Source organism: Crinia signifera, chromosome 2 (assembly GCF_055691185.1).
Source record: "Crinia signifera chromosome 2, ASM5569118v1, whole genome shotgun sequence".
In the NCBI taxonomy this organism is placed as follows: Eukaryota; Metazoa; Chordata; class Amphibia; order Anura; family Myobatrachidae; genus Crinia; species Crinia signifera.
The window spans coordinates 8,746,014-8,890,192 of NC_139218.1; the positions used below are offsets into that span (position 1 = coordinate 8,746,014).

Genomic DNA, 144,179 nt, shown 5'->3' on the forward strand with positions numbered 1-144,179 from the left:
CCCGGTCACAGGCTGATCACTGCTCTGGGCTCTCCCCTCAGTACTGTACACAACAGTGCTCCTGGTATGTGTCCCCCGGTCACAGCCTGATCACTGCTCTGGGCTCTCCCCTCGGTACTGTACACAACAGTGCTCCTGGTATGTGTCCCCCGGTCACAGCCTGATCACTGCTCTGGGCTCTCCCCTCAGTACTGTACACAGAAGTGCTCCCTGTACGTGTCCCCCGGTCACAGACTGATCACTGCTCTGGGCTCTCCCCCGGTACTGTACACAGCAGTGCTCCCAGTATGTGTCCCCAGTCACAGCCTGATCACTGCTCTGGGCTATCCCCCGGTACTGTACACAGCAGTGCTCCCAGTATGTGTCCCCAGTCACAGCCTGATCACTGCTCTGGGCTATCCCCTCGGTACTGTACACAGCAGTGATCCCTGTACGTGTCCCCCGGTCACAGGCTGATCACTGCTCTGGGCTATCCCCCGGTACTGTACACAGCAGTGCTCCCGGTACGTGTCCCTCGGTCACAGCCTGATCACTGCTCTGGGCTCTCTCCTCGGTACTGTACACAACAGTGCTCCTGGTATGTGTCCCCAGTCACAGCCTGATCACTGCTCTGGGCTCTCTCTTCGGTACTGTACACAACAGTGCTCCTGGTATGTGTCCCCAGTCACAGCCTGATCACTGCTCTGGGCTCTCCCCCGGACTGTACACAGCAGTGCTCCCGGTATGTGTCCCCCGGTCACAGCCTGATCACTGCTCTGGGCTCTCCCCTCGGTACTGTACACAACAGTGCTCCTGGTATGTGTCCCCCGGTCACAGCCTGATCACTGCTCTGGGCTATCCCCCGGTACTGTACACAGCAGTGCTCCCGGTACGTGTCCCCCGGTCACAGCCTGATCACTGCTCTGGGCTCTCCCCTCGGTACTGTACAAAACAGTGCTCCTGGTATGTGTCCCCAGTCACAGCCTGATTACTGCTCTGGGCTCTCCCCCGGTACTGTACACAACAGTGCTCCCTGTACGTGTCCCCAGTCACAGCCTGATCACTGCTCCGTACTCTACTCCACTCTCTATTGTAAGGCTCTCCCCTGGTACTGTACACAGCAGTGCAGCCAGCACTAGGGAAGCCAATCCCGGGGCATTTTTTCAATCCCGGGATTCGGGATTGAAAAATGCTCAATTCCGGGATTCCCGGGATCCCGGGATTGGCTTTCCTAATAAAAAAACGCCCTGGCCGCCCCGCATTTACTTACATTTGCAGGCCGGGTTGATGGGTGGGAGCCGGGATGCCGGGTGGGCAGCTTTATCCGGCCGGCGGCAGGGTGGGAGCCTGGATACCGGGTGGGCAGCTTCCTACTTCGGGAGCCGGGTTGCTGGGTCGGCTGGCTGGCTAGGTGGGCGGGCGGGCGACTTCATAATGCGGAGTTGCTTGCTGGCTAGGTGGACGGGCAGCTTCATCTCTGCCTGCCTGCGCAGCGTGACCTCTCGTCACGCTGAGAGGTCACGCTGCGCAGGGTTGCTCTGCCGGGTATGGGAGTATCCGGGCAGCGGCTGAGCGAGTGCTCAGCCGCTGCCCGGCATTAGACTGCGCATGCGCAGTCTAATCCCGAAAATCCCGGGATTGGAAACTCCAATCCCGGGATTGGAATCCCGGCGTTTTGGGGGCCAAATCCCGGGATCCCGCCGATCCCGATCCCGGGATTGGCCACCCTAGCCAGCACGTATCCCCAGTCACAGCCTGATCACTGCTCCGTACTCTCCCCTGGTACTGTACACATCAGTGCGGCCGGTACGTATCCCCATTCACAGCCTGATCACTGCTCGGTACTCTCCATTGTAAGGCTCTCCCCCGGTACTGTACATGGCAGTGCGGCCGGTACATATCCCCAGTCACAGCCTGATCACTGCTCGGTACTCTCCATTGTAAGGCTCTCCCCTGGTACTGTAGGTGGCAGTGCTCCCGGTACATATCCCCACTGGCAATGCTGTAACAGGACACGTCTGTATTGTTGTTGTGAATGGGTGACTATATTTGTGGTAGATGTCAGTGACGTCACTGTACAGTAATTTCCTCACATAATAACTGTATCCTATATATCCTGCATTTACCATCTTATTGGCCTAGAGATTCCTATTGTTTGCTCTTGTGTTCTCCAGGTTACACTCCAGCACTGAGGCCCGGAGCAATAAGGGCCCAGGACCGAGACTGAAAGGTGTGCTGCAGGACTCCATTACTACGCTAGAACAGGTAACGCACAGGAACCCATCATCTATACTGTACATGTTTTATCCTTAGTAGAACAGTACTAACCTGCTACACTGACTGTGTGACATCACCATCCAATCACACACTAACCTGCTACACGGCCCTTACTCTGTGACATCACCATCCAATCACACACACTAACCTGCTACACTGACTGTGATTGGGTGGTGATATCACAGAATGCAGGGTGCAGTTACACACACTAACCTGCTACACAGCCTGTATGACTGCACTGCCCTTCTGTGACCTCATCATCCAATCACACACTAACACTCACTCACTGACTGCACTCATTTTGTGACATCATCATCCAGACACACACTAACTAGACTGTGACTGCCATGCTTGCCTGCCCTCTTGAATTGGCTGGGAGTTTCCTGAAAATTGGTTCCCCCTCCCGGCCCCCTGGGAAGGTGGGAAAGTCCTGTTATTTTAGCCCCACCTCCTCCTCACAGACCCACGAATCGCGGCATTTGTGTGGATTGGTTGTGGGGCTTTGAGAGTCAGCTTTGTCCCCGCCCCCCTGAGGTGCAGATTTGGTTGACCTTTCGGGGCTTTTCCCGAAGAGGCAACCTCAAAGTTAGGCAAGTATGACTGTGCTCACTCTGACCTCACCATCCAATCACACAGTAACCTGCTACAGACTGTGACTCAGGGTTGCCTACCCTCTCAGAATGGCCAGGAGGGTCCCGCAAATCTGTCCCCCCCTCCCCCAGCCCCCAGGAAAGGGGGGCAAGCCTCCCGGATCACATGCAGACTCCCGCAGCCCCCCCTTGGTGTGGCCTAAAATACCGACATTGCACAGCGGGGAGCGTGGCCACGAGGATCACATCTGAGATCTGCTAACCCCCCCACCCCCACCTCACTGATATGGCTGCCCTCTCCTGCAGCCAGAAATAGGGCAACTATGCTGTGACTGCGCTCACTCTGTGACATCACCATCCAATCACACACTAACCTACTACATAGACTGTGTGACTGCGCTCACTCTGTGACATCACCATCCAATCACACACTAACCTACTACATAGACTGTGTGACTGCGCTCACTCTGTGACCTCACCATCCAATCACACACTAACCTGCTACATAGACTCTGTGACTGCGCTCACTCTGTGACATCATCAATCACACACTGACCTGCTACATAGACTGTGTGACTGCGCTCACTCTGTGACATCACCACCCCATCACACACTAACCTGCTACATAGACTGTGTGACTGCGCTCACTCTGTGACATCACCATCCAATCACACACTAACCTGCTACATAGACTGTGTGACTGCGCTCACTGTGACATCACCATCCAATCACACACTAACCTGCTACATAGACTGTGTGACTACGCTCACTGTGACATCACCATCCAATCACACACTAACCTGCTACATAGACTGTGTGACTGCGCTCACTCTGTGACATCACCATCCAATCACACACTAACCTGCTACATAGACTGTGTGACTGCGCTCACTGTGACATCACCATCCAATCACACACTAACCTGCTACATAGACTGTGTGACTACGCTCACTGTGACATCACCATCCAATCACACACTAACCTGCTACATAGACTGTGTGACTGCGCTCACTCTGTGACATCACCATCCAATCACACACTAACCTGCTACATAGACCGTGTGACTGCGCTCACTCTGTGACCTCACCATCTAATCACACACTAACCTGCTACATAGACCGTGTGACTGCGCTCACTCTGTGACCTCACCATCTAATTATGCACTAACCTGCTACATAGACTCTGTGACTGCGCTCACTCTGTGACATCACCATCTAATCACACACTAACCTGCTACATAGACTGTGTGACTGCGCTCACTCTGTGACATCACCATCCAATCACACACTAACCTGCTACATAGACCGTGTGACTGCGCTCACTCTGTGACCTCACCATCTAATCACACACTAACCTGCTACATAGACCGTGTGACTGCGCTCACTCTGTGACATCACCATCTAATTATGCACTAACCTACTACATAGACTGTGTGACTGCGCTCACCCTGTGACATCACCACCCCATCACACACTGACCTGCTACATAGACTGTGTGACTGCGCTCACTCTGTGACATCACCACCCCATCACACACTAACCTGCTACATAGACTGTGTGACTGCGCTCACTCTGTGACATCACCATCCATTCACACACTAACCTGCTACATAGACTGTGTGACTGCGCTCACTGTGACATCACCATCCAATCACACACTAACCTGCTACATAGACTGTGTGACTACGCTCACTGTGACATCACCATCCAATCACACACTAACCTGCTACATAGACTGTGTGACTGCGCTCACTGTGACATCACCATCCAATCACACACTAACCTGCTACATAGACCGTGTGACTGCGCTCACTCTGTGACCTCACCATCTAATCACACACTAACCTGCTACATAGACCGTGTGACTGCGCTCACTCTGTGACCTCACCATCTAATTATGCACTAACCTGCTACATAGACTCTGTGACTGCGCTCACTCTGTGACATCACCATCCAATCACACACTAACCTGCTACATAGACTGTGTGACTGCGCTCACTCTGTGACATCACCATCTAATCACACACTAACCTGCTACATAGGCTGTGTGACTGCGCTCACTCTGTGACCTCACCATCCAATCACACACTAACCTGCTACATAGACTGTGTGACTGCGCTCACTCTGTGACATCACCATCCAATCACACACTAACCTGCTACATAGACTCTGTGACTGCGCTCACTCTGTGACATCACCATCCAATCACACACTAACCTGCTACATAGACTGTGTGACTGCGCTCACTCTGTGACCTCACCATCCAATCACACACTAACCTGCTACATAGACTGTGTGACTGCGCTCACTCTGTGACATCACCATCCAATCACACACTAACCTGCTACATAGACTGTGTGACTGCGCTCACTCTGTGACATCACCATCCAATCACACACTAACCTGCTACATAGACTGTGTGACTGCGCTCACTCTGTGACATCACCATCCAATCACACACTAACCTGCTACATAGACTGTGTGACTGCGCTCACTCTGTGACATCACCATCCAATCACACACTAACCTGCTACATAGACTCTGTGACTGCGCTCACTCTGTGACATCACCATCCAATCACACACTAACCTGCTACATAGACTGTGTGACTGCGCTCACTGTGACATCACCAATCACATAGTAACCTGCTACATAGACTGTGTGACTGCGCTCACTCTGCGACATCACCATCCAATCACACACTAACCTACTACATAGACTGTGTGACTGCGCTCACTCTGTGACCTCACCATCCAATCACACACTAACCTGCTACATAGACTCTGTGACTGCGCTCACTCTGTGACATCACCAATCAATCACACACTGACCTGCTACATAGACTGTGTGACTGCGCTCACTCTGTGACATCACCACCCCATCACACACTAACCTGCTACATAGACTGTGTGACTGCGCTCACTCTGTGACATCACCATCCAATCACACACTAACCTGCTACATAGACTGTGTGACTGCGCTCACTGTGACATCACCATCCAATCACACACTAACCTGCTACATAGACTGTGTGACTACGCTCACTGTGACATCACCATCCAATCACACACTAACCTGCTACATAGACTGTGTGACTGCGCTCACTCTGTGACATCACCATCCAATCACACACTAACCTGCTACATAGACTGTGTGACTGCGCTCACTGTGACATCACCATCCAATCACACACTAACCTGCTACATAGACTGTGTGACTACGCTCACTGTGACATCACCATCCAATCACACACTAACCTGCTACATAGACTGTGTGACTGCGCTCACTCTGTGACATCACCATCCAATCACACACTAACCTGCTACATAGACCGTGTGACTGCGCTCACTCTGTGACCTCACCATCTAATCACACACTAACCTGCTACATAGACCGTGTGACTGCGCTCACTCTGTGACCTCACCATCTAATTATGCACTAACCTGCTACATAGACTCTGTGACTGCGCTCACTCTGTGACATCACCATCTAATCACACACTAACCTGCTACATAGACTGTGTGACTGCGCTCACTCTGTGACATCACCATCTAATCACACACTAACCTGCTACATAGGCTGTGTGACTGCGCTCACTCTGTGACATCACCATCCAATCACACACTAACCTGCTACATAGACTGTGTGACTACGCTCACTGTGACATCACCATCCAATCACACACTAACCTTCTACATAGACTGTGTGACTGCGCTCACTCTGTGACATCACCATCCAATCACACACTAACCTGCTACATAGACCGTGTGACTGCGCTCACTCTGTGACCTCACCATCTAATCACACACTAACCTGCTACATAGACCGTGTGACTGCGCTCACTCTGTGACATCACCATCTAATTATGCACTAACCTACTACATAGACTGTGTGACTGCGCTCACCCTGTGACATCACCACCCCATCACACACTGACCTGCTACATAGACTGTGTGACTGCGCTCACTCTGTGACATCACCACCCCATCACACACTAACCTGCTACATAGACTGTGTGACTGCGCTCACTCTGTGACATCACCATCCAATCACACACTAACCTGCTACATAGACTGTGTGACTGCGCTCACTGTGACATCACCATCCAATCACACACTAACCTGCTACATAGACTGTGTGACTACGCTCACTGTGACATCACCATCCAATCACACACTAACCTGCTACATAGACCGTGTGACTGCGCTCACTCTGTGACCTCACCATCTAATCACACACTAACCTGCTACATAGACCGTGTGACTGCGCTCACTCTGTGACCTCACCATCTAATTATGCACTAACCTGCTACATAGACTCTGTGACTGCGCTCACTCTGTGACATCACCATCTAATCACACACTAACCTGCTACATAGACTGTGTGACTGCGCTCACTCTGTGACATCACCATCTAATCACACACTAACCTGCTACATAGGCTGTGTGACTGCGCTCACTCTGTGACATCACCATCCAATCACACACTAACCTGCTACATAGACTGTGTGACTGCGCTCACTCTGTGACATCACCATCCAATCACACACTAACCTGCTACATAGACTCTGTGACTGCGCTCACTCTGTGACATCACCATCCAATCACACACTAACCTGCTACATAGACTGTGTGACTGCGCTCACTCTGTGACATCACCATCCAATCACACACTAACCTGCTACATAGACTGTGTGACTGCGCTCACTCTGTGACATCACCATCCAATCACACACTAACCTGCTACATAGACTGTGTGACTGCGCTCACTCTGTGACATCACCATCCAATCACACACTAACCTGCTACATAGACTGTGTGACTGCGCTCACTCTGTGACATCACCATCCAATCACACACTAACCTGCTACATAGACTGTGTGACTGCGCTCACTCTGTGACATCACCATCCAATCACACACTAACCTGCTACATAGACTCTGTGACTGCGCTCACTCTGTGACATCACCATCCAATCACACACTAACCTGCTACATAGACTGTGTGACTGCGCTCACTGTGACATCACCAATCACATAGTAACCTGCTACATAGACTGTGTGACTGCGCTCACTCTGTGACATCACCATCCAATCACACACTAACCTGCTACATAGACTGTGTGACTGCGCTCACTGTGACATCACCAATCACATAGTAACCTGCTACATAGACTGTGTGACTGCGCTCACTCTGCGACATCACCAATCACACACTAACCTGCTACATAGACTCTGTGACTGCGCTCACTCTGTGACTTCACCATCCAATCACACACTAACCTGCTACATAGACTCTGTGACTGCACTCACTCTGTGACATCACCGTCCAATCACACACTAACCTGCTACATAGACTCTGTGACTGCGCTGCTTTCACATATGCTGTGACCACTGCATTATGGGATGAATTATCCCAGTCTGAGTGCACAGCGCCCCCTGCCTGCACTTATTGTACAGAGGGAAAGCAGATTTTATAGCTGTACCTGAATATTACCACCATATATTATTCTGATATGTGCGGACTTATTTATGAAGTACACTGCTTGCAGGCTTTGTTAGGGGGGTTTGATCTGGTGGGATGAGGTGTGAGGGTGTCAGAATTGGAGGCATGAGGTGTACAGTATGTCTGTGGGGCCCCATGACGTTGTATGGGCGCTGCTGCTTCTGGCTGGTGCCCTCTTCTCGGGTGGATTATGTTAATAACCCACTGCTGCCACCTTTGCTCTGTACCACTTCTCATTCCCTACTCTCCCGGTAGACATCCGCAACGGCTGTATGGTTTATGTCTTGTTGCCGGTCAGGGACTATTTTTGAACTGTAATGTTACTAATTGTGTAAAAAACGTTTGGGAGTGTTAGAAGTTTCTGTTGTGTTTTATTCACAGCTGAAAAGCTCCCTCCTCCTCCTCCAGAAGAGCTTCGATCTCATGAACAAATCCAGGGGAGAAGGGACTTCTGGGAGTTAACGTTGCACGCCTTGCGCAGGGGGCGGTGTCTGTCTGAGAGTGATCACAGGTGACCAGCAGCCTATCCTGTGGAGACGTGACACCAGCACCTACGTGGTCGCCCAGCGGACCTCTTACCAATCCACAGCAATGAAAGTCTCTGAGTTTACAGCGCTGTCACGGAGGGGGGAGGGGGGTGGTTACCGTGACGCTTTGTGTCTCTTCATTTTCAGCCTTTAATTTATTTCATTACTGAATGGATTTGTTTTGTATAATCGCTGTTACTGCGCCCGTCTGTGTAATTCCCTCAGATTTCTGTAAAACGATCTCGGGGTTTACCCCAGACTGTGTCTTATGTGTCTATACTGTACCACAATTATAATAAACTCATCGCGCGCGTTCCCCTCACCTGGAAACGGGGGTGGGAGCAGGTTACCGTGGAATCTCAGGGTGATACGTTGGTACAAAATGTCCGTATGCAGGAATTTTACCTTTTTTTATTCCTATAGAATCAGACCTCCTGAGAAATATGTATATATGGCATTCTGTTTTTGACTGATGTGTTATTTAAATTAAATTAAAGGACACTTATTTTGTATACAATGGAACGGCTCTTGCAGACTTATTTTACATCGGTAACACCACATACAGTATAGACTCCGGCATGGTGACTCCTAATATATGGAGACGTACCAAACATAACAGCACTGGTTCTTATTGGTATGTACGGAGAACCCGGCAATGTACGGAGAACCCGGCTCTCTTACACCCTCCTCCACTGCCATGAAATACCCGGGTCTTTGTACATGAACGATTAGCAATCTGGGTTTTTATGGCCTAAATGCACAGACGCCGCGCCCCGGGGGTCCTAATCTGCTGGATTTCCTAGCACTTTGAGATGTCATCATCTTCACCCCAAAATTAGGAGCTTTTTAATCCAATTAATGGACCTATAAAAGAGGATCTTTTGGAGTCCGTTACCAATCCCGAGGAAGGCGATGTTTCTCCGAAATGCGATGATTAGGATCTGACTCTGCAGATTGCGCCTCTGACCAGGAGTCCCCCAGATTTACACTCTCTGTGGTATTGCTCCAGGACCCCCTCGCTTTCATCAGCTAAGACCCCCGCAGCCCCTATCTGGGGGGAGACCTCATTCACAAACCTTACTACCGTACGTACCTGGTTATGTCAGGAAATGCTGATATTGGATATTTATGTGATATCTTATTCTATATGTATAATAAATTGTCTTTTTACCCAAATAGTGGGACACTGCGCCTTTTAACGTCGCTGTGAGAGATCCTCAAAATATCCGCTAAGAATGCCGGCGCCGCTCACAGCGACTGTTCTCCGCTCACAGCGACTGTTCTCCGCTCACAGCGACTGTTCTCCCCTCACAGCGACTGTTCTCCCCTCACAGCGACTGTTCTCCGCTCACAGCGACTGTTCTCCGCTCACAGCGACTGTTCTCCGCTCACAGCGACTGTTCTCCGCTCACAGCGACTGTTCTCCGCTCACAGCGACTGTTCTCCGCTCACAGCGACTGTTCTTAGTATAAATAAATACAAATGCGGCCGAGTCAATTAACTGAAGATTAGTTAAATATCGCACCCAGAAAAAGAACAGTCGCTGTGAGCGGAGAACAGTCGCTGTGAGCGGAGAACAGTCGCTGTGAGCGGAGAACAGTCGCTGTGAGCGGCGCTGGTATTGTTAGCGGATATTTTGAGGATCGCTCACAGCAACGTTGGCGCCCGAAGCATTACCTGTCCCGAATTCCTCTATCGTACCAGTTTGAATGTTCTGTTTCTCTTAATGCCGACACGGACCTTGGAACACTGTCCCAATCGGACTCTGATCCATAAGAGACCCCGCCCACTCTGAGACTGCACGGGGAGTCAGTATTTCTTCTGCCGATGTTGGCAATGACCAAGCAATGGGAAATCCAGATCTCACCATGATTGGGCCAAGACCGGAATGGTCCAGACCCTAAACTGCCAGACCTGTTGCATACCTCCCAACTGTCACGATTCCGTCGGGACAGTCACGATTTTCGGGTCCTGTCCCGACGTCCCACCCGCGGCAGGCATTGTCCCGCTGCGGGGGGTGGCAGTTGGGAGACCCCCCAATCTAGTAGAATAGACGCTGTGCGCATGCGCACAGCGTCTATTCTCGTATGAAAATGAGGTCGCGGCTAATTAGCATAAGCCGCGCCCTCATTTGCATACGCCCCACCCCCTTTTCGGGCGCTATTTCATCCGGACACAAGTTGGGAGGTATGCTGTTGGTGGTTGGGGTTTCCTGTCCAGGGGGGGGTTTATCACTGAGGAGATGGGCATGGGAGAGATTACAGCCTCCTTATATGAAGGGTGGATGGGGGTAAAACCTGGAATAGTCTGAATCATGATAGACTTGTGCCATGGGACAGCGACACCTGCTGGTGGTATGAATAGCAGCACGTGGGTTCACGTCCTTACCTCGTCCTTTTGGATGGGGTAGGACAATTTTTCACACCCCCACCCTGGCCTTCTGGCTAGGGTCCTATATTATTTATTTCTCTTCCCCCTCTCACGTTTGTCACTTTTCACGTTCCTTGTATTTTTTTGTAGTTTGTCACGTTTTTTTGGGTAGTGTGGTCGACCCTTCTGGGCCTTCCATTTCCCCAATGTGCCGAAGCTCTCGCCTTTTGGGGAGAGCTTCGGTCCCCCCCGAGGACGACCCCGAGCCGCAAGGCGGAGGGAAGTCCACTGCGGGTCTCTCCAAAGCATGGGCTGCGGAGGACCCACCGTCCTAACCCTTTCGGGGGTTGAGGAATGAGGGTCTCTCTAAGCTTCAGCGAAGAGGACCCACCGTTCCCTATTTTCCCCTCTTCGGCCTTATGGTTGAGAGGGGTTAGGGGAAAAACGGGGCCCTGTCTCTTCGGAGACGGACCCATTTCGATCGCACGGCCTCCTTTGCACGTGTTTAGGCACAGCACTGGTGGTGGGGAGCACACCTCGGGCTCCTGAGTTTTTTCAAACTCATAGCAGCACGCAGCGCACGGGACAGACTCGTACAGTAAGACAGCGACACCTGCTGGCGGTATGAATAGCAGCACACAGCCTTGATAAACTAATATAGTGGGACAGCGACACCTGCTGGCAGTATAAATAGCAGCACACAGCCTTGATAAACTAATATAGTGGGACAGCGACACCTGCTGGTGGTATGAAAAGCAGCACGCAGCGCACGGGACAGATTCGTACAGTAAGATAGCGACACCTGCTGGCGGTATGAAAAGCAGCACATAGCCATGATAGACAAGTGCAGTAGGACAGCACTACCTGCTGGTGGTATAGCAGCACACAGCCATGATAGACTAATATGTTGGGACAGCGACACATGCTGGCGGTATGGATAGCAGCATACAGCCGTGATATACAATGGGACAGCGTCACCTGCTGGTGGTATAAATAGCAGTACACAGCCGTGATAGACTTGTACTATGGGACAGTGACACCTGCTGGTGGTATGAATAGCAGCACACAGCCGTGATAGACTTGTACTATGGGACAGTGACACCTGCTGGTGGTATAAATAGCAGTACACAGCCGTGATAGACTTATACACTGGTACAGCGACACCTGCTGGTGGTTATGAATAGCAGAACACAGACGTGATAGACTTGTGCCATGGGACAGCGACACCTGCTAGCAGCACACAGCCGTGATAGACTAGTATAGTGGTACAGCGACACCTGCTGGTGGTATGAATAGCAGCACACAGCCGTGATAGACTTGTGCAGGGGGACAGCGACACCTGCTGGTGGTATGAATAGCAGCACACAGCCGTGATAGACTAATATAGTGGTACAGTGACACCTGCTGGCGGTATGAATAGCAGCACACAGCCGCGATAGACTTGTGCAATAGGACAGCGACACCTGCTGGTGGTATGCAGTAGTCAACACACAAACATGATAGCAATGGGACAGCGACACCTGCTGGTGGTATGGGTAGCAGCACACAGCCGTTATAGACTAATGCAGTGGGGCAGTGTCACCTGCTGGCGGTATGAATAGCAGCTCACAGCCGTGATAAATTAATATATTGGGACAGCGACACCTGCTGGCATACCGACTAGCAGTACACAGCCGTGATAGACTAGTGCAGGGGGACAGCGACACCTGCTGGCGGTATGAATAGTAGCACACAGCCTTTATAGACTACTGCAGGGGGACAGCGACACCTGCTGGTGGTATGGGTAGCAGCACACAGCCGTTATAGACTAATATTGTGGGACAGCGACACCTGCTGGCGGTATGAATAGCAGCACACAGAAATGATAGACTAGTGCAGTGGAACAGCGACACCTGCTGGTGGTATGAATAGCAGCACACAGCCGTGACAGACTAGTATAGTGGGACAGCGACACCTGCTGGTGGTATGAATAGCAGCACACAGCCATGATAGACTAGTACAGTGGGACAGCGACACCTGCTGGTGGTATGAATAGCAGCACACAGCCATGATAGACTAGTGCAGTGGGACAGCGATACCTGCTGGCGGTATGAATAGCAGCACACAGCCATGATAGACTAGTATAATGGTACAGCGACACCTGCTGGTGGTATGAATAGCAGCACACAGCCGTGATAGACTCGTATAGTGGGACAGTGAGACCTGCTGGCGGTATGAATAGCAGCACACAGCCATGATAGACTAGTACAGTGGGACAGCGACACCTGCTGGTGGTATGAATAGCAGCACACAGCCGTGATAGACTAGTTAGTATAATGAGACAGCGACAGCGGCTGGCTGTATGAATAGCAGAACACACATGTGATAGACTAGTGCAGTGGAACAGCGACACCTGCTGGTGGTATAAATAGCAGCACACAGCCGTGATAGACTAATGCAGCAGATCTCAAAATGTGGGACCTGACCCCAAAGTGGGTCCTGACCTTCTCAGCATGGGGTAGCGACTCCATGTTGCTGACCATCAGGCTGATGACTTCTCTAATCTCATTCAGTAATTCAAGGAGTCTGAAAAATCTGTTGAATTGTCTGTTACTTCAGACTCCTCCCATCACTCTGTGCCCCACAATGCTGCCATATATGTGCCATATGCTGACTACACATGTGATGTGATGGGTTATGGTATATCAGACTCCTCCCATCACTCTGTGCCCCAGAATGCTGCCATGTATGTGCTGTCTGCTGACTACACGTGTGATGTGATTACCTTCTGCAGTAACTTGCTGGGGTCCTGTAATTATTTTTATTGTCTTATGGGGTTCCCAGAGCAAAATAGTATGATGACCCCTGATCTTATGCAGGGGACCAACCATTGTCCAACCAGTGGGACAAAGGAAACGGCTGCCAGCAGGACGGAGGATGTGGCCAGCAGAGCGGAGGAGCAGCCAGGGGGATGGAGGATGTGGCCAGCAGAGTGGAGTAGCAGCCAGCAGGACGGAGGATGTGGCCAGCAGAGCGGAGGCGCAATCAGCGGGATGAGGGAAGTGGCCAGCAGAGCGGAGGAGCAGCCAGCGGGATGAGGGAAGTGGCCAGCAGAGCGGAGGAGCAGCCAGCGGGATGAGGGAAGTGGCCAGCAGAGCGGAGGAGCAACCAGCGGGATGAGGGAAGTGGCCAGCAGAGCGGAGGATCAGCCAGTGGGATGAGGGAAGTGGCCAGCAGAGTGGAGGAGCAGCCAGCGGGATGAGGGAAGTGGCCAGCAGAGCGGAGGAGCAGCCAGCAGGATGGAGGAAGTGGCCAGCAGAGCGGAGGAGCAGCCAGCGGGATGAGGGAAGTGGCCAGCAGAGCGGAGGAGCAGCCAGCGGGATGAGGGAAGTGGCCAGCAGAGCGGAGGAGCAGCCAGCGGGATGAGGGAAGTGGCCAGCAGAGCGGAGGAGCAGCCAGCGGGATGAGGGAAGTGGCCAGCAGAGCGGAGGAGCAGCCAGCGGGATGAGGGAAGTGGCCAGCAGAGCGGAGGAGCAGCCAGCGGGATGAGGGAAGTGGCCAGCAGAGCGGAGGAGCAGCCAGCGGGATGAGGGAAGTGGCCAGCAGAGCGGAGGAGCAGCCAGCGGGATGAAGGAAGTGGCCAGCAGAGCGGAGGAGCAGCCAGCGGGATGAGGGAAGTGGCCAGCAGAGCGGAAGAGCAGCCAGCGGGATGAGGGAAGTGGCCAGCAGAGCGGAGGCGCAGTCAGCGGGATGAGGGAAGTGACCAGCAGAGCGGAGGAGCAGCCAGCGGGATGGAGGAAGTGGCCAGCAGAGCGGAGGAGCAGCCAGCGGGATGAGGGAAGTGGCCAGCAGAGCGGAGGCGCAGTCAGCGGGATGAGGGAAGTGGCCAGCAGAGCAGAGGAGCAGCCAGCGGGATGAGGGAAGTGGCCAGCAGAGCGGAGGCGTAATCAGCGGGATGAGGGAAGTGGCCAGCAGAGCGGAGGAGCAGCCAGCGGGATGAGGGAAGTGGCCAGCAGAGCGGAGGCGCAATCAGCGGGATGAGGGAAGTGGCCAGCAGAGCGGAGGAGCAGCCAGCGGGATGAGGGAAGTGGCCAGCAGAGCGGAGGAGCAGCCAGCGGGATGAGGGAAGTGGCCAGCAGAGCGGAGGCGCAATCAGCGGGATGAGGGAAGTGGCCAGCAGAGCGGAAGAGCAGCCAGCGGGATGAGGGAAGTGGCCAGCAGAGCGGAGGAGCAGCCAGCGGGATGAGGGAAGTGGCCAGCAGAGCGGAGGAGCAGCCAGCGGGATGAGGGAAGTGGCCAGCAGAGCGGAGGAGCAGCCAGCGGGATGAGGGAAGTGGCCAGCAGAGCGGAGGAGCAGCCAGCGGGATGAGGGAAGTGGCCAGCAGAGCAGAGGAGCAGCAGCCAGCAGGATGAGGGAAGTGGCCAGCAGAGCGGAGGAGCAGCAGCCAGCGGGATGAGGGAAGTGGCCAGCAGAGCAGAGGATCAGCCAGCGGGATGAGGGAAGTGGCCAGCAGAGCGGAGGCGCAATCCGCGGAATGAGGGAAGTGGCCAGCAGAGCGGAGGAGCAGCCAGCGGGATGAGGGAAGTGGCCAGTAGAGCGGAGGAGCAGCAGCCAGCGGGATGAGGGAAGTGGCCAGCAGAGCAGAGGATCAGCCAGTGGGACAGGGGAAGCAGCTGCCAGCTAGACTACTGGACTCCCAGGGATCATGTGCACCCCCCATCGAGTCCAGAGCGACTCCCCCCATTCACCTTGATGCCACTGGAGCTCTGGACCCGTCCAGGAGGTCCTGCACCCCCCTCCCCCTGCAGCCGCAATATGGACTGAGGGCAGAATGCTCTAAAGGAAAAATGTGTCAAAAACCCCGTTATCTGGGTTTTTACAGCATTTTGTATACCGGAAAGCCTGAACGCCTGGTTTTCACTGCGGGAGTATCCAACAAAATCTGACAATGCCCCATTGAAGCCTATGGGCTTCTTATGGCAACCCACCTCCATCCTGCACCGCCCCCCCTCTGACCCCCCAGTGCCCAGACCAGTGACCTTTTCCTCCCGTGTATGGGGGGCATTATTACCTTTACGTACTGGGTGCCAAATAGGCTAGATGCATACAGCTATATAGCACCATGGCAAACTCCCCCCACACCCACCCTCCGGCAACCTGTGTAAGACTGCCAGCACAGAGATCAAATGCCCCTGTCGGGCACACCCACACTGCTGACAGCACTGGCACCTTGCTCACGGGTGCTGGACGGGTTCCAGACAGTCGGGATCCTGACAGTCATTTACCCGACTGTCAAAACGCCGACAGCCGGGTGCCCAACGGCCACCCACTATTTTCCCTTGTGGGGGTCCACGACCCCCATAGAGGGAGAATAGAATAGGTGGCGTAGCGAGCCCACAAGGGGCTTTTTGCGCTCGCCATGCTGTCTGAGTACAAGCAGTCGGGATCCGGACGTCGGGCTAATGACTGTCGGGATATCATACCACACCCCTTGCTCACAGCCAACACAGCTGGTAACCCCCCACTCCGAGGCCACAGCCAGCACTCCTGTGATGCTGGCACCTCCCGCACTGCCCAGAAGCATATCTGCAGTAGTGACTCATCTCACGAAGGAATCATGCACAGAGAGTGCCGCACAATCCCACCCCTGTAGCTGAGCACCACTGATCTAGTCCTGCGGCGAGCACCATTTAATCTAGTCCTGTAGCTGAGCACCATTGCATCCAGTCCTGTAGCTGAGCACCATTGCATCGAGTCCTGTCACTGAGCACCATTGCATCCAGTCCTGTAGCTGAGCACCATTGCATCCAGTCCTGCGGCCGAGCACCATTTAATCTAGTCCTGTAGCTGAGCACCATTGCATCTAGTCCTGCGGCCGATCACCATTTAATCTAGTCCTGTAGCTGAGCACCATTGCATCTAGACCTGCGGCCATGCACCATTGTATTCAGTCCTGTGTCTGAGCACCATTGCATCTAATCCTTTATCTTATTCCCATTGCATCCAGTCCCGCAGCCAAGCACCATTTTCTCCAGTCCTGTAGCTGAGCACCATTGCATCCAGTCCTGTAGCTGAGCACCATTGCATCTAGACCTGCGGCCATGCACCATTGTATTCAGTCCTGTGTCTGAGCACCATTGCATCTAATCCTTTATCTTATTCCCATTGCATCCAGTCCCGCAGCCAAGCACCATTTTCTCCAGTCCTATGGTCGAGCACCATTGCATCCAGTCCCGTTGCTAAGCACCTTTGCATCCAGTCATGCAGTCGAGCACCATTGCATCTAGTCCTTAGCTGAGCAGCATTGCATCTAGTCCTGTAGCTGAGCACCATTGCATCCAGTCCTGTAGCTGAGCACCATTGCATCTAGTCCTGCGGCCAAACACCATTGCATCCAGTCCTGTAGCTGAGCACCATTGCATCTAGTCCTGTAGCTGAGCACCATTGCATCTAGTTCTGTAGCTGAGCACCATTGCATCCAGTCCTGCAGATGAGCACCATTGCATCCAGTCCTGTAGCTGAGCACCATTGCATCTAGTCCTGCGGATGAGCACAATTGCATCTAGTTCTGTAGCTGAGCACCATTGCATCCAGTCCTGTAGCTGAGCACCTTTGCATCCAGTCCTGTAGCTGAGCACCATTGCATCCAGTCCTGTAGCTGAGCACCATTGCATCCAGTCCTGTAGCTGAGCACCATTGCATCCAGTCCTGTAGCTGAGCACCATTGCATCCAGTCCTGTAGCTGAGCACCATTGCATCTAGTCCTGTAGCTGAGCACCATTGCATCCAGTCCTGTAGCTGAGCACCATTGCATCCAGTCCTGTAGCTGAGCACCATGCATCTAGTTCTGTAGCTGAGCACCATTGCATCCAGTCCTGTAGCTGAGCAGCATTGCATCCAGTCCTGTAGCTGAGCACCATTGCATCCAGTCCTGTAGCTGAGCACCATTGCATCCAGTCCTGTAGCTGAGCACCATTGCATCCAGTCCTGTAGCTGAGCACCATTGCATCCAGTCCTGTAGCTGAGCACCATTGCATCCAGTCCTGTAGCTGAGCACCATTGCATCTAGTCCTGTAGCTGAGCACCATTGCATCCAGTCCTGCGGATGAGCACCATTGCATCCAGTCCTGTAGCTGAGCACCATTGCATCCAGTCCTGTAGCTGAGCACCATTGCATCCAGTCCTGTAGCTGAGCACCATTGCATCTAGTCCTGTAGCCGCGCACCATTGCATACAGTCCCGCAGCCATGAACCACTGCATCCAGTCCTGCAGCCATGCACCATTGCACCCAGCACCGTGACCATGCCTGTTGGGGGCCCCTGTGAGCAATTATGCTCTTGTCATTCACTTATAAAACCTCAGACCTATGCCCAGGTTAAATAACCATTAATACAGTGATAACATAGATATTACCCAGATTCCGATACTAAGACCTGAATAGTTTTCTTTCTAATCCTCCATTCTGCCATTAATGGCACTTATTTCACCCTCTGCTTTCTCAGGACCTGGACGAGAGCCTGACTGGGATCACTGGTCAGCACTGGGAATTACGTGGGCATCGGTGCAGCTTATGGAACACGATGAGGCCTCCCCTTAATGTCTTCTAGAGTCTGGCTGCAGGGAACGCTAATTGAATGATCAATGCTTCCTCCTGTGGATAATGCACAATTATTGTATAATGATGGGGACGGATGGTAAAACACGAGGCGGATAATGTACAACTATTGACTATTGCCTCCATTAAGAATAGATATTTATATACGTCTGTCTCTAGAAACCGTGACAGACTCCAGGCGTGTAGAGGAAATATTGAGTATATATGTAGGAGGTTAAATCGATGACTTTTTTTTTTGAATGTAACTCCTTGTGGGGCGGCTCCTGTGAGTTTGGAAATAAGGGGGGGATTACATGTGGCGTAATGGGACACCTACTGCAAATGGGACATTTCTTGGTATAAGTTAAAAAGCTTCTGCAAAAGGAAAGGATTACGGCATGTGTACAACAAGGCTGATATGGTTACAGGTGTGCTTAGAGCGCCAACCACAGGAGTCTGATGGGATATAAGTGGCATGTGGAGGGTTTTGTTTGCATATACGGGACCTGTGGAGAGGGCTAATAGCTTATGAAGGGCACATGGAGTGAGATATAAAGGGAAAGTGGGGTTCTGATGGCATATAAGGTGAATTAAGAATTGTCTTATGATGGCATATAAGAGAAATGGAGAGGGGTTTGATGACCTAAGCAGCACATACATAGAGGGATCTGATGGCATGTCAGGAACAGGGAGAGGTCTGGTGACATGTAAGGGGCACAGGGAGGGCTCTGGTGGCATATAAGGGGCATGGGGAGTGGTCTGATGGGATTTAAGGGCTACCTGGAGGAGACTGCAATAATAATTATTATTATTTTTTTATTCAATTCTCTTGGCAGAATAATTGGGATTGAGCCGCGCAACTACTGTAGTATAGTGTATAATTGATCCTATTTACAGACTAATACAGGGGTTCCCAACTTTTTTGAATTGCCGCACCCTAGAGTATCAATATTACTTTCACAGCACCCCTAGGCCAAAAGTTTTCTTATTGAGAAATTAAGTAAAATTAAGTAAATTGTGTTTAAATGTCATGCTTGGGGTCAGATATGTGGTGAGGGACATGATTTGCTTCTGTTTGTCCGCATATTGTAGGATTAGAAGCCACAATTGTGGTTTTACCTATTAAATTGACCATAAATAATTTGAATTGTTCCTGGACCACCAACGCAAGGCACCCCATGCACTGAAAAGGGGTGGGGCTTCATCACAAGGGGGCATGGCCTCATGTGGATGATGCTCCCACAGGCCACACCTCCCTCTGTTTTCATTATGGGGGCATGGCCACTGCTGTGAGAGCTGCTGGCCATGCCTCCAGCCCCTGTCTCCGTGAAGAGCAGCAAGTGACAGGGGAAACACCCAACTGCCCCCACAATGGGACACTGCTGCCTGCGATGGAACACAAAATCGTGACTGTCCTGTGAAAATTTAGACAGTTGGAAGGTATGCTACAAGGGATAGATGGATTAATCAGCGCACCTGTAGCCCCCAGAGACATTGAGGGGTAATTTTCAGTCGTAACGCAACTGACTTAGACACCTAAATACAAACCGATTCAGGTTTGTCAGTAAAGCAAAAAAGTGAGTAACTGGGAAATACCATGCTGGGGGGGGGGTGTGTGTGTTTGGGCAGATGTAACACGCGCAGGTCAGGTGAAGCAGGTAGATGGAGGGATAGGTGAAGCAGGTAGATGGAGGAACAGGTGAAGCAGGTAGATTGATGGATAGGTGATGCATGTACCTGGAGGGACAGGTGAATCAGGTAGCTGGAGGGACAGGTGACGCAGGTAGCTGGAGGGACAGGTGACGCAGGTAGATAGAGGGACAGGTGACGCAGTTAGCTGGAGGGACCGGTGAAGCAGGTAGCTGGAGGGATAGGTGAAGCTGGTAGCTGGAGGGATAGGTGAAGCAGGTAGCTGGTAGAGTCAGATGTATGCAGGTAGCTGGAGGGACAGGTGACGCAGGTAGATAGAGGGACAGGTGACACAGTTAGCTGGAGGGACAGGTGAAGCAGGTAGATGGAGGGACAATTCAAGCAGGTAGCTGGAGGGACAGGTGACGCAGGTAGATAGAGTGACAGGTGACGCAGTTAGCTGGAGGGACAGGTGAAGCAGGTAGCTGGAGGGATAGGTGAAGCAGGTAGCTGGAGGGATTGGTGAAGAAGGTAGCTGGTAGAGTCAGATGTATGCAGGTAGCTGGAGGGACAGGTGACGCAGGTAGATAGAGGGACAGGTGACACAGTTAGCTGGAGGGACAGGTGAAGCAGGAAGATGGAGGGACAGGTGAAGCAGGTAGCTGGAGGGATAGGTGAAGCAGGTAGCTGGAGGGATAGGTTATGCAGGTAGCTGGAAGGATAGGTGAAGCAGGTAGCTGGAGGGACAGGTGAAGCAGGTATCTGGTAGAGTCAGATGAAGCAGGTAGCTGGAGGGACAGGTAACGCAGGTAGATAGAGGGACAGGTGACACAGTTAGCTGGAGGGACAGGTGAAGCAGGTAGATGGAGGGACAGGTGAAGCAGGTAGATGGAGGGACAGGTGAAGCATGTTGACATGTGAAGCAGGTAGCTGTACGGACAGGTGAGGCAGGTAGCTGGAGAGACAAATCAAGCAGGTAGCTGGAGGGACAAGTGAAGCAGGTTCACAGTTAAGGCAGCAGGGACAGGTGAAGCAGGTAGCTGGATGGACAGTTGTAGCAGGCAGCTGGAGGGACAGTTGAAGCAGGTAGTTGGAGAGTCAGGGGAAGCAGGTAGCTGAAGAGTCCGGTGAAGCAGGTAGCTGGAGGGACAGGTGAAGCAGGAGGTGGAGGGACAGGTGAAGCAGGTAGCTGGAGGTATAGGTGAAGCAGGTAGCTGGAGGGATAGGTGAAGCAGGTAGCTGGAGGGACAGGTGAAGCAGGTAGCTGGAGGAACAGGTGAAGCAGGTAGCTGGAGGGACAAATGAAGCAGGTAGCTGGAGGGACAGGTGAAGCAGGTAGCTGGAGGGACAGATGAAGCAGGTAGCTGGAGGGACAGGTGAAGCAGGTAACTGGAGAGCCAGGTGAAGCAGGTAGCTGGAGGGACAGGTGAAGCAGGTAAATGGGGGACAGGTGAAGCAGGTAGCTGGTAGAGTCAGGTGAAGCAGGTAACTGGAGAGACAGATGAAGCAGGTAGCTGGAGGGATAGGTGAAGCAGGTAGATGGAGGGATAGGTGAAGCAAGTTGACATGTGAAGCAGGTAGCTGTAGGGACAGGTGAGGCAGGTAGCTGGAGAAACAAGTCAAGCAGGTAGCTGGAGGGATAGGTGAAGCAGGTTGACAGATGAGGAAGCAGGGATAGGTGAAGCAGGTAGCTGGATGGACAGTTGAAGCAGGTAGCTGGAGGCACAGTTGAAGCAGGTAGCTGGAGGGACAGGTGAAGCAGGTAGCTGGAGGCACAGTTGAAGCAGGTAGCTGAAGAGTCCAGTGAAACAGGTAGGTGGAGTGACAGATGAAGCAGGTAGCTGGAGGGACAGGAGAAGCAGGTAGCTGGAGGGATAGGTGAAGCAGGTAGCTGGAGAGACAGGTGAAGCAGGTAACTGGAGGGACAGGTGAAGTAGGTAGCTGTAGAGTTAGGTGAAGCAGGTAGCTGGAGGGACAGGTGAAGCAGGTAGTTGGAGGGACAGGTGAAGCAGGTAGCTGGAGAAATAGGTGAAGCAGGTAGCTGGAGAGCCAGGTGAAGCAGGTAGCTGGAGGGACAGGTGAAGTAGGTAGATGGGGGACAGGTGAAGCAGGTAGCTGGAGAGTCAGGTGAAGCAGGTAGCTGGAGGGACAGGTGAAGCAGGTAGCTGGAGGGACAGGTGAAGCAGGTAGCTGGAGGGACAGGTGAAGCAGGTAGCTGGAGAGTCAGGTGAAGCAGGTAGCTGGAGGGACAGGTGAAGCAGGTAGCTGGAGGGACAGGTGAAGCAGGTAGCTGGAGGGATAGGTGAAGCAGGTAACTGGGGGAGAGGTGAAGCAGGTTGACAGGTAAGGCAGGAGGGACAGGTGAAGCAGGTAGCTGGAGGGACAGGTGAAGCAGGTAGCTGGAGGGACAGGTGAAGCAGGTAGCTGGAGGGACAGGTGAAGCAGGTAGCTGGAGGGACAGGTGAAGCAGGTAGCTGGAGGGACAGGTGAAGCAGGTAGCTGGAGGGACAGGTGAAGCAGGTAGCTGGAGAGTCAGCTGAAGCAGGTAGCTGGAGGGACAGGTGAAGTAGGTAGCTGGAGGGACAGGTGAAGTAGGTAGCTGGAGGGACAGGTGAAGCAGGTAGCTGGAGGAATAGGTGAAGCAGGTAACTGGGGGAGAGGTGAAGCAGGTTGACACGTAAGGTAGGACGGACAGGTGAAGCAGGGATCTTAAATGACAAGCACACCTAGACAAAAGGGCAATAATAAAGTAATGTAAGTTCTGTAATTGTTCACTCCAGCACTTACCAGTGGTTCCTAAACTGCATGCGCAGCACACTGGGGTGACTCAGGACATTTGCAGGGGTGCTCTGGGGATTGGTGGTCCAGGACCAATTTAAATAGTTTATCATCAATATACTAGGCAAAAGCAGAGCTGATGGCTTCCAATCATAACTCATGATGACAAACAGAACAAATAATTACACCTGAAGCTGTATACACAAGATGTGACATCAGTACAATATACTTAATATAATATTCATTTCTAAATTTGTCAATAATAACCTGTGACCCCAGGCGCTGCAAAAGAGAAGTCTGATACTGTCAGGCGCCACGATCAAATACAAGTCTGGGAGCCACTGTATTCACTATGTAATATTGCAGAGCGCAATGTATCTCATATAATAAGGGGGATACTGAGAACTGAGAGTGATAAAATAGGGGGGATACTGAGCACTGGGAGTGATATAATAGGGGGGATACTGAGCACTGGGAGTGATATAATAGGGGGGATACTGAGCACTGGGAGTGATATAATAGGGGGGATACTGAGCACTGGGAGTGATATAAAAGGGGGGATACTGAGCACTGGGAGTGATATAATAGGGGGGATACTGAGCACTGGGAGTGATATAATAGGGGGATACTGAGCACTGGGAGTGATATAATAGGGGGATACTGAGCACTGGGAGTGATATAATGGGGGGGGGGGTTATGAGCACTGGGAGTGATATAATGGGAGGGTTAGGAGCACAGGGAGTGATATAATAGGGGGATACTGAGCACTGGGAGTGATATAATGGGGGGGGGGGGGTTATGAGCACTGGGAGTGATATAATGGGAGGGTTAGGAGCACAGGGAGTAATATAATAGGGGGGATACTGAGCACTGGGAGTGATATAATAGGGGGATACTGAGCACTGGGAGTGATATAATAGGGGGGATACTGAGCACTGGGAGTGATATAATGGGAGGGTTAGGAGCACAGGGAGTAATATAATAGGGGGGATACTGAGCACTGGGAGTGATATAATAGGGGGATACTGAGCACTGGGAGTGATATAATAGGGGGGATACTGAGCACTGGGAGTGATATAATAGGGGGATACTGAGCACTGGGAGTGATATAATAGGGGGGATACCGAGCACTGGGAGTGATAGGGGGATACTGAGCACTGGGAGTGATATAATAGGGGGATACTGAGCACTGGGAGTGATATAATAGGGGGGATACCGAGCACTGGGAGTGATAGGGGGATACTGAGCACTGGGAGTGATATAATAGGGGGATACTGAGCACTGGGAGTGATATAATAGGGGGGATACTGAGCACTGGGAGTGATATAATAGGGGGATACTGAGCACTGGGAGTGATATAATAGGGGGGATACCGAGCACTGGGAGTGATAGGGGGATACTGAGCACTGGGAGTGATATAATAGGGGGATACTGAGCACTGGGAGTGATATAATAGGGGGGATACTGAGCACTGGGAGTGATATAATAGGGGGGATACTGAGCACTGGGTGTGATATAATGGGAGGGTTAGGAGCACTGGGAGTGATATAATAGGGGGGATACTGAGCACTGGGAGTGATATAATAGGGGGGATACTGAGCACTGGGAGTGATATAATAGGGGGGATACTGAGCACTGGGAGTGATATAAAAGGGGGGATACTGAGCACTGGGAGTGATATAATAGGGGGGATACTGAGCACTGGGAGTGATATAATAGGGGGATACTGAGCACTGGGAGTGATATAATAGGGGGATACTGAGCACTGGGAGTGATATAATGGGGGGGGGGGTTATGAGCACTGGGAGTGATATAATGGGAGGGTTAGGAGCACAGGGAGTAATATAATAGGGGGGATACTGAGCACTGGGAGTGATATAATAGGGGGATACTGAGCACTGGGAGTGATATAATAGGGGGATACTGAGCACTGGGAGTGATATAATGGGGGGGGGGGGGGTTATGAGCACTGGGAGTGATATAATGGGAGGGTTAGGAGCACAGGGAGTGATATAATAGGGGGATACTGAGCACTGGGAGTGATATAATAGGGGGATACTGAGCACTGGGAGTGATATAATGGGGGGGGGGGGGGTTATGAGCACTGGGAGTGATATAATGGGAGGGTTAGGAGCACAGGGAGTGATATAATAGGGGGATACTGAGCACTGGGAGTGATATAATGGGGGGGGGGGTTATGAGCACTGGGAGTGATATAATGGGAGGGTTAGGAGCACTGGGAGTGATATAATAGGGGGGATACTGAGCACTGGGAGTGATATAATAGGGGGATACTGAGCACTGGGAGTGATATAATGGGAGGGTTAGGAGCACTGGGAGTGATATAATAGGGGGGATACTGAGCACTGGGAGTGATATAATAGGGGGGATACTGAGCACTGGGAGTGATATAATAGGGGGGATACTGAGCACTGGGAGTGATATAATAGGGGGATACTGAGCACTGGGAGTGATATAATAGGGGGGATACTGAGCACTGGGAGTGATATAATAGGGGGGATACTGAGCACTGGGAGTGATATAATAGGGGGGATACTGAGCACTGGGAGTGATATAATAGGGGGGATACTGAGCACTGGGAGTGATATATAAAGGGAGGGTAAGGAGCACTGGGAGTGATATAATGGGAGGGCTATGAGCACTGGGAGTGATATAATGGGAGGGCTATGAGGTACGAGCACTGGGATACAACATGCACATAGGGAGGGACTGGGCAGGAAGGGGGCACGTGACGCGGGCGGGGCTAGGGGCGGGGTAGGAAGTGAGGACACGCCCATCAGCTGTTGCCAGTAGCAGAGAGAACCGGGAAGGAACCGAAGAGTCTACTGCACCGAGCGGCGGGACAGCAGGTACCGGGGACACCGGGGGCTCCCACCGTCCTATCTCTCACACATACACTGGGGAATTCTGCTGTGCCCGCGTCCTGTGATACCTCCCACTGTGCTACTGCTGTGTGAGTGTGTAAGTTACACTGTGTATGTATGTGTATACTGTACTGTATGTATGTATACTGTATGTGTATACTGTACTATGTGTATGTATACTGTGTATATATGTATGTGTATACTGTACTATGTGTATGTGTACTGTGTGTATGTGTATACTGTACTATGTGTATGTGTACTGTGTGTATGTGTATACTGTACTATGTGTATGTATAATGTGTGTATGTGTATACTGTACTATGTGTATGTGTATACTATACTGTGTGTATGTATACTGTACTATGTGTATGTATAATGTATGTGTATACTGTACTATGTGTATACTATACTGTGTGTATGTGTATACTGTAATATGTGTGTGTATGTATACTGTGTGTAATATGTATGTGTATACTGTACAACTTGTGAGATGCATATTACATAAGTACAGTACACACAAACATATTCACACACATCTAAATGCACACATCACACACTGTACAGTATACACATACATACACAATGTATATACTGTACTCTGTGTATATATATGTGTTTAGTGTGATGTGTGTACTGTACTCCTGTAATATGCATGTTGTCCGGGGTGCCAGCTCTCACTGTGATCCTATGCTGCCGCTGGGGTGGTGTATACGGTGCCCACACACACTACGTTTTGTGCTAGATTGCTTCCCATCTAGCGATACACTACACAGGGTGCGATTGGAACCAGATGCCAGTATGGGCTGCACATACCTTTATGACTTGTGATATGCGATGCACAGGAGCCAAAAGAATCATCTCAAGTGTAATATAATGGTACTCAGATAATAGAGAGACGGTTCTCGCCCTGAGGAACATGAGGGATCACTGACACGCTAGCTGTGTAATTGTCACTTTATGTTACCCGAGTGTCGCCGTTACCTGTGGTGATGTTGGGTTTCACTCACACAGGGCACCGGGAGCAGTTACATTTGTTTGCAGTGAGTGCCACAGTTATATTGAGATATGTGTGGGAGTATCCGGGGGTAATGCTGGGGTGAGATGTGGCCCCAGAGCGCAGGGTGTAGGAATATCCGGGGAATAATGCTGGGGTGAGATGTGGCCCCCGAGGGCAGGGTGTAGGAATATCCAGGGAATAATGCTGGGGTGAGGTGTGGCCCCAGAGCGCAGGGTGTGGGAGTATCCGGGGGTAATGCTGGGGTGAGGTGTGGCCCTGGAGCGCAGGGTGTAGGAATATCCGGGGAATAATGCTGGGGTGAGGTGTGGCCCCGGAGCGCAGGGTGTAGGAATATCCGGGGAATAATGCTGGGGTGAGGTGTGGCCCTGGAGTGCAGGGTGTAGGAATATCCGGGGGTAATGCTGGGGTGAGGTGTGGCCCTGGAGTGCAGGGTGTAGGAATATCCGGGGAATAATGCTGGGGTGAGGTGTGGCCCCGGAGCGCAGGGTGTAGGAATATCCGGGGAATAATGCTGGGGTGAGGTGTGGCCCTGGAGCGCAGGGTGTAGGAATATCCGGGGAATAATACTGGGGTGAGGTGTGGCCCTGGAGCGCAGGGTGTAGGAATATCCGGGGGTAATGCTGGGGTGAGATGTGGCCCTGGAGTGCAGGGTGTAGGAATATCCGGGGGTAATGCTGGGGTGAGGTGTGGCCCTGGAGTGCAGGGTGTAGGAATATCCGGGGGTAATGCTGGGGTGAGGTGTGGCCCTGGAGCGCAGGGTGTAGGAATATCCGGGGGTAATGCTGGGGTGAGGTGTGGCCCTGGAGTGCAGGGTGTAGGAATATCCGGGGAATAATGCTGGGGTGAGGTGTGGCCCCGGAGCGCAGGGTGTAGGAATATCCGGGGAATAATGCTGGGGTGAGGTGTGGCCCTGGAGCGCAGGGTGTAGGAATATCCGGGGAATAATACTGGGGTGAGGTGTGGCCCTGGAGCGCAGGGTGTAGGAATATCCGGGGGTAATGCTGGGGTGAGATGTGGCCCTGGAGCGCAGGGTGTAGGAATATCCGGGGAATAATGCTGGGGTGAGGTGTGGCCCCAGAGCGCAGGGTGTAGGAATATCCGGGGAATAATTCTGGGGTGAGGTGTGGCCCTGGAGCGCAGGGTGTAGGAATATCCGGGGGTAATGCTGGGGTGAGGTATGGCCCTGGAGCGCAGGGTGTAGGAATATCCGGGGAATAATGCTGGGGTGAGAGAAGATGTGGCCCCTGAACGCAGGGTGTTGAGTATCCGGGGGGGGGGGGATGCCGGGATGAGATGTTGTGGTACTGGTTGGCGGACAGTGCAGTATAATGTCCTGTATCCTGCGCTGTGTGTGGTGTATCCATTAAGCACACATGATGGGGGGGGGGGCAGCTATTGTGCTGTGTGTGCCTCATGTTTCAGTATTGTTACTGTGGACAGTCCGGCTGTGTATACATGTGCGCTATGCTGCAATTAACCCCTTACACGTGAATGGCTACTCTCCCCTCTAGCAGAATGTTATATGATATAATGACGTGTGATTCTGTAGCCGAGGCGCATCCCCTCCTGTGTGGGCTTAGTGTGTCTGTGTCTGTTACATCTGAGGGGCTCATACACTTTGTCTCTGCAGAGATTCCCCGGGAAGGAGCCACCCCACTATGTGTATACCCGGAGACTTCTGCGTGGCCTGTGGACTCCTTGATGCCTGGCCCCTATAGCGAAGGATGGTAATATGAACGGTGTGAGGAAGAAGAGGACTCCGAGGGGCGCGGGTGACATTGATGATGGCCTCTGCTGCTGCGAATACATAAACCAGAAGGGGGAGAAGAGCCACCTGGCAGCCTGCCTGTGTGATTGTGAGGATGTGGACGAGGCCTGTGACAGGTGAGTCCCCGGGAGCTCCGTGTAGTGCATTATAGGTGCGGTGCTGCCACTTTGTGTTATCGTTCTGTTTTCTGTCTACAGATGGATCACCTGTAGAACGCTGCAACCAGAGGTCTTGGCCAGAGTCCTCGAGACCGCTTCTGACCGCTGCCGCGTGCCGTGGATTCGCGGTGCCAAGAAGCTGGATGTCACCATTTTACCGCCACTGATCCTGCTACCTGTCTCGTTGTATGTGGCCGCCGTCCACGTGGTCCTGACTGTGGTCACTCTCAGCTCCCTGCCGCTGCTGGTGATCTGGTATTACAGGCTGACGCACAGGCGCAAGGGAAAGACCCTCCTCTTCCTCAGCCTCGCCCTCTTCTCCCTGGGGTACATGTACCATAACTTTGTGCGGGAGGTCTTTCTGAAGGGTCACATAGGATGGGGGCATTTAACCACCGTCACCAGTGGCCTCCTGCTTACTCTTCTGTGTCTGGTGAAGGCCAAAAAGGATCCGGGCTACCTCAGCAAAAGCACAAATACCCCCAGGGTGAAGTCTGGGGGTGATTTTGGAAATAACGTGTGGGCGAGTCAGGAGAATGAGTCTCCTGGTGTCCAGGGGGAGAAAGATCACCTCCTCATCGAGAAGAACTGGTGCAAGGTGTGCCACTTGGTGAGACGTCCACGGAGCGGCCATTGCAGAATCTGCGGGAGCTGCGTCCAGCGGCTGGACCATCACTGTGTGTGGTAAGTGGGGGGCAGGAGGGTGAACTACCGCTAGGGCGGGGAGAGGCCCGTTAGCGCCTCGGTCTACGGGAGACACATTGTCACTGCAATAACGAGGTTAATTGTTACATTGGGTTTTGTAGGATTAACAATTGCATCGGAGCTCGGAACCACAAGTTCTTCATCCTCCTCCTTCTGGTTTTCCTATTCACGTCCATATACGGGATAATACTGACACTTAGAACCCTCTGCCGGAGCCAAAATCTCCTCAGTGCCTTATTCTACTGCCCAGGAGTCTACGCCAACTACAGGTAACGCGGTGTGTAGCTGCACGGTGGCGGGTCACAGGCTAGGGCGCGAGTGTTGTAGTGCTGAGTGTGTGCAGTGGGTAAGAGCTCCAGGTTCACCACTTTTTGTGCACGTCGGCCTTTAGTCCTAAGTGTTGTATTTGTAGAATAGACGCTGAGCTAATGCTGTAACCAGATATTAGAGTATTAGTCCAGGTAATCTTCTGCCGCGATGACTAATGCTCACCTGTCCAATTGCCCAGCACATCGTTTGCCTTCACCTGCGTGTGGTACTGCGCCATCGTCACGGCCGGAATGGGCTATATCCTGCTGGTCCAGCTCTGTAACATCAGCTACAACGTCACAGAGCGGGAGGCTCGCATCGCCCTGCGGGAGAAGACCGGCCGCTGGATCTTTGGCGGTCTGATTGTGGATACGGGGACCTATAACCAGGGGTTGCTCCACAACTGGCTTCACTTCCTGTCCCTGGACAGTCCGAGTGGGGAAGACAATGTGTCGGACATAGTGTGAACACGCCTCCCGAGCTCTTCGGTGCCTTACCTGTCGGCCAGGTGTGCGGGACAGCGCCTTACATCTGGAAGCGCCACACGTTCTGGGTTAAGACTTTTATACATTGTGTTTATATTTGCAGACATTACAGGAATTCAGGTCCCTGATTGTTTCACCTTCCAATCATTTCTATAGATCATCTGACCATTGCATTGTTGACCTATTATACAACACTCCTATAGATCTCACCTAGGGCATTAGCAGCTGTGAATTTCTGGTGCCGCCAGTGGCGTAGCGCCAATTTTTGCTATTGTTACATCACTGGGTGCAGCATTCTATTACTCCATCATCTCCCCTGCCGCCAGTTGTATGTCATTAGTATTTCAGCATTCCAGTATCTTCTAATTAACGTGTAGAATGTTGTAGGTGATTAGGGGATGATGATTGGTATAACACTGCCACAGGTACTGTCATTGTATCATTACTATAAAGGGGTTGTGCCCTTCTGACCAGAACATTGTCCTTTATTCAGATATGACCGCAGTACAAATTTGTTTGGAAAATGGGAAAAACCATGTGCACTGCAGGTGGGGCAGATGTAACATGTATAGAAAGAGTTAGATTTGTGTGAGTTATTTTGTTTCTGTGCAGGGTAAATACTGGCTGCATATTTTTGCAATTTAGATTTCAGTTTCAACACACCCCATCCAAATTTAACTCTCTCTGCACAAGTTACATCTGCCCCACCTGCAGTGCACATGGTTTTGCCCATTTTCCAAACAAATTTGTACTGCGATCAGATCTGAATAAGGGCCATTGTGTAATATAGCTACACACACATACACAGTAGGAGTCGCTCCACTTTTATACCCCCTGAAAATCTGGCACCAATTCTCACCTCATTTTCAATGGTCCTCAGCACCCATCCCCAGAGTGTCCAGGAAGGGTCACAGACCCCACATTACAGGATGGAAGTAAAAGAAGGAATCCCAGCGGACGATTTGAATGATTATGTAATAATAATTCTGTTGCCTTTTTAGGGGAAAAAGAAAGTGTGTAATTATTTTTTACATTTACAACGTATCTACTTGTAATCTGGGAGGGTTACCCTGCCCTGTAATAGGAATCCCCCCTCCCCCACCACACACCCTGTCCAGCAATATTCACTGTTCTGCACTTTATATAAAACATTGCTGGATTGTAGTAGTTGCTAAATCTCTTTATTTTTTTTAATCACTCCAAGTGTTAAGGATAACCATGCTTGAGCAGAGGTGACTTCAGTACCTCAGTCAGCGCAGCAATGAATAAGCTCCTGACACTATTTCCAACAGGGGAAATAGTGATTGGGCAATAAGCGATATGGAAAGGGAGGAGCTGTATGTAACTGGACAGAAGTTGGCCAATCAGAGTTGTGCTTTTTTTAAAAAGAACAAAAGGAATGTTGTACTCTGTATTGTAATTGTGTCTTCTGTACAAATCCCCCTCCTACACATGTGATTCTGTACGGGTGCCAGATGACTGCCCGACAGTCAGAATTCCGACGGTCAGTACTCCGACATCGGAATTACGGCTGTTTAGATGCCCTACAGTCGGGATCCTGACTGACGGGCTATTCTCCCTTGTGGGGTTCCACGACCCCCATAGAGGGAGAATAGAAGAGAGTAGTGAGCCACCGAGTCCGCAAGGGGCTTCTTTGTGCTCGCCCCTTTGGCGGAGCACTGGCAGTCGGGATTCCGTTGTTGGGATACTGACCGTCGGGATCCCGAATGTTGGACCGCCATACCACACCTCTCCTGTACAGACTGGTTACCTATTCAGCAGCTGTGTAATAAAGAGGATAAAACTAGGAATATGTTTGATGGAACATTCTGTAGTATTGCTCTTATAGGAAATGCATGTATGTCGGGCGGTGTGTCAGATATGGTCTCCGGACGCCCCACTTCCTCCTGCTCTCCCCTCCGAGGTTCTGGCTGTAGTCTCTGACCGGGTTACAGTGGAGCAGCACTTATTTCAACCTTTTTATGTGTCAACCATTATTATTATTATAATTTTATTTATAAGGAGCCACAAGTGGTACACAGCGCTGTACATATAGAACACATTATAACAGTACAGGGTAAACAGAACAGAGCACAATTAACAGCACAAATCTTAGTACACAATACAGCTGAGATATAAGGAAGTGAGGGGCAGATGTATGAAGTAGTGATATGGGAAGAGAAGTGATAAAGTGCCTGGTACTTTATCACTGGCCAATTAGCTCCTGACTGTTAAGTTACAGGCTAAGTTTAAAAAGGGACAGTCAGGAGCTGATTGGCAGGTGATAAATTACAAGTCAATTTATCACTTCTCCTTTATCACTGCTTCATAAATCTACCCCTGAAGTGAGAAGAGATGCAGGTATAGATCGTGGGTGAGTAAGAAAGCTGTAGTTGAAATGCAAGAAGGGTGCTGTGAGAACAGGAGGGAAGAGGGCCCTGCTCTAAGGAGCTTACAATCTAGTAGGAGGGGGAGACAGACAGGTGACATGAGGTGCAGGTAAGACCTGAGGCAAGAAGTAAGCATGGCAGCGATGGGCAGGACATGAGGCAGCAGGTAGAGAGAGTAGACAAAGTAGTCATCTCCCTCCTATCCTCCTCTCCCCCCTCCATGACATAACATGTTGAACTTGTGTCAACCTTTTGTCGCTTTCGACCTGTAAACTGGAGCGTGTGCATCCTGTGTATCAAACCAAGCACACTGATAGGGGGTTACAGGTACAGCTCTGTGCAGAGCGCACCGTGGAGGCAGAGCCGAGGACTGAGCAGGTCAAACCAGCTTCTCTTAATACAAAGTGCAAGCTGTCAGTACAATATATAACATAACAATAGCCTAAGAAGTGCATACCTAACCCTGCATGTAACTGATAGTCCATAACATGACCTCTCCGGACATCTACCTGTGTGCCTGTCACTATGATGTGCCACAGCTTACAGAACAGACTGCGGAGAGGAGACAGCTGACCCACCGGTAATATCATGGGATAGGATTTCCTTCTATATATATAATAAGATGAGCTCCAGTTACTGCACAGGATCCGCAGCTGCCACGTTCTCCTGTGTAACCTCCGGTTGGATACGCTCCATAGCAGACCATTACGATGATACTGATATGTCTGCACTTCCTGTGTATTCTGTATGTAATAGCAGCTATAGTGTGTACATGCAGTACTGTATAATCCACATATTATTATAGTGTGTACACACAGTACTGTATAAGCCATACCGTATTATAGTGTGTACATGCAGTACTGTATAAGCCATACCGTATTATAGTGTGTATATGCAGTACTGTATAAGCCATATATTATTATAGTGTGTATATGCAGTACTGTATCTGCCATATATTATTATAGTGTGTGTATATGCAGTACTGTATAAGCCATATATTATTATAGTGTGTATATGCAGTGCTGTATAAGCCATATATTATTATAGTGTGTACACGCAGTACTGTATAAGCCATATCTTATTATAGTGTGTACACGCAGTACTCTATATGCCATATATTATTATAGTGTGTGTATGCAGTACTGTATAAGCCATATATTATTATAGTGTGTATATGCAGTACTGTATAAGCCATATATTATTATAGTGTGTATATGCAGTGCTGTATAAGCCATATATTATTATAGTGTGTACACGCAGTGCTGTATAAGCCATATATTATTATAGTGTGTATATGCAATGCTGTATAAGCCATATATTATTACAGTGTGTACACGCAGTGCTGTATAAGCCATATATTAGAATTGACGGCAGATAAGAACCACTTGGCCCATCTAGTCTGCCCCTTTTTTTAAACATGTTACCTCAAACCATATTTGATCCTTATTTTTTTGTAAGGATATCAATATCAATTAAATTGTACTACTGTATTTGCGTCTACCACCTCTGTTGGGAGGCTATTCCACATATCTACTACTCTTTCTGTGAAAAAATTCTTCCTCACATTTCCCCTGAATCTTCCTCCCTCCAGTTTTAGTGCATGTCCTCGTGTTCTGTTGCTCCTCTTCCTGTGAAGAATGTCTCCCACCTGTACCTTGTTAAAGCCCTTAATATATTTGAAAGTTTTCTATTATAGTGTGTACACGCAGTACTGTATAAGCCATATATTATTATAGTGTTTATACGCAGTGCTGTATAATCCATATATTATTAGTGTGTACACGCAGTGCTGTATAAGCCATATATTATTATAGTGTGTACACGCAGTACTGTATAAGCCATATATTATTATAGTGTGTATATGCAGTGCTGTATAAGCCATATATTATTATAGTGTGTACATGCAGTACTGTATAAGCCATATATTATTATAGTGTGTATATGCAGTGCTGTATAAGCCATATATTATTATAGTGTGTACACGCAGTACTGTATAAGCCATACCTTATTATAATGTACACGCAGTGCTGTATATGCCATATATTATTATAGTGTGTGTATATGCAGTACTGTATAAGCCATATATTACTATAGTGTGTATATGCAGTGCTGTATAAGCCATATATTATTATAGTGTGTACACGCAGTACTGTATAAACCATATATTATTATAGTGTTTATACGCAGTGCTGTATAATCCATATATTATTATAGTGTGTACACGCAGTACTGTATAAGCCATATATTATTATAGTGTGTATATGCAGTGCTGTATAAGCCATATATTATTATAGTGTGTACACGCAGTACTGTATAAGCCATATATTATTATAGTGTGTACACGCAGTACTGTATAAGCCATATATTATTATAGTGTGTATATGCAGTGCTGTATAAGCCATATATTATAGTGTGTACACGCAGTGCTGTATCTGCCATATATTATTATAGTGTGTGTATATGCAGTACTGTATAAGCCATATATTATTATAGTGTGTACACGCAGTACTGTATATGCCATATATTATTATAGTGTTTATACGCAGTACTGTATATGCCATATATTAATATAGTGTGTACACGCAGTACTGTATATGCCATATATTATAACAGTGTGTATACGCAGTGCTGTATATGCCATATATTATTAGTGTGTAAATGCAGTGCTGTATAAGCCATATATTAATATAGTGTGTACACGCAGTACTCTATATGCCATATATTATAATAGTGTGTATATGCAGTGCTGTATAAGCCATATATTATTATAGTGTGTACACGCAGTGCTGTATATGCCATATATTATTATAGTGTGTACACGCAGTGCTGTATATGCCATATATTATTATAGTGTGTACACGCAGTGCTGTATATGCCATATATTATTCCACGCAGTACTGTATATGCCATACATTAATATAGTGTTTGGTGTCCGATTCCTCAGACACATCTAGTGGCGGTGTCCTTCTATAAAGACAGCCTTTATTCTAGCTCCACAAGCCCCCGCAGGCATGCACATAGATTCTGTAGGGACCCCAGGCATCCCCGATGCACCACACCCAGGGATGATGCTGCAAGAAGTGATAACTGCAGAAGGGGACAAGGTTGCCCAAAGCTGCTCCATTATTCTAATCGTCACTGATACCTGATCACACTGCACAATGGGCCTAAATTTAGCATGGATCGCTAATCAGCGACGTCGTAACCCTCCGATTGTTGAACCACTGGCCTTGTTACTGTAATTAGCAGCAAAACCCCTGATTGCTAAGTAGGTGCAGTTTGATTGAAGGTTTCTGGTCGTTTTCTGATGTCAGCACTGACCGTATTCAGCCTCAACTGCAGGTTAATGGCAGCCTCAGACCTACTCATGTGTGCACTGACGGCAGCGCCTGGATCTGCACGTACATTTGTAAATTTGTGATGGTGGGTTCTTTCTCAGTCTAGGTGGAGGTTTACTCAGCCATTTCTCAGATTAGCAATCCATTCTGAATTAGGCCCAATATTGTACAGACTGTATAATCTCCAGGATGGTCACCTCCGTGTATGCAGCTACCTGTAAGGCTGTGGGAGCTGGACCGTGTTACACTGGTATCACACTGACACTTAGCACTGTACCTGTCTTTGTCAAACTGATTAAATGTGAGTACTCTCATCCCTGATCCGTTCATTTGCTGCACTGAACCCTCAATGTTTTCTACTGGTCTTGGGTATGTATGTTACTATTCCCATCGCTGCCTTTGCGGCAATAATACCAGTGCAGGCATCATTATATATTACTGCCAAGCACCTGCCTCAGGAGGCCCCCACTCGTGTGTGATACAGGAGCTGGGCTCAGTAACAGACATCCCCCCTTCCCATGTACAAGTCATAATCAGGTCATGGATTCAGTACTGAGCCCTATCTCATATAGGAAGATACCAAGAACATGGGCCCTTATTCAGATCTGCTTGCAGTACAAATTTGTTCTCAAAAAGGGCAAAACCATGTGCACTGCAGGGGAGGCAGATGTAACATGTGCAGAGAGAGTTAGATTTGGGCGGGGTGTGTTGAAACTGAAATCTAAAATGCAGTGTAAAAATGATGCAGCCAGTATTTACCCTTCACAGAAACAAAATAACTCACACAAATCTAACTCTCTATATATGTTACATCTGCCCCACCTGCAGTGCACATGGTTTTGCCCATTTTGAGAACAAATTTGTACTGCATCTGAATAAGGGCCATAGTCAGGCTATATAAAGTTATCAGTACTGAGCCCTATTTCATGTAGGAAGATACCATGAACATAGTCAGGCTGTACAACGTTATCAGTCCTGAGCCCTGTCTCATGTAGGAAGATACCGGGAACGTAGTCAGGCTGTACAACGTTATCAGTCCTGAGCCCTGTCTCATGTAGTAAGATACTGGGAACGTAGTCAGGCTGGATAACATCAGTCCTGAGCCCTGTCTCATGTAGGAAGATACCGGGAACGTAGTCAGGCTGGGATAACGCTATCAGTCCTGAGCCCTATCTCATGTAGGAAGATACAGGGAACCTAGTCAGGCTGTATAACAATATCAGTACTGAGCCATATCTCATGTAGGAAGATACCGGGAACATAGGCTGGGATAACACTATCAGTACTGAGCCCTATCTCATGTAGGAAGATACCGGGAACATAGGCTGGGATAACATCAGTACTGAGCCCTGTCTCATGTAGGAAGATACCGGGAAAGTAGTCAGGCTGGATAACGTTATCAGTACTGAGCCCTTTCTCATGTAGGAAGATACCGGGAATATAGTCAGGCTGGATAACATCAGTACTGAGCCCTGTCTCATGTAGGAAGATACCAGGAATGTAGTCAGGCTGGGATAACGTTATCAGTAATGAGCCGTATCTCATATAGGATGATACCGGGAATATAGTTAGGATGGGATAACGTTATCAGTAATGAGCCGTATCTCATATAGGATGATACCGGGAATATAGTTAGGATGGGATAACGTTATCAGTAATGAGCCGTATCTCATATAGGATGATACCGGGAATACAGTTAGGATGGGATAACGTTATCAGTCCTGAGCCCTATCTCATATATTATATACCTTGCATGTGGCAGCTGTGGACACTGAGCTTTACAGGGAGGGAGACTTGCCCACATGTGGCCATGGAACAGCAGGACTTTGGAAGAACTACTCTTCATGGAAACCCTAGGAGCAGAGCCAGAGCAAATCTCTGGTGTACACTTCCCCGGACAATAAAGTGCCTGGGGCATCTCTGTAATATACAGGACTGGGAACCATCATGATGACAGCTGTGTAACTGGGATTTCTAATGACATAAACAGTCTTTATTTCCACACCACAAGCATACGCTAGGGAGATCCGGGTCTCTGCATATGGAGGAAAAAACCATGTCCCGGGCTTGGTATTCTAGCGTCCATTAGGGCTTTACGGTCACCGTGTCCTTTGGGTGTCACCCATCCTCCCTGATCGTCAGCTCTCCGTTCCCAGCCGGAAGTCGGGGAGAATTTCCGCCACTCTCTGTCGGAGCAGCTGACGTCTCTCCTCCTTCAGCCTCAGTTCTCGCATATATGTCGGGAAGTGTCTCCAGGTCCTAAGCGCTGTCAGGAGGATCCGCCTGCAAGACAGTAACCGGCAGATGAGGATAGAGACATTACTGTGCGTCTGAGTATGCGCGTTGATCACTGCCGCATCAGGGACTATCCTACACTAACCTGTAGCCGGGCCTCAGACACCTCTATGTACAATGCAGGGCAGGAGAGCTATGGAATGATGGATGGGGACCTTAACACATAGAGCAATATATGGGGACGTAGACGGACAGGAGGGAGGAGGCATAGGCAGACAGACAGCACCATGTGGGGGCAAAGATGGACAGATGACGGACAGGAGGGGGCATAGATGGACAAATGGATGGGTGCAATATCGTATGGAGGTATAGATGGATGCACAGGAGGGGGCATAGATTGGCAAACGGATGGGTGCAACATCGTATGGAGGTATAGAAGTAGGATTCCCCTGCCTGTACCTACCTCTGGTTGTGTTCTGCCGCACGCCTCTGCTTTTCCCACATTGCCAGCTTTTCCTCTTGTACCAGATCCAGCCAGGCGCTGAACGTCTTTCTCCGCACATTGGCCTTATAACGCCGCTCCGCTCTCTCCTCCTGGACAGACAGATAGTCCTTGTACTGTAACGCAAGGGGGACATATGAGAGGCGGTAGGTGCAGTGTGTGAGCTCAGGGCCTAATTCAGCATGGATGGCTTCGCACACCCGGACAATGGCAGGTTAGCACCCAAGATGCCGGCTGCCTGTCCGCAACCGTATGGATTGTAAATGCAATGCATCCGCAGTTTAGCTATTTCCCCGTGCGCAATGCTTACTGTACGCAGGCGATCGATAATCACTTAATTCGCAAATTCCTTAATTAGTGGTCCATGCAGATCATTACCATCTATAGCTCATACACCGGCTGCAATCTCCAGACCAGAAGTAAATAGAGGGATCATTAATACAGTCACACCAAACAGCCCCAGAGCGCCAGGAAACATGGAAACCTCCCAGCGTCAGGCGTCTGCTGAAAATGTGTCTTAGTAGCAACGCAGTGCAGCCAGGATGGACCTGTAATGTGATATGTGACACTAGTATACCTGTGTGTCAGTCTCTGTACAGGCGTCACATGTCCCATCACTCAGCGCAGCCTGCTCCGTATACAGCCTCAGTCACACACAGTATACAGGTGTCACATATCACTCAGCGCAGTCTGCTCCATATACAGCCTCAGTCACACGCAGTATACAGGTGTCACATATCACATCACTCAGCGCAGCCTGCTCCATATACAGCCTCAGTCACACGCAATATACAGGTGTCACATATCCCATCACTCAGCACAGTCTGCTCCGTATACAGCCTCAGTCACACGCAGTATACAGGTGTCACATATCACATCACTCAGCGCAGTCTGCTCCGTATACAGCCTCAGTCACACACAGTATACAGGTGTCACATATCCCATCACTCAGCGCAGTCTGCTCCGTATACAGCCTCAGTCACACACAGTATACAGGTGTCACATATCACATCACTCAGCGCAGCCTGCTCCGTATACAGCCTCAGTCACACACAGTATACAGGTGTCACATATCACATCACTCAGCGCAGTCTGCTCCGTATACAGCCTCAGTCACACGCAATATACAGGTGTCACATATCCCATCACTCAGCTTCGTATAAAGCCTCAGTCACGCGCAGTATACAGGGGTCACATATCCCATCACTCAGCGCAGTCTGCTCCGTATACAGCCTCAGTCACACACAGTATACAGGTGTCACATATCACATCACTCAGCGCAGCCTGCTCCGTATACAGCCTCAGTCACACACAGTATACAGGTGTCACATCACTCAGCGCAGTCTGCTCCGTATACAGCCTCAGTCACACACAGTATACAGGTGTCACATATCACATCACTCAGCGCAGCCTGCTCCGTATACAGCCTCAGTCACACACAGTATACAGGTGTCACATATCACATCACTCAGCGCAGCCTGCTCCGTATACAGCCTCAGTCACACACAGTATACAGGTGTCACATATCACATCACTCAGCGCAGTCTGCTCCGTATACAGCCTCAGTCACACACGGTATACAGGTGTCACATATCCCATCACTCAGCTTCGTATACAGCCTCAGTCACGCGCAGTATACAGGGGTCACATATCCCATCACTCAGCGCAGTCTGCTCCGTATACAGCCTCAGTCACACACAGTATACAGGTGTCACATATCACATCACTCAGCGCAGTCTGCTCCGTATACAGCCTCAGCCACACACAGTATACAGGTGTCACATATTACATCACTCAGCACAGTCTGCTCCGTATACAGCCTCAGTCACACGCAGTATACAGGTGTCACATATCACATCACTCAGCGCAGCCTGCTCCATATACAGCCTCAGTCACACGCAGTATACAGGGGTCACATATCACATCGCTCAGCACAGTCTGCTCCGTATACAGCCTCAGTCACACACAGTATACAGGTGTCACATATCCCATCACTCAGCGCAGTCTGCTCCGTATACAGCCTCAGTCACACGCAGTATACAGGTGTCACATATCCCATCACTCAGCGCAGTCTGCTCCGTATACAGCCTCAGTCACACGTAGTATACAGGTGTCACATATCACATCACTCAGCGCAGTCTGCTCCATATACAGCCTCAGTCACACGCGGTATACAGGTGTCACATATCCCATCACTCAGAGCAGTCTGCTCCGTATACAGCCTCAGTCACACACGGTATACAGGTGTCACATATCACATTGCTCAGCGCAGTCTGCTCCGTATACAGCCTCAGTCACACACAGTATACAGGTGTCACATATCACATCACTCAGCGCAGTCTGCTCCGTATACAGCCTCAGTCACACACAGTATACAGGTGTCATATATCAGATCACTCAGCGCAGTCTGCTCCGTATACATCCTCAGTCACACACAGTATACAGGGGTCACATATCACATCACTCAGCGCAGTCTGCTCCATATACAGCCTCAGTCACACACAGTATACAGGGGTCACATCACATCACTCAGCGCAGTCTGCTCCATATTCAGCCTCAGTCACACGCGGTATACAGGTGTCACACATCACATCCCTCAGCGCAGTCTGCTCCGTATACAGCCTCAGCCACACGCAGTATACAGGTGTCACACATCACATCACTCAGCGCAGTCTGCTCCATATACAGCCTCAGCCACACACGGTATACAGGTGTCACATATCCCATCACTCAGCGCAGTCTGCTCCGTATACAGCCTCAGTCACACGCCTTATACAGGGGTCACATTTCCCATCACTCAGCGCAGTCTGCTCCATATACAGCCTCAGTCACATGCAGTATACAGGTGTCACAGATCACATCACTCAGCGCAGTCTGCTGCGTATACAGCCTCAGTCACACGCAGTATACAGGTGTCACATATCACATCACTCAGCGCAGTCTGCTCCATATACAGCCTCAGTCACACACAGTATACAGGGGTCACATCACATCACTCAGCGCAGTCTGCTCCATATTCAGCCTCAGTCACACGCGGTATACAGGTGTCACACATCACATCCCTCAGCGCAGTCTGCTCCGTATACAGCCTCAGCCACACGCAGTATACAGGTGTCACACATCACATCACTCAGCGCAGTCTGCTCCATATACAGCCTCAGCCACACACGGTATACAGGTGTCACATATCCCATCACTCAGCGCAGTCTGCTCCGTATACAGCCTCAGTCACACGCCTTATACAGGGGTCACATTTCCCATCACTCAGCGCAGTCTGCTCCATATACAGCCTCAGTCACATGCAGTATACAGGTGTCACAGATCACATCACTCAGCGCAGTCTGCTGCGTATACAGCCTCAGTCACACGCAGTATACAGGTGTCACATATCACATCACTGAGCGCAGTCTGCTCCGTATACAGCCTCAGTCACACACAGTATACAGGTGTCACATATCACATCGCTCAGCGCAGTCTGCTCCATATACAGCCTCAGTCACACGCAGTATACAGGTGTCACGGTACTTCTTTACTTTCACGGCGCCACTCTAGATAGGACAGATAGGATACTAGATAGGATACGATTTGTATGCGATTTGACATAAGATATCGCATAAGATATAGGATAGGACAGATAGGATACTAGATAGGATACGATTTGTATGCGATTTGACATAAGATATCGCATAAGATATAGGATAAGATTTACTATCCATTTCATTACCCCACTATCCACTAGGGCGTGGAGTGAGAATAGAATAGTGTGGCGAGCGCAGCGAGCCACCGAGCCCGAAGCGTGGCGAGCGCAGCGAGCCCCGCGAGGGGACACGGATGTTGTTTGAAAGCAAGTCCCCAATATCGCATGCCATTTGCATGCAATTCCATAAAATACATTCCGTGTCCCCTCGCGGGGCTCGCTGCGCTCGCCACGCTTCGGGCTCGGTGGCTCGCTGCGCTCGCCACACTATTCTATTCTCACTCCACGCCCTAGTGGATAGTGGGGTAATGAAATGGATAGTAAATCTTATCCTATATCTTATGCGATATCTTATGTCAAATCGCATACAAATCGTATCCTATCTAGTATCCTATCTGTCCTATCTGTCCTATCTAGTGGCGCCGTGAAAGTAAAGAAGTACCGGTGTCACATATCACATCACTCAGCGCAGTCTGCTCCGTATACAGCCTCAGTCACACGCAGTATACAGGTGTCACATATCACATCACTCAGCGCAGTCTTCTCCGTATACAGCCTCAGTCACACACAGTATAGAGGTGTCACATATCACATCACTCAGCGCAGTCTGCTCCGTATACAGCCTCAGTCACACACAGTATACAGGTGTCACATATCACATCACTCACCGCAGTCTGCTCCTTATACAGCCTCAGTCACACACAGTATACAGGTGTTACATATCACATCACTCAGCATGCGCAGACAGTGAGGGCACAGGATGTGGTGCTGGCGTGTGACGTCATGACACCATGCCCACAATGCACTCATGAGAACGGAGGGGGAGAGGGGAGAGCCGGCGCAGGGCTGCAAGAACAGGAACTCTTGACAGCCAGGAGCGGAGGAGGAATTATTTTTCTCGGCGCACACAGTGACAGTGAGTTACAAAAAAATCGCTACATTCAGTACAAACTGATTTTGCCGGTACAGACTGTTAAAAAACGGTACTGTACCGGCAAAATCGGTACAGTTGGAGGGTATGCAGGTGTCACATATCACATCACTGATGCTGTATGTATGAGGTATATCACGCTGCACGATGTACTGAGGCTGGATGTATGAGGTATATATCACACTGCACGGTGTACTGAGGCTGGATGTATGAGGTATATCACGCTGCATGGTGTACTGAGGCTGGATGTATGAGGTATATCACGCTGCGCGGTGTACTGAGGCTGGATGTATGAGGTATATCACGCTGCATGGTGTACTGAGGCCAGATGTATGAGGTATATCACACTGCATGGCGTACTGAGGCTGGATGTATGAGGTATATCACACTGCATGGCGTACTGAGGCTGGATGTATGAGGTATATCACGCTGCACGGTGTACTGAGGCTGAGTGTATGAGGTATATCACGCTGCATGGTGTACTGAGGCTGAGTGTATGAGGTATATCACGCTGCATGGTGTACTGAGGCTGGATGTATGAGGTATATCACGCTGCATGGTGTACTGAGGCTGGATGTATGAGGTATATCACGCTGCATGGTGTACTGAGGCCAGATGTATGAGGTATATCACACTGCATGGCGTACTGAGGCTGGATGTATGAGGTATATCACACTGCATGGCGTACTGAGGCTGGATGTATGAGGTATATCACGCTGCACGGTGTACTGAGGCTGAGTGTATGAGGTATATCACGCTGCATGGTGTACTGAGGCTGGATGTATGAGGTATATCACGCTGCACGGTGTACTGAGGCTGGATGTATGAGGTATATCACGCTGCATGGTGTACTGAGGCTGGATGTATGAGGCATCTGGCGCTACACGGTGTACTGAGGCTGGATGTATGAGGTAAATCACGCTGCACGGTGTACTGAGGCTGGATGTATGAGGTATATCACGCTGCACGGTGTACTGAGGCTGCATATATGAGGTATATCGCGCTGCACGGTGTACTGAGGTATATCACGCTGCATGGTGTACTGAGGCTGGATGTATGAGGTATATCACGCTGCACGGTGTACTGAGGCTGGATGTATGAGGTATCTCACACTGCATGGTGTACTGAGGCTGTATGTATGAGGCATCCGGCGCTGCATGGTGTACTGAGGCTGGATGTATGAGGTATATCACACTGCACGGTGTACTGAGGCTGGATGTATGAGGTATATCGCGCTGCACGGTGTACTGAGGTATATCACGCTGCATGGTGTACTGAGGCTGGATGTATGAGGTATATCACGCTGCACGGTGTACTGAGGCTGGATGTATGAGGTATCTCACACTGCATGGTGTACTGAGGCTGTATGTATGAGGCATCCGGCGCTGCATGGTGTACTGAGGCTGGATGTATGAGGCATCTGGCGCTGCACGGTGTACTGAGGCTGGATGTATGAGGTATATCGCGCTGCATGGTGTACTGAGGCTGGATGTATGAGGTATATCACGCTGCATGGTGTACTGAGGCTGGATGTATGAGGCATCCGGCGCTGCACGGTGTACTGAGGCATTACATATTATATTATTAGCCACTGATGGATATGAATGGAAATTCCTATTACAGCTCCAGGGCGGTGTGCTGGGAGGTGTCCGTGTGTCGCCAGTGGGGATACAGCAGATAACTAACACTAACTCACCTTAATCCACTGCCGGAATGTCCTCCGTAGGAGTAAGTTGGCCGCCAGTTGCTCTGCCCGATGGCGACTTTCGGCCTCCATCTCTCTCACTGCATGTAACCAGCCCCTCAGGGTGCCACTCAGCAGCGCCTGGCGGTGACATGATGCCGCTCGCTGGGGATGGAGAACACAGTTTGGATGAGTATTCAGCACACTCTCTATTACTGCCCTGCTGGCATTACCTGATGCCCATCCCTGCAGTATCCAGTACTCCCTCTATTACTGCCCTACTGGCATTACCTTATGCCCATCCCCGCAGTATCCAGTACTCCCTCTATTACTGCCCTGCTGGTAGTACCTGATGCCCATCCCCACAGTATCCAGTACTCCCTCTATTACTGTCCTGCTGGTAGTACCTGATGCCCATCCCTGCAGTATCTAGTACTCCCTCTATTACTGCCCTACTGGCATTACCTGATGCACATCCCCGCAGTATCCAGTACTCCCTCTATTACTGCCCTGCTGGTAGTACCCGATGCCCATCCTCACAGTATCCAGTACTCCCTCAATTACTGCCATTGCCTGATGCCCATCCCCGCAGTATCCAGTACTCCCTCTATTACTGCCCTGCTGGTAGTACATGATGCCCATCCCCGCAGTATCCAGTACTCCCTCTATTGCTGCCCTGCTGGTAGTACCTGATGCCCATCCCCGCAGTATCCAGTACTCTCTCTATTACTGCCCTGCTGGTAGTACCTGATGCCCATCCCGCAGTATCCAGTACTCCCTCTATTACTGCCCTACATGCATTACCTGATGCCCATCCCCGCAGTATCCAGTACTCCCTCTATTAATGTCCTACTGGCATTACCTGATGCCCATCCCTGCAGTATCCAGTACTCCCTCTATTACTGTCCTGCTGGTAGTACCTGATGCCCATCCCTGCGGTATCTAGTACTCCCTCTATTACTGTCCTGCTGGTAGTACCTGATGCCCATCCCTGCAGTATCCAGTGCTCCCTCTATTACTGTCCTGCTGGTAGTACCTGATGCCCATTCCCGCAGTATCCAGTATTCCCTCTTTTACTGCCCTACTGGCATTGCCTGATGCCCATCCCCGCAGTATCCAGTACTCCCTCTATTACTGCCCTACATGCATTACCTGATGCCCATCCCCGCAGTATCCAGTACTTCCTCTATTAATGTCCTACTGGTATTACCTGATGCCCATCCCTGCAGTATCCAGTACTCCCTCTATTAATGTCCTACTGGCATTACCTGATGCCCATCCCTGCAGTATCCAGTACTCCATCTATTACTGCCCTGCTGGCAGTACCTGATGCCCATCCCCGCAGTATCCAGTACTCCCTCTATTACTATCCTGCTGGCATTACCGGATGCCCATCCCCGCAGTATCCAGTACTCCCTCTATTACTGTCCTGCTGGCATTACCTGCTGCCCATCCCCGCAGTATCCAGTACTCTCTCTATTACTGCCCTGCTGACATTACCTGATGCCCATTCCCACATTATCCATTACTCTCTCTATTACTGCCCTGCTGGTAGTACCTGATGCCCATCCCTGCAGTATCCAGTACTCTCTCTATTACTACCCTGCTGGTAGTACCTGATGCCCATCCTGCAGTATCCAGTACTCCCTCTAGTACTGTCCTGCTGGTAGTACCTGATGCCCATCACCGCAGTATCCAGTACGCTCTCTATTACTGCCCTGCTGGTAGTACCTGATGCCCATCCCCGCAGTATCCAGTACTCCCTCTATTGCTGCCCTGCTGGTAGTACCTGATGCCCATCCCCGCAGTATCCAGTACTCTCTCTATTACTGCCCTGCTGGTAGTACCTGATGCCCATCCCGCAGTATCCAGTACTCCCTCTATTACTGCCCTTCTGGTAGTACCTGATGCCCATCCCTGCAGTATCCAGTACTCCCTCTATTACTGTCCTGCTGGCATTACCTGATTCCCATCCCCGCAGTATCCAGTACTCCTTCTATTACTGCCCTTCTGGTAGTACCTGATGCCCATCCCCGCAGTATCCAGTACTCCCTCTATTACTGTCCTGCTGGCAGTACCTGATGCCCATTCCCACAGTATCCAGTACTCCCTCTATTACTGCCCTGCTGGTAGTACCTGATTCCCATCCCCGCAGTATCCAGTACTCCTTCTATTACTGCCCTTCTGGTAGTACCTGATGCCCATTCCCACAGTATCCAGTACTCCCTCTATTACTGTCCTGCTGGCAGTACCTGATGCCCATTCCCACAGTATCCAGTACTCCCTCTAGTACTGTCCTGCTGGTAGTACCTGATGCCCATCCCTGCAGTATCCAGTACTCTCTCTATTACTACCCTGCTGGTAGTACCTGATGCCCATCCCGCAGTATCCAGTACTCCCTCTAGTACTGTCCTGCTGGTAGTACCTGATGCCCATCCCGCAGTATCCAGTACTCCCTCTATTACTGTCCTGCTGGTAGTACCTGATGTCTATTCCCGCAGTATCCAGTACTCCCTCTATTACTGTCCTGCTGGTAGTACCTGATGCCCATCCCTGCAGTATCCAGTACTCCCTCTATTACTGTCCTGCTGGTAGTACCTGATGTCTATTCCCGCAGTATCCAGTACTCCCTCTATTACTGTCCTGCTGGCATTACCTGCTGCCCATCCCCGCAGTATCCAGTACTCTCTCTATTACTGCCCTGCTGACATTACCTGATGCCCATTCCCACATTATCCATTACTCTCTCTATTACTGCCCTGCTGGTAGTACCTGATGCCCATCCCTGCAGTATCCAGTACTCTCTCTATTACTACCCTGCTGGTAGTACCTGATGCCCATCCTGCAGTATCCAGTACTCCCTCTAGTACTGTCCTGCTGGTAGTACCTGATGCCCATCACCGCAGTATCCAGTACGCTCTCTATTACTGCCCTGCTGGTAGTACCTGATGCCCATCCCCGCAGTATCCAGTACTCCCTCTATTGCTGCCCTGCTGGTAGTACCTGATGCCCATCCCCGCAGTATCCAGTACTCTCTCTATTACTGCCCTGCTGGTAGTACCTGATGCCCATCCCGCAGTATCCAGTACTCCCTCTATTACTGCCCTTCTGGTAGTACCTGATGCCCATCCCTGCAGTATCCAGTACTCCCTCTATTACTGTCCTGCTGGCATTACCTGATTCCCATCCCCGCAGTATCCAGTACTCCTTCTATTACTGCCCTTCTGGTAGTACCTGATGCCCATCCCCGCAGTATCCAGTACTCCCTCTATTACTGTCCTGCTGGCAGTACCTGATGCCCATTCCCACAGTATCCAGTACTCCCTCTATTACTGCCCTGCTGGTAGTACCTGATTCCCATCCCCGCAGTATCCAGTACTCCTTCTATTACTGCCCTTCTGGTAGTACCTGATGCCCATTCCCACAGTATCCAGTACTCCCTCTATTACTGTCCTGCTGGCAGTACCTGATGCCCATTCCCACAGTATCCAGTACTCCCTCTAGTACTGTCCTGCTGGTAGTACCTGATGCCCATCCCTGCAGTATCCAGTACTCTCTCTATTACTACCCTGCTGGTAGTACCTGATGCCCATCCCGCAGTATCCAGTACTCCCTCTAGTACTGTCCTGCTGGTAGTACCTGATGCCCATCCCGCAGTATCCAGTACTCCCTCTATTACTGTCCTGCTGGTAGTACCTGATGTCTATTCCCGCAGTATCCAGTACTCCCTCTATTACTGTCCTGCTGGTAGTACCTGATGCCCATCCCTGCAGTATCCAGTACTCTCTCTATTACTGCCCTGCTGGCAGTACCTGATGCCCATCCCCACAGTATCCAGTACTCCCTCTATTGCTGCCCTGCTGGTAGTACCTGATGCCCATCCCTGCAGTATCCAGTACTCCCTCTATTACTGCCCTGCTGGCAGTACCTGATGTCTATTCCCGCAGTATCCAGTACTCCCTCTAGTACTGTCCTGCTGGTAGTACCTGATGCCCATCCCTGCAGTATCCAGTACCCCCTCTATTACTGCCCAGCTGGTAGTACCTGATGCCCATCCCGCAGTATCCATTACTCACTATTGATACCCTGCTGGCACTAATTAATGCCCATTCCTGCAGTACCTGATGCCCATCCCGCAGTATCCAGTACTCCCTCTATTACTGCCCTGCTGACATTACCTGATGCCCATTCCCAAAGTATCCAGTACTCTTTGTATTACTGCCCTGCTGGCATTGCCCAATACCCATCCCCGCAGTATCCAGTACCCCCTCTATTACTGTCCTGCTGGCAGTACCTGATGCCCATTCCCACAGTATCCAGTACTCCCTCTATTACTGCCCTGCTGGTAGTACCTGATTCCCATCCCCGCAGTATCCAGTACTCCTTCTATTACTGCCCTTCTGGTAGTACCTGATGCCCATTCCCACAGTATCCAGTACTCCCTCTATTACTGTCCTGCTGGCAGTACCTGATGCCCATTCCCACAGTATCCAGTACTCCCTCTAGTACTGTCCTGCTGGTAGTACCTGATGCCCATCCCTGCAGTATCCAGTACTCTCTCTATTACTACCCTGCTGGTAGTACCTGATGCCCATCCCGCAGTATCCAGTACTCCCTCTAGTACTGTCCTGCTGGTAGTACCTGATGCCCATCCCGCAGTATCCAGTACTCCCTCTATTACTGTCCTGCTGGTAGTACCTGATGTCTATTCCCGCAGTATCCAGTACTCCCTCTATTACTGTCCTGCTGGTAGTACCTGATGCCCATCCCTGCAGTATCCAGTACTCTCTCTATTACTGCCCTGCTGGCAGTACCTGATGCCCATCCCCACAGTATCCAGTACTCCCTCTATTGCTGCCCTGCTGGTAGTACCTGATGCCCATCCCTGCAGTATCCAGTACTCCCTCTATTACTGCCCTGCTGGCAGTACCTGATGTCTATTCCCGCAGTATCCAGTACTCCCTCTAGTACTGTCCTGCTGGTAGTACCTGATGCCCATCCCTGCAGTATCCAGTACTCCCTCTATTACTACCCTGCTGGTAGTACCTGATGCCCATCCCGCAGTATCCAGTACTCCCTCTATTACTGCCCTGCTGACATTACCTGATGCCCATTCCCAAAGTATCCAGTACTCTTTGTATTACTGCCCTGCTGGCATTGCCCAATACCCATCCCCGCAGTATCCAGTACCCCCTCTATTACTGCCCAGCTGGTAGTACCTGATGCCCATTCCCGCAGTATCCATTACTCACTATTGATACCCTGCTGGCACTAATTAATGCCCATTCCTGCAGCATTCAGAGCGAGGAGCAGGATGCCCAGTTTCTGTGCCCGTGTGCATCTTATCACTGCATCTACATTCCTGTATATGCTGCAATATGTTGATGACGGGCCGCGCTCAGAGCTGCACCCAGGTTCGTATTGTTGATGGATCCTGTGATCTTATGCACTCTGCATGGGTGGTAGCCAGACGCAGCCAACTGTCCGCATCTATCAGCGCTTCCACCTACAGCTGGGTGGGTATAATGCAGTGGCAGTACACACAGACGATCTCTCACCTGGAATAATGCAGACAGTGATGACAGCGCCCACCATAGGAGGATGGACGGGCGCCATAGATGCAGCAATCTGCATACAGACCATGACCCGCATGTATTACTGGGCACTGAATAAGTCCCACACTGTATGACGTATGAATGTAGAACACGCTACGGGACATTTTGCTACAGAGTGAAGCATAATAGATATTCCCCCCCCCCCCCTCCCCGGATGACTGAGCTACTGTGCTCGCCGGATCCATGTAACACCTAAGTTTATCTGTCCCTATTGTTTGAGAGACAGAACAATAAAACGCAGGAAACCGCCGCCGTGTTACCTCCATATCACTCCTGGACTGTGCCACCAACTTCTTCCATGGTCCAAGGCCCCAGAACTTCAGCAGCCTCTTCTCCTGGTGCAGCCTGGCCTTCTCGTTCATGTCTCGCTCCCTCTGCAGCCTCCTCTGCTTCTCCTCTTCTTTCTGGGAATTACAGGGAAGGACAGATGGGTGAGCCGGAGCTGCCAGGCAGCAGTCTCCAGTAATTCCTGCCATGAGGAACGGATCTGATTTATGAATCAAGTTGAACAATCCTGTAAAATATTTCTTATAGTCTGTCGCTTCTAACATCCAGTAGGGCTGCCACATTAGGGCACAATGCAGGCAGGTGGTGACTGACCGGCTGACAGACCTGCTCTGCACAAATGCGCTCTGTGGATTGGTAGATTAGTATTTTGTGCTCTCTGTGGATTGGTGGATTAGTACGCTATGCTCTCTCTGTGGATTAGTACGCAATGTCTCTGTGGATTGGTGGATTAGTACTGTGTGCTCTCTGTGGATTGGTGGATTAGTACGCTATGCTCTCTCTGTGGATTGGTAGATTAGTACGCAATGTCTCTGTGGATTGGTAGATTAGTACGCTATGCTCTCTCTGTGGATTGGTAGATTAGTACGCAATGTCTCTGTGGATTGGTGGATTAGTACGCTATGCTCTCTATGTATTTGTGGATTAGTACGCTATGCTCTCGGTGGATTGGTAGATTAGTACTGTGTGCTCTCTGTGGATTGGTGGATTAGTACGCTCTGCTTTCTCTGTGGATTGGTGGATTAGTACGCAATGTCTCTGTGAATTGGTAGATTAGTACTGTTTGCGCTCTATGTATCTGTGGATTAGTATGCTATGCTCTCTGTGGATTAGTACACAATGTCTCTGTGGATTAGTACGCTATGCTCCCTGTGGATTGGTGGATTAGTACACAATGTCTCTGTGGATTAGTACGCTATGCTCTCTATGTATTTGTGGATTAGTACGCTATGCTCTCGGTGGATTGGTAGATTAGTACTGTGTGCTCTCTGTGGATTGGTGGATTAGTACACAATGTCTCTGTGGATTGTGGATTAGTACGCTCTACTCTCTCTGTGGATTGGTGGATTAGTACGCAATGTCTCTGTGGATTGGTAGATTAGTACTGTTTGCTCTCTATGTATCTGTGGATTAGTATGCTATGCTCTCTGTGGATTAGTACACAATGTCTCTGTGGATTAGTACGCTATGCTCCCTGTGGATTGGTGGATTAGTACACAATGTCTCTGTGGATTAGTACGCTATGCTCCCTGTGGATTGGTGGATTAGTACACAATGTCTCTGTGGATTAGTACGCTATGCTCTCTCTGTGGATTGGTGGATTAGTACACAATGTCTCTGTGGATTGGTGGATTAGTACACAATGTCTCTGTGGATTGGTGGATTAGTACGCAATGTCTCTGTGGATTGGTGGATTAGTACGCTATATTCTCTCTGTGGATTGGTGGATTAGTACGCAATGTCTCTGTGGATTAGTACGCTATGCTCTCTCTGTGGATTGGTGAATTAGTATACAATGTCTCTGTGGATTGGTGGATAAGTACGCAATGTCTCTGTGGATTGGTGGATTAGTACGCAATGTCTCTGTGGATTAGTACGCTATGCTCTCTCTCTGGATTGGTGGATTAGTATACAATGTCTCTGTGGATTGGTGGATTAGTACACAATGTCTCTGTGGATTGGTGGATTAGTACGCAATGTCTCTGTGGATTGGTGGATTAGTACGCAATGTCTCTGTGGATTGGTGGATTAGTACGCAATGTCTCTGTGGATTAGTACGCTATGCTCTCTGTGGATTGGTGGATTAGTACTGTTTGCTCTCTATGTATTTGTGGATTAGTACGCTATGCTCTCTGTGGATTAGTACGCTATGCTCTCTCTGTGGATTGGTGGATTAGTACTGTTTGCTCTCTATGTATTTGTGGATTAGTGCGCTATGCTCTCTGTGGATTAGTAAACAATGTCTCTGTGGATTGGTGAATTAGTACTTAATGTCTCTGTGAATTGGTGGATTAGTACGCTATGCTCTCTGTGGATTGGTGGATTAGTACACAATGGGTGAGATTTAATAGGATGAGATATTCAGAAAGTGAGAGATTTGGGAAGAAATCTCCAGTTTTTTTAAAGCGGCAATCATTTACATTGCAAAATCAAACTGGTTTTGCAGTGTAAATGGTTGCCGCTTTAAAAAAACTGGAGATTTCTTCCCAAATCTCTCACTTTTTGAATCTCTCATACTATTAAATCTCACCCATAGTCTCTGTGGATTAGTACGCTATGCTCTCTCTGTGGATTGGTGGATTAGTACGCTATGTTCTCCTTGGATGCACACCACTGCTGTATGTGGATTGGTGGATTGGTGGATTAGTACACAATGGCCCTTATTCAGATCTGAACGCAGTACAAATTTGTTCTCAAAATGGGAAAAACCATGTGCAGTGCAGGTGGGGCAGATGTAACATGTGCAGAGAGAGTTACATTTGGGTGGGGTGTGTTAAAACTGAAATATAAATTGCAGTGTAAAAATAAAGCAGCCAGTATTTACCCTGCACAGAAATAAAATAACTCACACAAATCTAACTCTCTCTATACATGTTATATCTACCCCACCTGCAGTGCACATGGTTTTGCCCATTTTGAGAACAAGTTTGTACTGCGATCAGATCTGAATAAGGGCCTTTGTCTCTGTGGATTGGTGGATTAGTACGCTAAATTCTCTCTGTGGATTGGTGGATTAGTACACAATATCTCTGTGGATTAGTACGCTATGCTCTCTCTCTGTGGATTAGTACGCAATGTCTCTGTGGATTGGTGGATTAGTACGCTATATTCTCTCTGTGGATTGGTGGATTAGTATACAATGTCTCTGTGGATTGGTGGATTAGTACGCAATGTCTCTGTGGATTGGTGGATTAGTACGCTATGCTCTCTCTGTGGATTGGTGGATTAGTATACAATGTCTCTGTGGATTGGTGGATTAGTATACAATGTCTCTGTGGATTGGTGGATTAGTACGCTATATTCTCTCTGTGGATTGGTGGATTAGTACGCAATGTCTCTGTGGATTGGTGGATTAGTACACAATGTCTCTGTGGATTGGTGGATTAGTACGCTATATTCTCTCTGTGGATTGGTGGATTAGTACGCAATGTCTCTGTGGATTGGTGGATTAGTATACAATGTCTCTGTGGATTGGTGGATTAGTACACAATATCTCTGTGGATTGGTGGATTAGTACGCTATGCTCTCTCTGTGGATTGGTGGATTAGTACACAATGTCTCTGTGGATTGGTGGATTAGTACGCTATATTCTCTCTGTGGATTGGTGGATTAGTACGCAATGTCTCTGTGGATTGGTGGATTAATACGCTATGCTCTCTCTGTGGATTGGTGGATTAGTACGCTATATTCTCTCTGTGGGGAGAGTGGATTAGTCTCTGTGGATTGGTGGTCCCACAATGTCTCTGTGGATTGGTGGATTAGTACGCTATATTCTCTCTGTGGATTGGTGGATTAGTACGCTATGCTCTCTCTCTGGATTGGTGGATTAGTATACAATGTCTCTGTGGATTGGTGGATTAGTACACAATGTCTCTGTGGATTGGTGGATTAGTATGCTATGCTCTCTCTGTGGATTGGTGGATTAGTACACAATATCTCTGTGGATTGGTGGATTAGTACGCTATGCTCTCTCTGTGGATTGGTGGATTAGTACGCTATATTCTCTCTGTGGGGAGAGTGGATTAGTCTCTGTGGATTGGTGGTCCCACAATGTCTCTGTGGATTGGTGGATTAGTACGCTATATTCTCTCTGTGGATTGGTGGATTAGTACGCTATGCTCTCTCTCTGGATTGGTGGATTAGTATACAATGTCTCTGTGGATTGGTGGATTAGTACACAATGTCTCTGTGGATTGGTGGATTAGTACGCTATGCTCTCTCTGTGGATTGGTAGATTAGTACGCTATGCTCTCTCTGTGGATTGGTAGATTAGTACGCTATGCTCTCTCTGTGGATTGGTGGATTAGTATACAATGTCTCTGTGGATTGGTGGATTAGTATGTTACTGCATGTATCATATTATATGCGTGACTTTATTACCTGTCTCTGCAGCTGCTTCTCCTCTCTCTTCCTCTCCAGCTGTCTTTCCTTCTCTGCTGCCTCTATCTCCAACCTCTGACTCTCTGCTGCCCTCAGCTGGGCCTGAGAGGGACAGCAAGGGCTCAGTGAGTGGAGACACATTATAAATGAGACACATCACATATATGGATTCAGCAAAGTTACAATTTGTTCAGAAGAAAAGTCCCAGGCAAGCAAGGGGGTGTGATTACTAAAGGTCGATTTTGATCTTAATTGATGTTGGTCTTTCAGGGCTAAAACACACATTTACTAACACATGCTTTTTATATTCATTTTTAAATGCTAGTAAATGTGTGTTTTAGACCTAGAAGCTCAACATTGAAGAAAATCATAAAAAAAAAAACAAACAGAAATCGTCCTTGGTAAATATACCCCACAAAACGGTGTTTTTTATCCTCACCAACTTCTCCTCCTCCCGTCTCCTTCTCGTCTCCTCCAGTACCCGCTTCCTTTCTGCTCGCTGTGCTGCCCTCTCCTCCATGGCTGTTATGGGAGACATGAACGTGTCCTTAATCCACGCAGCACAAGTACAGTGACTGAGTCACTGCCTATCCCAGGGCTGAATAAGTGTAACCACCTGCTCTCAAACCCGAATAACTGCGTCACTGTCTGCCCTCACCCCCAATAACTGCATCACATCCTGTCCTCACCCCAATAACTGCATCACCGCCTGTCCTCACCCCCAATAACTGCATCACCTCCTGTCCTCACCCCCAATAACTGCATCACATCCTGTCCTCACCCCAATAACTGCATCACCGCCTGTCCTCACCCCCAACAACAACTGCATCACCACCTGTCCTCACCCCCAACAACAACTGCATCACCGCCTGTCCTCACCCCCAACAACAACTGCATCACCGCCTGTCCTCACCCCCAACAACAACTGCATCACCTCCTATCCTCACCCTAAATAACTGCATCACCTCCTGTCCTCACCCCAATAACTGCATCACCTCCTGTCCTCACCCTAAATAACTGCATCACCTCCTGTCCTCACCCCAATAACTGCATCACCTCCTGTCCTCACCACAATAACTGCATTACCTCCTGTCCTCACCCCTTATCACTGCGTTACCACCTGTCCTCACCCTAAATAACTGCATCAGCTCCTGTCCTCGCCCCGAATGACTGCATCACCGCCTGTCCTCACCCCCAATAACTGCATCAGCTCCTGTCCTCGCCCCGAATGACTGCATCACCGCTTGTCCTCGTCCCGAATGACTGCATCACCGCCTGTCCTCGCCCCGAATGACTGCATCACCGCTTGTCCTCACCCCAATAACTGCATCACCACCTGTCCTCGCCCCGAATGACTGCATCACCGCCTGTCCTCGCCCCGAATGACTGCATCACCGCTTGTCCTCACCCCAATAACTGCATCACCGCCTGTCCTCGTCCCGAATGACTGCATCACCGCCTGTCCTCGCCCCGAATGACTGCATCACCTCCTGTCCTCACCCCAATAACTGCATCACCGCCTGTCCTCGTCCCGAATGACTGCATCACCGCCTGTCCTCGTCCCGAATGACTGCATCACCGCCTGTCCTCGCCCCAAATGACTGCAGCACCGGCTGTCCTCACCCTGAATGACTGCACCACCGCCTGTCCTCGCCCTGAATGACTGCACCAATGCCTGTCCTCGCCCTGAATGACTGCACCACCGCCTGTCCTCGCCCTGAATGACTGCACCACCGCCTGTCCTCGCCCTGAATGACTGCACCAATGCCTATCCTTGCCCTGAATGACTGCACCACCGCCTGTCCTCGCCCTGAATGACTGCACCACCGCCTGTCCTCGCCCTGAATGACTGCATCACCTCCTGTCCTCACCCCAATAACTGCATCACCGCTTGTCCTCGTCCCGAATGACTGCACCACCGCCTGTCCTCGTCCCGAATGACTGCATCACCGCCTGTCCTCGCCCCGAATGACTGCAGCACCGCCTGTCCTCGCCCCGAATGACTGCAGCACCGCCTGTCCTCGCCCCGAATGACTGCAGCACCGCCTGTCCTCGCCCCGAATGACTGCAGCACCGGCTGTACTCGCCCCGAATGACTGCAGCACCGCCTGTCCTCGCCCCGAATGACTGCAGCACCGCCTGTCCTCACCCTGAATGACTGCACCACCACCTGTCCTCACCCTGAATGACTGCACCACCGCCTGTCCTCGCCCTGAATAACTGCGTCACCACCTGTCCTCGCCCTGAATGACTGCACCACCGCCTGTCCTAGCCCTGAATGACTGGGCCACCGCCTGTCCTAGCCCTGAATGACTGGACCACCGCCTGTCCTAGCCCTGGATGACTGGACCACCGCCTGTCCTCGCCCTGGATGACTGTCACCACCTGTCCTCGCCCTGAATGACTGTGTCACCACCTGTCCTCGCCCTGAATGACTGTGTCACCGCCTGTCCTCGCTAGGGATGGCCATCGACCATCGATGATTCGAAATCATCGATGGTTCATGGCCGATGTCGAATACTTTTGCCATCGATGGGGAAGTACCAGATGGTTTCCCTCCATCGATGGAATAGCAAAACGATGTTTTGCTTTTTTTTTCAAAAGTGCTGGGATACGGAACATAGCTCCGCCCCCCAACAACCGCTTAGCCCCGCGCCTGTGTTTTGATTGGCCTGTGGGCCAATCAAACACAATGGATGACCATCGATATGTAAAAATATCGATGTCATCCTTTGCATAGTTAAACACTATCGATGGCCAGTTGCCGAATTGCCATCGATGGCAACCATCGATGGCAACCATCGATGGCAATGGCAACGATGGCCATCCCAAGTCCTTGCCCTGAATGACTGTGTCACCGCCTGTCTTCGCCCTGAATGACTGTCACCGCCTGTCCTCGCCCTGAATGACTGTGTCACCGCCTGTCTTCGCCCTGAATGACTGTGTCACCGCCTGTCTTCGCCCTGAATGACTGTGTCACCGCCTGTCTTCACCCTGAATAACTGCGTCACCACCTGTCTTCGCCCTGAATGACTGTGTCACTGCCTGTCCTCGCCCTGAATTATTCCATCAACGCCTGTCCTTGCCCTGGATTATTCCATCACCGCCTGTCTGGTCTATCCCAGTGTCTGTACCTCTGACCGCAGGGTGGGGGGAGGCTGCTGCGGGGATCTGTCTGGCAGTGGAGACCGTGCTGTGGGCAGGACTGGAGCGTTCGGAGGAAGATGGGAAGCTGTAGAGACACAATTCCACATACACAGCACTGAATATTATTTAGCTTCTGCCGATTACGTTAACTGGTGCGGTGTTCTGTCCCATGTACTGAACACGCTGTGACATACAATGTGAGCTAAGTGTATCTGATAGTGATTCTCTCCAGAGCACAATGCCTCTAAGTGACCATTACAATGTATATCCCAGAATAATGCTTATTTTATGGTTTTATTTTAGATATTTTTAATTCTTGTGCAGAATACACAACCAAACGTCATTGCCCTATTGGCGTATTTTATTGCAACATTCCCATATCAGGGCAGAGAAGGGCGCCACATGCTCGGGCATGAATCCATCATGTGATTATTGGTCACTGTAATACAGTGTTCTGCTTAGTGAGGAGGATAGAGTTTCATTTTCAAGCATAATTTGAAGCTGTGGCAGCTGTAGCCACATCACACCTACAATAATGGAACATGTCCTCACTAATCAGCATCCTGCCCCTAAAGTGTCGCCGCCTTGAGGCAGGAATGTGCACTGCCTCTGTGTTTCTGCGCCATAGGAGGGGAGATCTTCCTGTGATGATGTCCTGCTGATTTAGCCACTCTCAGACCTGAGAGTACCTCTGTTTAATAAAGTCACGTTGTAAAATATGTTGTCTTTTACTATAATGCTCATATATGACCTGTATGGACTATGGGACCTATGTGATAACATAATGTAGAATCCTATTATATTGTGCTTGTTTCCATGTACTCATCCGTGCATGATCTGATCACCACTCTCCTGTCTCACAGTGCTGGCCGTCTGTATACGGACCACCCACTGTGGAAGACAAGTGATCTGCAGGGGCCTGGGGCTGCCGTAGTGAGACAGGACTATATGGTGAGAGGTCTCCTCATATATAAGCAATGCCAGTTGTGTCCTACAGTTTATTTCCCTGATCATCGCTACTGAATAAGGCAGAGTTACTGCCATCAGTCTTACCTACAAGGTGCCTCAGGTTTCCGGCGAGGGGAACCCTCCATTGATGGGTCCCCTCCTGCCCTGTGCGGAAGGACTGGGTGTAGATTGGGTGGAAGGACTTGTGTAGACAGTTCTTTGGTCACAGCGCTGGCCCTCCGGGCTTCTTGCTTACAGATCATTAGCCTTTGGTTCTCCATCAGACCCTGGATCATCTGTTTCTGCTCCTCCAGCTGCCTCCTTTGCTCTTCAATCATCTGCTTCTGGAAGAGGTGTCTGTTCTCAAAGTTCTCCCCATTGGCTGCGGGCTTACCCTGGTGGCCTGATCTCTGGGGCGTCTTGGGGGCCTGCAGACGGTGCTGCTCCAGCTCGTTGGGTGTGAGGCCCGAATGTTGCCGCGTCACCTGCCAGGCATGCCTAGGAGCGGATGGGGGGTTCCTGGGAAGGACGGCATGGGTCCTAGAATCGTTGGCTACACTGTGGGTCTCTTCCACCTGTAATCCGATAGGAGAAGACATACTATGTAAGGTGCCTCAGGGGTTGTGCAAACATCTATTTCACCTGCTACATCTGTCCCATAAATAAGGGTCAAACCCCTCGAAGCCAACCTAGAATTGTCACTTAAAGCCGGCAGGAAATTCCTCCTGTCCCTCCCTATAGAGACCTTTGGGATGGATCGAGTTCTAGGTAGTACCGACTTCTGGTGATGTGGATGACCTAACTATCTGCAGGGTTGTAATAATTGCAATTTCCGACATGAAGATTGTGGATGCGGAAGGGGATTTATATTTGGGTGTCCTCAGTGTACACTCCAGAGAACCCCCCCCCTGCAGGGATGAGGGGTTACTGCACCTAATAATAGCTTACACTGACAGTAGGACTCCTTCCTGGGCCAGTACACAGAGAACTCTATGGCACCGGTACCCACTGTGTCCAGCAGCTGCAGTCGCTGACTATATAACAGACAGACTTACCTCTTTCTCTGTGGTTTCACTGGCACCATCATTCGCTTTCATCGGATTCGCTCCGCCTGGTTTGTGGCTCCCGAGAGCAGAGGCCGCGTCCAGCAGAGCCGCCATCTTCCTCTTTGTCTCCTCTTTCCGAGCCTCAAGCTCCCTCTTCTCCTTTTCTGCTGTGCAGAAGAGCTGCCACTCTGTCAGGCAGTGACGCAGCAGCCGCTTGTGGTAACACTCTGCTGCCACCTGCTGTTTCCTGGGGTGACGGGTGTTACATAGGTGATGTTAGAGATGTTGTTTTCCTAGAGAGAGATTATTCCGGGCTATGTTCCGGTATCGGGCTATGAATGTGCAGCTATTGCCACCAATACCTGCTTTGGTCCCTCAGCTCCATCTCCATTTGCTGGGACTCCCGTTCCATCTTTCTTGTCCATACATGGTTCCTCCATGCACGGAATGTCCTCTGCTGATGCTTCCAGTCGGCCAGAGCCCGAGCCTTGCCCATCTTCACCCTGCGCTCTAGGACCAGCTTATACCAGATAGAGAAGTGATTCTGGAGGCACTGCGGGGACAGGAGACGGGGCAAGGAATATGCAGTGACATTAATATGAGAGGGAAGAGTCCAGCCAGGTACCACAGGTAGCAGAAGCCCCACATGTGAGCTTGCAGGAACTTGGCCAGTCTATGTCCTTGGCCACACTAAGAAAGGCTACGTTGAGGCAAGACGTCCATTTAGCATGTAAAATATATAAAAAACTAATTATTATTCTAAATTGTAACTAAAATAAACTTCGATATGGATGGAGGATAGGATTTCCCAGTATTAGCCATTGTGCAGAATAACATCACTCGCCCTCTTTGGAGTAACAATGTCTCACCCTGTGGTTTTCGGCATAGACCTGGCTGAGCAGTTCCTGGATCTTGGCCTTTTTCTCCAGTCTTCTCCTCTCCAGATCATGTTCCTGACCACCTGGCGGTGTCTGGAGTCTCTCCAGTGCCCTCTTATTCTCCAGCTCCTGACGCTTCCACTCTCTAAGGACAAGCAGTAAATGTGAGCATCAGAAGTGGCCACAGAAGAAGCTGATCCTGTCCTATCAATACACCGTCCAGGGACTACAGCCATCACGGAGGCATTGAGACATCCGCTAGGTGTAAGCTTAGAGGCTCAGCACAGAGGCAGCGGAGATGACAATAGATGGCCTACACATTGTGCACTATATGGGCCTCACCACCAGTGGGAGTAAGGCAGGAGATGAGTGATGTGTCAGTGAGGACAGGTCTGCATGTGACAGGGGTAGTGACATGATGTGAGGAAGGGAATGGAGGCAGCAGGAAGCCACAGACTGAGAGTTATATAGTAGGAGGAGCAGGGGCCCCAGCAGCACAGAGTATATCAGGAGATGAGTGATGTGTCAGTGAGGACAGGACTGCATGTGACAGGGGCAGTGACATGATGTGTGGAGGGAAATGGGGGCAGCAGGAAGCCACAGACTGAGTTATATAGTGGGAGGAGCAGGGTCCCCAGCAGCACAGAGTATATCAGGAGATAAGTGATGTGTCAGTGAGGACAGGGCTACATGTGACAGGGGCAGTGACATGATGTGAGGAGGGGAATGGAGGCAGCAGGAAGCCACAGACTGAGTTATATAGTGGGAGGTGCAGGGTCCCCAGCAGCACAGAGTATATCAGGAGATGAGTGATGTGTCAGTGAGGACAGGGCTGCATGTGACAGGGGCAGTGACATGATGTGAGGAGGGGAATGAGGGCAGCAGGAAGCCACAGACTGAGAGTTATATAGTGGGAGGAGCAGGGTCCCCAGCAGCACAGAGTATATCAGGAGATGAGTGATGTGTCAGTGAGGACAGGGCTGCATGTGACAGGGGCAGTGACATCATATGAGGAGGGGAATGGAGGCAGCAGGAAGCCACAGACTGACAGTTATATAGTACGAGGAGCAGGGTCCCCAGCAGCACAGAGTATATCAGGAGATGAGTGATGTGTCAGTGAGGACAGGGCTGCATGTGACTGGGGCAGTGACATGATGTGAGGAGGGGAATGGAGGCAGCAGGAAGCCACAGACTAAGAGTTATAGTGGGAGGAGCAGAGTCCCCAGCAGCACAGAGTATATCAGGAGATGAGTTATGTGTCAGTGAGGACAGGGCTGCATGTGACAGGGGCAGTGACATGATGTGAGGAGGGGAATGGAGGCAGCATGAAGCCACAGACTGAGAGTTATATAGTGGGAGGAGCAGGGTCCCCAGCAGCACAGAGTATATCAGGAGATGAGTGATGTGTCAGTGAGGACAGGGCTGCATGTGACAGGGGCAGTGACATGATGTGAGGATGGGAATGGAGGCAGCAGGAAGCCACAGACTAAGAGTTATAGTGGGAGGAGCAGGGTCCACAGCAAACATAATTTTTCAAAATCTGTATTTTGCAGCTTGAGGACCCTGTAAACCCCTCTGGCTGCAGTTTCAAAAATAAGATTGTACAACCAGACGGTGCACTGTCAGTAGTTACACAGATACGATTGTACAACCAGATGGTACACAGGATAAGATTGTACAACCAGATGATAACACAGGCTGTAGTAACACAGATAAGATTGTACAACCAGATTATAACACAGGCTGTAGTAACACAGATCAGATTGTACAACCAGACGGTACACAGGTTGTGTAGTTACACAGATACGATTGTACAACCAGATGGTACACAGGATAAGATTGTACAACCAGATGATAACACAGGCTGTAGTAACACAGATAAGATTGTACAACCAGATGATAACACAGGCTGTAATAACACAGATCAGATTGTACAACCAGATGGTACACAGATAAGATTGTACAACCAGACGGTACACAGGTTGTGTAGTTACACATATAAGATTGTACAACCAGACGGTACACAGGTTGTGTAGTTACACATATAAGATTGTACAACCAGATGGTACACAGATAAGATTGTACAACCACACGGTACACAGATAAGATTGTACAACCAGATGGTACACAGATAAGATTGTACAACCAGATGGTACACAGATAAGATTGTACAACCACACGGTACACAGGCTGTAGTTACCACATTGCTCTCTTACATTTTCCTGGCCTCCTCCATGACTCTCTTGCGCTCATTCATTTCCTTGCGCAGCTTGACCATCTCTCTCTGGATTTCCTCATCCTCCCTCTTGGCCCTTAGTGCTTTCTGTCTGCTCTCCTCCTGGACCAGCTTCTGGGCCTGGGTCAGCGCAGACTTCTTCAGAGCCACCTCCTGACGCTGCTTCTCCGTCTCCCTCTGCCGGCGAGCCCGGTTCTCCTTCACCTGGGGGGATACGGGGCAGCTAATAACAACCTAGATCTCAATGTGAAGGCAAAAGGGGGCAGCTGCTGTGTGTGAGGCGAGCAAATGCCAGGATCCAGTGACACAGACGTAGCAGATGTTACTGGTTCCCAGTGCACATAAGCAGATCATATACTGCTGGGGTATACGGAGCCTGTGACACATACACAGATCATATACTGCCGGGGTATACGGAGCCTGTGACACCTACACAGATCATATGCTGCCGGGTATACGGAGCCTGCGACACACATACACAGATCATATACTGCCGGGGTATACGGAGCCTGTGACACCTACACAGATCATATACTGCCGGGGTATACGGAGCCTGTGACACCTACACAGATCATATACTGCCGGGGTATACGGAGCCTGTGACACCTACACAGATCATATACTGCCGGGGTATACGGGGCCTGTGACACATACACAGATCATATACTGCCGGGGTATACGGAGCCTGTGACACATACACAGATCATATACTGCCGGGGTATACGCAGCCTGTGACACATACACAGATCATATACTGCCGGGGTATGCGGAGCCTGTGACACCTACACAGATCATATACTGCCGGGGTATACGGAGCCTGTGACACCTACACAGATCATATACTGCCGGGGTATACGGAGCCTGTGACACCTACACAGATCATATACTGCCGGGGTATGCGGAGCCTGTGACACCTACACAGATCATATACTGCCGGGGTATGCGGAGCCTGTGACACCTACACAGATCATATACTGCCGGGGTATACGGAGCCTGTGACACATACACAGATCATATACTGCCGGGGTATACGGAGCCTGTGACACATACACAGATCATATACTGCCGGGGTATGCGGAGCCTGTGACACATACACAGATCATATACTGCCGGGGTATACGGAGCCTGTGACACCTACACAGATCATATACTGCCGGGGTATACGGAGCCTGTGACACCTACACAGATCATATACTGCCGGGGTACACAGAGCCTGTGACACCTACACAGATCATATACTGCCGGGGTATGCGGAGCCTGTGACACCTACACAGATCATATACTGCCGGGGTATGCGGAGCCTGTGACACCTACACAGATCATATACTGCCGGGGTATACGGAGCCTGTGACACATACACAGATCATATTCTGCCAGGTATACGGAGCCTGTGACACCTACACAGATCATATACTGCCGGGGTATGCGGAGCCTGCGACACATACACAGATCATATACTGCCGGGGTATGCGGAGCCTGTGACACATACACAGATCATATACTGCCAGGGTATGCGGAGCCTGCGACACCTACACAGATCATATACTGCCGGGGTATACGGAGCCTGTGACACATACACAGATCATATACTGCCGGGGTATGCGGAGCCTGTGACACATACACAGATCATATACTGCCGGGGTATACGGAGCCTGTGACACCTACACAGATCATATACTGCCGGGGTATACGGAGCCTGTGACACCTACACAGATCATATACTGCCGGGGTATACGGAGCCTGTGACACCTACACAGATCATATACTGCCGGGGTATGCGGAGCCTGTGACACCTACACAGATCATATACTGCCGGGGTATGCGGAGCCTGTGACACCTACACAGATCATATACTGCCGGGGTATACGGAGCCTGTGACACATACACAGATCATATTCTGCCAGGTATACGGAGCCTGTGACACCTACACAGATCATATACTGCCGGGGTATGCGGAGCCTGCGACACATACACAGATCATATACTGCCGGGGTATGCGGAGCCTGTGACACATACACAGATCATATACTGCCAGGGTATGCGGAGCCTGCGACACCTACACAGATCATATACTGCCGGGGTATACGGAGCCTGCGACACATACACAGATCATATACTGCCGGGGTATGCGGAGCCTGTGACACATACACAGATCATATACTGCCGGGGTATACGCAGCCTGTGACACATACACAGATCATATACTGCCGGGGTATACGGGGCCTGTGACCACAGATCATATACTGCCGGGATATACGGAGCCTGCAACACATACACAGATCATATACTGCCGGGATATACGGAGCCTGCGACACATACACAGATCATATACTGCCGGGGTATACGGGGCCTGTGACCACAGATCATATACTGCCGGGATATACGGAGCCTGCGACACATACACAGATCATATACTGCCAGGGTATACGGGGCCTGCAACCACAGATCATATACTGCCGGGATATACGGAGCCTGTGACACCTACACAGATCATATACTGCCAGGGTATACGGGGTCTGTGACACATACACAGATCATATACTGCCGGGGTATACGGGGCCTGTGACCACAGATCATATACTGCCGGGATATACGGAGCCTGCGACACCTACACAGATCATATACTGCCGGGGTATGCGCAGCCTGTGACACATACACAGATCATATACTGCCGGGGTATACGCAGCCTGTGACACCTACACAGATCATATACTGCCGGGATATACGGAGCCTGCGACACATACACAGATCATATACTGCCGGGGTATACGGGGCCTGCGACCACAGATCATATACTGCCGGGATATACGGAGCCTGTGACACCTACACAGATCATATACTGCCGGGGAATGCGCAGCCTGTGACACCTACACAGATCATATACTGCCGGGGTATACGGAGCCTGTGACACATACACAGATCATATACTGCCAGGGTATACGGGGCCTGTGACACATACACAGATCATATACTGCCGGGGTATACGGGGCCTGTGACCACAGATCATATACTGCCGGGATATACGGAGCCTGCGACACCTACACAGATCATATACTGCCGGGGAATGCGCAGCCTGTGACACCTACACAGATCATATACTGCCGGGGTATACGGAGCCTGCGACACATACACAGATCATATACTGCCGGGGTATGCGGAGCCTGTGACCACAGATCATATACTGCCGGGGTATACGGAGCCTGCGACACATACACAGATCATATACTGCCGGGGTATACGGAGCCTGTGACCACAGATCATATACTGCAGGGATATACGGAGCCTGCGACACATACACAGATCATATACTGCCGGGATATACGGAGCCTGCGACACCTACACAGATCATATACTGCCGGGGTATGCGGAGCCTGTGACACATACACAGATCATATACTGCCGGGGTATACGGAGCCTGCGACACCTACACAGATCATATACTGCCGGGGTATACGGGGCCTGTGACCACAGATCATATACTGCCGGGGTATACGCAGCCTGTGACACATACACAGATCATATACTGCCGGGATATACGGAGCCTGCGACACATACACAGATCATATACTGCCAGGGTATACGGAGCCTGCGACACCTACACAGATCATATACTGCCGGGATATACGGAGCCTGCGACACCTACACAGATCATATACTGCCGGGGTATACGTAGCCTGCGACACATACACAGATCATATACTGCCGGGGTATACGGGGCCTGTGACCACAGATCATATACTGCCGGGGTATACGGAGCCTGTGACACATACACAGATCATATACTGCTGGGGTGTACGGAGCCTGTGACACCTACACAGATCATATACTGCCGGGGTATACAGAGCCTGTGACACCTACACAGATCATATACTGCCGGGGTATGCGGAGCCTGTGACACCTACACAGATCATATACTGCCGGGGTATGCGGAGCCTGTGACACCTACACAGATCATATACTGCCGGGGTATACGGAGCCTGTGACACATACACAGATCATATTCTGCCAGGTATACGGAGCCTGTGACACCTACACAGATCATATACTGCCGGGGTATGCGGAGCCTGCGACACATACACAGATCATATACTGCCGGGGTATGCGGAGCCTGTGACACATACACAGATCATATACTGCCAGGGTATGCGGAGCCTGCGACACCTACACAGATCATATACTGCCGGGGTATACGGAGCCTGTGACACATACACAGATCATATACTGCCGGGGTATGCGGAGCCTGTGACACATACACAGATCATATACTGCCGGGGTATACGGAGCCTGTGACACCTACACAGATCATATACTGCCGGGGTATACGGAGCCTGTGACACCTACACAGATCATATACTGCCGGGGTATACGGAGCCTGTGACACCTACACAGATCATATACTGCCGGGGTATGCGGAGCCTGTGACACCTACACAGATCATATACTGCCGGGGTATGCGGAGCCTGTGACACCTACACAGATCATATACTGCCGGGGTATACGGAGCCTGTGACACATACACAGATCATATTCTGCCAGGTATACGGAGCCTGTGACACCTACACAGATCATATACTGCCGGGGTATGCGGAGCCTGCGACACATACACAGATCATATACTGCCGGGGTATGCGGAGCCTGTGACACATACACAGATCATATACTGCCAGGGTATGCGGAGCCTGCGACACCTACACAGATCATATACTGCCGGGGTATACGGAGCCTGCGACACATACACAGATCATATACTGCCGGGGTATGCGGAGCCTGTGACACATACACAGATCATATACTGCCGGGGTATACGCAGCCTGTGACACATACACAGATCATATACTGCCGGGGTATACGGGGCCTGTGACCACAGATCATATACTGCCGGGATATACGGAGCCTGCAACACATACACAGATCATATACTGCCGGGATATACGGAGCCTGCGACACATACACAGATCATATACTGCCGGGGTATACGGGGCCTGTGACCACAGATCATATACTGCCGGGATATACGGAGCCTGCGACACATACACAGATCATATACTGCCAGGGTATACGGGGCCTGCAACCACAGATCATATACTGCCGGGATATACGGAGCCTGTGACACCTACACAGATCATATACTGCCAGGGTATACGGGGTCTGTGACACATACACAGATCATATACTGCCGGGGTATACGGGGCCTGTGACCACAGATCATATACTGCCGGGATATACGGAGCCTGCGACACCTACACAGATCATATACTGCCGGGGTATGCGCAGCCTGTGACACATACACAGATCATATACTGCCGGGGTATACGCAGCCTGTGACACCTACACAGATCATATACTGCCGGGATATACGGAGCCTGCGACACATACACAGATCATATACTGCCGGGGTATACGGGGCCTGCGACCACAGATCATATACTGCCGGGATATACGGAGCCTGTGACACCTACACAGATCATATACTGCCGGGGAATGCGCAGCCTGTGACACCTACACAGATCATATACTGCCGGGGTATACGGAGCCTGTGACACATACACAGATCATATACTGCCAGGGTATACGGGGCCTGTGACACATACACAGATCATATACTGCCGGGGTATACGGGGCCTGTGACCACAGATCATATACTGCCGGGATATACGGAGCCTGCGACACCTACACAGATCATATACTGCCGGGGAATGCGCAGCCTGTGACACCTACACAGATCATATACTGCCGGGGTATACGGAGCCTGCGACACATACACAGATCATATACTGCCGGGGTATGCGGAGCCTGTGACCACAGATCATATACTGCCGGGGTATACGGAGCCTGCGACACATACACAGATCATATACTGCCGGGGTATACGGAGCCTGTGACCACAGATCATATACTGCAGGGATATACGGAGCCTGCGACACATACACAGATCATATACTGCCGGGATATACGGAGCCTGCGACACCTACACAGATCATATACTGCCGGGGTATGCGGAGCCTGTGACACATACACAGATCATATACTGCCGGGGTATACGGAGCCTGCGACACCTACACAGATCATATACTGCCGGGGTATACGGGGCCTGTGACCACAGATCATATACTGCCGGGGTATACGCAGCCTGTGACACATACACAGATCATATACTGCCGGGATATACGGAGCCTGCGACACATACACAGATCATATACTGCCAGGGTATACGGAGCCTGCGACACCTACACAGATCATATACTGCCGGGATATACGGAGCCTGCGACACCTACACAGATCATATACTGCCGGGGTATACGTAGCCTGCGACACATACACAGATCATATACTGCCGGGGTATACGGGGCCTGTGACCACAGATCATATACTGCCGGGGTATACGGAGCCTGTGACACATACACAGATCATATACTGCTGGGGTGTACGTAGCCTGTGACACATACACAGATCATATACTGCCGGGGTATACGGAGCCTGTGACACCTACACAGATCATATACTGCCGGGGTATACGGAGCCTGCGACACATACACAGATTATATACTGCCGGGGTATGCGGAGCCTGTGACACCTACACAGATCATATACTGCCGGGTATACGGAGCCTGCGACACCTACACAGATCATATACTGCCGGGATATGCGGAGCCTGTGACACATACACAGATCATATACTGCCGGGGTATACGGAGCCTGTGACACATACACAGATCATATACTGCCGGGGTATGCGGAGCCTGGGACACATACACAGATCATATACTGCCAGGGTATATGGAGCCTGTGACACCTACACAGATCATATACTGCCAGGGTATGCGGAGCCTGTGACCACAGATCATATACTGCCGGGGTATACGGAGCCTGTGACACATACACAGGTCATATACTGCCGGGGTATACGGAGCCTGTGACACATACACAGATCATATACTGCCGGGGTATACGCAGCCTGTGACACATACACAGATCATATACTGCCCAGGTATACGGAGCCTGCGACACATACACAGATCATATACTGCCGGGGTATACGGAGCCTGCGACACATACACAGATCATATACTGCCGGGGTATACGGAGCCTGCGACACATACACAGATCATATACTGCCGGGGTATACGGAGCCTGCGACACATACACATATCATATACTGCCGGGGTATACGGAGCCTGCGACACATACACATATCATATACTGCCGGGGTATGCGGAGCCTGCGACACATACACATATCATATACTGCCGGGGTATACGGAGCCTGCGACACATACACATATCATATACTGCCGGGGTATACGGAGCCTGCGACACGCACACAGATCATATACTGCCGGGGTATGCGGAGCCTGTGACACATACACAGATCATATACTGCCGGGGTATGCGGAGCCTGCGACACCTACACAGATCATATACTGCCGGGGTATGCGGAGCCTGCGACACCTACACAGATCATATACTGCCAGGGTATGCGGAGCCTGCGACACCTACACAGATCATATACTGCCGGGGTATACGGAGCCTGCGACACATACACAGATCATATGCTGCCGGGTATACGGAGCCTGCGACACATACACAGATCATATACTGCCGGGGTATACGGAGCCTGCGACACATACACAGATCATATACTGCCGGGGTATACGGAGCCTGTGACACATACACAGATCATATACTGCCGGGGTATACGCAGCCTGTGACACATACACAGATCATATACTGCCGGGGTATGCGGAGCCTGCGACACCTACACAGATCATATACTGCCGGGGTATGCGGAGCCTGCGACACCTACACAGATCATATACTGCCGGGGTATGCGGAGCCTGCGACACCTACACAGATCATATACTGCCAGGTATACGGAGCCTGTGACACCTACACAGATCATATACTGCCGGGTATACGGAGCCTGTGACACCTACACAGATCATATACTGCCGGGTATACGGAGCCTGTGACACCTACACAGATCATATACTGCCGGGGTATACGGAGCCTGTGACACATACGCAGATCATATACTGCCGGGGTATGCGGAGCCTGTGACACATACACAGATCATATACTGCCGGGGTATACGCAGCCTGTGACACATACACAGATCATATACTGCCGGGGTATACGGGGCCTGTGACCACAGATCATATACTGCCGGGATATACGGAGCCTGCGACACATACACAGATCATATACTGCCGGGATATACGGAGCCTGCGACACATACACAGATCATATACTGCCGGGATATACGGAGCCTGCGACACCTACACAGATCATATACTGCCGGGGTATACGGGGCCTGTGACCACAGATCATATACTGCCGGGATATACGGAGCCTGCGACACATACACAGATCATATACTGCCGGGGTATGCGGAGCCTGTGACACATACACAGATCATATACTGCCGGGGTATGCGGCGCCTGCGACACCTACACAGATCATATACTGCCGGGTATACGGAGCCTGTGACACATACACAGATCATATACTGCCGGGGTATACGGAGCCTGTGACACATACACAGATCATATACTGCCGGGGTATACGGGGCCTGTGACACATACACAGATCATATACTGCCGGGGTATACGGAGCCTGTGACACATACACAGATCATATACTGCCGGGGTATACGGGGCCTGTGACACCTACACAGATCATATACTGCCGGGATATACGGAGCCTGTGACACATACACAGATCATATACTGCCGGGGTATACGGGGCCTGCGACCACAGATCATATACTGCCGGGATATACGGAGCCTGTGACACCTACACAGATCATATACTGCCAGGGTATACGGGGCCTGTGAAACATACACAGATCATATACTGCCGGGGTATACGGGGCCTGTGACCACAGATCATATACTGCCGGGATATACGGAGCCTGCGACACCTACACAGATCATATACTGCCGGGGTATGCGCAGCCTGTGACACATACACAGATCATATACTGCCGGGGTATACGCAGCCTGTGACACCTACACATATCATATACTGCCGGGGTATACGGAGCCTGCGACACATACACAGATCATATACTGCCGGGGTATGCGGAGCCTGTGACCACAGATCATATACTGCCGGGGTATACGGCGCCTGCGACACATACACAGATCATATACTGCCGGGGTATACGGAGCCTGTGACCACAGATCATATACTGCCGGGATACACGGAGCCTGCGACACATACACAGATCATATACTGCCGGGATATACGGAGCCTGCGACACCTACACAGATCATATACTGCCGGGGTATGCGGAGCCTGTGACACATACACAGATCATATACTGCCGGGGTATACGGAGCCTGCGACACCTACACAGATCATATACTGCCGGGGTATACGGGGCCTGTGACCACAGATCATATACTGCCGGGGTATACGCAGCCTGTGACACATACACAGATCATATACTGCCGGGGTATGCGGAGCCTGTGACACATACACAGATCATATACTGCCGGGTATACGGAGCCTGTGACACATACACAGATCATATACTGCCGGGATATACGGAGCCTGCGACACATACACAGATCATATACTGCCGGGGTATACGGAGCCTGCGACACCTACACAGATCATATACTGCCGGGATATACGGAGCCTGCGACGCCTACACAGATCATATACTGCCGGGGTATACGGGGCCTGTGACCACAGATCATATACTGCCGGGGTATACGGGGCCTGTGACCACAGATCATATACTGCTGGGGTGTACGTAGCCTGTGACACATACACAGATCATATACTGCCGGGGTATACGGAGCCTGTGACACCTACACAGATCATATACTGCCGGGGTATACGGAGCCTGCGACACATACACAGATTATATACTGCCGGGGTATACGGAGCCTGCGACACCTACACAGATCATATACTGCCGGGATATGCGGAGCCTGCGACACCTACACAGATCATATACTGCCGGGGTATACGGGGCCTGCGACACATACACAGATCATATACTGCCGGGGTATACGGAGCCTGTGACACATACACAGATCATATACTGCCGGGGTATACGGAGCCTGTGACACATACACAGATCATATACTGCCGGGGTATGCGAAGCCTGCGACACATAAACAGATCATATACTGCCGGGGTATACGGAGCCTGCGACACATACACATATCATATACTGCCGGGGTATACGGAGCCTGCGACACATACACAGATCATATACTGCCGGGGTATACGGAGCCTGCGACACATACACAGATCATATACTGCCGGGGTATACGGGGCCTGCGACACATACACAGATCATATACTGCCGGGGTATACGGAGCCTGTGACACCTACACAGATCATATACTGCCGGGGTATACGGAGCCTGTGACACATACACAGATCATATACTGCCGGGGTATGCGGAGCCTGTGACACATACACAGATCATATACTGCCGGGGTATACGGGGCCTGCGACACATACACAGATCATATACTGCTGGGGTGTACGGAGCCTGGGACACATACACAGATCATATACTGCCGGGGTATACGGAGCCTGCGACACATACACAGATCATATACTGCCGGGATATACGGAGCCTGTGACACCTACACAGATCATATACTGCCAGTATATACGGAGCCTGCGACACCTACACAGATCATATACTGCCGGGGTATACGGAGCCTGTGACACATACACAGATCATATACTGCCGGGATATACGGAGCCTGTGACACCTACACAGATCATATACTGCCGGGGTATACGGAGCCTGTGACACATACACAGATCATATACTGCCGGGGTATGCGGAGCCTGTGACACATACACAGATCATATACTGCCAGGTATGCGGAGCCTGTGACACCTACACAGATCATATACTGCCCAGGTATACGGAGCCTGCGACACATACACAGATCATATACTGCCGGGATATACGGAGCCTGCGACACATACACAGATCATATACTGCCAGGTATACGGAGCCTGTGACACATACACAGATCATATACTGCCAGGTATACGGAGCCTGTGACACATACACAGATCATATACTGCCAGGTATACGGAGCCTGTGACACATACACAGATCATATACTGCCAGGTATACGGAGCCTGTGACACCTACACAGACAGTGGGGAGATGAGGTTGTCTCCTTGCACCAGTACTGACCAGTTTTCTTGCTTTACATCTGAACCACCCCAAAAAAGGTGATCCAGAGGATACTGTAGGTTGTCGACAATCAATGTGCTTTAGGCTGACATGGTCATCCTTTACCATCCATGTGGACTAGGACTGGGGTTGCCAGCGCCAACATAGGGCCCACATTAGTACAATACAGGTAACAGCAGCACAATGCTCAGTACACAATACAGCTGGGATGTAGGGAACCAGAGGAGGTGTCCGTGTACTACCAGGGGCAGCGCTGTACATAGGGCACACATTAGTACAATACAGGGCACACAGAACATTACAGTGACTGACACACTACAACAGCACAGGTAACAGCAGCACAATGATCAGTACACAATACAGCTGGGATGTAGGGCAGCAGAGGAGGTGTCCGTGTACTACCAGGGGCAGCGCTGTACATAGGGCACACATTAGTACAATACAGGGGACACAGAACATTACAGTGACTGACACACTACAACAGCACAGGTAACAGCAGCACAATGATCAGTACACAATACAGCTGGGATGTAGGGAAGCAGAGGAGGTGTCCGTGTACTACCAGGGGCAGCGCTGTACATAGGGCACACATTAGTACAATATAGGGGACACAGAACATTACAGTGACTGAGACACTACAACAGCACAGGTAACAGCAGCACAATGCTCAGTACACAATACAGCTGGGATGTAGGGAAGCAGAGGAGGTGTCCGTGTACTACCAGGGGCAGCGCTGTACATAGGGCACACATTAGTACAATACACGGGACACAGAACATTACAGTGACTGAGACACTACAACAGCACAGGTAACAGCAGCACAATGCTCAGTACACAATACAGCTGGGATGTAGGAAAGCAGAGGAGGTGTCCGTGTACTACCAGGGGCAGCACCGTACATAGGGCTCACATTAGTACAATACAAAGGACACAGAACATTACAGTGACTGAGACACTACAACAGCACAGGTAACAGCAGCACAATGCTCAGTACACACTACAGCTGGGATGTAGGGAAGCAGAGGAGGTGTCGGTGTACTACCTGGGACAGCGCTGTACATAGGGCACACATTAGTACAATACAGGGGACACAGAACATTACAGTGACTGACACACTACAACAGCACAGGTAACAGCAGCACAATGCTCAGTACACAATACAGCTGGGATGTAGGGAAGCAGAGGAGGTGTCCGTGTACTACCAGGGGCAGCGCTGTACATAGGGCACACATTAGTACAATACAGGGGACACAGAACATTACAGTGACTGAGACACTACAACAGCACAGGTTACAGCAGCACAATGCTCAGTACACAATACAGCTGGGATGTAGGGAAGCAGAGGAGGTGTCTGTGTACTACCAGGGGCAGAGCTGTACAAAGGGCACACATTAGTACAATACAGGGGACACAGAACATTACAGTGACTGAGACACTACAACAGCACAGGTAACAGCAGCACAATTCTCAGTACACAATACAGCTGGGATGTAGGGAAGCAGCGGAGGTGTCCCGTGTACTACCAGGGTCAGCGCTGTACATAGGGCACACATTAGTACAATACAGGGGACACAGAACATTACAGTGACTGAGACACTACAACAGCACAGGTAACAGCAGCACAATGCTCAGTACACAATACAGCTGGGATATAGGGAAGCAGAGGCGGTGTCCGTGTACTACCAGGGGCACCGCCGTACATAGGGCACACATTAGTACAATACAGGGGGCACAGAACATTACAGTGACTGAGACCCTACAACAGCACAGGTAACAGCAGCACAATGCTCAGTACACAATACAGCTGGGATGTAGGGAAGCAGAGGAGGTGTCCGTGTACTACCAGGGGCAGCGCTGTACATAGGGCACACATTAGTACAATACAGGGGACACAGAACATTACAGTGACTGAGACACTACAACAGCACAGGTAACAGCAGCACAATGCTCAGTACACAGTACAGCTGGGATGTAGGGAAGCAGAGGAGGTGTCTGTGTACTACCAGGGGCAGCGCTGTACATAGGGCACACATTAGTACAATACAGGGGACACAGAACATTACAGTGACTGAGACACTACAACAGTACAGGTAACAGCAGCACAATGCTCAGTACACAATACAGCTGGGATGTAGGGAAGCAGATGAGGTGTCCATGTACTACCAGGGGCAGCGCCGTACATAGGGCACACATTAGTACAATACAGGGGACACAGAACATTACAGTGACTGAGACACTACAACAGCACAGGTAACAGCAGCACAATGCTCAGTACACAATACAGCTGGGATGTAGGGAAGCAGAGGAGGTGTCCGTGTACTACCAGGGACAGCACTGTACATAGGGCACACATTAGTACAATACAGGGGACACAGAACATTACAGTGACTGAGACACTACAACAGTACAGGTAACAGCAGCACAATGCTCAGTACACAATACAGCTGGGATGTAAAACTAAGCTTGTTTTATTATTTTACCCCATTAAGTAACACATTAATGTCTATTACTTTCCACTGTGACTTAACTGAACATCAGAGGGTAACCGGTCACACTATAGGATTTACACAGCTTCCGATACCACGGCCATCATCAGGCAATGAGCCCCATATGGTAGTATATGAAAGATGGAGTCTATCAGCGCTGTTCCTGGCACCCAGCGCACATGGCCCCTTTGCAGCCAATTTTAAACCATCATGTGTAACTTTTACGCCACTGCGCTAAAAAGGAAACACTCTGCCCAGGTCTGAGCACTGCGCAATTCTTCTCCCCACCTGCTGGTGTCGCACTTCCATAGTGACTCTGGGGTCTCGGCGCTTCACGGGTTTGCTGCTGTGATCACTCCTGAGACTCTCTAATATCCCAGAATCCACCAGTTCCTTCTGGAGAAGCTGCTGCATGAAATCCTGGGCGTTCGAGTTCTCCGTCTCCTGCTCCAGATAGTGACAGAGATCTGTAAAAAGTGCAATGTGTTTATATTCTGATGGGCCGGAGTGCAGCGAATCTATCCTGCCATCATGGACATCGCTCCGTTCATCTCTGTATGACAAGTGACAAGATGGGGGGTCACTGTTATCTGCAGCTAATTGGTCGGATATTGTCAGTTTTTGAGCTGCGCATGTTCTGTTGTGACACTGAATACGCAGAGCGACCACTTCTGCAGCAACTTGCTTGTGACTCAGGCCCAGTGTGTCCAACTTAGCCGACCTCTGTGCCGCGGCCTTGTCTCTGCAGTACTATCACTCCAGAACCCACCAGTTTCCCAGTGACCCTCTTATTGGCCATAGGAGGCATCTACAAGATACAGATATGGAGGGGATTACAGTAGTACAGTAACAGGTTTGTAGTGTGGGGTCCTGGAGGAACTGCAGGGGGATCTGTATGGGGGGAATGGGGAGATATGGTATAGCCATGTTCCTCCTTTTACAGTATATACCAGTCCACAGGACGGCCCCCAAACCAGTATAGTGGACCCCAATGCAGGAACCCTACCGTCAAATCTGTTGTACTTGACGAACTCTGGAGGAGACGGTTTTGTTGGCTTTGAGAGATCGGGCTCATCGTCTTCTTCACTTCCCAGCTCCAGCTCCAGCTTATTGGTCAGCCACTCGCTCAGCAGGTCCTGGGCTACAGAGGGAACAGAGCTCACGTTATAATGTCCTACACACATAGCGTCATAGACCTGTCTTGTGATGTCACGCTCCTTCTTTCATGCTAAAACATCAGGTCTTATGGGGCAAGTGAATGGATTTACGGAGAAGGAAGCCTGGGAGGAGGTGGGCGGAGTGTCCAGTGCACGGGAGCGGTAACACGATATTAGTGCGCTGGTGGGGTGGGAAAGGTGCATTTAAGAAGTGGTCACCCGTATTACAGGTTGGGCCTTTTGTCTCCTCAAAAATGACTGAGGGCCCAAAAATGACTGAGCTATAATGGGGCACATCTGTCACCTTTAGCAGAGAAACTCATAATGTGACAGAATATATATATGTATGTATGTGTTTGTGCTGGTTAGAAGCTTGTCAAATTGACGGCTTCTGCAATGTTCTTTTACTTTGAGCTGTGACAGTTTTTAGCCACAAAATTTTCACCCCAGTCCCTACCTGCTCCTACCTCCAACACAGAGACCCTTAGTCACAAACACACAGGGTGTAAGAATAACTGGGTTATTACATTAGCCGGTATACAGAAACACAGGAAGGTCCTACAGATACTGGTACAGAAAGGTGGGTGAGGCCGTGCAGTGTGTAATAACTGGGTCACTACATCAGCTGGTATACAGATATACAGTATACTGTCAGCTCAGGTACACGGTGCCGGAGTCTGGTGTAGTACTCCGCGTCTGTTTCGCCACAATCAGTGCTAGTGCACACTACCGCTAAAGCCGCTAAGGAATAAAACTACAGATCAAAATGCAATCATGGGGGAAAGGGAAGTGGGAGCACACCACGGAGTGTACGGTCGGCGTACGCTTCGCCAGTGAGCTTCATCAGGTCCTGATGAAGCTCACTGGCGAAGCGTACGCCGACCGTACACGCCGTGGTGTGCTCCCACTTCCCTTTCCCCCATGATTGCATTTTAATCTGTACTTTTATTCCTTAGCGGCTTTAGCGGTAGTGTGCACTAGTACTGATTGCGGCGAAACAGACACGGAGTACTACACCAGACTCCGGCGCCGTGTACCTGAGCTGACAGCCCCACAGGCTGATCTCTCACCGTATGCTGTAGGGAGCCGGTCACGTCACTACAAGCCGACACGACTAGCGGGCGCAGTGCACCAGATAGCAAAACTGCGCATCCTGCTGTCCCGGCTGACGGTCCGGAAACACAGCACTTAGCCTACCGCTTACTCCTGACTTGCTCTTAAATAATACATACAGTCTAGCCCTGGACAGGGCTTCAGTACTATTAGACTGGGAGCATTTGTACTTTATCAATTATAGATTAACCGTTTAATGTGTGGACCCATGTATTAACAGTCATTGCCACATACTATACCCCAACGGTCTTTTTCATATTGATAGGGCAAAGTCAGCACTACTGTTAAGGAGCATTTAAAACATTTGTACCTATACACGTGTGACTGGCACTATTTGGAGTAACCAGACCAACTTACAGACAAATAAAGTGCACAAAACAAAAATACTGTGAAAAGCATATATTTATTGTAGAAACAGTAGGAAGTGGGACTTCACGGACCTAAGGATACCTTTATCCTTTTTTATGTTTATGTTATATGTTTGTATTGTATCTTTTTAAACTTTCGCTAGAGTTCTTATGTTATAAATAAATAAAGGTTATATTTTAAAAACTCTCCCTCCCCCTGGTGCATCACAAAGCGACATTCTCCTTTTCTTATCCTTCAAGAATTTCCCTTTTACATCAGCTGGTATACAGAAACACAGGAAGGTCCTACAGCAGTGGCGCACGCGGGGGGGGGGGTTCTTAGTACCCAGAAACCCCCCCCCAGGAGTCTGAGGGTCCCCTCTTTCCATGGGTACAAGAATTTTAAAAATCGGCCCATGGGAACCGGAGATATCTGACAGTGGTCCCCATCCAAGCCTGTTAATTGCTCTTCCCAGTCAGATATTTCAGGTTCTGTCTGACTTAAGAGGGTATATTCCAAAAGCTGGGACTCTCCCCCTTTAATGGACACTAGTAGCTTGTCTCTACTGTTCCCAGAACCAGAAATATCAGCCTTCCAGCAGCTGGTTACTGCTCCAGCTCCACACACCTGGTATGTAGTTTTATATTCTCGTTGGCAGATTGCTCTGCCTCCTGAACGCTGATCCCCTAGTCTCCAATACCATTTGGTAGGTGGGATTCTCTAAGAAATCTATTTCCGGGAACTGGAGATATCTGCAGTCAAGCAAGTTGTCCTCCCACCAGAAAATTATGAATAATAAGCCCACTCCACTATACACCCCTCCTCTGCGTATTAAATATCCTCTACCACACTGGAAGTTATGTATCAGGGCCCCTTCCTTCAGCCCAATGCCTCCTTCTCCCACCTCATCTCCCACCATCTGTGCAGTAAAGGGGTAATTAGTGGAAATTACTGATCCAGGCCCTACATGCTGAGCGGTTGATATAATACCCCCTACCACCCGCGGGACATCAAAGCTTCCCCCACTACTACTGCTGGAGGATTGGTAGGGGCCCTAATACATTGCTATGCCCTGGGGTCTACACTGCTGTTGACTCCCCTGTATGTATGTGAATATATATATATATATGTGTGTGTGTGTGTGTGTTTTTAATTAGTATTTATATACATTTGGTCTATCTATAATACTTTAACTGACCCGGCACATACTGGGTCACCTAAGTGTCCATCTCTGTGCTTTGCTCCGGCCCACTGGAAACCCCCTTCTGAAAATCCTGCGTTTGCCCCTGTACAGGTACACACTGGTACAGAAAGGTGGGTGAGGCCGTGCAGTGTGTAATAACTGGGATTGTACCTTCAGTATAAGCGTCATCGTGATCAAGGAGCTGATCGGTAGATTCCAGGTCCAGCGTTGGGTGCAGCTTTCTCTGCGCATGGTGCGCTGCCTTCTTGGGTGCAAACACCTCAGACACGGCGAACTCTGACGCCTGCTCCACCCGCTGCAAGAGAGAGGGGGGGTTATCACAGTGATGGGGCAGCACTACTTATACCTCATCCAGATCTCCCGTAACACTGCTCTATAGAATAATATACTTGCGTGTATATAATAAGTCACCATACGTCTATTAGTTTATATGGAAATTAAGCGAATATTGATCTCTGCTGCAAAAGGTGGAGGCAAATCCATATCCTGTATGGTAAACCTAAACATAGGCCCCTACCACTGCATTCCCCCGGTGGGCCCTTAAAACCCCAGTACTACACTGTATAAGACTAGTCAGAACAAAGGTCCAGGTGGATCAAGCTTTAAAAAGTGATAAAATGGAGTGATAAACAGCCAACCAATCAGCTCCTAACTGTCATGTTACAGGCTGAGTTTGAAAAATAACAGATAAGAGCTGATTGGCTGGTTGTTTATCACTCTCAACTTGAAGCTTGAACAGTGACTGGACACGGCTCTGTCAACGAGTATCCACCAGGTGGCGATAACCTCCCAGAATAACACAGAAGTCGCTTCCTTCCCCTGTAAATAGGAATGTAATGTAACACACTGTACAAGCAGCAGCAGTGCCACATGTCCCTGTCATTGATATGTGTTGTTACGTGACATAATCAGTTCCAGACTGGCGCATTGATCGACAAATCTATTTGTGTGTGACCACACTATCACAATGCCTAGTATAGGGGGGAGGGGGGGAGGTGCTGGCAGGGGCTGCGATACAGTATCAATAAGATTTATTAATGATTTAACAATGATTTCTTAAATGCTCACAAATCGAAGTCACTCTCTGGTGACAGATATGCGGCGCCCTGCTACGTGAGCAGAGAGGGGCAGTTGACATCTGGTGACATCAGCTGCCCACCCCTGACACCCACGTCACGGCGCCCATGAAACGCTGGGCATTCCCATGGGTGCGACCGGTGCCCCCCACCCCATGCCCCCCACCCGCACTGCTCCATTTCAATGTGCCGGCGAATCATCAATTTGCCACGTCCCAAAGAGCCTGTGCACAAACAGAACATCGCTCCCCTGTGTAATCGCACAGGGGAGCGATGAGACCACAATGACCTCTATAATGTAGCCTCAATTCACACATCTCAGTACCCGCCACTAGGTCCGCCGAAGAGGGGGGCGGGTACAGCTTACCCGGGCTCAGGCATGTCAGGGGGCCTAGGTCCAAGAACACATACACATTTTTAAAATTTGGTGGGTGTGCGTGCGGGGCGGACGGGCACAAGGCCAGGAGGAGTTAGGTGAGTAGAGTAGAAGCTGCTCCCTCCCTCTCTATGCCCGTCCCCATCCACAGCTGCCAGCAGACTCCACGGCGGAAGAATGATTGGCTGCATGTCCGATGGAGCGGTGCCACGGAATGGATCTCTGTTAGCGATCTGAGGCACTACTCTCCCCTGTCACACTCAGCCGCCGGCGCTGCTTAGCCGGCACAGGCTGCTTAGACGGCTGAAGCTGCAGCCTGCACTAGCACACAGAGTTAGGCAGCACCTTCTATGTTTTATTTGTAGATTTAATAACAGTGCCATACAGAAAAGTAGGAGTGACAGGGGGACCGAGAGCTGCCAGGAAGGAGGGTAGAAAGAGTTGCAGGGGTGAGAGGGGGACGTGTAGAAGTGCAGGGAAGCAGAGAGTGCAAGGTAAACGGAAGGAGGGAATATCTAAATTGGTTTCACTTTATCAAAATCCGTACGACTTCTGTAGTTCTAGATACACCTCAGATCCCCGGCCATTCTAATGTGTGTGTAATACAGTATATATTGTGCCCAAAATGCTGTGGTCACACCCTCTCCAGAGGAACCCCGGGAAGCTGTTGTACCGGGGCCCAGGATTTCTCTCGCAGCCCTGCCCACCACTATAAGGTTGTGGACTAAAAGTCAGTGGAGGAGGAGAGAAAAGAACTGATGTTGTGGTGCGGGGGTTTCCGTTATTCGTAGCTTTAACAAGTGGCTTTATTCCCAAATGTATCCCCAATCAGAACAGATGGGAACATCACAGGGATAGAAGCTGATTATGTTACATTATATCAACAGCTTGTATTAGTACAAGATCGCTATGGGCCCAGGGACGTACCTTAATCCAGTGTTCCACATTGTCATAGTCAAAGGCTGGCTGCAAATAAGAACACAATATGATCAGCTGCCACTCCCAGTAATGGGCATTTCATGGTACACTAGGGGCACATGAGCGGCAGAGGGATCTGTTCTTCACAGGTAACAAGGAGATAGTAAGGGACATGACACACTGAGAGCTGAGAGGACAATAAGGGATGTGGCACACAGGGAGCCGAGGGGGACAGTAAGGGACGTTACACACGGGGAGCTGAGGTGACAGTAAGGGACGTGAAACACAAGGAGCTGAGGGGACGTGGCACACCAGGAGCTGAGGGGACAGTAAGGTATATGGCACAAGGAGCTGAGGGGGACAGTAAGGGACGGGGCACAAGGAGCTGAGGTGACAGTAAGGGACGTGAAACACAAGGAGCTGAGGGGACGTGGCACACCATCAGCTGAGGGGACAGTAAGGTACGTGGCACAAGGAGCTGAGGGGGACAGTAAGGGACGGGGCACAAGGAGCTGAGGGGGACAGTAAGGGACGTGACACACGGGGAGCTGAGGGGACAGTAAGGGACAGGACACATGGGGAGCAGAGGGGACAGTAAGGAATGTGGCACACGGGAAGCTGAGGGGACAATAAGGGATGTGGTACCCAGGGAGCTGAGGGGACAGTAAGGGAGGTGGCACAAGGAGCTGAGGGAGACAGTAAGGAACGTGGCACAAGAAGCTGAGGGGACAGTAAGGGATGTGGCACAAGGAGCTGAGGGGGAAATTAAGGGACATGGTACACAAGGAGATGAGGGGGACAGTAAGGGACGTGGCACACGGGGAGCTGAGGGGACAGTAAGGGACGTGGCACACGGGGAGCTGAGGGGACAGTAAGGGGCGTGGCAGAAGGAGCTGAGGGGACAGTAAGGGACGTGGCACAAGGAGCTGAGGGGACAGTAAGGGACGTGGCACAAGGAGCTGAGGGGACAGTAAGGGACGTGGCACAAGGAGCTGAGGGGACAGTAAGGGACGTGGCACAAGGAGCTAAGGGGACAGTAAGGGACGTGGTACACGGGGAGCTGAGGGGACAGTAAGGGACGTGGCACATGGGGAGCTGAGGGGACAGTAAGGGACGTGGCACACGGGGAGCTGAGGGGACAGTAAGGGACGTGGCACACGGGGAGCTGAGGGGACAGTAATGGACGTGGCACAAGGAGCTGAGGGGACAGTAAGGGACGTGGCACAAGGAGCTGAGGGGACAGTAAGGGACGTGGCACAAGGAGCTGAGGGGACAGTAAGGGACGTGGCACAAGGAGCTGAGGGGACAGTAAGGGACTTGGCACACGGGGAGCTGAGGGGACAGTAAGGGACGTGGCACACGGGGAGCAGAGGGGACAGTAAGGGACGTGGCACAAGGAGCTGAGGGGACAGTAAGGGACGTGGCACAAGGAGCTGAGGGGACAGTAAGGGACTTGGCACACGGGGAGCTGAGGGGACAGTAAGGGACGTGGCACACGGGGAGCTGAGGGGACAGTAAGGGGCGTGGCAGAAGGAGCTGAGGGGACAGTAAGGGACGTGGCACAAGGAGCTGAGGGGTACAGTAAGGGACGTGGCACAAGGAGCTGAGGGGACAGTAAGGGACGTGGCACAAGGAGCTAAGGGGACAGTAAGGGACGTGGCACAAGGAGCTGAGGGGACAGTAAGGGACGTGGCACAAGGAGCTAAGGGGACAGTAAGGGACGTGGTACACGGGGAGCTGAGGGGACAGTAAGGGACGTGGCACATGGGGAGCTGAGGGGACAGTAAGGGACGTGGCACACGGGGAGCTGAGGGGACAGTAAGGGACGTGGCACACGGGGAGCTGAGGGGACAGTAATGGACGTGGCACAAGGAGCTGAGGGGACAGTAAGGGACGTGGCACAAGGAGCTGAGGGGACAGTAAGGGACGTGGCACAAGGAGCTGAGGGGACAGTAAGGGACTTGGCACACGGGGAGCTGAGGGGACAGTAAGGGACGTGGCACACGGGGAGCAGAGGGGACAGTAAGGGACGTGGCACAAGGAGCTGAGGGGACAGTAAGGGACGTGGCACAAGGAGCTGAGGGGACAGTAAGGGACTTGGCACACGGGGAGCTGAGGGGACAGTAAGGGACGTGGCACACGGGGAGCAGAGGGGACAGTAAGGTGCGTGGCACAAGGAGCTGAGGGGGACAGTAAGGGACGTGGCACAAGGAGCTGAGGGGTACAGTAAGGGACGTGGCAGATGGGGAGCTGAGGGGACAGTAAGGGACGTAGCACAAGGGAGCAGAGGGGACAGCAAGGGACGTGGCACAAGGAGCTGAGGGGGACAGTAAGGGACGTGGCACAAGGAGCTGAGGGGGACAGTAAGGGACTTGGCATAAGGAGCGGAGGATACAGATGTCAGTAAGAGTAATGCTGGGTACACACCTACACATTTATCTGTCCAATCTATCTCCTGGGAACAAAAATCTGGCAATGTATGGGAGCATATGAAACTCCACCTTTGCTCCTAAATGCTGGAAAACAAACAGTTGGAATACCGATAAATAGTTTAAAGTCGTTTGATTTATCAAATTAAACCCAACAATAATTTGTATCCATTTTCCAATGTTTTGGAGAAATTGATCGATTGTTATTGTCTCCTACACATTTCCAGATGTTTGTTCCCACCAGACAGAATGGACAGATAAATCTTTGTGTGTGTATCCAGCTGTACACCCAGAGGGGGTTTCAGTGACATGTCCCGGCATTAGGATGATACCAGTACATGCAGTCACCTTGCTGGCCGGCCCCTGGCACACGGGGAGCTGAGGGGACAGTAAGGGACGTGGCACATGGGGAGCTGAGGGGACAGTAAGGGACGTGGCACACAGGGAGTCGAGGGGGACAGTAAGAAACGTGGCACAAGGAGCTGAGGGGACAGTAAGGGACGTGGCACACAGGGAGCTGAGGGAACAGTAAGGCCGGTTTCACACACTCCGTCTCCTGCCGGACGGTGAAATCCTGCACGGCCAGGGAGCCGTGCCGCACACATTAGTTATGAATGGACACTATTGTGTCCATTCACACGGGACGGCCACGGCCCGGCCGCACGGCTGCAGCCGGATCCCACCACTGGAAGGGACGGCTGCCGGGCTGTGTCCATCCCCTCCATGATAAACTATTGTGTGCGCCACGGCTCCCTGGCCGTGCGGGATTTCACCGTACGGCAGGAGCCGGAGTGTGTGAAACCGGCCTAAGGGACTTGGCACAAGGAGCGGAGGGGACAGATTCAGGAAGAGTAATGCTGGGTACACACCTACACATTTATCTGTCCAATCAATCTCCTGGGAACAAAAATCTGGCAATGTATGGGAGCATATGAAACTCCACCTTTGCTCCTAAATGCTGGAAAACAAACAGTAGGAATACCGATAAATTGTTTAAAGTCGTTTGATTTATTAAATTAAACCCAACAATAATTTGTATCCATTTTCCAGTGTTTTGGAGCAATTGATCGATTGTTATTGTCTCCTACTTCATTTCCCGATGTTTGTTCCCATCAGACAGATAAATCTTTGTGTGTGTACCCAGCTGTACACCGAGAGGGGGTGTCAGGGACATGTCCCGCCATTAGGATGACACCATTACATGCAGTCACCTTGCTGGCCGGCCCCTTGCTCTCCCTCCGCCAGCGGTACAGGCCCGGCCGGCTGCGGTTGTCGGTGGTTCCGGATAACATCTTTCCCGGCGTCAGTCCGGGATCAGTGACCGGCGGAGGCGTTGCCGCGGGTGATGCCGGGAGATGTAGTCCTTTCTGGTCCCTGAAACCTTCCCGCAGAGTAGACGGACACGTGTCAAGGACTTCACGTCCCGGCATGCTTTACGAAAGAGCGGAAGCGTCCTCTGTGTCCATGGTTACTGACTAATACAGTGACCCCAGAGTTAGGGCGAGCGGCCGGCTGCTGATGACGTCAGTGGATGTGATTGGAGGGATCTTGCCCAGGGAGGGACGTCAGAAGCCAGCGCCCCGGCCTGCTGCTGTCTGTGCGGTACACATGTGAGTTATCTGTGGGGTGTCTGAGCGGCAGCCTGACGGGTGTTACCTGTGTAAAGTGTGGGAACTCTAGGGCAGATATACTAAGCCTTGGAGAGATATAGTGGATGATCTAAAGCATGGGTCTTCAAACTGTGGCCCTCCAGATGTTGTGAAACTACATGTTCCAACATGCATTGCCACATTTTTTCCTATAAGAGCATGCCAAAACTGTCAGGGCATGCTGGGACATGTAGTTTCACAACATCTGGAGGGCCACCGTTTGAAGACCCATGATAAAGTATCAGCCAATCAGCCTTTAAAATATGAGGGGACACAGAGTGGTTACCTGACTGGGGGATGTAGCGCGGTTATGTGGCAGGGCTGGGTGGGGCGTTGTGTGGTTACCTGGTGGGGGACTTGTGGGGACGCCATGTGGTTACCTGGCGGGGGACATGTGGAAACGGCGTTCAGTTACCTCGTGGGGAATGTGTGGGGACGCCATGTGGTTATCTGGCGGGGGACATGTGGGGACGGCATGCGGTTACCTAGTGGGGAATGTGTGGGGATGCCGTGCAGTTACCTGGCGGGGGACGTGTGGGGACAACAGGTGGTTACCTGGTGGGGAATGTGTGGGGAGACCATGTGGTTATCTAACGGGGGACATGTGGGGATGGCATGTGGTTACCTGGTGGGAAATTTGTGGGGATGCCATGCAGTTACCTGGCGGGGGACATGTGGGGACGCCGGGTGGTTACCTGGTGGGGGACGCCGTGGGGATGCCATGCAGTTACCTGATTGGGGACATTGTAATTTTCTTCTTTCTTGTCATTTAGTCCCTAGCCGTGGTGTCCCTGGATGATGATGAAGCTGACGATTAGTAAAGTGACCAACAGAGCTCGCCTCGGGGTCATTACCAGCTTGGGCCAGAATGGGGAGAAAACCCTAGAGGTTCCAGGCTGTCTTCTGTACACAAAAACCGCCTCCCCGCCTCATCTTACCCATGATACCCTGCAGACCATCGAAGGCGTCCCACCTGTAACTCATGTCACACTCTCCACCCTGTAAGCATCAGCCGACACATTATCAGCATTAGACTATTGCCATATTTAACCACTTTTCTTCTGGTGCTTTGCAACAAGCACCCAGGTAGCTCCTTGCATGGCTGGGGACAGTTAGTGAGGGCACAAGATGACCACACCCAGGAATAACAGTGATCTGTGGGTCATCTCCTGCCATGCCCAGCAATGGTCCGATGCCACCTGCGAGAGACCTTTATCACTAGGCTGAGTCCCTAGTCTGGTGTTTTACTCACCTGAAGCCAACAGAGCATTATAATAGATATCAGCTGATTGGCACCTAAAAATCGAAGGGCTGAGCTTAGAGTGGGGCTGTAGCCATTGTTAAAGGTGACATTACCAGAAGAATAACCTGTGTGTCGGCATTGTAACAATGTTGACCTGCTGAATGTATAACTGATATACTGAACCCCTCAATGATTCTATGTTGGAGGGGGAAGAGATGGATTATTATTCTGAGCCTCTGTGCGTGTTTCAGGGCAGAACATCAGGAGGTCCTAGAGGAATATAAGGACGGAGTCAGGAAGTTTGCAGGTGAGTGCAGCCAGGTATGTGTGCACGCTCTTCTAGATCTGTAGTGTTTGCGGTAATTACAGCCACCGCAAACTACATGGGGAGGCAGGGAAATTCCTGATCCTTCTATTCAGTAGAAACTAGCGCTATCACTAAGGAGGGAGGCAAAACGTGCTTCCGGTACCAGTTGTGTATTATGTACAGGGTGATTAATGTGTCCTGGAATGTGACTTTCTCACTGTCTCTAGCACCAGAATAATTATTATGGTTTATTTATATGGCATCACAAGGGATCCGCAGCGCCTAACAAAGCACATCAACAAATGAGCAAAACAGCACAACAGCGACTTGCAGTACAAGACAGAGCTGGAGCAGTCAGGAAGGACAGCCAGGAGAGGGCAGCTTCCTGCAGACCAATGGAGTGATGGGTTTGCAGGAGGAGGGGGTGTTCCACTCTATTAGGAGCAGCAGAGAGGTCCAGGAGAATAAGAGAGCAGTGGCCCTTTTATTTGGCAGCATGTGGGTCATTGCAGACTTTCGTGAGGGTAGTTAGATTGTAGAGGATGGAAGCCAGACTGAGATGGGTCCTTCAGGGAGTGGAAGGATGATAAGGTGGTTGTAGACAATACGCCTGAGGAGTTTGGAGGCTGTAGAGAGGAGAGAAATGGGTGGATAGTTGTGAGTATGGAAGACGCGGCCATGCTTGGAGTCTGAGGGGAGAGAAGCGCACATTTTTAAACTGTAAAGTAATGGGAAAGAGGACGATGTGGCAGGAGCCTGCAGGTTAATGGACCCTAGGAGGTTACAGTCTAGGATTGGTCAGTGTTACGGGGCTGATTCCAGTGCAGTGTGCCGATGGAAACGTTTCCATGATAGAATTGTGACCTGTGTACCTGCAATAACATGTTATTGTAATGTAACGTAGCACTTGTGTTGACACCCTCCCTCATCAGTAAACCATAAGCTAGAAAGATGTTGCTTATCTGCAGGTTCCTGTCCTGTGTGGCGACACCTATGTCATACATCTGGCTGTTATTAGTCTGTGGCAGGATGTGACCCACTAACAGACACCGTCATGTGCTTGTCTCCTGTAGGGTTATCAGACACAGTCTTATATTGCTCAGTCAGCGACCCCATCACCCCGGACCCGCCAGGATATAACACTAACAAGGTAAATTCCGCCCAGGTCCCTGCGCACAAAACCTGACCGCGTTTCCATCGGTATGATGCATTGTATAAAACAGCTGAGCTTAGAGAAATGAAAATAAACTTTGTCATCTTAATTAATAATCCGGATTGGTATAGGAGTTGGCACGTACAGCAAGCTTCCACTGACTATCACATATAGCCCTGTCCGGCAAAAGCTCCTACAGCAGCCAACCGGGGGCGGCTCGTGGGCCCCTTATGAAGTTTAATAAACATTCTACCATTGTCATTCTGGGGGGTGGGGGTTTGCATGGTGATTGTTGGGCTGTACATCAAAGTTATTAAGCTTACTGAATTTTAAATATGGTGTGGTAGAAGTTTGTATGTTCTCTCCACATTTGTGTGAGGATTTCTCCATCGGACATTTGAGTTGCTCAGAATGTCCGGTACATGGCTGCCAGTGCCAATGGAACGCCATCTCTTGATATAGTCCATGACATTGGCACGCACGCCAACAGTCCCACAGACAAAAGCCGTCCCCCACCGCTCTGGAAGGTTTATCAGATAGCATGGGCGGTCATGATGGAGATCCGATGCTGGGTCTTGGGACGCAATGCCAGCAGAAGGGTCTTTATTCCACAGGGACCTACTGCAGCACAGACATATTTTAGCACTCTCTGGAGAAGAGATAAAATGAAAGGAGATAAAGCACCAGCCAATCAACTCCCAACTGTCATTTTGCAAACCCAAGTCATTGGCTGGTGCTTTAACTCCTTTCACTTTATTTCCAGTTTCTCTCTTCTCCAGGCTTAATACATCTACCTCTTCAGTCTGTATCTCTCTGATGAAATATAGACCAGAATGTGCTAGAAGTGCCACAGCAAAGAGCGACACCCCAGGCAGGAAAGAGGAACTGCACAGGTTTAGAGAGGTGCAGAGTGTTAGAATGAACACTAAGGGGTAAATATACTAAAGGTGGCCATACACACGCAGATTTATCTTCAGATCTTCGTGTTCCTTCTAGGAACCAAATGGGGCAGGGCGCTGGTGTATTTGGGGCAGCATAAGGGGGTGGACCGGGCACGCCGACGTCACTAAAGGGGGCGTGCCTGGGAACGCCGACGTCACTAAAGGGGGCGTGCCCGGCCACGCCGACGTCACTAAAGGGGGCGTGCCCGGGCACGCCGACGTCACTAAAGGGGGCATGCCCGGCTGTGACTGCGTCCCTGAGCTGCTGGGAAAGCGCCGGGCACTGCCATCTTCGGCGGTGCTGGGCTTCACCAGTGCACTCCGGCGGGACAGACAGCAGGCTTTTTTAGCGGGGCGCTGCTAGAGGGGCAGGGCGCATTTTGCCCTTTAAAAATCTGGCAGGGCGCAGCGCCCCGCTAAAACAGCCTAGCGGGAGCATTAGATCTGGCTTGTTGGAACAAACACATGGTTATGGATGAGAGCAAATGACAGTTGACCATTTGCTTGGAAATGCTGGAAAACTGACAAACTGTCACTCATCCATAACCATGTGTTTGTTCCAATCAGCCAGATCTGAAGATAAATGAAATTAGATACAATTTCTCAGGTCCGTTCCCCATTATTTCCGACCTTCTGCACTTAGGTAAAGTGAGACACGTTGTGTAGATACCGCATGTAGAGTTTATGGTGTGTTTTGAGCATTATAATCGCTCGTTGAGTCTACGCTGGATTGGAAGTAAATATATGTTCTGGTTTCTCCATGGTGGGATCTGCAGACTGTGTCCATGTGGTGTTCAGGGGGCCGGGTGGAGGTGACACCCCAGAAGTTCATGTCTCTACAGCGTGCCCTGAAGGTGGACTGGTTTCAGTGCCTGTCCGATGGGGAGGTGATGCCGGAGGGCTTCTCCAGGAAACGAGCGAAGAAGTCGGTAGACCGCTCTCTGGAGTATCTCGATGAGTGCCTCCAGCTGCTTGCTGAGACTGAGGTGAGACTATATTTTGTTAGATGGATCTCTTCCAGGGTTGTTGCCTTGGCAACGACCACTTTCTGCCTTTGGTTTGTGTTTGCATGATCTCTATGTACACAATCATGTGACACAAAACCCCTTCCAGACACAATAAGAATAATCTATTGGGGGTGTCCAGTTGACCCTAGAGATCTCACACTCTGCTGGAATGTTGGTTATTATTCAGCTTTGTTCCCTCACATCTTCACGTTCAGGAGCTGAGGCAAAAGGTTGTGATCGGGGCCATTGAAGGAGGTGACCTCCTGGAAGAGCGACTGCGGTCAGCACGTGAGACGGCAAAGAGACCCGTAGGTGGCTTCCTGCTGGACGGATTTCATGAGAGCACGATGAGCCAAGAGACCAAGCTAAAGCTCATCTCATCGGTCACGGCAGAGTTACCGGAAGACAAACCCCGGTCAGTGTTTTCTGTGTACTGTTCTTCCAACTATTTCTACACTTCAGCAGCGGCTTAAGGTTCACATGAATCTAATGAAGGGATTCTTATTACATAATTGTATAGTCTCCATATTATACAGCTCTAATAACATACTCTGTGCACTTTGTCATATAAAACTCTAATAACATACTCTGTGCACTCCATCATATAAAGCTCTAATAACATACTCTGTGCACTCCGTCATATAAAGCTCTAATAACATACTCTGTGCACTTCGTCATATAAAACTCTAATAACGTACTATACGCACTCTGTCATATAAAGCTCTACTAACATACTCTGTGCACTCCGTCATATAAAGCTCTAATAACATACTCTGTGCACTTCGTCATATAAAACTCTAATAACATACTATACGCACTCTGTCATATAAAGCTCTACTAACATACTCTGTGCACTTCGTCATATAAAACTCTAATAACATACTCTGTGCACTCCGTCATACACAGCTCTAATAACATACTCTGTGCACTCCATCAAATAAACCTCTACTAACATACTATACGCACTCTGTCATATAAAGCTCTACTAACATACTCTGTGCACACCGTCATATAAAGCTCTACTAACATACTCTGTGCACACCGTCATATAAAGCTCTAATAACATACTATGTGCACACCGTCATATAAAGCTCTAATAACATACTCTGTGCACTCCGTCATATAAAGCTTTAATAACATACTCTGTGCACTCCGTCATATAAAGCTCTAATAACATACTCTGTGCACTTCGTCATATAAAGCTCTAATAACATACTCTGTGCACTCCATCATATAAAGCTCTAATAACATACTCTGTGCACTCCGTAATATAAAGCTCTAATAACATACTATACGCACTCTGTCATATAAAGCTCTAATAACATACTCTGTGCACTCCATAATATAAAGCTCTAATAACATACTCTGTGCACTCCGTCATATAAAGCTCTAATAACATACTCTGTGCACTCCGTCATATAAAGCTCTAATAACATACTCTGTGCACTCCGTCATATAAAGCTCTAATAACATACTCTGTGCACTCCGTCATATAAAGCTCTAATAACATACTCTGTGCACTCCGTCATATAAAGCTCTAATAACATACTCTGTGCACTCCGTCATATAAAGCTCTAATAACATACTATACGCACTCTGTCATATAAAGCTCTAATAACATACTCTGTGCACTCCGTCATATAAAGCTCTAATAACATACTCTGTGCACTCCGTCATATAAAGCTCTAATAACATACTCTGTGCACTCCGTCATATAAAGCTCATATAACATACTCTGTGCACTCCGTCATATAAAGCTCTAATAACATACTCTGTGCACTCCGTCATATAAAGCTCTAATAACATACTATACGCACTCTGTCATATAAAGCTCTAATAACATACTCTGTGCACTCTGTCATATAAAGCTCTAATAACATACTCTGTGCACTCCGTCATATAAAGCTCTAATAACATACTCTGTGCACTCCGTCATATAAAGCTCTAATAACATACTCTGTGCACTCCGTCATATAAAGCTCTAATAACATACTATACGCACTCTGTCATATAAAGCTCTAATAACATACTCTGTGCACTCCGTAATATAAAGCTCTAATAACATACTCTGTGCACTCCGTCATATAAAGCTCTAATAACATACTCTGTGCTCTCTGTCATATAAAGCTCTAATAACATACTCTGTGCACTCAGTCATACAAAGCTCTAATAACATACTCTGTGCACTCCGTCATACAAAGCTCTAATAACATACTCTGTGCATTCCGTCATACAAAGCTCTAATAACATACTCTGTGCACTCGTCATATAAAGCTCTAATAACATACTCTATGCACTCTGTCATATAAAGCTCTAATAACATACTCTGTGCACTCTGTCATATAAAGCTCTAATAACATACTCTGTGCACTCTGTCATATAAAGCTCTAATAACATACTCTGTGCACTCCGTCATATAAAGCTCTAATAACATACTCTGTGCACTCCGTCATATAAAGCTCTAATAACATACTCTGTGCACTCCGTCATATAAAGCTCATATAACATACTCTGTGCACTCCGTCATATAAAGCTCTAATAACATACTCTGTGCACTCCGTCATATAAAGCTCTAATTCTGATTTTCGTCATACCACTCCATTGTAGCCCTCGAAACATGACACGTCGCATTGTCGTCCTGGAACACACAATCATCGTTCCCATAGAAATGCAACAACGTAGGTAACATGGAGTTATCCACCGATATCATGTTCCCATGCACCTGCATGAGCGGGCCCACGCTATGCCAACAGAAACCACCCCAGAACATGATGCCTCCACCTCCAAATTTGACTGTTGGCACTACACATTCGGGTAACAGGCGTTCTCCAGGCAATCGCCATACCCACACTCTCCCATCTGATCGAAACAATGTGAAGCGCGATTCGTCGCTCCACAGAACTTGTTTCCCTTGCTCCACCATCCAGTTTTTCCGCTCCTTTCGTGTATCGGTTTTTGTGATCAGAGGCTTGTGAGCCGCAGCTCGACCATGATAACGGAGTGCGTTTCCTGTCCGTCATTTTATCAGCAAATGATCTGCTACGACGCTTGCTTCCATATTTATACATGTAGGAAGATGCCATTATTTCAGAGTTAAACCAGGGTGTCCAATGACTTTCTTCCACATAGTGTATAAAGCTCTACTGACATACTCTGTGCACTCCATCATAGAAAGCTCTAACAAAACATACTGTAAACATACTCTGTGCCCATATAATACTGCGACTTCTCCAAGGGCAGAAGTCACATGCGATTCCCCCTTGAACCCGCCAGGATCAGAATCGGGGACAAAAAACACACGATGTGACACTTTTTTTACCTGATTTCTCGGCCTGATCTGTCAAAATTGGGCGAAAAAGGCCCAAATCCTTACAGCTCTACTAACACACGCTATACATAACATATTCTGAAGCTCTAATAACACTCTACACACGCACACACACACTCCATACTATTTGCTACGTCTATACAACGTCATCAGTTTTAAAGGTTTAATAACGTATGTTGGTCACACACCAATTATAAAGTTCAACTAACATACACTACGTACTAAGTCATTAGATGTATATTGTATGTGCATGTTATAAAGCTGTGATATAATATCTTATGATGACAAACCTTTGGTTATTTTATAATGTCTGTGTGGCGTTACACAGGCGCCAGTACACATAAACACTTTCCTGACTCTCACCTGTATGTTCTGCAGACTCATACATGGCGTTGGGCGGCCGGACGAGGTCCTAGACTGCATTGAGAGTGGGGTGGACCTGTATGACAGCAGCTTCCCGTACGCGGTTACAGAGAGGGGATGCGCTCTGTCCTTTAATCACCAATACCAGCCGGACCCTGAGACTGCAGGTGGACATCAGAGTCCGTCTTATGGTATTTGTGAGGGATTCTGTGGTACAGGATCTGTATGTATATATTAAGGTTATTGGTGTGTGACGCTCCAAGTTCTGTCACCCGGTTCTCCCAAAGGATAAGAGGGCAGTGCCTGCTATGTCACTACAGCGGGATAACGCAGCGGGGTCTGCTACGTCACTACAGCGGGATAACTGGTACTACATCACTGCAGCGGGATAACGGGTGCTACGTCACTGCAGCGGTATAACGGGGCGGCTCCTGCTACGTCACTACAGCGGGATAACAGGGCGGCTCCTGTAACGTCACTACAGCGGGATAACTGGCGGCTCCTGCTACGTTGCTACAGCGGGATAACGGGGCGGCTCCTGCTACGTCACTACAGCAGGATAACGGGGCGGCTCCTGTAACGTCACTACAGCGGGATAACTGGCGGCTCCTGCTACGTCACTACAGCGGGATAACGGGGCGGCTCCTGCTACGTCACTACAGTGGGATAACGGGGCGGGCCTGCTACGTCACTACAGCGGGATAACGGGGCGGGGTCTGCTACGTCACTACAGCGGGATAACGGGCGGCTCCTGCTACGTCACTACAGCGGGATAACGGGGCGGCTCCTGCTACGTCACTACAGCGGGATAACGGGGCGGCTCCTGCTACGTCACTACAGCGGGATAACGGGGCAGGGTCTGCTACGTCACTACAGCGGGATAACGGGGCAGGGTCTGCTACGTCACTACAGCGGGATAACGGGGCAGGGTCTGCTACGTCACTACAGCGGGATAACGGGGCAGGGTCTGCTACGTCACTACAGCGGGATAACGGGGCAGGGTCTGCTACGTCACTACAGCGGGATAACGGGGCAGGGTCTGCTACGTCACTACAGCGGGATAACGGGGCGGCTCCTGCTACGTCACTACAGCGGGATAACGGGGCGGCTCCTGCTACGTCACTACAGCGGGATAACGGGGCGGCTCCTGTTACGTCACTACAGCGGGATAACGGGGCAGGGTCTGCTACGTCACTACAGCGGGATAACGGGGCAGGGTCTGCTACGTCACTACAGCGGGATAACGGGGCGGCTCCTGCTACGTCACTACAGCGGGATAACGGGCGGCTCCTGCTACGTCACTACAGCGGGATAACGGGGCGGCTCCTGCTACGTCACTACAGCGGGATAACGGGGCGGCTCCTGTTACGTCACTACAGCGGGATAACGGGGCGGCTCCTGCTACGTCACTACAGCGGGATAACGGGGCTGCGCCTGCTACGTCACTACAGCGGGATAACGGGGCTGCACCTGCTACGTCACTACAGCTTGATAACGGGGCGGGGTCTGCTACGTCACTACAGCGGGATAACGGGGCGGCTCCTGCTACGTCACTACAGCGGGATAACGGGGCGGCTCCTGCTACGTCACTACAGCGGGATAACGGGGCGGCTCCTGCTACGTCACTACAGCGGGATAACGGGGCGGCTCCTGCTACGTCACTACAGCGGGATAACGGGGCGGCTCCTGCTACGTCACTACAGCGGGATAACGGGGCAGGGTCTGCTACGTCACTACAGCGGGATAACGGGGCAGGGTCTGCTACGTCACTACAGCGGGATAACGGGGCAGGGTCTGCTACGTCACTACAGCGGGACAACAGGGCGGCTCCTGCTACGTCACTACAGCGGGATAACTGGCGGCTCCTGCTACATCACTACAGTGGGATAATGGGGCTGCGCCTGCTACGTCACTACAGCGGGATAACGGAGCTGCGCCTGCTACGTCACTACAGCAGGATAACGGGGCTGCGCCTGCTACGTCACTACAGCTTGATAACAGGGCGGGGTCTGCTACGTCACTACAGCGGGATAACATGGCGGCTCCTGCTACTTCACTACAGCTTGATAATGGGGCAGGGTCTGCTACGTCACTACAGCGGGATAACAGGGCGGCTCCTGCTACTTCACTACAGCGGGATAACGGCTATGTAACAGCAAGCGTTTTCCAGCCACCTACCTCACTCCTCTAGTTATATAATGTGCTAGCTCTGTGCACAACAGTGACGTGAATCACCTCTTTCAGTTCTAGACAAGGAAGAAATCTGCAATGGGGATGGGAACGTTGATGGAGAGAATGAGGTTGAGGACCCAGAGATTGATCGCTCCAAAATGACGACCTATGAGATCTGCCTGTGGGAGAAAAGGTCTGTATGATGCGGCCCCTGTACTACGTGCATGTGCCTTATGGTGCGGCCCCTGTACTACGTGCATGTGCCTTATGGGTGCGGCCCCTGTACTACGTGCATGTGCCTTATGGGTGCGGTCCCTGTACTACGTGCCTGTGCCTTATGGGTGCGGTCCCTGTACAACGTGCCTGTGCCTTATGGGTGCGGTCCCTGTACTACATGTATGTTCCTTATGGTGCGGCCCCTGTACTACGTGCATGTGCCTTATGGGTGCGGTCCCTGTACTACATGTATGTTCCTTATGGTGCGGCCCCTGTACTACGTGCATGTGCCTTATGGGTGCGGTCCCTGTACTACGTGCCTGCGCCTTATTGTGCAGTCCCTGTACTACATGTATGTTCCTTTATGGTGCGGTCCCTGTACTACGTGCATGTGCCTTATGGGTGCGGTCCCTGTACTACGTGCCTGCGCCTTATTGTGCAGTCCCTGTACTACATGTATGTTCCTTATGGTGTGGCCCCTGTACTACATGCATGTTCCTTGTGGTGCGGCCCCTGTACTGCGTGTCTTGTGGTGCGGCCCCTGTACTGCGTGTCTTGTGGTGCGGCCCCTGTACTACATGCATGTTCCTTATGGTGCGGCCCCTGTACTGCAAGTCTTGTGGTGCGGCCCCTGTACTTCTGACATCTCTGGCTATGTATTCATTACGTGCTGTACACCTTTATCGCTGCCCCAGGTTCCGCGAGGACTTCAGACCGCTGCTCCCGGGCTGTACATGTTATTGTTGCCGCAATCACACCCGTGCCTACGTCCACCACCTACTGACATCTAAGGAGTTATTGGCCGGCATTCTCCTCATGATCCACAACTTCCAGCAATACTTCAGCTTCTTCCGCTCCATACGGGAAGCTCTGAGAGATGGGAAACTCAGCGTCCTAAAGCAGATGCTCCAGAGACCAGCGCCCTGACCTATCCCTTCCGTCTGTGACTTATCTTATTAATATTTTATTTTCTCAGTTCCTGTACAAATATATTAAAATTTCCTAGACTTTGTAAAACTCGGCCCTTGTCATTCTGTCAGGGTCGCCTGTTCTCGGGTTATGTCGAGACTTTTGCCCCTGAAAAAGGGATTACACTCCCCGATCTCTATCCCGCATTCATTTTCCAAATATAACCCCCACTACTATGAGGAAACCTTAACTTCTTTCCACAAAGACAATGAAATCCCAGTTACTGTCACCCAAACAGTATTCTGGAATAATCTATACAGCATGTATTGGCTGGATCCAGAAGCAAGAGGTATCCAATAAGAGTCGCAGAGCCAAATCTTTTTAAATGAAGTTTAATATGAGAAAGATACAATAAAGATACAATGGTCAGAAGTCTTCATCAAACAAGTTTTCTATAAACCTAATCTATGGGAAGACACAAGCTGAGAGCGAGTCTCCGTCAGATGGGCTTCCAGGAATTGTACATATTCCAGAAATTATTTTGAATTTTATTTTCATGGCTCACTATTTTATATAAGCGTTTTTGTCTTATAGTGATGTTGAATTGATATTATATACATCTTATCATATGTCACAATTTTTCTTTTTTTGTATATACATTTTTTTTAAACATTTTTTATACTGTTTGACACTTTAAGTGGGAGATGTATCAAATCTTGTCCAGGAGGAAAGTGCAGAATAACAATCTGCTTCTAAATATCTATATGCAGCACATTGGTGAGTGTTCTGGGGGCTCCCACTTATATGCAGCACAGCGGTGAGCGTTCTGGGATTCCCACTTTTTTTCAGCTCAGCCGTGAGTGTTCCAGGGGTTCCCGCTTATATGCAGCACAGTGGTGAGCGTTCTGGGATTCCCACTTTTTTGCAGCTCAGCCGTGAGTGTTCCAGGGGTTCCCGCTTATATGCAGCACAGCGGTGAATGTTCCAGGGGTCCCGATTATATGCAGCACAGCGGTGAGTGTTCCAGGGGTTCCCGCTTATATGCAGCACAGCGGTGAGTGTTCCAGGGGTTCTGATTATATGCAGCACAGCGGTGAGCGTTCTGGGATTCCCACTTTTTTGCAGCTCAGCAGTGAGTGTTCCGGTGGCTCCCGCTTATATGCAGCACATTGGTGAGTGTTCCGGGGCTCTCGCTTATATGCAGCCCAGCAGTGAGTGTTCCAGAGGCTATATGCAGCACAGTGGTGAGCATGCTGGGATTCCTGCTTTTATGCAGCACAGTGGTGAGCATGCTGGGATTCCTGCTTTTATTCAGCACAGTGGTGAGCATGCTGGGATTCCTGCTTTTATTCAGCACAGTGGTGAGCATGCTGGGATTCCTGCTTTTATTCAGCACAGTGGTGAGCATGCTGGGATTCCTGCTTTTATTCAGCACAGTGGTGAGCATGCTGGGATTCCTGCTTTTATTCAGCACAGTGGTGAGCATGCTGGGATTCCTGCTTTTATGCAGCACAGTGGTGAGTATGCTGGGATTCCTGCTTTTATTCAGCACAGTGGTGAGCATGCTGGGATTCCTGCTTTTATTCAGCACAGTGGTGAGCATGCTGGGATTCCTGCTTTTATTCAGCACAGTGGTGAGCATGCTGGGATTCCTGCTTTTATTCAGCACAGTGGTGAGCATGCTGGGATTCCTGCTTTTATTCAGCACAGTGGTGAGCATGCTGGGATTTCTGCTTTTATGCAGCTCAGCGGTGAGTGTTCTGAGGGTTTCCACTTAGCTGCAGCACAGCAGTCAGTGTGTTGGGGTTCCCACTTATATGCAGAACAACAGTGAGTGTGCTGGGGAACTTGCTTATATGCAGCACTGCAATGAGTCTGTGGGGGAACCCACTTATCCGCAGCAGAGCCGTAAGTTTCCCGGGAGTTTAAAGCTTATATACAGCACAGCGGTGAGTGTTACAGGGGTTCCCGCTTAGCGGCAGCACAGCGGTGAGTGTTCTGGGGGTTCCGGCTTGTCTGCAGCACAGAGATAAGTATGCTGGGGTTCCCGCTTATATGCAGCACAGTGATGAGTGTTCCAAGGGTTTCTGCTTATGTGCAGCACAGCGGTAAGTGTGCTGGGATTCAAACTTATATGCAGCGGTTAGTGTGCTGGGGTTCTCGCTTATATGCAGCATAGTAGTGGGGTTTCTAGAGATTATATGCAGCACATCGGTGAGTGTTCCGTGTGTTCCCGGTTATCTGTAGCACAGCAGTGAATGTTCCAGGGGTTCCTGCTGATCTGCAGGACAGCAGTAAGTGTGCTGGGATTCCTGCTTGTATGCAGCACAGTGATCAGTGTTCTGAGGATCCTGTGTTTATGCAGCACAGTGGTGTCTTGGGGCTTCCTGATTATATGCAGTACAGCAGTGAGCATTCCAGGGATTCCCACTTATATGCAGCACAATGGTGAGTCTGCTGGGGAACCCGCTTATACACAGCACAGTAGTGAGAGTTCCAGGGGTTATATGCAGCACAGCGGTGTGCTGGGGTTCTCGCTTATCTGCAGCACAGCGATGAATGAGCTGGGGCTTCCGACTTATCTGCAGCACAGTAGTGACAGTTCCAGAGGTTATATGCAGCACAGCAGTGAGTTCTGGGTGTTCTTGCTTATATACAACACAGCGGTGAGTGTTTCAGAGGTTCCAGCTTATATGCAGCACTTTGGTGAGTGTTCCAGGGGTTCCTACTTATATCCAGCACAGCGGTAAGTGTGCCGGAGTTCCCAATTAAATGCAGCACAGCAGTGACCACTAGGGAGTTCCTGCTTATATGCAGCACAGTGGTGAGTGTGCTGGTAAACCCTTATATGCAGCACAGCGGTGTCCTGGGGATTCCCGCTTATATGCAGCACAGTGGTGAGTCTTCTGGGGACACGATTATATGCAGCACAGCGGTGAGTCTTCTGGGGAACTGACTTCTATTCAGCACAGCTGTGTCTTGGGGGTTCCCGCTTATATGTAGCACTGTTATAATCTGATATTTATTTCGCTTTATCAAGATGTCCACTATGGATGCGCCATAAAGCAATGTCTGCTGCGAATGCGCGTTGCGAAGCATGACCACCCTGCAGAAACACACTATGATCTAAACTGCAAATGTTCCTTATAATATTTATTTATTAACAGTTTCTTATATAGCGCACACATATTCCGCAGCGCTTTACAGAGAACATTCACATCAGTCCCTGCCCCAATGGAGGTTACAATCTATGTTCCCTACCACTTGCACACGCACACGGACATTATAAGGCTAATTTTGTTTGGAGCCAATAAACCTACCAGTATATTTTTGGATTGTGGGAGGAAACCGGAGTATCCGGAGGAAACCCACGCAAGTACGGGGAGAATATACAAACTCCGCACAGTTAGGGCCATGGTGAGGATAGAACACACAGAGGTCCAGAGGTTCCCGCTTATATGCAGCACAGCAGTATCCCGGTGATTCCCGCTTATACTGTATGCAGCACAGCGGTGAGTGTGCTGGGGAACCCTCATATGCTTCACAGTGGTCCAGAGGTTCCCGCTTATATTCAGCACAGCAGTGTCCTGGCAATTCCCGCTTATACTGTATGCAGCACAGCATTGAGAGTGCTGGGGAACCCTCATGCTTCACAGCGGTCCAGAGGTTCCAGCTTATATGCAGCACAGCAGTGTCCTGGGATTCAAACTTATATGCAGCGGTAAGTGTGCTGGGGTTCTCGCTTATATGCAGCATAGTAGTGGGGTTTCCAGAGATTATATGCAGCACATCGGTGAGTGTTCCGTGTGTTCCCGGTTATCTGTAGCACAGCAGTGAATGTTCCAGGGGTTCCTGCTGATCTGCAGGACAGCAGTAAGTGTGCTGGGATTCCTGCTTGTATGCAGCACAGTGATCAGTGTTCTGAGGATCCTGTGTTTATGCAGCACAGTGGTGTCTTGGGGCTTCCTGATTATATGCAGTACAGCAGTGAGCATTCCAGGGATTCCCACTTATTTGCAGCACAGTGGTGAGTCTGCTGGGGAACCCGCTTATACACAGCACAGTAGTGAGAGTTCCAGGGATTATATGCAGCACAGCGGTGTGCTGGGGTTCTCGCTTATCTGCAGCACAGCGATGAATGAGCTGGGGCTTCCAACTTATCTGCAGCACAGTAGTGACAGTTCCAGAGGTTATATGCAGCACAGCAGTGAGTTCTGGGTGTTCTTGCTTATATACAACACAGCGGTGAGTGTTCCAGAGGTTCCAGCTTATATGCAGCACTTTGGTGAGTGTTCCAGGGGTTCCTACTTATATGCAGCACAGCGGTAAGTGTGTCGGAGTTCCCAATAAAATGCAGCACAGCAGTGACCACTAGGGAGTTCCTGCTCATATGCAGCACAGTGGTGAGTGTGCTGGGAAACCCTCATATGCAGCAAAGCGGTGTCCCGGGGATTCCCGCTTATATGCAGCACAGCGGTGAGTCTTCTGGCGAACTGACTTCTATTCAGCACAGCTGTGTCTTGGGGGTTCCCGCTTATATGTAGCACTGTTATAATCTGTTATTTATTTCGCTTTATCAAGATGTCCACTATGGATGCACCTGCGAATGCGCGTTGCGAAGCATGACCGCCCTGCAGAAACACACTATGATCTAAACTGCAATTATATTCACTATATAATGTACCTTATAATATTTATTTATTAACAGTTTCTTATATAGTGCATACATATTCCGCAGCGCTTTACAGAGAATAGTTGAACATTCACATCAGTCCCTGCCCCAGTGGAGCTTACAATCTATATTCCCTACCACATGTACAGGCACACAGACATTATAGGGCTAATTTTGTTTGGAGCCAATAAACCTACCAGTATATTTTTGGATTGTGGGAGGAAACCGGAGTATCCGGAGGAAACCCACGCAAGTACGGGGAGAATATACAAACTTTGCACAGTTATAGCCATGGTGAGGATAGAACACACAGAGGTCCAGAGGTTCCCGCTTATATGCAGCACAGCAGTGTCCCGGTGATTCCCGCTTATACTGTACGCAGCTAGTGGTGAGTGTGCTGGGGAACCCTCATATGCTTCACAGCGGTCCAGAGGTTCCCGCTTATATTCAGCACAGCAGTGTCCTGGCAATTCCCGCTTATACTGTATGCAGCACTGAGAGTGCTGGGGAACCCTCATGCTTCACAGCGGTCCAGAGGTTCCAGCTTATATGCAGCACAGTAGTGTCCCGGCAATTCCCACTCATACTGTATGCAGCACAGCGGTACCCCTGAGGTTCCTTCTTATCTGCAGCAAAGCAGTGAGTCTGCTGGGGGACCCGCTTATATGCAGCACAGCAGTGTCCTAGCGATTCCCGCTTATACTGTATGCAGCACAGTGGTGAGTGTGCTGGGGAACCCTCATATGCTTCATAGCGGTCCAGAAGTTCCCGCTTATATGCAGCACAGCAGTGTCCCAGCGATTCCCGCTTATACTGTATGCAGCACAGCGGTGAGTGTGCTGGGGAACCCTCATAGGCTTCACAGCGGTCCAGAGGTTCCCACTTATATGCAGCACAGCAGTGTCCTGGTGATTTCCGCTTATACTGTATGCAGCACAGCAGTGAGTGTGCTGGGGAACCCTCATATGCTTCACAGCGGTCCAGAGGTTCCCGCTTATATGCAGCACAGCAGTGTCCCGGCGATTCCAGCTTATACTGTATGCAGCACAGCGGTGCCCCAGAGGTTCCTTCTTATCTGCAGCAAAGTGGTGAGTCTGCTGGGGGACCTGCTTATATGCAGCACAGCATTGTCCGTGATTCCCGCTTATACTGTATGCAGCACAGCGGTGCCCCAGAGGTTCCTTCTTATCTGCAGCACAGCAGTGATTCTGCTGGGGGACCCACTTATATGCAGCACAGTGGTGTCCTGGAGTTTCCTGCTTATATGCAACTTTTTTAAAGGACTATGCCACCGCCATACTGTATAAGTAGATGTTGATAACTCTGTAAAGGGCCCACGATGGACAGATTATGACAGGTATTGGTTATAACCAGGATGTAAGAGGCTCAGAATAAGGAATCCGCAGCTTCTGATATTACTACTTTGTACTTGGTTGCAGTTCTCCATTTATAAGACGTTCCCGTTCCAATCTAGAACGCTGCGTCTCTTCCACCTCCGTCACCGCCGGTGTCTCTCTGTTGTGCTGCAGACTCACCACTTTGCACGGACTAAATGAGCTCTAACAAATTGGATAAAAACAAGTTTTCTGGTAATTGATGCTATCGCGTTGCAGGGTTATTAATATGGCGGCTCTGCTGTGATCATAATACGATAACGCAGCGAAGCCTCGTCTCTGGCAGAGACAATTGCACGCTTAGCTTATTCCGCAGCCCCCGGGGACATTCTATTTGAAAGCGGCAATTATGAGGCAGCATTTCTCACGTATATTGAATTGTGCAATATGCAATAATTTCTGTAATTGGAATTGTTGCCAAAGTAAAGGCACTGGCAGGATGACTGGTCTCACGTGCCAGCTTATCCGGCTGCAAACACTCCAGGCAGCTGGCATTTCTTGCATGGGGGTGCCCTACGGGAGGCATACTCGGGGTAAATGTGCGGTTCCAGGCCGGGCCTGACACAAGGTGTGGGGTCAGGGGGGCGGTAATGGCGGGTGCATTGTGTATAATGCATCTATATTACAGCGCTCACTAATCAGATGACAGCTCTATGGCAATAACAATCCCACACTTAGAGGTAATTCAGAGCCCTTCAGTGGGTAAGCTAATATCTCCCGCACCATGCAGAGAAATGTAATTAGTCTGGGTACTATCGCTCCTTTATAGGCCCATTTGTCAGATACCAATGTTCTTCATCATATATTAAATAGCATTTCTGCAGCGCGGCCTCAGCAGCCGAGTACCAGACACCATCACTCTCCTAATGGGGTGATGAGCAGCAGCCATTAGTGGTACAGTCAGGGAAGGGTTAATGTCTGGTTCGTACAGCAGCGCCTGACAACTCTGTGTAATGAAAGGGGATAGATGCATAGGACTCATTCTGGGGAGTACAGCTACCCTAATACCCCCCTAACACACCAGACACTCTGGGATAATACCCCCACCTAACACCAGACATGCTCACTCTGGGAGTACTGCAGATACAATAACCCCCCCCCCCCCATCACAAGACAGTCACTCTCATTCTGGGGAGTACCGCAGCTTCCCTAATGCCCTCCCTAACACCAGACACTTTCATTCTAGGGAGTACCACAACTTCCAAAAAAAACCCCTACCCCTTCCCCCTCCCTAACACCAGAGACGGGGTGACATTTAGGGGCACATTTATTAAGTGATATTTGCGGCTAAATCCCCGAAAACACCCTTTTCAGGGGTTAACCGCAAATATTAAGTATTACCTAAATATATTAAAGGAGGATCGCAACAGGAATCTCCAATCCCTGCTGTGATCCCCCCTGCAGCGCGGCCGGCCGCATCCCCCATAGGTTTCTATGGTGGATGCGAAGCTGCCCGATGTATCAACATCGGGCAGCCCGGGCTATTGCCATTCTGGGATGGCGATAGCCCATTGTAGCCTATGGCTACACATCGCACTGCCCGAGCGGCAGTGCGGTCAGCGGGGTCGCGGGGTGTCAGCGCGTAACCACGCATGCGCAGACCCCCCGGCTTCCGGCTCCGGGCATTGCAGGGACAGAGCCCAAACTTAATACATTCAGGTGATATGATCGCATTTTACAATGCGATCCTGGGCGGTAATATTCTGGCCAGATCGCATTGTAAATGCATTGTAAATGCAATCTTTTTCCTGGATTCGCATATTTAATGAGATGCGAAAAACGGCAAAACCCGCCGATTTTGCTGCGAAATTGCACTTTCTGAAAGTCACCTGGTAGAAGTATTTCAGGGCCATCTAGCTGCGGAAGCCAGGCGGAGGATGGCTCTGCTCCTGTATGCTGCTGAGCATGCAGCAGCTAGGGATGGCCATCGATGATTCGAAATCATCGATGGTTCATGGCCGATGTCGAATACTTTTGCCATCAATGGGGGAGTACCAGATGGTTTCCCTCCATCGATGGAATAGCAAATGTTTTGCTTTTTTTTTTTTTTTTTTTAAAGTGCTGGGACACAGGCCAATCATTCAAACACAATGGATGACCATCGATATGTAAAAATATCGATGTTCATCCTTTGCATAGTTAAACACTATCGATGGCCAGGTGCCAAATTGATGGCCATCCCTAGCAGCAGGAGCTAAAAGAAGATGGCTGCCCCCATAAGACTACACAAAGATGGCCGCCTCCCACCAATGAGAAGCCAGGAAAAATAGAGGATACAGAAAAAAGGGGTGGAGCTTAACGGGAGTGTGAGGAGAATATTTGCAGGAAAAAGGTCCCGAGAACCTGCTTAATGCCTACTCCACCTTTCTAATTAACCAGGTAAGTGCCTTGGGGGAGGGAAGAGAGTAATCTATCTGTCTCATTGGGTGACATTCTATGCTTTGAGATAAATGCGCATGTTTTTTTAGCGCACTACATCGCCGCAATTCGTCATTTTTGAAATCGCATTTTTCATTCATAATTCGCATATTTAATGTGATGCGATTTGGAGGCTGAAAAGTGCGAAGTGGTGCGATTTGCGGCGAAGTGGTGCGATGTCTTTAGTCCTGAAAATGTGCGATTTTCATGTCTGAAAATCGCACGTTTGCAGGAAAGCGCAAATTAAAAAAAAAAAAACGAGCGCGGGGTCCCCCGCCAGAGCATAACCAGCCCCGGGCTCATTGAGCCGGTGCTGGTGACATAAAATCAGGGTCCCCGACAAATAGGGGTCCCCTTGATTTAATGAAACCAGCACCAGGCTCAAGGTCCGGCGCTGGTTCCCAAAATACGGGGGACAAAATGACTAGGGGTCCCACGTATTTTAAGAACCAGCACCGGACCCAACCAGCCAGCAGGGTAATGCCACAGCCGGGGGACACTTATTATATAAGGTCCCGCAGCCAAAGCATTAACCCCCTGGCTGGTCAGCATGGGCAGGGGTCCTAGGGAAGTGGGGACCCCCCAATGAAGGGGTCCCCCCCCTCCAGGACTTACCAGCCCATGCTGATAGTCCGGGGCTGTCCCCGATGCCCCTGGGCGGTGGGCATCGGGCTGATGGATTGTGTAAAAAAAATAAGAAAAACTATTGTTTTCTACTGGCGAACTATGAGTCCCAGCAAGCCTACCCCGCATGCTGGGACTTGGAGAACCACAAGTCCCAGCATGCGGGGCATTAAAGGGCCCGCTGGCACTTGTAGTTCTACAGTACAAAAAAATAGTTAAAGAAAACACACTGACACCCTGAAAAATAAAAGTTTAATACACACATAACACACACACACTGATACTTACCTACCTTGAGCCCGTAGGTCGGTCCCTGGATCCTGGGTACAGGCTCCGGGGCTCCAGGGCAGAAGAGTCCGGTTCCGGGGCCTTGGTCCTGGTTCCGGGGCTGGTCCGGGGTTCCGGGGCTCCTGGGCTGAAGAATCCGGGGTCCATGATCCGATGTAGTCCCCAGGGGTACCTAAGGAAGGAAATCCTACTCACCTGGTCCCCGGCGACGACCTCGGCATCCTCTCCGGCAGAAGCGCTGCTCCCATCTGGTACCCGGCTCACAGGACTTTCACAGGCGCAGAGATGTTTCTTCCTCGGCGTCTCTAGTCAGACTGATTTCTGGCCAATCAGGAGCCGAGAAAGTCGGCTCCTGATTGGCCAGAAATCATTCTAAATACAGACTCCGAGAAAGAAACATCTCTGCGCATCTAGAGCAGAGATGTTTCTTCCTCGGCGTCTCTAGTCAGAATGATTTCTGGCCAATCAGGAGCCGACTTTCTCGGCTCCTGATTGGCCAGAAATCAGTCTGACTAGAGACGCCGAGGAAGAAACATCTCTGCATCTGTGAAAGTCCTGTGAGCCGGGTACCAGATGGGAGCAGCGCTTCTGCCGGAGAGGATGCCGAGGTCGTCGCCGGGGACCAGGTGAGTAGGATTTCCTTCCTTAGGTACCCCTGGGGACTACCTCGGATCCTGGACCCCGGATTCTTCAGCCCAGGAGCCCCGGAGCCAGGATCCAGGGACCGACCTACGGGCTCAAGGTAGGTAAGTATCAGTGTGTGTGTGTTATGTGTGTATTAAACTTTTATTTTTCAGGGTGTCAGTGTGTTTTCTTTAACTATTTTTTGTACTGTAGAACTACAAGTGCCAGCGGGCCCTTTAATGCCCCGCTTGCTGGGACTTGTGGTTCTCCAAGTCCCAGCATGCGGGGTAGGCTTGCTGGGACTCATAGTTCGCCAGTAGAAAACAATAGTTTTTTTTTTTTTTTTTTTACACAATCCATCAGCCCCGTGCCAACCACCCAGGGGCATCGGGGACAGCCCCGGACTATCAGCATGGGCTGGTAAGTCCTGGAGGGGGGGACCCCTTCATTGGGGGGGTCCCCACTTCCCCAGGACCCCTGCCCATGCTGACCAGCCAGGGGGTTAATGCTTTGGCCGCGGGACCTTATATAATAAGTGTCCCCCGGCTGTGGCATTACCCTGCTGGCTGGTTGGGTCCGGTGCTGGTTCTTAAAATACGGGGGACCCCTAGTCATTTTGTCCCCCGTATTTTGGGAACCAGCGCCGGACCTTGAGCCTGGTGCTGGTTTCATTAAATCAAGGGGACCCCTATTTGTCGGGGACCCTGATTTTATGTCACCAGCACCGGATCAATGAGCCCGGGGCTGGTTATGCTCTGGTGGGGGACCCCGCGCTCATTTTTTTTTTATTTTAACCGTTTTTGTTTTTTTTTAACACCAGAACCCTGCACAGAACATTGCGATCTGTGCAGGGTTCTGGCTAATTCGCCAAACAGAACCTGGTCTGAAATAAGTGCGAATATTAGTCACCTTAAAAGTGCGATTTGTGAAAACGCATTGCATTAAATAAGCGATTTCTATACTTTTCTTTACGAAAACATCTGGATGCGAAAAAAATGCGATTTTATCTCGCACTTTTGGTCAGCATGCATTAACGCACATAATATGCGATTTCTGTCCCTTAGCGCATCCTATTAAATATGCGATTTGAAGGAAAAATGCGATATCGCCATTTTTTTTACTAATTAACGCAAAAAACCGCAAATCTCATCCCATAGAATGTCACCCTATGTATCTATATGTCTCTATCTATCTATCAATATGTCTCTATCTCTTATATATTTAGCCAGATCTGTCACTCAACCCCTGTGGAGAACGTTCCTGTGTAAAACAGTTTCACTTTCATGTGTCTGACGTTCCACCCCCTTGACATCACCTCCCCCCGCCCAGCCAGGGCTACAGTACACGCCCACCATCCACCATTACTCCACAGCCACCATCCACCATTACTCCTGCACATCCCTACCCTCTGCCAGGACCCCCGCGACCCCCCTCCCGCGATTCGCGGGCCCCCCCGCGACCCCCCCTCCCGCGATTCACGGGACCCCCCGCGACCCCCCCTCCCGCGATTCGCGGGCCCCCCTGACCCCCCCTCCCGCGAATCGCGGGACCCCCGCGACCCCCCCCTCCCGCGAATCGCGGGACCCCCACAACCCCCCTCCCGCGATTCGCGGGACCCCCACGACCCCCCCTCCCGTGATTCGCGGGACCCCCGCGAACCCCCCCTCCCGTGATTCGCGGGACCCCCGCGAACCCCCCCCTCCCGCGATTCGCGGGACCCCGCACCCCCCCTCCCGCGATTCGCGGGACCCCGCACCCCCCCTCCCGCGATTCGCGGGACCCCCGCGACCACCCCGGTATCCGGACTATTGTTAGACAGCACTTACATCGACAGCCATTACATCGACACCATTAGTTCGACACCTCAATAGGTCGACATGGTTTTAGGTCGACATGTCATTATGTCGACAGCTCATTAGGTCGACATCTCATTAGGTCGACAGCTCATTAGGTCGACATGTTTTTAGGTCGACACTGCCATTAGGTCGACAGTGTCTATGTCGACAGCCAAAAGGTCGACACGGGTTTTTTCACTGTTTATTGAGCCGACAGGCGGTATTTCATGCCCTACTATCCACTAGGGCGTGGTGGGAGAATAAAATAGTGTGCCGAGCGCAGCGAGGCACCGTGCCCGAAGCATAGCGAGCGGCTGCGGTACACTTCAAACTGTGTCCATGTCGACTGTGTCGACACTTCGGCCAAAAAACAGTGAAAAAACCCATGTCGACCTTTTGACTGTCGACATAGACTCTGTCGACCTAATGGCAGTGTCGACCTAAAAACATGTCGACCTAATGAGCTGTCGACATAATGACATGTCGACCTAATGGTATGTCGACCTAAAACCATGTCGACCTATTGAGCTGTCGATGTAATGGCTGTCGATGTAAGTGCTGTCTAATATCCGTCCCAGACCCGACCACCCCCTCCCGCGATTCGCTGGACCTCCGCGACCACCCCCTCCCGCGAAACGCGGGACCCCCGCGACCCTCCCGCAAATCGCGGGACCCCAGCGACCCCTCCCTCCCGCGAGCCCCCTCCCGCGATTCGCAGGACCCCTGCATCCTCCCCTCCCGCGATTCGCGGGACCCCTGCGACCCCCCCTCCCGGCATTAAAAGGGCCCCCCGCGACCCCCCCTCCCGCGATTCACGGCACCCCCCCCCCTACTGTGATTTGCGACCCCCCTCCCGCAATTCGCGCCGCCCCCTCCCGCGATTCACGGAACCCCCCGTAGCGCCCCCCTCCCGCGATTTGCGGGCCCCCTCGGCATTTCTCACGATTTGCGACCGCCCCCTAATTCACACATTCGGGGACCCCACCTCCCGCGATTCATGCCCCCCTCACGCAATTCACGGCACCCCCCACACCCCCTTCCTGCGATTCGCAACCCCCCACGACCCCCCCTCCCGCGATTCACGAAACCCCCCGTAGCGCCCCCCTCCCGCGATTTGCGGGCCCCCTCGGCACCTCTCGCGATTTGCGACCGCCCCGTAATTCACACATTCGGGGACCCCCCCTCCCGTGATTCATGCCCCCCTCACGCAATTCACGGCACCCCCCATACCCCCCTTCCTGCGATTCGGAACCCCCCACGACCCCCCCTCCCGCGATTCATGCCCCCTCCCGCGATTCACGGACCCCTGCACCACCCCCCTGCGCCCACCCTCCCTTGATTCACGCCCCCCTCATGCAATTCACGGCAACCCCCCACACCCCCCCTCCTGCGATTCGCAGCCCCCCCACGACCCCCGCCTCCTGTGATTCATGACCCCTCCCGTGATTCACGGACCCCCGCACCACCCCCCCTTGACTCACGGCACCCCACGCGCCCCTCCCGCAATTCACGGACCTCCGCAACCCCCCCTCCCGCAATTCACTAACCCCGACAACCCCCCTCCCGCAATTTGCGGACCCCCCTTCCCACGATTCAAGCCCCCCGCGCCCCCGCCCACGATTTGCGGACCCCCGCCCCCTCCCGCTAACCGCGGATCCCCACACACCACCCACCCTCCCGCAATTTGCAGACCCCCTTCCGGCAATTCCACCCCCCAGCGGACCACCGCGGCCCCCGCTCCCGCATTTCACGTACCCCCGTGACAATGGGGGATCCTGTACCACCACAAGCAGGTACCGCCCCTATGTGGGAAATCCGGCCCTGGCTGCCGCACTGCAGGTTTCCCCACTGCCCTCTGCACCAGCGCCACAACTTTTATCAATGTCTTGCCCACATACCACTATTATACAGCCTCCTGCTCTCATGCACGCTCACTCCCTCCCAGTGGGAGGAGACGCTCACCCACTGCCGGGAGCTGCATACTGTCCCCCACCCTCCTCCAGTTCTAGGGATGCCCATCGACCATCAATGATTTTCAAATAATCGATGGTTTATGGCCGATGTTGAATACTTTGCTGCACAGTGTCCACCACCCTCTTTAGTCCCCCGTATGCCCACACACCCCTATCACTACCCAGCTTCCTGCTCTCCTGAACCATAACTTCCACCACTGGGTAATCGCTGACGCTGTGTTGCCCACATACCCCTATCATGCCTCATATCCCAGCCTCCTGCTCTCATGCACCCTAACTCCCACCCAGTAGGAGGAGACACTGACTCAGGGCCACCGTCCGGTACTCCTGTGCTGCCACGCTGGACCCTCACCCACTGCCAGAAGCTGCAATACAGGGCATCTTTCATACAATTCTAACCATATTTCTCACAATACAAATGTTCACAAATTAAGGGGCGTAGCCCCTTACGCCGGTGTGAAGAGCGCCCGTAGGGCGCGATGAATCACCTAGTCTATCTATATGTCTCTATCTATCTATGATCTATATGTCTCTATCTATCTATCTATCTATGATCTATATGTCTCTATCTATCTATCTATCTATCTATATGTCTCTATCTATCTATATGTCTCTATCTATCTATCTATGATCTATATGTCTCTATCTATCTATATGTCTCTATCTATCTATCTATGATCTATATGTCTCTATCTATCTATATGTCTCTATCTATCTATCTATCTATGATCTATATGTCTCTATCTATCTATCTATCTATCTATCTATATGTCTCTATCTATCTAATCCTGGGGTAGCCAACCCTAGTCCTCGAGAGCTACCAACAGTGCATGTTTTGCAGGTCTCCTCACAGAATCACACGTGAGCTAATTAGCTCCATCTGTGTATCTTTTAAAATGTGTCAGTGATTAATGAGTGCGTATTCGTATTCTTAGTACGGTAAATTTCCCCCACTGTGTTTTATTGTTATTTTTTGTATTGTTTTTATGTTGTCACCTACCACAGAAAATAAGTCCTATAGTGTATTTAAAAATAAATTATTTAGTGTATGCATTACGATATTGTGAACAGTATCACTCAAAAATCGTAGTGTGTATGGGGGTTTAACTCAGGGTTGCCTACTTTTGAAAAATAATTTCAGGGAGAAAAGTAAAAGCCAAGGGGCGGGCCTTGCGTCGACAGGGGGCGGGCCTAGCATCACCAGGGGGCGGGCCTACAGTACTTTTGATAAGCATGCAGACAGTTTTGGGCATGAAATATGGTTGTGTATTAATTTGGTCTGCAACCAATCAGAATGGCATAACATATGAGTGACAAAACATGTAACATACTTTCTGGAGGAGGGAGGAGAACAGACTCGAGGGAGAGGATATTATTGCAGCAACTTTGCTGCTTGCCGGGCACTGTTTACTTTAAGGCAAGGCAAGGGTTAAGGGGGTATCTGCTGTCCTGGCTAGTGAACTGTGATACACAGAAGCCAGAGCAGGGAACTCACACTAGAAACCTAGATGAAAGTATCCAATTACCTTACTTATGCAGTCTCCGTGTGCTGCCTGAAAGCACGGAGCCGCCTGTCACTGTGTGCTGCTGCTGCTGGAAAAGGCATCACTGCTAGTAGCTGTACATACACTGCCTGGAGGACGGAAGTGGAAGCCGCTGTCACCCGTTGCTGATAGGGAGGGACGGCTTCACTTGCACACTGTACTGTGTGCCCGGCCGTACGTGGAGATCAGGGAGGTCTCCACTCTCCTAGCTAACGCAGGTACTATTGCAGCAATGTGTAGGAAGCGAAGCAGCAGCTGCGGGAGAAAGGGTCCGTCTTCCGGGAGTCCGTGAGATATCCCATGATTCCGGGAGTCTCACGGACATTCCGGGAGAGTCGGCAGCCCTGGTTTAACTGAGCCTGTAGCTGTAATCTGACGCTCAGCCTCGCCCTGTGTACAGAAGGTGACCTTGCTGGTATCTGAGTGACAGCTCCCCCTCCCCCTGTGTACAGAATTTGACCTCACTGGTATCTGAGTGTCAGAGACTTTTACTTTCATTTCTCCCAGCGATGGCGTCTGCTGATCTGGGACAGGAGCTGGACTGTTCCATCTGCCTGAGCATTTATACAGATCCTGTAACCCTGAGATGTGGCCACAACTTCTGCCGGGTCTGTATTGATCGTGTGCTGGATGCACAGGAGGGGGCTGGAGTTTATAGCTGTCCTGACTGCAGAGCAGAGTGTCAGGAGCGTCCTGCACTGATACGGAACATAACACTGTGTAACATTGTGGGGAGGTTCCTGTCTGCTCAGCCAGATCAGGAGAAGACTGGGATCTGCTGCACTTACTGCATTCACTCTCCTGTACCTGCTGCTAAGTCCTGTCTGCTGTGTGAGGCTCATCTGTGTGATAATCACCTGAGAGTACACAGCAAGTCAGCAGAACACGTCTTATGTGACCCCACCACTGCCCTGGCGAACAGAAAATGCTCCGTCCATAAGAAGGTCCTGGAGTATTACTGCACTGAGGATGCTGCCTGTATCTGTGTGTACTGCAGACTTGATGAAGAACACCGGGGACACCTGGTGGAGATGCTGGATGAGGCCTCTGAGAAGAAGAAGGAGAAGCTGAGGAATGTTCTGCAGAAACTGACCACAAAGAGAGAGCGGAGACTGAGAATAGAGTCCAGAGACTGCAGGAGCGCAGGAGAGAGAATCAGGGAAAAGCAGCGGCTGTAACAGAGACAGTCACTGCCCTGTTTAGAGACATCGGGAGACAGCTGGAAGACCTGGAGAAGAGAGTCCAGCATGAGATCTCCAGATGGGAACAGCGCGTTTCACTCTCAGTCTCTGATCTGATCCAGCAGCTGGAAATAAAGAAGGACGAGCTGTCCGGGAAGATGCGTCACATTGAGGAGCTGTGTAACATGTCTGACCCAGTGACTGTATTACAGGAACTGTACACAGGGGACTTGTGTGACACTGAGGACACAGAGAGACATGATAACCAGGTCCGTGGTGCAGGAGATCTAGATGTGGGATCCCTCTCAGGGACATTACACAGATTATCTGCTATAATAACAGGGATAAATACAGGGATCTATGTGCCGGAATCTACAGACCTATTACTGGATGTAACCACAGCTGGTGATAAAGAGTCTGATATAATAACAGGGATAAATACAGGGATCTATGTGCAGGAAGCTACAGACCTATTACTGGATGTAACCACAGCTGGTAATACAGAGTCTGATATAATAACAGGGATAAATACAGGGATCTATGTGCAGGAAGCTACAGACCTATTACTGGATGTAACCACAGCTGGTAATACAGAGTCTGATATAATAACAGGGATAAATACAGGGATCTATGTGCAGGAAGCTACAGACCTATTACTGGATGTAGCCACAGCTGGTGATACAGAGTCTGATATAATAACAGGGATAAATACAGGGATCTATGTGCAGGAACCTACAGACATATTACTGGATGAGTGCACTAGGTTTTTTGTGGTTGGCGCTAGTTCCACTATGGATCAATATAAACACTCGAGCCGCTGGTCCTCGGTAAAAGGGGGGCTGCCCTTTTAAATAGTAATACAAGAGGGGGTGTGAGGATCTGCGCTCAGAATGAATAATAAGTGGCTGACAGTAGTGTTGGATAAAAGCAGTTTTATTATCACTGACAATGTATCCAATATATTGCTGCGTGCAGCTGGGGTGTAAGGGGTTAAGAAGAAAAAAAGTGGTAGGGGAAAAAAATGGAGGGGGTGGATCTGTGCTGCTGGGGCAAGCACACAGATAAGGTGGGGTGGTGGCAGTCAATGGGAAAGAAGAAAAAGTCACAATGCAGGTGCGCAGGTCAGTGGTGCGGGGGGCTGGCGTCCCGTACCACCCGCAGTACACTTTACCTGTCCTCGCCGGGGATGCTCGTTCTCTATCCTTCTTCTTCTTACTGGCTCCGTCACACCTCGGCTGAATCGGCGCCTTGTCCGCTCGATTCGCCGGCTTCCACGGCTGCTGCACAGACGGGACTTCCGGATTGAAGTCTCGCGGGATTCGCGCCTGGGGCCGTCTGCTGCAGCTGCCGTGCGCTCGACTCCCAGCCGGGAGGAGACTGGATATGTCCTGTTGATGTGGCTGTGAACTCCAACGCGTTGCGACCGTTTAGGGTCTTCTTCAGGGAGAAGACCCTAAACGGTCGCAACGCGTTGGAGTTCACAGCCACATCAACAGGACATATCCAGTCTCCTCCCGGCTGGGAGTCGAGCGCACGGCAGCTGCAGCAGACGGCCCCAGGCGCGAATCCCGCGAGACTTCAATCCGGAAGTCCCGTCTGTGCAGCAGCCGTGGAAGCCGGCGAATCGAGCGGACAAGGCGCCGATTCAGCCGAGGTGTGACGGAGCCAGTAAGAAGAAGAAGGATAGAGAACGAGCATCCCCGGCGAGGACAGGTAAAGTGTACTGCGGGTGGTACGGGACGCCAGCCCCCCGCACCACTGACCTGCGCACCTGCATTGTGACTTTTTCTTCTTTCCCATTGACTGCCACCACCCCACCTTATCTGTGTGCTTGCCCCAGCAGCACAGATCCACCCCCTCCATTTTTTTCCCCTACCACTTTTTTTCTTCTTAACCCCTTACACCCCAGCTGCACGCAGCAATATATTGGATACATTGTCAGTGATAATAAAACTGCTTTTATCCAACACTACTGTCAGCCACTTATTATTCATTCTGAGCGCAGATCCTCACACCCCCTCTTGTATATTACTGGATGAAGCCACAGCTAGTAATGATATACAGATATCAGGGGACAAGAAAACTGCATCCACGTCAGATATAGACCAGAATCACCCAGTAACACCAGAGAGATTTCAGTTTCCTCAGGTAATCAGCACCAGCGGATTCTCCTTAGGGCGACATTACTGGGAGGTGGATGTCAGTAGGTCAGAGAGCTGTATGGTGGGGATGTGTTATCCCAGTATAGACAGGAGAGGAGAGCAGTCACTCATTGGATATAATAACAAGTCCTGGTGTCTGTGTAGGATTAATAATCAGTACTTTTTAATACATGACAGTACAGAGATCCGGTTACCTGACAATATCCCCTGTGACAGAGTGAGGATATACCTGGATTATGAGGCAGGACAGCTGTCCTTTTATTCTCTGTGTGACCCCATCAGACACTTACACACCTACACTGCCGCCCTCACTGAGCCCCTCCATGCTGCATTATTGTTATGGGATGGGTATATAACTATATGTGGGGGAGTTAGAACCTGGGAGAAATTACCCTGAGAAATCAGCCCAGAGACTAATGACATCACAGGGAAGGGAATATGGGCATTCAGCCAATAGAATGGAGCAGAGGGTGGAGTTACTGCTGAGCCCCTCCCCCTGTGTACCATATGTCCAGTGTACCTGGATATGTTCCCATGTTGATGTGTTAGATGCTGCTTTTAAAAAATGGTACTTGTGTATTATCACGGCGCCCAGTAAGCAAATAGGTTAGTGGGCTAGTCTGCGTAGGAAAATCGCATCGCGTACCATGTATAGTACTGTGCGATGTCCATATTAAGTGCACAGGAGTGCTTATACAATGAAATATCGCATGGGATCGCAAGGCACCAAATGCGATGCGATGCAATGCGATATTGTATTGTACAAGCACCCATGTGATGAGATGTGATGGGTGCTTACTATTAGATCAGCTATGGCATTGTTTTGCGTCACCCCCAGTATCCACGCCACCCCGAAGCGTGGCGAGCAGCGGCGGAACACATCCTCCGACCGTTTCATAACCCCAATATCCACGTCAGCGTGGAGTTGATTTTATATAGTGTGGCGTGCGCAGTGAGCCACCGAGCCCGAAGCGCGGCGAGCCCTGCGGAATACATGTAGCTTGCTAAACTTTTACGCCATATAAATTCTTGGAAATACGACTCCAAATGATGCCGTGCTGTTCCCCGTTGCTGCTTGTTCCGCCATTTGCAGGAGCCCCATAAGCGTTCAATGGTTTGCGTGTGCACACCAGTATCAGGGTCTACAAAGTTGTATTTGTGATTAACCCTGGCATGATAGTATCTTGCCCACTCCAATTCTTCTGTGCTATATGCCCGCCAGCCATCACTATAAATGGTTGTGCCAGGCTCAATGTTCTCATGTATGGTGGACATAAGAGTGGCAGTGTGTGTAGGCGGGGTATAGAGTGCTTACAATATAATAGGTTTGATACTCTTTACTTCTTAATCACAGATAACATATAAATCGTAAATTACAATGTATAATATACAGCTTACACTTTAAAATGATACACTATTGCTTAGTTGTATCTATATCACCCAGGTTGGCCTGGGCTTTTGAAATGTCCCAATCCTTGGTGGTATTACCAGGGTGGTAAGCAGGAGTTGGATTAGTTCTATTGCACAGTCTTTCTGATAGCGGCGTCCCGCTTAACAGACACGCTCCTGGTTTCAATCTTCAGGTACCCCTTGTGGTGATATACGCATGATTTTCGGAGAGGGGTGGGGGAGGTGCAGCTTAGGCGAGCCAGATAGCCTCCATCACTCAAGTCGTGCAGCCCGGTGTCTGCGTGATGGTACACGGTACACAGTGCTCCCGGCTGTATTGGGTGCGGTGGTGTCAGGGTGGTGCGGTCTATCACGCCGATGCCGTTGGATCGGTGTCAGTGTGATGCCGCTCTCGCCTGTCCGGGGTCCCTCCTGCCTCGCTTCCCCCCTCCGCCCTCCTACTCACCTTTCTGCATCTGGGATCTGTCGCCCATCCTCCGGCTCGTTCCCGCGGCTACGTCCCGTGGTTTCAGGTGTGGTGCGTGCTGCTGTGTGGAGCTCCTTGCGGTGTGCTCAATCCGTGCTCCTGCTTGTGCTGATTCCTCCAACGCGTTTCTGCTCGTTCTGAGCCTTCTTCAAGGAGTTTACTGGTGTGAATGCAGTCCGAGTAAACATTGGCCAATACTACTGGAGGATGAGACCCTTGCTGACCATCTCCCACAAGTACCCTAAGCTGCACCTCCCCCACCCCCCTCCGAAAATCATGCGTATATCACCACAAGGGGTACCTGAAGATTGAAACCAGGAGCGTGTCTGTTAAGCGGGACGCCGCTATCAGAAAGACTGTGTAATAGAACTAATCCAACTCCTGCTTACCACACTGGTAATACCACCAAGGATTGGGACATTTCAAAAGCCCAGGCCAACCTGGGTGATATAGATACAACTAAGCAATAGTGTATCATTTTAAAGTGTAAGCTGTATATTATACATTGTAATTTACGATTTATATGTTATCTGTGATTAAGAAGTAAAGAGTATCAAACCTATTATATTGTAAGCACTCTATACCCCGCCTACACACTCAGTGAGTACTAATTCACCAAGAGGGGTAGGGATAGAAGGGCAGAGCGCAACACATCTTAAAGTCTATTACGTTTCAAGTTCTTGTACGGACTGTAGTTACACCGTACTCAGTGTGTGCAGCTTGCCCGCACCAAAACTTAACTCAGTGCGCTGGTACAAACCCCCACAAAATAATAAGAGTGGCAGCGTCACGTTTGGGCACCACAGTTATGAAGCACTGTCCTGTTTTGCGTGAGATGCCTCCAAAAACCCATTCCTGAGGTAAAACACGGCCCACATTATATTTCCTTTTGACAAAAAGACTTTCGTCAACTTCCACAATCTGGCCCGGTCCACCAATACGGCACTGTGGCTGTGCCAGCAGGTCCATGGTACAGGCCTCCCGCATCCAAGCATTGTACATGACCACTGTTTTATTGGACATTTGGAGCTCACGCTGACAGTGTTATATAGATGTCAGCTCCTCTGCCCACGAATATATAAATCTGATCAGAGTCAGAAATGATAACCGGCACCCGGGTAAAAAGTGGACCGCTCTTAAGCTCACCTTTTATATGGCATCGCCACATACACTCCTTCACCGTCAAGCGCATGGGGGTGCAGGTAGCCGTCACTGGCAGCAGGTGATGGTCCTGACAGCATCCTCCAGCGTAAATAAGGTAATTGATGCAGCCATGTCAATCACTTGAAGCAAATCAATGTAAATCACTGTAAATCACAGGGAAACACCAGCAGCTCTGAGGTACACTTCTTGTCACAACAGAATATCACCTCAGAGTGATTTCTGACCAGATCTGACGGGGCGGGAATGACAGGGAGCGGGAAGGTTAAAATCGCATCACATCGCATGGTACTATAATGTAATGCGATGCGATGCGATTTCACTACGTTACTGTACGTAACCAAACTGGGCGCCGTGATAAATTTACACAAGTACCTAAAAAATGTATACATAAATACACATCTCTGTAGGATTTCCCCGCCTCTGACACACTGAGAGCTGTGATTGGCTGCTATAACTGCCTATCGGCTAGGGCAGTGGTTCCCAAACTTTTTGAATCATGGCACCCTAAAGTATTAGAATTTTTTTCACGGCACCTCTAGGCCAAATGTTACTAATTTAAGGAAAACTATAAAAAAATTGTGATTTAAATGTTTTCCTTAGGTCCACTTATGTGGTGAGTAACATGATTCACTTCTGTTTACCCACATATTCTTAATTGGAAGCCACAAGCACTGATTTTGCCCATTGCATTGGCCATAAATAACTTGAATTGAATCTGGACCACCAACCTGAGGCACCCCTGCAAGTGCTCCAATGCACCCCAGGGAGCCTAGGCGCACAGTTTTGGGAATCACTGGGCTAGGGTGTATCCGATATGTGCCAGCTCCTTCAGATTTGCGCTGCTGCTTGCTCAATGCTTTCCACTCTGTCACTGTCAGTCACCCTGGTGCCTGGGAAAATAAATTATTAGGAAGTTGCTGATGTTACTGCGCAGCTCCTGCCCCCGGCACTTGCAGGCAGGGCCGGCGCCACCACTAGGCAAATCTAGGCATTTGCCTAGGGCGCCGGCCACTGGAGGGCGGCATTTTGTGCCGCCCGGTTACCTGTCCTACGGCGCTGTGTATTTACATCTGGCGGCGGAGGCAGCGGGGGTCCCTGCAGTCCATTAGAAATCACGAGCGCTATCCGCCGGGCTATGCGGAAGCGCTTCTAGTGTGAAAACTCTGGCAGCACGGCACACGCTGATCTCAGCCAATCAGCGTGCTGCCAGTGTTTTCACACTAGAAGCGCTTCCGCATAGCCCGGCGGATAGCGCTAGTTATTTCTAATGGACTGCAGGGACCCCCGCTGCCTCCGCCGCCAGATTTAAATACACAGCGCCGCAGGACAGGTACCCCCCCCCCCCCGGCACCGGGGCGCCCCCACCCCGACTCGCCTGGGGCGCTCCGGTGCCTTGCACCGGCCCTGCTTGCAGGTGGCACAGGAGATAGCCCGGCCTGGTACTGATGCAGTGCCATAAACACCAGTCATGTGCAAATACTAAATTATAGTCCAGTTATGCATACACGTGTCTCATAGATGTATGTAATTCTTCTGTGTTTACCCTGTATATATGTAATTTCCGTGTGCACCATGTGTGTGTATATATATATATATATATATATATATATATATATATATATATATATAATGTGTGTGATGTTTATTAAATATACTCTGTTATACAAACTATGATTACATTAATATAGGAATAGCAATATAATTTGTATATTACATATGCTAAAGGTTGTACTTATTCAATAAAAAAAAAACACAATAATTTTCTATGACATTACTTTACAGGATATTCATTAATATAGATACTCCTACATATAGTTAGTCAACATTGTGTTTTATAACAATACAAGTGTTATGTCAGGGGGTCACTGGCGCTGTGTGGGCGAGTTTCTATAATAAAACTACTGAAAATGCGAGTGATGGCGCCCAGCGGAACTGCCGGGAGGCTCCCAAAAATCCCGTGGTGCTCCCACCCCCCTAACAAAGTGGGCAAGTCTCCCGGAGCCAGTCGAGTGACCTCACCCATTGGGGCATGATCTGCATTTAAATGTGTCATCATGCAATGCCGATAATCTCGGCTTAGACACATCATCATTCAGCTGATGTACTGTAGGCTGAATTTGCAAATGGGAGGGCATTTAAATGTACCAGTCACTGGGGGTCACTGCAGCAAGTGTAGGCAGGCCGCCCGGACACACAGTGCACTGAATTATTTGCAGATATATAGACCAATGGCTTTGCTGCAGGGTCATCCACAGGCATATCGGGAGTACACGTCGACTGGCTCACAAAATATCAGCTGTTCGACGGAATGGCCCACTGTAACTTATTGCTACTTTATACAGAGTACATTATTTTATACAGCACAGAACAATGATTCTGAGACGGGTGAGCTTACACTCTATTTACTGGTACAAGTTCAAAAGTGCAGTTTACTGTGTGTCCAGAGTCAAATTCCCCTGCACGGTAACATGTCTGCCCCAGTGACTGTCTTACAGGAACCGGACACAGGTGGCGCTGAGGCAGTGGCGTAGAGTGCAGCCAGGGCACCCTGAGCAAGCTCATGTCACGGCACCCCCCCTCCCCCCCCCCCCACACACATTGCAGTTTAATGGCTGAACCCCTCACTGTGCAGCCCACCAAGTGCAGCCAACAGCCGCTGTTACCTGGAGGAGGTGATCCCTTTCATACTTTTCTGTCAGCAGCTACTCCTCAACCCCATAGAGCCAAGGTCAGAGGTGCGCAACCGACAGAGGGGCGGTTGGCCGCGCCGGGCGATGTACGACCAGGAGTGAGCAGCGATGACTTACTGCAAGCCAGTGGTGCAAGTAGAAAAAATTTCTTAGTGGTACTGTGCGACATGCCGAAGGCATGCTGTGAAAAATGGGCATGGTCAGGGAGTGGCTATATGACATGAGGGGGAGTGGCTACATGACAAAACTTTAGAACACGATGACATTTCTGTTTGGGCTTGTGCATTGCATCCTGTACACAAAGTGTAGGAGCCAGGATCAAAGTGTAGGAGCCAGACAAACCATAAATAGGGATATTGCACCCCAAAGGTGCGCGGCAAAGATCTACACAGTACTGCCTGTTACACTTCACACACCAGATACATATTACCCATACCATAATGACCATTACACATTATGCCACACATCGTAATGCCCATTACATATAATACCACACACCATAATGATCATTACATATTATGCCACATAAGTTCCGCTTACCTACATGCTCGTTACTACGGGTTTCATTTCAATGCCAGGGGTTTCAATATTTCATACTGGATGCTGGGGATCTCATGCTCTCTGCTAGGGGTCACATGCTCTCTATCAGGGGCTGCATGCTGTATGCCAGGGGTTACATGCTCTGCCAGGGCCCAGGGGTTGCATTCTCTGTGCCAGGGGTTGCATGAATTCCACACCATCTGGTGCCACATGCTGTATACACAAAATAGTCCCTGGGAGGCACAGATAGTGAACACAGCTTGAGCATATGGAGACCAGTAGTAGTCTCCTCTCATGTCTCCAGGACAGGGGACATTTTTTGTTGGTCAAATACATTCTGAACAATGCTATGCCGGCTACGAAAAATGGCGGCCCTTAAGGTAAACTGGAGACATTTCAACTGTTACTGGAGATTGTGTAATCCCAGAATCCTGCGTTCTAGCTCCCTGGGCACCAGCAGCACTAGTGCCCCTGCTTCCCCGACCCCAGTGCGCTGCTCGACTCCCGCCAGCCGCCTCTAGTGAGCATGGTCACGACGTCCTGAAAAACCTGCACACAGTAAGATGGCACAGAGGACACAGTCGGGGGGCGCCCTGTAAAACTTTGGTCCCCGGAGCACAAGCTCTGCCAGCGCCACCCTAGCTAAGCCTCTGCGCTGAGGTCACAGAGAGACATGATAACCCGGTCTGTGGTGCTGGAGATCTAGATGTGGGTCTCATCTCAGGGACATTACACATATTGTCCTTGGCATTGTATAACCATGATGTTGTGACAGCCAAACCCCTGCACAACCGCCTTTTGCTGTATCACACCCTTGCACCACTCCTTTTGTTAAGCCAATTTCCCCGCACTGCCTCCAGCTGTGCAGCTCCCAGAGGGGGCAGCCTGAAAGTCAGCATCTAAGGTAGGGGCGCTAATCTCTACAGTCTCCCTTTTAACAGGTTTGGTATATTGCACCAACGGTGACCAGGTTCTTATTCATGATGGCGAATGAGAAAGTCATCACAGGGATTATCCCCACAGATAACACATTGACGTGTTCATAATGTTGAAAACCATTATATTGACATTGCTACATTGTTGGCAGGACTATATTATGTATTGGTAAGTGCTATTATCATGTAGCCGTACAGTGGACAATTATATGGCATGGGTGCTGTTATCATGCAGTTTAGGGACCTCCGGTATCAGAGAAGCCATGTCGAGGCCTCAGAGGTCCATCATATTTTCTGCAAAATATATGGAACTAAGGGCCTTATTCTGGTTGGAGCGGCCGGGCCGTACGCGTACGTCCCGGGCTTTTTTATGATCTGCGCATGCGTACATTCGCTAATGCGCAGGCGCGAACACCCCAAAACGCTTACGGACGGGCCTCAACGTGCGAAAAAACCTATACGCGAGTGTACGGGCATTGGGGGCGGCATAGGGGCGTGAAGAGGGGAGCGGCCGAAATAATGAGGGAAAATGGGCGTAAATATGGGCGTACACGGGGGTGTGCACCAAAAATGAGCGGTGCTACTACCGCACGATCGACTAAGGCACCGTTCATTTCGGACACAAAACAGGCGGCCGCCAACCGCCATCTCAAACCACCCCTACAGATACCGCATGCCAGCGTGCGCCTGGATATGCTAATTTACGCTGATTACTACCAAACACATACACCTGAATGTAATAAGCAATGCTGCAGTCTATTAAGTCCAAACCATGATTTCACTACCTGCAAGCCACACACAGCACTCAAACACATTGGAAGCTTATCTTTCTATACTTCTCGACATTTAAAGGTTTGTTTAATTTAAGGTAAGAATCTTTTTAAGACCTGCTTATATATGCTAAGGTAGCTATTTGTTAAACAGTTATACACATTCACTACGTGCTTTCATAGACTTTACACAGTAGCACACTCAATCTACACAAGTCGACATGTGTCAACGTGTTCACTCTAATACTAACATAGGTTTTGTATTTAGGATACAATAACATAAACCACATCTAACACCTACAAAGGATGTTTCAGCAATGTTTTAAGCCCATGCCCACTATTTTGCACATTAATTAATTCAATCAATTAATGAATGTTCATAATTATAGTTGAAAGGCAAGATTTGCAGGTCCATATATGTGAAGGGTATGCCAGCGTACACGGACGTACGCTCACTCTCACGAGCGGTGACATAAGCAGAGTTTTCTATTGAAAACAATAGGGACCCGTCCGTGCAAGCTGGCGTACGCTCAGATAGCCGCAAGAAGTCGGTGGGAAGACGGAAGAGAGACTTCCGTAAACGGTGGCGTACGCTCAATTGTACGCCAGTTGTCGGAGTGTAAGGGCTGGCCCGTCCGTGTACGTTGGCGTACGCTCATTTGTACGCCACTCCCCTTCGACGTTGTTTCTGGCCGTACGTATGCGGCTGAGTTGTGGGTGGACTTAACCCCAACGGCCGCGTACGGATAGCGTGCGGTAATTGTGAACGTACGCACGTTTGGCCGCTCCAACCAGAATAAGGCCCTAAGATCTCTGAATGACCTTCTATTATGTTGGTCTGTCACATCTTATTACTCATGCCCTTTGGTGTGCTGGGGGTTAGATCCCCCTCCCTATCAGCACCTGAGGAGCATTACTTATTTGATTGAGCCGCTTTCACTCTGTTTTTATGGATATAGGGTCTGATTCTGTACCACTTGGAAGAGGCCGAATGAGACCCCGTTCTGATGGTGGGGGGGTCTGTGCATTCGCATGCGCCTCTTTGTGCATAGCGGACACCCTGTGCAAACGCCTTAAGCAAGTATCACACTCGCCGGGGCACAGGCAGGGGTGGGAGGGGGCAGGCGGGGGAGGACACCCAGCAGGGGAACACCCAGCGTTTTATGGGTGTCCCCATGAAAACACTGGGCGTTGCCATGGGAACATAGGCGGGCTGATGTCTGTTCAAGGCGGACAGCTGACGTCACCGACCATCGGAAGATTTCTCCTGCCTCCAGAAATAAAAGTCAGTCTAAAATTACTTTTATTTAGGGTGGGCACTGATGTCACAGGACCTCACATGGTGTCACAGGACCTCACATGGTGTCACAGGACCTCACATGGTGTCACAGGACCTCACATGGTGCCACAGGACCTCACATGGTGCCACAGGACCTCACATGGTGCCACAGGACCTCACATGGGGTCACAGGACCTCACATGGGGTCACAGGACCTCACATGGTGTCACAGGACCTCACATGATGTCACAGGACCTCACATGGTGTCACAGGACCTCACATGATGTCACAGGACCTCACATGGTGTCACAGGACCTCACATGGTGTCACAGGACCTCAAATGATGTCACAAGACCTCACTTGATGTCACAGGACCTCAAATGGTGTCACAGGACCTCACATGCTGTCACAGGACCTCACATGCTGTCACAGGACCTCACATGGTGTCACAGGACCTCACATGATGTCACAGGACCTCACATGGTGTCACAGGACCTCACACGGTGTCACAGGACCTCATATGGTGTCACAGGACCTCACATGGTGTCAGTGCCCGCCCTGTCTTCACCGATTTGCTGAGGATAGAAAAGTAATTTTAGACTGACTTTTATTTCTGGAGGCCGGAGAAATCTCTCCCGCCAGCAGCAGCAGCAGCATGCGTGGGGATTGTTAGCAAACACATCCCTTGTATGGAATAGACAGGATTCGGTGGCGGTGTTTCTGCGCTCAGTTTTGCTGCTTACTGATCCAACCTAAGTATAACCCCCCCCTCCCCTTCCCGTCTACAGTTTTAAATATATTCCAATGCGGGCGGGGTCTGTGCCGCTGTCCTGTGTCCCCCTTCAGAGGTGGAGACCTTGCAAGAGACCCAGCGCACAGGAGAACGTGATTGCCTGCACGTCACATGGGAGAGTTGGGGCTACCAATGTACAAGAGAAGGGCCACTGCCAGAGCCAGTGACCCCCAGCAGGGGAACGCCCTCTTTACCTCACCTGTCCTCCTGTCCTGTTCTTCCCTTCCTCTACTTCATCTTCAGTCTCCTCGACAATTTTGACACCTACTTCAGAACTGATGCTGATTTTAGTTATACCAGCTATACCCCTATTTATACTGTATTTTTCAACACACCCTGTACGTTACCCTGTCATTTGTTTTTTGTTTGCTATGTACGGCGCTGCGGACACTTTGCGGCGCCTTATAAATAAACATACTACTACCCGTGAGACCTGGCACTGATGACTGGCGAGAAGGAGGAAATATGCCTTTCAAGCACCTACTCTCCATCCTCTACACCTCCCTCCTAACCCCCCTGCCTCGCCTCACCCCTCTCTTTACCCTCCTTTCTCCCCCTCCCCTCAATCCATCCTCACCCTCCTTTCTCCCTCTAACTCTCTCCCATTATTCTACTGCCCCCCACCCTGTCTCTTTCTTCTTTTCCAGATCCCCTTTTATCTCTTCTTTTTTCTCACCTGCTCTCTCTCCCCTTCTGTCTTTCCACTTTATCTCTCCCCTGCTCCTATCATTTTTTACCCATGCCCCCCCCCTCCTCTCTTTCCCTGCCGCTTCTCTTTCTTCAACCTCTCTCTGCCCTAGTCTCTCTTGTTCTCCTCTCTCTCCTCCACTTCTCTTTTCCCTCACTTCCCCTCTCTTTCTCTTTCCTTCCTCTCCCTCTATCAGACAGTCTCTCATTCTCCTTCTCTCCCTTTTTCTACCTGAAAATTTCTCTTTCTCTCAATCTGTCTCACCTTAGCACCTTATCTCACTCCCTCTAACCCTTTCTCTTCATGACAACCTCTCACACCCTGTCTCTCTCCCTCCTCTCCATGACACCTTCTCTCACTCCCTATCTCTCCTTTCTTTCCATGACACCCTCTCTCACACCCTGTCTCGCTCCTTCCTCTCCATTACACCCTGTCTCACTCATTTGTCTCTCCCACTTTCTCTCCATGACATCCTCTCACACCCTGTCTCTCTCCTTCCACTTTCATGACACCCTCTCTCACTCCCTGTCTCTCCCCTTTCTCTCCATGACACCCTCTCTCACACCCAATGTTCCCTCTAATTTTCCCAAGGCTGTGTGCGGCTAAAGATTTTGGCTGTGCAACTTTGGAATGAAATTAAAAATTTTGTGCGTCACTTATATAGAACTGGAAAATGACATTCAGCATTTGTGTTAACTTTACTTCAAAATTATATTAAACATTTAAACATTCAAAATACAGTACACAATGTAGTTAATGGGTAAAACACACATTAATTGAGTCCACAACTGCAAAAAGGGACCACTTCTGCTTTGTGCGCTCAGTTGTAATGTCTGTGCGCACGCTCCTCAAGGTGTGTGCGCGCGCACGTGCGCACAGCTTAGAGGGAACACTGCTCACACCCTGTCTCTCTCCTTCCTCTCCATGACACCCTCTCTCACTCCCTGTCTCTCCTCTTTCTCTCCATGACACCCTCTCTCATACCCTGTCTCTCTCCATGATACCCTCTCTTACTCCATGCACCAAATGTAATCGTTCAGTGGCTGTGTGAGATAATGGCTGAATTCCAACTTTTATTTAAAGGGGCACTTACTTACATGGCATGGTTTTGCCTGGTTAGTGATTGCACCTTTAAAAAAATGTCAGTGCTGACTTCCCATACAGACTCAGAGGGTGAGATTTAATAGGATGAGAGATTCAGAAAGTGAGAGATTTGGTGAGAAATTTCCAGTTTTTTTTAAAGCAGCAATCATTTAAACTGCAAAACCAGTTTGATTGTCGCTTTAAAAAACTGGAGATTTCTCACCAAATCTCTCACTTTCTGAATCTCTCATCCTATTAAATCTCACCCAGAGTCTATTACATTTGCCCCCCTTTCTCTTCATATCATCCTCTCTCACACCCTTTCTTTCCCTTACACACTCTCTCTTTCCCTGTCTCTCCCCCATTCTCTCCTTGACACCCTCTCTCACTCATGGCGGGATGTATCAACGCTTTTCGCACCGTTGACATCCCGTTTTCGCATTCGCCCCCTGTTCGTGTGATGTATGAATAAAGTTTTCGTTTCCTGTTGTTGAAAAAACTCCGCCGGGTTAAAGTATCGCGGAGTTTCCGGCGTGAAAGATCCTCCCACTGCAGTGAATGGTAGCTGAAGCGCTGTGTGATGTACTAACACTCGCAGCGCTCAGCTTCTCTTACATATATTTCGCCTTGTATTGCTGGCGAACTGCTTGTGTCCTGTCAGGGTAAGAGGGATGTTGTATAAAGGTTTATGCCCCACACTGGTATTATACTCCCTATGGTCCTGACACACTTGCTCTGTCCCCTCCTGGCCTGCACCAGTACCCACTGCCTGCCCCACACTGGTATTATACTCCCTATGGTCCTGACACACTTGCTCTGTCCCCTCCTGGCCTGCACCAGTACCCACTGCCTGCCCCACACTGGTATTATACTCCCTATGGTCCTGACACACTTGCTCTGTCCCCTCCTGGCCTGCACCAGTACCCACTGCCTGCCCCACACTGGTATTATACTCCCTATGGTCCTGACACACTTGCTCTGTCCCCTCCTGGCCTGCACCAGTACCCACTGCCTGCCCCACACTGGTATTATACTCCCTATGGTCCTGACACACTTGCTCTGTCCCCTCCTGGCCTGCACCAGTACCCACTGCCTGCCCCACACTGGTATTATACTCCCTATGGTCCTGACACACTTGCTCTGTCCCCTCCTGGCCTGCACCAGTACCCACTGCCTGCCCCACACTGGTATTATACTCCCTATGGTCCTGACACACTTGCTCTGTCCCCTCCTGGCCTGCACCAGTACCCACTGCCTGCCCCACACTGGTATTATACTCCGAGAGTATTTATTTGTTCTACTCGTTCATCAAGAAGTATGTAGTTTAATTTAATTTTTAATTTATTGAACGATCAAGTTACTATTTTTTAATTTGCAGATGGATTTTTCTTTGAATTTTTTGCGAATTATTCTTCTAGCATTGAATTCACAAACTGCAAGGCCTGGTAGCTTACGGAATAGGGTGAACATTCATAGGAGAAGAGAGAGAGTATTTAACAAAAGGAAAAATTTATTTCGGATGAGAGAGTTCAAAATTCGTAAAAAGTACAGATTATCCACAGAAGCTATATTAGAATTGTACAGTAAGATCAGAAATGACATTATTCCAAGAACCAGAAGGAGTAAAGCCATAGATGGTTTAGTTAAGTTATTGGCTACGTTACACTTTCTTGCAAGTGGCTCAATTCAAAGCACAGTTTCTTCAGTCGGTGGAATAAGTCAGTCGTCATTTAGTCGATTTTTTGAAAAAGTGTTGGACGCCATTTTAAAGCATGCCTCGGACTACATTCATTTTCCACATACAGCTGCAGAATGGTTAAATTTAAAGAATTTCTTCTATCAGATAGCAGGATTTCCAAATGTCATTGGTGCAATTGATTGTACCCACATTCAATATTCACCCTCACAGGAAATGGAAGAAATTTCGAGGAATAGAAAAAACTATCACTCTATGAATATTCAGGCAATTTGTGACAGTAAAAACAGATTCCTTAATGTTTTTGCTGCTTTTCCAGGCAGTACACATGATGCATACATATTGCGTCATTCTAAAATTTTTCAAAAATTCGAAAATCAAGAATATCCACAGGGATGGTTATTAGGTAAGTTTAAAAAAAATTAGACTGTGACTTGTTATTATCTATGAACACAGTATTAGAAATCAGTAACATTTTAAAATAATTTCAGTAAATATTAAAGGCTTCTAGGGCCTACTAAAAAGTGATAGAGATTAATGTGCTGTTGTTTCATATGCTTAAAATCATGGTTCAAGTGTGTGACTCATGGCTTGCATTTATTTTGCCATTTTTTTTTTTTTAATTCATTAAATTCATTCTAGCACCCGCTATCTGTGAAAACCTGTGTACTTCATGTTCCCTGCCTGGGGCGTCGCTGTCTGCTGTGGTGTTTCTAGCACAGGTCTGCTTTGCATATCAGTGCTGATATACAGACCACACTTTGCTAGAAACACTAAAGCAGACAGTGATAACCCAGGCAGGGAAGAGGAACTGCATGAGTTTTCAAAGACAGCGGGTGCTAGAATGAACACTACACATGGTATAAATCAAAATGCTCGTTATGCAACTGTGATTAAGCCAAAATTCACGTTATGCCTTCCAGATTGAGCCCAAATTAATTATTTTTCATTCTTTCACCATTCATAGGCGATTCTGGCTATGGATGCAGACCATGGTTGTTAACCCCAATATTAAGACCTAGACACAGGAATCAAAAAAGGTACAATCGCGCACATATTGCAACACGTGGAGTAATTGAGAGATCTTTTGGTATTCTCAAGAGTCGATTCAGATGCCTATCAAAATCTGGAGGTGCTCTGCAGTATTCAGCAGCCAAAGTCTGCAAAATCTTTACTGTATGTTGCATATTGCACAATATTTGCATCTCTAAAAATCTAGAATGTAATGTGCAGCAAGATTACTCAGAGGTGGATGCTTCTTACCCCTCGGATGAACATCATGGATCCACAACTCAAGGGAGTGCAGTTAGAGATCAATTAATTAGTAATTTTTTCAATCGTTAAAAAAATGCAATCTTCTACTCTTGCTGCTTTACTTTAAATTCATATGTTGCCAAAAAGTTTTTACAATAAGTTAAAAGTTAAATTTATAAGCATATCTGTCAAATGTTTTTTGATACCGGCAGATAGTGTCAGATGTTTCAAATGTGAAAGTGTTAAAATGTAGAGTCTAAAAGATCCAGCAAGTCGGTATGTAATTAGCATGTCAAAGACGTACTATGCATACTAACATTAATGAGCTGACTGTATAGATATTTATAAGTCTTATCTTTAGTATTGTTTTAGCATCCTACATATGGTCCAGAGGGGCAGATGTATGAACGGTCGGTATGGGGGAGAAAGGGTATTAGCGCACGTTATGTGCGCTGATACCGCTTCACCACCATGCATGAAGCAGGTGAGATGCGGTAAAGGACAGGGGCGCTATGCTATCAAAATGATATCAGGCCAAATGTATGAACGGTCAGCATCGCTGTCCGTTCTGCATGAAGCCTGCTTTGGCTTCGCCAGCATCAGGCTGGTGAAGCCCTATCTAAACAGCAGGGACAGCGCTGTCCCTGCTGTCAGCTGTGGGCTGCGCTGGGGATCTCGCGTGAACAGCGAGATCCCGCACATGCCCAGTGCGGCCGGCTAGGGGGACAGGAGGGACATCGCCGGAGGGGGGAGTTAACGCTCCCCCGCTTCGGCAGACAAGATGTTAATACATCTTGTCGATGTCCCTTCCTGCTTCGCCTCGCTATTCAAGCGAAGCATGAAGTATCATAGCGGCGCGATAAGCGCTGCTATGATACATCTGCCCCTTTCATAACAGAACAAAGTATGTAAAGTTTCTTAAAGTTGACAGACTCTCTTTCGAGATATTGCATTCCTATAGCATGTAACATTTACAAGGTCTTCGTAACGACAGTATTAAATATATGTAAATTTTTAAAAAAACAAAACACTATTCTCCGTTTTGCTTAAATTTTTATTGCAAAAAATTATTAAATTTGTTAAATAAAACAGTAATAAAATGTATTGTATAAATAACAAAATAAAGCATTGTTCTTGCTTCACATGACATATTTCCGTCAATATTGCAGGTATAATCACGGTTGAGGCAATTAACAATGAGAAATTATAATTTTTACCTGTGTGTTAATTTCAACAATATCCAACTCTGCATGGACTTATATATAAAAGTGTGTTGAGCGTAGCCAGCCACCATGTCCATAGCGTGGCGAGCGTAAGCCGTAAACGGAAACGTGTACATAGCGTGACAAGCTCCATGGGGTTGACCCAGAAAGCATCCATTGGCGGATCTACCAACGCTCAACACGCTTCGGGCATGGTGGTTTGCTAGATAACCCACGGGTTTTTTGAGATTGAGCACAACACTATACAATGTCCCTTTAGGCATTTCGCTTAACTAGTTAAATATTTTCAAAGAGACTCATTTGCTATAGCCATGAAATAAAACACAATAAAATTTAACTTACATGCAAACCCACATTCATGAAACGGGCCCATTAGAAGATATTCATCGCTTTTAAATTTCTTTAATTAACTCTTACAAACATTCACGGACACTTTCACTAATCTATAATGATCCTGCATTATAGTCAGTTAACTCTACACACCTATCAAAAGTCAGATTGTTACCTTGTTGATACACTGTTTGGTATTTGTGTAATAGCTGCACGCACTATTATCTGATTGCAACGTCACGAGAATCGCATCGCATATGACCAAGTACTCTGCGATTTGATATTGTGGGCCGGATGTTGCATAGTATTACATTTAAAAAAAGGGTCCTTTCAATTTCCACGCAATTTGTTGAATATAAACCTGAGGCAATCTAAAAGATCCATTAGGCTCGATGCAAGGTGAGTGAAGTGAGCACCGCAAGGGGTTGCGGATTTATTGCAAAATATTCTGTGTTCCCTTCCGGGACTTCGCCAAGCATTGCACTCATTGCCTATGTTGATTCACCACAGGTTTATATCAAACTCCATGCATATTTGCATAGTTATGAAATGAAAAGGACCCTTTTTTCAAATATAATCCTATCTTAACATAGAATCAGTCCATGTTAACATGGATTTGTTTTGTAAAATTAAATCCTTTGCATCACATTGTATCGCTATAAATTTGGTTGCATGCGATGTGATGGAGTGCAATGTACCCTGTGAAAAAAATTGGGCGTGCAGATATTACACATTTACCCACTGTACAATGAAATGATCTCTAAAACAATAGATTATGTAATGATAGTCTCTAACTTTATCTAGACCATGGTACAGAGTGAAGTTGACTCAAACTTAAACAAATATTAATCTATATAGACCTTATCATAAAGATAAGGAAGATTCTGGATTTGGAATGTTTCCATAAATCCAAGAACGCTAATCGTTTGTAATTTTCAGTGAAGAATTTTTCTAAACAATCCTTAAACTTGTAACAGTTAGAAATTGAAAGGGTAACTAAACAAAATGTACTGGATAATTTTCTCAATTGTCCAAATATTGCAAACTTGAAATTCAAGAGACTTCCTTTTTCCAGTAATATTTGCACTGGTACATCTTCGAACGTAGATGATCCATGTATAAACCTGATGGAAAATTTTTATATATCAATAAAAAATTAATATTTCAAAAATATAGATACAATGACAGTTTAACATTCAAAATTTTGAATATCTTTATTCAAATTATAAACCATAATCGCACACACACAAAATCTATATATATATATGTATATATATATATATATATATATATAAAAGCACTTACCCCCTCTTACAGGAAAGGATTGGAACCAGCACACGGATATGAAGTGAAAGAAAAAACGTGGTTTATTGTACAAGCATTATTGCACAACAGACAGCTGTTCACCTGACAGCCGTTTCAACTGCATGGCAGCAGTTTTCATCAGATGAAAACTGCTGCCATGCAGTTGAAACGGCTGTCAGGTGAACAGCTGTCTGTTGTGCAATAATGCTTGTACAATAAACCACGTTTTTTCTTTCACTTCATATCCGTGTGCTGGTTCCAATCCTTTCCTGTAAGAGGGGGTAAGTGCTTTCATGTTTCTCATATGTACCTGGCACCGGACTATTAACAATTACCTGCATTGAGTGCCATCCTGTGACACATCATTCTATATATATATATATATATATATATATATATATATATATATATATATATATATATATATATATACACACACACACACACACAATATCTATATATATATATATATATATATATATATATATATATATATATATATATATACACATACATCCAAAACTTTTATGTACTTTGTTTAACTACAAGAGCACACCCACCATTGCTCATCCGTATAATTTATTTCTGTAACCTTTACTCTCATATGTTAAAATAATTTTGATCCTGTTTTGAAACTTTTTCAAGACAGCAGTCTCTTATTAGATCTCCATTATTTCAGCAGCCATAATGGAGAGCCTAACACAATAGTGCTGTCTTTTGTAAGTTGCAATTATGGACCCAAAAACGTCAACCTGTACCTCAAATATTTTAACATGATACAATAAATTTTGTTGAGTAAATTTAGATAGATGAAGAATGGTGAGTGCGCTCTTGTACTAGTACAAAGTACTTAAAATTGTTGGATATATGTGGCCGACATGGATTGACTATGATTTTGCATGAGCAATATTTAAAGGACCGAAGCAGTTGCGATTTGGTGGCGCAAAATAAATGACATCACATGCAACCAATCCACATGCCATAATACCTGGGGAATTCAACACATTTTTACATTAACTATCTATGTTACCAAGTAATGAGTCCTTTTTCACATATAAATTTAATAGAAGATCCAATGTTATCATTTCCAAAGTAACTACTGATTTGGAAATACACATGGGCCAATTTTGGCGAGCAACCCAGATGTCGAGCATAGTGAGCAACACATGGGGACGCAGAATCCTTTAACAAATCAGACTACACTACTTAAGCTTTGAACTAGGTTTTATGAAATGGTAGATAATGCCTGATATCCAACAACCAAAGTTTTTGGGTTGTGAGCAAATGAAAACAATATGGACAATATCTATGAAAAAACTAAGATCAGGATGTTTCAAATCACTCCTTTGGACAAACATCCCCTGTTTGCCTCCGCATATACTAAAATGTATAAAATGAAGAGTGTTAAACCAACAACCAATCTACAATTTTAGTTTTCAAACCAAGTATGGAAGTCGAGTTACACACACGCCATTTTAGGATAGTATGGCCGCCATTTTGGTTCGCAGAGTTGCGCAAATAAAGTTTCCATACCCGAGTATGTGTGACAAAGTGGACCAGAAGAGTAGCCATACTATCACACATAAATTCATAATAACATACTGACACTAAATAAAATATAGTTAAAGGTTTAGAACGCCACACATAGCTTAGTTAGCCCTGCATACATCTGTCTGTATCATGTTTAGTACCGTTCCGTTCCGTTTCTTATGCGTAGTATTCCGGTCATTGCGAATATTTCACAATATACACGGCTCGACAGTTATGGACATAATCCATATTCCAGGGACAGTTTCTGTTGAAAGTAGGTAACAAAGGAAACTAGATGAAACCAGTTCTTATCCCTGCTGACGCCGAAACCATCAAACAAAGGACTCTTAAAGTTCACTCCCCTGCACCTATTCAGACCAGGTGCAGCGTCTAACCCCCCAATCACAGCTGAACTGACATACGACCTCCGACCAATGAAAACGGCCTTTGACCTCCCCTTTCTGACCCTATAAGATAGGCGACCCAGAGCAGCCAGGGTCTCTTCGGCACATCTACCTTCCCATGACTTTTCTACCGGACTATAGTTCAGCCCTGAACGATAGTGAGCTCTGACCGGACTGCACTTCGCATATTTGATGAGACGGGTAACGGTTGCATTAACGGTATTTATACTTATTGTATAGTTGGCTGGTTGTGTCTTGTATCTGTATTCTTTCCCCTTAGCAGAGCCTGTTTAGTATTCATTGTTAGCATATTGTATCACTTGTTAAACCTGTATCTTCTATTTCTGTAACCCCCTTTTGTCCATTAGGGACTTAAATACAACCTTTTACGGAGTTCTTATCTCCTTATTTCTATACAGTGGTCGTGTCTGTTTATTAGCATAATAGCGACAAGGTATATTACGGACACTGTCCGATAAGGTATATTCGCAGATTAGAGACAAAGTACTGCGAAGGAATCTCTGATTAAGGTATTGGTTCTTGGTGTACATAATACAATAAAAGGTACGCTACGCTGCGCTACGCTTTGTTCGCACGTAGTTAGGTATAAAGGGTACGTTGGTTGCGGACTTATTACGTAACCAGCGCTTTTCACTTATTGTCTCTCTGGTCATATTTAATCGTCATTAACAATTGGGGGCACGTCCGTCCGCTCCACATTCCAGAACTCAGTACCAGGCGTGCGACCCGACCTATACCAGCAAAAGGGTGGAAGTATTATCCATTGCTGGATAGGCCAGGTCCGCGGCGGTGCGGTGTTCGGGAAGTGCTAGCGCTGAACCCGGAGTACAATAAGTGAAAGCCACGTGTTTTAAAGTATATCATACCTAAGTGTTTAGTAAACTGTACTTCTGCCTGCCACAAGTAGTTTAACGGGGTATAGTGTCTTGGGTTGCTTGTTTATTACAGTATATGTACCACGTGCGATAAGGTTCGCACACGTGGAATCTGTGTTTATTATAGTACATAGAGGATCCCCTCTGTGCAAAACTATAACTTTTATTGTTAGTTATCGCAAAAACAGGGACTCCGCCACGTGGCGACAAGTCCTGGGCCTTTTGCAGTAACGTAAAGCGTCTATTGTGTATTACGCAAGGTGCGCGCGCACATGCCCATATCGGGAAATTTTCGCATCTTTGTACGTGATTTACGGATTAAGTGCGGGATTTATTTCGCATCTTGATACGTAACTTTCGGACAGAGTTAAGGGATATATTCCACATTAAGGCGCAATTACTGCGTATAGCGAAACCCGAGTGCAACCTTGCAAATATACTATAGAACACGTGGGTGGCCGATTCATCGGCGGCCTGTGAACAGCGCATGTACACACGTGGCTGTTCATTGGTACTGCACATGCAGCACACATAGGAACTCAAAGGTGAACAGTATTGAACCACTAGCTTTATTTAAACAGTATAGCAATATACTGTGGATAAGGTGGTGATTAAATAAAGAGAAAATAAGTTTTTTTCTTTTTGTTCATTTTTTTCATAAGCAAGCAACTCAAGCATTATTTTAATAGATTCATATAGCGTATTATAAGGGATTTATACCTGCATAAGTATCTAGTGAAAAGCTACCAGCCTGGGAAGACTTTCTGTACAGAAATATTTCAAATATATGCATAAGACCAAGGTGTAACCAGCGCCCAGTGTGAAAAATAACTGAGGCGAACGGGTGTGTGACGACACGACTCAAGCGCAGTGTAGCCAGTGTAGGACAGTCCAGTTAGGACCGGGTTCACGTGACGACGTGCCCATAGGAACTGCCCCTTCCGTGGAACTACCTATTTTGATCCACTGGGAGGGTACAAGAGGCTAAATCGGAACCCAGTGATCCGATCAGCTACTTTAGAAATACCAGTTTTTGGGGGTACAGGAAAAACAAGTTTTGCTGTGCCCTGGAAAAACTGCCGCACCTTGCAAGTTGGCTAGCAGTTCGCTACTAGTTGAAAGACTTGGTGATTGAGTACATTACCTCGCATAGTGGGCTTCACGCTTGATTGCGGAATAGTGCCATTTTGTGGAGAAGGAGTGATTTGGGAGTGACTCACTGATAAACGGCCCTCCGGTTTCTGCTAGCTGTGAACGTTTATTCCTGTAATTATGGGTAATAACGGTTCACACAGGGATACCGAGTCAGTTAGGGAGGAATCTAGTCGACCCAAAGGGTCGGCGGCTTTCATTATGTGCAGGAAGCACGGTGAACTCGCAGTTGTTTACCAAAATAAATGGAGAAGAATGACACAAGGCAGCAAGTTAGAATTTCCCAGTGTTGGTAGCTTTGATCCAGAAATCTTATCGGCAGTAAAAGATGAAATATGCCTGCTCTCCAGTTGTAAGGAGAGAGTGAAGCATATAGATATTCTTAAATTGTGGCAGAAGGAAGGACAGGAACAATGGGGAATCAGAGGTCTGACAATACCAGATGCAATCAGCCACAATAAAAATGCAACCGCTGCCACAATAGAATCAGCTCCCCCACCCCCATATGTGCCGAAGGGGTTAATGACTCATAAAAAAAACATGAGTAATAATGTATCCATTGCTAACTTGTACGCTGTTTTTACCCCCTATAAGCAAAATACAGATCCAGAAGGGAGATGCCTGACATCAGCCATCCCTTGCGAAGCTAGCAGAAAGGAGAGAGAGGCTGAGACAGCCCAAGCTGCTGCTGCCATTCTGGTCGAGGAGATGGCTGATGCCAGGTACACGATTGGAGACACAGGTAAGTACACACAACACAACACAGAGATAGTTGCTCCTGGGATGTTGTCCAATGGTGCAGGGGGGATAGAGATCCACCCTCTGCACACAGTGGAACCTCCTTGTGGACGGGGAGACGGGGATGAGGTAATGCCTGTAAAGGATAGTGACATGCACAATACATGGACACGATTGGAACGTCATTCAATCATCAAAAATTTCCCTGATCCCAGCAAAGATCTGGCAAAGTGTCAGAAATTTGTAAGGGAGCGAGGAAATTCAGATGAGCCCACCAATAAGGATTGGCGATACATGTTGAGAGCTTGCCTCCCTTCACACATAGATGTCCAGAAGTTCATTCAAGACAGTGGTGTGGAGGGCGATAAGATTTTAACTGAACAGGGCAACCAGGAAAATATACGCCTAATAAATATACAATTGGGTGTATATTTCCCAGCGACAGTTGAAAATACCCTAGGGTTCACCATCACACAGAAAGATGGTGAGTCCACCAGCGGATATTTCAACCGTGCTTTACAGGCATTGCCAAAACACTGTGGTATCCCCAGCCCCAGGGACGGCATACATCTTAAGGGAGGGATTGTCTCTGTGCTGATACAAGGTCTTAGGGAAAATCTGAGAACCAACATAGAACCCAACTGCAGACAAATGTCAATACACACTTTAAAGAAATCTGCTGTTGATCTGGACAAACGATTTAGGACAGAAAGACAAAACCAAACGGTATGTTTCAAATGTGGAAACAAAGGACACATAGCCAGACATTGCAGGGTAAGTAACCATAGGAAACGTAACACATATGTAAGTAACTGGGAGACACAATGGGAGAAGACAGGTAGGTCTCAACACATAGCCATAGCCCCACCTAGTAGCCAACGCCGCCCTAAGCATGACACATATATGCAAACAGGGAGTAGGACACACATACACCCCACATCCAGGTAACATAAGACAATATCTGAGGGAGGAGCCCCAGATATGGGTAAGTGGAATAGTTTAAATATAAAGTTTTTTTGTATCAAACCCGTTAACAACATTCCCTCCTGATCTAGGTTGTTCCAAGCAATTAGTAGCAGCCATTGGGGTAACAGGAAAAATACAACATTACCCACTGACGAAACCAGCGAAGGTTACAATCGGGCCTCTGCATACCAAACACTCTTTTCTGTTGGCTGCAGCGGCCCCGACTAACCTCCTGAGTAGAGATTTACTATGTAAAATGGGATGTGTCATCTATTGCACCCCTAATGGGGTATTTCTGGACACTCCTAGAAATCTTACACAAGAAGTGCAAGATATGCTGGACAGTCCTCAGAGGCTAATGTTGTATTCCACTGTTATAGAGTCAAATCCATCTAAGGTAGCTAAAAACTACAGCACAAATACCGAGTTCCCTTTGAACTAAAGATGGGAAGGACACAGGATCAATGGCAACCATAGCTTCAATAGAAACCCTGTTAAAAACAGAAAGTATAGCGCCCCAAAGTACAGCCTCACCATTCGAAATCTGAGGTTGAGCTGGAAAAATACCCAGTGAAATAACAAGGTTCCCAAAAGAGAACTTTTAGCTAAATACCCCTAGACACAGCCCATAGTCACAACCACACTGGGAAACAGAAAGAAAGGGAGAGCTTACAAATCAGAACAGGAGTTGAAAAGGGTAAGAACCAAATAGTTGAGAGCCAATTCCCCCATAGTGCTAAATCCTGGTGTCATCAAAATAAAAGAAAAATTTTCGGTTGAAAATAAATGTACACATTACTGTCATTAATATTTTCTACCCTTTTTGAGTTTTTCTCTCTCTTTTTCCAATTTTTTTCTCCTTTCCCTACTTTTCTGTTCCAGAAACCTCAGAAAGCCACCAAGCCCCTCCCCCTGGTCTTGCAAGATCGCACCCTGTCCTTACGGCCCACAAATGGGTAAATACCAATACAATGGGTTAATGATCTATTGTTATGTCCTTTCCTCATCCACAGCACCAGCAGTTGGCGATAGACAACTTCTGGTGTATCCTCCTGAGGCAGGACATAAGGTATCTCAGGACGGATTGCGGTTGCGCCTGAACAAGAAAGAGGGAGAGGGGGGGGAAATCTGGGACACATTAGTAACCATAAACCCACAAATCATAGAAAAATAGTTTGAAAGATCTGTCGCACTCCCAGCAGAGAAATACCCCATAAAGCGAGTAGTCAAAAATATATTTTTCCAGTAAATCTTGAACAAAGTCCCAGTATCTTTGAGCATTGCTCCTAATGTTACCCAGGGCAACCACAGCCACCATCTTGTGAAAAGCAGTCCAAGTAATGCACAAAGCATTCCCCTTCTACAAAGAATGAAAAGGGTTGTAAAACGCATTTACATATAAATAGGTGCAATCACAATACCCATGTCTTCACAGACAGATGTGGATAAAGAAGGAGAAACAGGCCTGATTACAGCTTTTGCCATGGGTAAAACTGACACAAGAGACCATGTGATTTAGAATATTAGACCTGCTGAGGGGGCGACAGATATAGTGACGTAAGAAACCTGGTGATGCCAGCCTGACCAATGTCGTACTGCAGTGTGCAATTAAACCCTATTATTTGAGCACTTCCTACTTGTCTACACAGTGTAGTTGCCATAGCACTACTGGTAAACAAAACTGAGAATGTGGTGTTGTGGTGTGTTTTAACTGTTTATGCTCCTCATATAGTCTGGACACTCCTAAAATTCTGCCTAAACATGTGAAAAATATTCATCAGCCAAGTTCACTAAATGGGAACTTGCATTGATGTTACCAGTAAAATGGGTAATATTGTAAACCCAGCAACACTCTTACCAGGTGTGCCCGCCAAAGGCACAAAGGGTGGATTGGTGCTGAGGTTGCTGGAATGGTGGAATTTAGTGGGAGCCGAGACGAATATGATTGCATGACATGTTTGAGTCAGACCTTTTGCAGCAGGCCCCCAAAGGGTGGTAACAACCCATTGGAAGAGGTAATTCATTTTTTTTTCGTTCTTTCCACAACACCGAGAGGGAAAATTGTACACTGGCTATACCGTAATAGATGGAAAAGGCATAGTAGAGGCTGAACCCATTGGACGTCTCACTCAGCAACAGCAGTCTCATTAATAGTACTGCGAACTGAGAGAAAAACAGCCAATATTCATGCCGACTCCAAGTATGTTTGTTGGGGTAATACAGAAGATCTTAGGCCCTATGGCGCCTCAGATGTTTTGTTTCAGTAGCTGGCACTCCAGTGGCGCAAGCGTTGTAAGTTTAAAAGATTTCTGACAGTCACACAGCTGCCGGACAGAGTGGCTGTTATCAAGTGTAAAGGCCACATCTTCGATGAGGATTCAGTGTCACTTGATAATGAACATGCTGGCAAGGCATCTGGGTGAGCCATGCACTCTGCGGATAATGTTTGTGTCCCCCCTGTAAATGTCAGTACATTCACATAGAAATACAAGATTTGTGTCCCCTGCAGGAGAAGCAGTCTGGAAGCCGAAGGGATGTGGACAGGAATAGAAAGATGGACAAGGAAAACCAGTGACTCTGAGAACATGCCAAACTGTCAGGACAGAGATAGCCCATGGCCTGACTTGTCTTGACAGGGAAGGTATGTGAAAAAAAAATGAGTCCGAAATTTCTGGCGTGCCCACAGACAGGTAAGACGACAGGATCATGCCTTACTTGTCTGGGGGGAAAGAAACTGCAACGGTTGTTCCCACAGAGCCATCTCCACATCCCTCCTCCAGCAGGATCCTCTGCAGGTAATACAAAATTGGCTTCGTACAGTCCACTCTAGAAGCATTTTTTTTTTTTTTTTATATATATATATGTGTTGACGTTTGTGTGTATAGATATAGCAGCCCAGAAGCACCCTTGAGTATGCAAGTATATTTATATATATGAAAGGTTTAAGTCATGTATGAACCTTCAGGGACTGATGGTACACCCCATAA

The 144,179-nt window shown here is 49.4% G+C and overlaps 5 protein-coding genes and 1 pseudogene across 11 annotated transcripts in view; 4 read left to right on the forward strand and 2 right to left on the reverse strand.

Annotated features, from left to right (window-relative positions):
- GRAMD1C (GRAM domain containing 1C) overlaps positions 1-9,393 on the forward strand; it is a 159,020-nt gene extending 149,627 nt beyond the window's left edge. For all 4 annotated transcript variants that reach the window (XM_083171540.1, XM_083171542.1, XM_083171543.1 and 1 more), the window contains 2 exons: positions 2,154-2,244; positions 8,731-9,393. In XM_083171540.1, coding sequence (XP_083027666.1) covers positions 2,154-2,244; positions 8,731-8,811 — 172 coding nt within the window. In that variant the 3' untranslated portion in view covers positions 8,812-9,393. The remainder of the gene's footprint in view (positions 1-2,153; positions 2,245-8,730) is intronic.
- Positions 9,394-25,996: 16,603 nt separating this feature from the next.
- ZDHHC23 (zDHHC palmitoyltransferase 23) lies at positions 25,997-32,367 on the forward strand. 3 transcript variants are annotated; one of them, XM_083171548.1, is made up of 5 exons: positions 25,997-26,098; positions 28,762-29,015; positions 29,097-29,741; positions 29,864-30,031; positions 30,271-32,367. In XM_083171548.1, the coding sequence occupies exons 2-5, from the start codon at positions 28,864-28,866 to the stop codon at positions 30,536-30,538; spliced, it is 1,233 nt and encodes a 410-aa protein (XP_083027674.1). In that variant the 5' UTR covers positions 25,997-26,098; positions 28,762-28,863; the 3' UTR covers positions 30,539-32,367. The 3 variants fall into 3 exon arrangements, with proteins under 3 accessions (XP_083027674.1, XP_083027675.1, XP_083027673.1); XM_083171549.1 differs by having other exon boundaries at positions 26,020-26,202; XM_083171547.1 differs by having other exon boundaries at positions 26,021-26,210.
- A 5,883-nt stretch (positions 32,368-38,250) lies between these two features.
- On the reverse strand, positions 38,251-87,484 carry CCDC191 (coiled-coil domain containing 191). The gene is made up of 17 exons (XM_083171544.1): positions 87,089-87,484; positions 83,458-83,496; positions 81,229-81,373; positions 78,263-78,397; positions 77,545-77,723; positions 63,570-63,793; positions 61,345-61,498; positions 60,838-61,028; positions 60,485-60,722; positions 59,535-60,004; positions 58,469-58,566; positions 55,774-55,856; positions 55,335-55,436; positions 51,209-51,352; positions 45,346-45,498; positions 38,983-39,137; positions 38,251-38,567 (listed from the first exon to the last, which is right to left on the reverse strand). Exons 1-17 carry the CDS (start codon positions 87,305-87,307, stop codon positions 38,423-38,425), a joined length of 2,874 nt encoding a protein of 957 aa, XP_083027670.1. The 5' UTR covers positions 87,308-87,484; the 3' UTR covers positions 38,251-38,422.
- On the forward strand, positions 87,332-99,794 carry QTRT2 (queuine tRNA-ribosyltransferase accessory subunit 2). Of its 2 annotated transcripts, none has more exons than XM_083171545.1 (9): positions 87,332-87,487; positions 88,300-88,527; positions 89,021-89,076; positions 90,150-90,226; positions 91,947-92,156; positions 92,393-92,592; positions 95,884-96,059; positions 98,113-98,233; positions 98,952-99,794. In XM_083171545.1, exons 2-9 carry the CDS (start codon positions 88,322-88,324, stop codon positions 99,181-99,183), a joined length of 1,278 nt encoding a protein of 425 aa, XP_083027671.1. In that variant the 5' UTR covers positions 87,332-87,487; positions 88,300-88,321; the 3' UTR covers positions 99,184-99,794. The 2 variants fall into 2 exon arrangements, with proteins under 2 accessions (XP_083027671.1, XP_083027672.1); XM_083171546.1 differs by having other exon boundaries at positions 95,884-96,035.
- Positions 99,795-114,627: 14,833 nt separating this feature from the next.
- LOC146059380 (E3 ubiquitin/ISG15 ligase TRIM25-like) lies at positions 114,628-120,042 on the forward strand (annotated as a pseudogene).
- A 14,659-nt stretch (positions 120,043-134,701) lies between these two features.
- LOC146058656 (uncharacterized) overlaps positions 134,702-144,179 on the reverse strand; it is a 13,118-nt gene continuing 3,640 nt past the window's right edge. The window contains exon 3 of the mRNA XM_083170926.1: positions 134,702-135,325. The gene's annotated coding sequence lies outside the window, so the exon portion shown is untranslated. The remainder of the gene's footprint in view (positions 135,326-144,179) is intronic.

Coding starts and splice junctions, on each gene's coding strand:
- ZDHHC23 (XM_083171548.1), top strand. CDS start 28,864: ATGAACGGTGTGAGGAAGAAGAGGACTCCGAGGGGCGCGGGTGACATT. Junction 29,742..29,863: donor CTGGACCATCACTGTGTGTG/GTAAGTGGGGGG, acceptor TGGGTTTTGTAG/GATTAACAATTGCATCGGAG. Junction 30,032..30,270: donor GGAGTCTACGCCAACTACAG/GTAACGCGGTGT, acceptor CCAATTGCCCAG/CACATCGTTTGCCTTCACCT.
- CCDC191 (XM_083171544.1), bottom strand. CDS start 87,307: ATGCCGGGACGTGAAGTCCTTGACACGTGTCCGTCTACTCTGCGGGAA. Junction 45,499..51,208: donor AGTCCAGGAGTGATATGGAG/GTAACACGGCGG, acceptor CTCCATCCCCAG/CGAGCGGCATCATGTCACCG. Junction 38,568..38,982: donor GCGGCAGAACACAACCAGAG/GTAGGTACAGGC, acceptor ACTGTCTTGCAG/GCGGATCCTCCTGACAGCGC.
- QTRT2 (XM_083171545.1), top strand. CDS start 88,322: ATGATGATGAAGCTGACGATTAGTAAAGTGACCAACAGAGCTCGCCTC. Junction 89,077..90,149: donor CGGAGTCAGGAAGTTTGCAG/GTGAGTGCAGCC, acceptor TGTCTCCTGTAG/GGTTATCAGACACAGTCTTA. Junction 90,227..91,946: donor CAGGATATAACACTAACAAG/GTAAATTCCGCC, acceptor TGGGATCTGCAG/ACTGTGTCCATGTGGTGTTC.